The 144,179-nt window shown below is 44.6% G+C and overlaps 2 protein-coding genes across 2 annotated transcripts; both read right to left on the reverse strand.

The window, feature by feature from the left end:
• Positions 1-59,338: 59,338 nt before the first annotated feature.
• LOC142585004 (adult-specific rigid cuticular protein 15.7-like) lies at positions 59,339-67,683 on the reverse strand. The gene is made up of 3 exons (XM_075695425.1): positions 67,575-67,683; positions 62,592-62,654; positions 59,339-59,739 (listed from the first exon to the last, which is right to left on the reverse strand). The coding sequence occupies exons 1-3, from the start codon at positions 67,575-67,577 to the stop codon at positions 59,521-59,523; spliced, it is 285 nt and encodes a 94-aa protein (XP_075551540.1). The 5' UTR covers positions 67,578-67,683; the 3' UTR covers positions 59,339-59,520.
• A 13,121-nt stretch (positions 67,684-80,804) lies between these two features.
• Positions 80,805-115,105, reverse strand: LOC142585005 (sodium-coupled monocarboxylate transporter 1-like). The gene is made up of 16 exons (XM_075695426.1): positions 114,139-115,105; positions 112,489-112,557; positions 111,867-111,918; positions 106,861-106,928; positions 101,455-101,535; positions 99,616-99,686; positions 94,877-95,017; positions 93,600-93,729; positions 92,348-92,436; positions 89,844-89,953; positions 89,709-89,776; positions 89,061-89,147; positions 87,694-87,860; positions 85,683-85,780; positions 83,039-83,160; positions 80,805-82,071 (listed from the first exon to the last, which is right to left on the reverse strand). Exons 1-16 carry the CDS (start codon positions 114,475-114,477, stop codon positions 82,012-82,014), a joined length of 1,752 nt encoding a protein of 583 aa, XP_075551541.1. The 5' UTR covers positions 114,478-115,105; the 3' UTR covers positions 80,805-82,011.
• Between the last annotated feature and the right edge of the window lie 29,074 nt (positions 115,106-144,179).

The raw sequence follows: 144,179 nt of genomic DNA on the forward strand, positions 1-144,179 counted from the left end.
CCATCTGGGATTAAAGGGCTTTCAACATAATGCGCTCTGGAAGGCTGTATCACGCATGAGCCCCTAGCAAAAGCATTGCAGAAGCTGAAGCGCTTACCTTTGTAATCACGCGTAACAGCCCAGAGGGGAAATATAATGGTCGAACGAGGAGACACACCAAGGCAACTCCGTGGCGAAATTGGTAACTGACAAGCTTGCCTCTGTTCTCTTGTCGTAGCTTGCATACATGGAAGGATCGCGGGAGAATAGAAACGTGCGGTAAGAAAGCATGCTTCGTTTGGGGTCTGTTCAATGAACAAAAAAGCGGTACTACTAGGCTTACTAGACATGGCGACAGTTGGGGACAAACTGTAAGTAATAATCAATCAATCAGTAATAATGATAGTAATAGTAGTAGCAATACTAATAATAATTTTATTAACAAATTTTGCAAGTACAATTACCGAAATCAGATTCACCTAAGCCATCACAGTGTCTTGTCACGCGGAACACGTCAGTCAGCAACAAGATTCATCCACAAAAACCATTTTACAAAAAAAAAACAGGATTAAGAGGTACTATGACAGCTATTTGCGGGCGAATAAATACAAGGCACAAAAACAGGTAGAAACCGAAGACACGTTTCATAATGACATAGATAAGAAAATATGACGCCTATAACCGCATCCCACTTACAATTCCTTGAAGTTCTTGCGAATATCGCGTATAAATTCACTAGTAGTAATTTCGGAAGGAACAAGATAGGCTCGGGTATATCTACCAAATCTGGTACGTCTCTGAGGAACTGAAAAAGCGGGTGTACGACTTAAAAAGGGGTTGTATGATTTAAAGCACGGTGTAACACAGGAGGGACTTGAAATATATCGGCCCAGAAATGCTTGAGTTTCACTGTCTGAAGAAAAAATGATCGTATATTCGACAATCCTAGCATCTGAAAAAGGTTCACATCTTGTGGGACGCATACGTCATACGAAAACTTTTTAACATGAATTTTATTAACCTATTCACACGTTGATGCCAAATGCCAAAACAGGGAATAAAATGCTGTTATTGCATCTCAGAGTACGCTGTTGTCTAAAGATTGCGCCAAAAAATTTCCTAGACCGACAGGGCTAAAAATGCTTTGATCCGATACACTAAACAGACGACATTACGGAGTTTGACGCCTATGTTAAAGGAGTGAATCGCAAAAAGAAGACGAATAGCCATATGCCCTAATAGTTAACTAAATCGGAAAAATTGATTGGAGGACAAGAACAATTGACACATTGGGAGGGGTGCAAACAAAGTAGGAAAGTGAGACACTCTTTATTAGGCTGTGAAAGCAAACCAGCCTTGGTTTAGATTGTTTAATGGCAATTCCGTTTATATCAAATCAGGCCATTAATTTTCCAGCGTCATTTTCAAGTATTGAAGCTGTATTTGCAAAAAATTGACGTGTGTGGCTACAAGTGCAGTATCATCTGCACTTGTAGCCTTGTAAATATTGAAATAAATTGCGAGTGGATAGCGCATTGCACGTGTCCTTAACCTACACATTAAAAAGTAAAGGCGAGAATATGGAACCTTGTGGCACACCGGCCTTCAGAAAAACGCCGGAGCTGCAAATCTTTGAAACGAAAACAAGCTGGGAACAATCTGTAAGAAAACTGTGATATAACCCAAGAAAAGGACCACGAAAACCTAAATTGTATACTTCATCAAGCAATACAGTATGGCACACCGAGTCGAACGCTTTTGCGACATCTAAAAAAAAAGTGTCCACGGTACACGATTTCTTTCAAGTGAAGAAAATTTGTTGTTACTAATTTCTTTTAATAACGCATGAGCGCGTCGTTTTTTCAAATAAACATTGTTGACATTCAGAAAACCCTCGTGATTTATAAATATAGCCGTTCATTACTAGGAATATTTGTTTTTCTAAAACTATTCGTTAACTAGGCAAAGTGTAAATAGGGTGATAATTATGCACACATTTAGCATCACCACCTTTAAGAAGTAGCCGAACTCCGGCTCTTTCTAACCGCGTAGGAATGCTTCCACTTGTAGTTATCTCTTCTAGGATTTATAACAAGATGCTCTTCAGAAAGCCGAAGTTCCTGAAAAAAAATCAAACATGCGAATTTTATCGATTCCTGCTGACTGATGCCGGCCGAAGCTGCCTAGTGAAGAGTAAAGCTCTTTTTCCGTGTTAGTGGGAAGGAAAGCGGAACTCATTACCGGAATAGTAGCGCTAGCAGTGTAGTACGATTGCTTAGACACTGCAGAAAACTGCGCGAAGTTTGCTTAAAGTTGTTCACGACTGATGATAAATCTGCGTAAAAATTATTCTGAATATCATTAGTTCGATTTGAAGACAAAGCTCTCACCTCATGTTTTAGAAACCACGTTTCCTTGGCATTGTTACGAGATTGATAAAAGGATTTCCATTGTGGGAAACGTTTGGCTGCGCGAATAAGAACATTTACTTTATTTCGAGTATTATTGAACTGTGAATGCTGCCTTCGTCTGCAGCGTTGCCATAATAGGTCTTTTTCTTATATAGCGGATAATATCACACTATCCATCCAGGGTTGATTTGCGCGGCGTTGGCGAACGTAAACTTTCCTTTCAAATGGTTTGAAAATGACGTCCATCGAACGCTAAAATTTAGTGTATAGTTCGGATCTATCAATGGTTTCGAGCAGACCTGACCAGTCGAAAAAGGTGACCAGTTTATCAAATGAAATAGTATCGATAACAGAATGGCAAGTGTTGGGTCTAGAACATGATGATGACCAAGAAGAAAAGCGCAACTAACAAGCCATAACGATCAGTAACATTTTGCTATAACACTGCACTGTGAACTTACGCAATCTCCGTGCGGATCTCAAAGTGATCAATGGAAGATTTTGCTAAATTATAAAGAATTGATTCTTCCCTAGTGGGAATGTCAATATTACTTTCAAGACCATATTTTGCAATGATATCCAAATAATCAGATGGCGAGGGTATTGTGGGATTAAGAATGTCTATATTAAAATCGCCTACTAAGCATATGTTCGGATCTAACATCGTCCTCCGTAAATGAGCCTCCAGCTCATTAAGAAACGAAGTCGGGTTACTTGAAGGTGGTGAAATATGGCTAAGCTGGTTTCACAAAGACTCCGCGCAAGTCGCTACCTGCTCCCACGCTCCCGATATCTTGTACTAAAATTGGAATACCCCCGACTCTTTGGGGGCCTTGAGTGAAGCAAAAGGAAAGAAATCCCGGAAGAGTGAACAGGTTGGTCTCAGCTGAGGACATATTTACTTCGCCAAGAAGAACAACGTCCACTTTGTGTAAAAGGCTGTCAATGTGAGAGCAAAAGGCGTCCCAATGCTATCGTAAACTGCAGATATCAACATGAACTGTGGTAGCTGCTGATGGAGAGGTAAAATGACGACAAGCTTTTTGAAATTCCACCAACCCTTCGCACAGGGTCATGAGGTAGATTTGAAAACTGATCTCCGCCATCGATGATACGGTTATGAGTCGTTACGTGAAGCGCACAAAATTATTCACGTGGTTCACACGGATCAAAAAAAGCACCCTCCTACTTCTTTGCAAACACATTTTCGTCATTGGTCCAAACACATTGACACGTGTACTTAACTTTATCGGGCGACCACGTTTCGCCGCCTAACAAATGTTATCGCACAGCGCAGGACGCGCCTGCATGCAAAAGAAGTTTCTGAAATGTTATCGATGGTTCCGTCCACTGTATTTCACCGCAACTTGTGTAATCTGATTGCGTCTATGCGCGACGCGAGAAGTGTAGAACTTTGTGGAAGACACGCGGGTCCCAGCGGTTAACCTGGAACATTCGACGACCGATCTATAAAAGCCGACGCGCTTGACCCACTGATCAGATTTTCGACGATCGCCGACCGTGTTCGCCGCTATCATTGTGCTATATGTGTAGCCTGTTTTGTGGGCACAGGTTCGCCCAATAAAAGTTAGTTTTGTCGTTCACAGTATTGCTACTGTGTTCTTCAACGTCACCACCACGTGACATCTGGTGGAGGTGTTTTACGTTCATGTACCGGACGCCCCCGACAAGCCCTAATCCAAGCCCGGACCACAAAGACAACGCCAACGTCGTCCAAGAACACAGAGCAAGCCGCCTGCTACAGCAGCTGCCCCCGGAACACGGTCTTGTACCAGATACGACCAAGAAGACAGTCCAAGAAAATCGTCCAGAAACGACCAAGAAGACATCCCCAATGGCAGCCGCAGCAGCGCCAATAATACTTCAGCAGCCCAGGGAACCACCGACATTCCGCGGTTCCACATATGAGGACCCGGAAAGCTAGCTGGAAACGTATAAGAGGGTGGCTACGTTTAACGGCTGGGAAAGCGACGACAAGCTGCGACATGTCTATTTTACATTGGAGGACGCCGCCAGGACGTGGTTTGAGGACCGAGAAGCCAGCTTAACGACCTGGGACCTGTTCCGAAGCGCTTTCCTGCAGACATTCGCAAGCGTCGTACGCCGAGAACGAGCCCAAGCGCTATTAGAAACCCGGGTGCAGCTACCTAATGAGACAACCGCGATCTTGAAGGAGGAAATGAGCCGTCTATTCCGCCACGCCGACCCTGAAATTCCCGAGGAGAAGAAAGTCCGCCTACTCATGCGTGGTGTTAAGGAGGAACTTTTTGCCGGAATGGTACGAAGCCCACCGAAGACCATCGACGAATTTCTTCGTGAGGCCACCTGCATCGAGAAGACACTCGATATGCGAAACCGGCCATTCGACCGCCGCACCAACTCTACGACATATGCCGGAGTTCAATCACTGGCCTCCGAAGACCTGCGCGAAGCTATCATGACAGTTGTACGAGACGAGCTTCAGAAGATCTTCTGGTCGTCGCAGCCTAGTGGCCTCGATCGCTGACATCGTCAAAGATGAGGTTCAGCGGTCGCTTGGAGTTCCGGAGGTGCAACCTCAATTACCGCAACCCCAGCCAGAAGCGATGACCTACGCCACCGTCGCACGACGTCAAGGTCCTCGTCCGCGACCGCGCCAATGCCCTGTAACGCCGCAATTCCGTCGACCACCGCCGCCAGCACGCCCACCCGTCGCCGAGCGCAGCTACCCGAAGAAGACAGACGTTTGGCGCGCTCCTGACCGCCGCCCGCTCTGCTACCACTGCGGAGAAGCGGGTCACGTCTACCGACGATGTCCATACCGGGAAATGGGACTGCGTGGTTTCGCCGTCAACGCTCCGCGCCCGCAGCCAGGTGAACGCCCTCGCGATATCGCTGACTACCTCGCCACTAGTCAATGGAGCCCTCGACGACCGTCGCGTTCGCCATCACCAGGCCGCTACCTGTCGCCGCAGCGCCGACCATACACTGGCCCAGCCCGGAGCCAGTCAACGAGCCCATATCCGGAAAACTAAAAGCAACAACCGATGGAGGTGCGGTTGCTGTTCATCGAACTGACGAAGATCTTCCGCCGCCGACGAAGACGCTGAAGAAACTACTTCGACGACGTAACGACACGCCACCGTCCCGACAAAGTCTGGAAGCTAAGAATGCGATGACGAAAGACGACCTGACGACGTCACATACCAGCCACAGGTCAACACGACGCAGTCGTGATCCGGCGCCAAGACGGAACTGTAATGCAAGACAAAGAGCCACCGACCTCGACGTGCTTCTCGACGGCCACGCAGTCACCGCCTTAGTCGACACAGGGGCTGATTACTCCGTCATGAGTGGACACATCACCGCCCAGTTGAAGAAAGTTAAGACTACGTGGGAAGACCCTCAAATTCGGACCGCTGGAGGACACCTCATAACGCCGACAGGAATGTGCACGGCAAGAATTACCATTCACGACCGCACTTACCCTGTCACCTACGTTATCCTCCAACACCGTTCACGAGACGTCATTCTTGACATGGACTTCCTCAACCAACACGGCGCAGTCATCGACCTGAAGTCGAAGTCAATAACGCTGTAAGAAGATCATGCGATACCACCGGAGAGCCTTCCTAGTCACGGTGCCTTGAGTGTGCTCGAAGATCAAGTGAGCATCCCGCCTCGCTCGAGCATTGTTATTTCGGTCGGCACCAAAACACCCGCTGACGTAGAAGGCGTCATCGAAGGCGACGAACATCCGCTGCACGACCGTGAAATTTGCGTCGCAAGAGGGATCGCTCGACTCCACGGAGGGCAAGTGGAAGTTATGCTAACCAACTTCAGCCAAGAGTTCGAGCACATCAACAAGGGCACGACAATCGCATACATCGAGGAAATTGTGGAAACTAGCATTGCCTTTATCCTCTCGGATTCTTCCGCATCTACCCCGATGAGCATAGTCCCCGAACAAGACTTCGACGTGAATCCAAGTCTTCCTATGAGTAAGCAGCAACAGGTCAGAAGTCTTCTCCGACGATACAAAGACTGATTTTCGACCTCATCGAGGATTCGACAAACACCAGTTGCAAAGCATTGCATAATAACCGAAGAGTGCGCTCGACCACTCCGCCAGAGCCCTTACCTAGTTTCGACGCTAGAACGTGAAGCTATTAGGCAAGAAGTCGACGAAATGCTGCGCGACGACATCATCCAGCCGTCGAAAAGCCCGTGGGCTTCTCCTGTAGTCCTGGTGAAGAAAAAGGACGGAACCCTTCGCTTCTGCGTCGATTATAGTCGACTGAACAAGATCACGAAGAAGGTTGTGTACCCTCTTCCACGGATAGACGACGCATTGGATCGGCTCTGCAACGCTAAATATTTCTCGTCGATGGACCTCAAGTCTGGCTACTGGCAAATAGAAGTCGACGAGAGAGATCGCCAAAAGACCGCCTTCATCACGTCAGACGGCCTCTACGAGTTCAAGGTCATGCCATTCGGACTGTGCTCGGCGCCTGCAACGTTTCAGTGCGTCATGGACACTGTGTTAGCAGGATTGAAGTGGCAGACGTGTCTTGTTTACTTGGATGACGTCGTCGTCTTCGCCGGAAATTTAGACAATCCCCTTAGGCGGCTTGCGAGCGTGTTAGAGGCCATAAAGTCATCAGGGCTCACTCTGAAGCCGGAAAAGTGCCGCTTCGCTTACGATGAGCTTCTGTTCCTAGACCACGTAATCAGCAAATCTGGTGTCCGCCCAGACCCGCAAAAGACAGCTGCCATCGCAAAGTTGCCGCAACCCATCAACAAGAAGGCAGTACATGTTTGCCTACTACAGGCGCTTTCTCAAGTAATTTTCAGGCATCGCTGAGCCGGTGACACGTCTAACTAAATGTGATGTTGAGTTCAAGTGGGAAACATCGCAATCCGATGCATTTGAAGAACTCAAACGACGCATGCAGTCGCCGCCGGTACTTGCGCACTTCGACGAATACGCCGATGCAGAAATCCATACTGACGCCAGTAGCCTAGGCCTCGGTGCCGTTGTAGTCCAGAGGAGAAACGGAGTCGAACAGGTGATAGCTTATGCTAGCCGGTCGCTGTCAAAAGCGGAAGGCAACTATTCTGCTACCGAAAAGGAATGCCTCGCCATCGTTTGGGCTACGGCTAAATATCGCCATTATTTATATGGCAGGAGTCGTCAGCGACCATCACGCGTTGTGTTGGCTAGCGAATATAAAGGATCCTTCAGGACGACTGTTGCGGTGGAGCCTCAGACCACAAGAATACGACATCACTGTAACCTACAAGTCCGGACGAAAACGCTCCGATGCCGATTGCCTATCACGCGCCCCCATTGACCCGCCGCCGCAAGATGACGATAATGACGACGCATTCCTTGGAATGATAAGCGCAGAAGACTTAGCTGAACAGCAGCGGGCAGACCCGGAGCTAAAAGGCCTCGTCGAATATTTGGAAGGGCACACCGACGTTTTCCCCAGTGCATTTAAGCGCGGATTATCTGCCTTCACGCTTGAAAACAATCTATTCGTGAAGAAGAAGTTCTCACCAGTCCACGCCAACTACCTTCTTGTTGTTCCGTCGGCGCTGCGTCCAGAAGTACTGCGAGCCCTACATGACGATCCGACCGCCGGGCACCTCCGCTTCTCCCGGACGCTATCGAGGATACAAGAAAGGTATTACTTACTGGCCGCGCCTAACAGCCGACGTCGCCCGTTATGTCAAGACATGCCGAGACTGTCAGCGACGCAAGACACCACCGACAGGGCCAGCGGGACTACTACAGCCGATCAAGCCTCCTTACCGACCTTTTCAGCAGATCGGGATGGACTTTTTGGGACCGTTTCCGACATCAACTTCCGGAAATAAGTGGATCGTCGTGGCGACGGACTATCTCACCCGCTTCGCTGAAACTAAAGCTCTACCGAAAGGCAGCGCAGCCGAAGTGGCGAAATTTTTCGTCGAGAACATCCTGCTGCGACATGGTGCTCCAGGAGTCCTCATCACCGACAGAGGAACGGCTTTTACAGCAGAGCTCATGCAAGCCATTCTGAAATACAGCCAGACAAGTCACAGGAGGACAACGCGAGAGTTTTAAGCAGGAAACGCACTGTACGATTCGGCGTCCGATCCGACGTGCGGTGCCGCATGCTCCGGCATGCGGCATACGACGATTCGGGGCACACGATGCGCGCATCCGATAGATTGAGCGGCGCGTAAGCTCCGCCCAGATACAGCCCCCCAGCTTGGCTTCATAGCCAGGTCGAGAAACGCAATATAAACAACTGTGCACAACACTGTTTCGCTTTACGCGAACATTGTCAATAAAGTTATGCCCCTGCGAGTGACAGAACACTTCAAGACGGCGCGTTGTCCATTGACGATTCCGCTAACAGCCAGCGATAGGCCTGGCTAGGCAGACGCCGCGGCCGACGGCGCTTACGATCCAACCCAAGCTCGTCGAAGAGCGCTTACGTTTGCCAAAACAATTAACACTGTACACTTAGGTCACCCGTAAATACATATAATTGGTTTACTTGACGCAGTCGTTGCGAAGGGCAAACGTGAGACCGAAGCGAGCAGCCTCGCTCCGACGGTCTGTACGTGATGTCTGCCCGCGAAATGCCCTCGCGTCGCGGCTCCCGATCTCACCAGTAGCTTAGTGCTAGTGTACTAGGCGCTGCTTGCATAACAGGGACACGTTCGAGATAATTTTACTGAACTGGTAACTTTTTCGTGTCGGAAACAAACTGCAGCAGGCAAGGAAAAAAAAGCACTGCGAGAAACCGGCCAGCTAGCGCCGCCTCCGTGGAGGGAACGTCAGAGAACGTCACATGCCAGCCGCGCTGTCATTGGCTGCGGTCAGACGACGGTGCGGTTGTGGGATGCGTCGGACGATGAAAATCTGCCCGGTTTGTCGCACGCCGGACGTCCGATCCGGCGCTTCGGCACGGCAAAACACCTCGATTCCGGCTGCCGCTCCGGCGCGTCGGACGCAGGATCGGACACCGAATAGGACCGTGTGTCTCTCGCTTTAAAAATAGTGTGCATGGAGCTTTCTTCGGCGACGATCGCTCCGTGATAGCGCCGGAGTGACAGGCCTCGTCTGTTCATCGAGGATGCCATCGATAAAGCATGCGGCGAGCGCGTCAAAACAAAGCGCTGTATGAGCGGAGGTCTGTTTGCGACAGCTGCTCTGAGTGGCGCCCACGCCTCACCCGAGCGCTGCCTCTCGTGATGTCCCGATTACCGAGGCTCTCGCGCCATACTTCACTCGTTTGCAACAGGCTGCGCATGACAGATTGTCCGCGCCAGCCATTAAAACACGTAAGGACCTGCACTCAAATTTCGCATTAGGGAGTATCGTAATCGTCGGCGATTTTTTTTTCTTCAGTAATTGATGGTTCGCGAGAATGCTGGAGCTGCAGAAGTCTTTGATGCTGAATTCTTTAGCAAGATTTGCAGCAACAGCGCGCAAATTCTCATCACGTGTAGCAGGAATGCCATGAGTTTCTAGGTTCGGACGCCGACTGTATTGCTCTTGTTAGATCATTTCAGTCTTCAAAACATGGATCTGCGTCTCCTGCTCCTGCACTTTGAGCGCGAGAGAGGAAACGTCCAAGTTGTTTTGTTTGATTTCTTTTTCACTTGCTATTGAGCTAACAAAAAATTTGTCATATTTAGGTGACTTGAATGTAAGGGTATTCTGTATCTCGCTGACGGAAGACTGGAGCTTGTCGACAGTTAACGTCAACCCCAAAAGATTATCGATTTCAGCAAAAAGTGGTAGCAGAGAATTGAGATCAATTTTAAGGAAGAGAGACCGTCCAGTATTTGATCTATAGCTCCTATCTGGCGTTGCAGAGTTTCAAGTTCATCTGTAGTAGATGAGTCTGGAGCCGAGAACTTGTTTCTTTCTTGTGGATAATTATGGCGATTCCATAAGTCAAGTTTAGTCGAACCCATCGAGATAAAGGTTGATTCTCAAATTACAGGACACGATGGGCCCAAATGAAATGTTTTTCTACATATTTTGCAACAGATGAATCGGCTGTCATCAGGAACATGATCAGAGCAATCTGCACAGGACGTACGCCCTAGAAGACACGCAATACCCTAATACACAAAATACAAAATCCTCTGTCGGCGGCACGTAAAAAGCAAACAGTGAAATTAAGAACCTTAGCACACCTGGGCAGAGACAAGCGTCAGGCTGTGGCAAAGAATTGCCGCTGACTGCAGAAGGTTGTAAATCACACAATAATAATAATAATAATAATAATAATAATAATAATAATAATAATAATAATAATGGTAATATTAATTCCAGGCATGGTACAGCACGTCTATGCTATTCCTGAAAATACACAGTACAAATTTATCCATGCGGACAACTGACGCAGGGCCTGCAGACGCAAGCCACGTTAAAGCACCGTGGTACCAACGCAACGATGCGCAAGCGGTGATCCAGTAAATCAACACTTCAACCACTGCGTCCCAACACTGGGAGGCCGTGCTGCGTGACGTAATCCCGGAAGGCCCTGCGGGCACTGATCTCTCGGGCACGGGATGTGGAAGCTGTTTCTCCTAAGGCTTAAAGAAAGGATTTCTCTCTCCCTGACTCAGCGACGATGCGATGCGCCGTGTGAAGGAATAACAGTCTTAACGCACTCACAGGCTACGAACAATGGCGCACAATGATGCCTCGAGCGCACGCGTCTCGGCGTGCGCTCTGTGTACTACGTAGACAAACGCAAGCGGCGCCCGCAAGGTAACATTTAAGGTAATGACTGTCGCATGAGGTAAATATCACCGCCAAATATCTTCGTTGATCACAAACAGCACAGAATGGTTCGCTTACATCGATTCCCACAGTGCGCGGGATCAACATAATATTTTTTACAGCAAAGTTCTCTTTCCTCTTGCTCGGGCTTTGCATTCGTCATCGTTTCTTTGCCGGATATACTTTTGTTCACACATACAGATAACTTGAGTTACTGGGTATGTGCCCCAAGGAACAACTTCCCAATGGCTGATGTCTGGTCTTGCAGGCAACTTGGATCACTGGGTACATAACACCGAGTATACGCCTTAGCATGCAACAGCGACCCTGGCTTGTGTGGTGTGTTCAGCTAGGTATGTGCCCATTCATGGTCGATCACCTAGAATGGATGTGTGAGCTTGACACCAGGAGTATGCCGCCTGAATATACTTACGTATATGTCGTGCTTCTCTGTGAATACACCTCTCCTCAACAGTCTTTATTTGACTAGCACCAAACGTCGCCTTCATTCTCGTGACGGAGAAGCTAACATCGGTGCTTGTGTCCTTCCCTACTGCTGTTACCTCGCAAGTTAGGAATCATCATCATCATCATCATCATCATCATCATCATCAGTCTATTTTATCTCCACTGCAGGAAGAAGATCTCTCCCTGCGATGCATCTCCAATCACCCCCGTCCTGCGTCAACCGATTCCAACTAGAGCCCGCGAATTTCCCAATTTCATCGCTCCACCTAGGCTTCTGCCGTCCTTGACGGCGTTTCCCTTCTCTTGGTACCCATTCTGTAACCCTAATGGTCCAACGGTTATCTAATTGGCGCATTACATGACCTGCCCAGCTCCATTTTTTTTTCTCCGAATGTCAATCAGAATATCGGCTATGCCCGTTTGCCCTCTGATCCAAACCGCTCTGTTTCTGTCTCTTGACGTTACGCCTTAGTATTCTTCGTTCCATCGCTCTCTGCGCGGTCCTTAACTTAGTCTCAAGCTTCTTTGTCAATCTCCAAGTCTCTGCCCCATATGTCAGCACCGGTAAAATGCACTGATTGTGCACCTTCTTTTTCGATGGTAATGATAAGCTTCCGCTCAGGACCTGACAATGTTCGCGGTATGCGATTCTTCTATGAACTTGCTTCTCATGATCGGGGTTCCCTGTGATAAGTTTACCTAGATAAACGTACTTCTTCACAGACGCTAGAGCCTGAATGGCAATCCTGAACTCTTGTTCCCTTGCCAGCCTATTTGTCATTATCTTTATTTTCTGCATATTAATCTTCAACCTTACTCATACATTCTCTCTGTTAAGGTCTTCAATCATTTGTTGTAACTCGTCTCCAGTGTTGCTGAATAGAACAATGTCATTGGCAAACCGAAGGGTGCTGATATATTCGTTGTCGATCCATACTCCTAAGCCTTCCCAGTTTAATAGCTTGAATACTTCTTCCAAGCAAGCAGTGAACAGCATTCGAGAGATTGTCTCTCCCTCTTTTACCCCTTTCTTTATATGTATCTTCCGGCTTTTTTATGTGTAGAATTAAGGTAGCTATAGAACCTCTGCACATATTTTCCAAGGTATTTACGTAAGCGGCCTGTACTCCTTGATTATGTATTACCTCTATGACTGCTGGTAGCTCTACTGAATCAAATGCCTTTTCCTAATCTATGAAAGCCATATGAAGAGGCCTATTGTACTCTGCGTATTTCTCGATTGCCTGGAAAATGATATGGATTTGGTCCATTGTAGAGTATCTCTTCCTGAAGCTAGCCTGTTCCCTTGGGTGACTAAAGTCCAGTGTTGCCCTTATTCTGCTGGACATTATTTTGGTGAATGTTTTATATAAAACTGGTAGTAAACTAATCGGCCCATAATTTTTCAATTCCTTTACGTCTTCCTTTTTGTATATTAGTATAATGTTTGCATTCTTCCAGTTTTCTGGGACCTTTGAAGTCGATAGACACTACGTATATAGAGCCGCCAGTTATCCAAGCTTTATGTCTCCTACTTCTTTGATTAAATCGACTGTTATTTTATTCTATCTTGCCGCTCTACCTCATTTCATGTCTTGCAAGGCACTTTTGACCTCATCGCTAGTTATAGGATGATTTTCTGTATCGTGTTCTTTACTGCTTCTAATGGAGATCCGAAATCAAGAAAGGGGCTGACAGATGGAATAACACACTGTGGTATAAAGGTTATAAACATATATAACGTGCCTCAGAAAGGGTAGCCAACGTTTCGATAGGAGCACCTATATTCGTCAAAGGCGGCCTCATCATCCTCGGCATTCTAGATTTAAAGGGTTAGTGTAGTGACGTCACGTGTGGTTGTCGGTGGCGGCTGGTTCTAAAGGGAGAGACTTCAAAGAGAACGAGTCCTATCGCCTGTCGTCTGTGAATGTGGGTCCCAAGATGAGGGAACACGAGCGGGAGAGCGGGAAGGCGGGCAGAAAAGAAACGAAAGAAAAGGAGAGAGAAAAAAGGGGGACACATAAAAAAAGGAAAGAACAAAAAAACAAAAAGAGGGGCAGGGAGGGAGGAAGCGAGAGGTTAGGGAGCATTCAGGGGTGTCGTTGGCGGCATAGTTTTGTAGCTTTAGAAGAGCCGGAAAGACCATGCCTCTCCCTTCCAGTTACCCCACGCATTGCACCCCAGACTCCTTGTCGCCATCTTAACTCCTTCAAAACTCCTTGATGCATTGCTGCTACGCTACTAAAGTCGCTCTTTCAACTGGTGTCTCTTTGGGCCTTTTTTGTTACTCGCGCACTGACCGCCTGACCGGCTCTTCTAAAACCACAAAACCATGCCGCCAACGACACCCCTTAATACTCCCTAACCTCTCGCTTGCCCAACATCCTCCCATGCCCCTCCTTTCTTTCTTCTTCTTTTTCCCCTCTTAGTGTTCCCACCTCTTTTTTCTCCTTTGCTTTCTTTTCTTCCCGCATTCCCACTCTCCCGCTCTTGTTCCCTCATCTTGGGAACCACGCTCACAGACGTCATGCGACAGCGCTCATTCCCTTTGAAGTCTCTCCCTTTAGAACCAGCCGCCACCTACAACAACCGCACGTGACGTCACTGCACAAACCCTTTAAAACTAACATGCCGAGGATGACGAGGCCGCCTTTGACGAAGATAGATCCTCCTATCAAAACGTTGACCAGCCTTTCTGATGCACCTTATCTCCGTTTATAACCTTTATACCATAGTGTTTCTAATGGAGGTATCCTGACTCCTCTGGGTACTGCACAGGTCACTATAGAATTCTTCCGCTGCTTTTACTATACCTTCGAGATTGCCGATGATATTACCCTGCTTTTCTTTGAGTGCACACATCTTCGTTTGTATTATGCAAGTTTTCTTCTCACTGATTTCAAGCTGCGTTCATTTTTTACGGCTTCATCAGGCTTTCTCACGTTGTAGTTTCAGATATCCTTTATTTTCGCCTCGTTTTTCAGTTTTGATAGTTCTGCGAATTCTATCTTATCTCTTGAGTGGGCACTTTTATTCTTTGTCGTTTCTTTATTAGGTATTTTTTTACTTAGGAGAGCTTGCCTACTGGTTGCCTTGGTGCCTTGCCTCCCACTTCCGTTGCTGCCTCTGAAGCCAGCCTAGTTATGGTTTCATTCATTATCTCTATGTCATCTTCATCTCTCTGTTGTTAGGCTGCATATTTGTTTCCAAGTACCAGCCTGAATTCGTCTGCTTTTACCCTTACTGCCTCTAGGTTGACCGGTTTCTTCTAGGTCAATTTTATTGTTTCTTTCTTCAAATAAAGGTGAACCCTAACCTTCACTAGTTTATGATCACTGCACTTTATCCTACCTATCACTTCTACATCCTGCGCTATGCTGGGATCGGCAGAAAGTATGAAATCAGTTTCATTTCTTGTTTCACCATTAGGGCTTTTCCAGGTCCACTTTCTGTTGCTGTGCTTCCTGAAAAAGGTGATTATTATTCGGAGCTTGTTCCTTTCGGCGAATCCTACCAGCATCTCCCCTCTAGCGTTCCTAGAATTGACGCCGTAGTTGCCAATTACTTGTTCACCAGCCTGCTTTTCCCCCACTTTTGCATTGAAGTCGCCCATTACTACAGTATACTGAGTTTGCACTTTTCTCTTCGCTAATTTAACATCTTCACAAAACTGATCTGCTTCCTCACCATCGTGACTGGAAGTTGGAGCGTAGCCTTGTACTACCTTTAATCTATACCTTTTATTAAGTTTCTTTACGACTGCTGCTACCGTCTCATTAATGCTGTAGAATTCGTCAATGTTGCCCGCTGCGCCCTTATGGATTAGGAATCCCACCCCTTATCGCTTCTGATCTGGGAGACTTCTACACCAGAGGACATGGTCGTTATTCAGCAATTTATAAGCCTCACCAGTTCTAATCTCAGTAAGGCAGACGATATCCCATACAATGCTTATAGTTCCTGAAAGAGTCCTATTAAGCTAGCCTCACTCGACAGAGTTTTGCTGCTAAAGGTTGACCGGGTCAGTTCCCAAAGTTAAGCAAGCCTCACTGAATTTAAATTCCAGCACTGCATTAAATTTTCGTGTTTTTGCGTTGTGTAAGAAAGCTCGTAATATCAAATGGGAGCTATCCCAAAAAAATGAACCAGGAGGCTGGTTGTCGCTCATACAAATGCACCAAAACTAACTCTCCAGCATCAACTGATCAAAAATTGTTATTGCGTCTCAAGTGTTAAAAACTAAAAGATCATATTAATTTTGAAAAAAGTACCTGACAAAGCTGAATGCAAAGCCTAGTGCAGGGAAGAACCTGAAAGACAGAAAATTTCGCTTACCAAAAACATGTTGCAGGCCTTTACTCTGCCAAATACTGAAATATGGTACGAGACAAAGGCATAAGTGTAGAGCTTAAAGCGCTTTGCGCCCCGAAGTCCGCGAACAGAGAGCACTCCAAAAGTTCTGTAAGGTTTAAAAAAAAGCACACTGTATAACTTGTTATTCACTAGATTAATAGAAAGGGTGTCAATGGAAAAGAAAAACAGTTTCGGCTACAGGTGAGCCAATACAGTGATGACATTGAGAATTTGTCAGGCGTAGAAGGCTTTCAAAGCAGGGCAGTGACGCGGGGCAGTTCGCTAGACGGTCGCTAATTCCCCCGCCTGCTTAAATAACCAGTCTCTGGACTCTACATGCACGTATTTCTTCAATAATTGAGCTTTTTCAGCATTCCCACAACCCACCGCATGCAAACTGCACTTCAGTTCCGCCAGAGCCCAGTTATCTTTGGCGTAGAGTACTCACTTGAAAAACGCGTGTGGATTGTTCTGAGGATTTGTGCTGCTGACGGGTGTATGACAATTTTCTCTTTCCTGATGCATCCCTCCACGTAGCCTATTTACGTAGAATCGAGCTGTCAGATTGTGTGTCCCTCCATTCCGACTTGTCGAATAATTCGACCTTCTTGTAGCTATCTCTTACAGCCTCCCTGTTAGTTCAAATGGCAGAGAATTGCCCTGCCAATGCACTCGCGGGTTCCATCTACAGATCAGCGCAAATTTTTATTCATCTGCGAAGCTTTCTTTTTGGTATGCTCTTATTTGGCTTCGTCCGTCAGGAGCTGCGTGCCACTGACGGAGTGATGACAGTTTTTCTTTGCATGAAGATTTTTTTTTTCATGCCGAATTCCGCATAGATTATGTGCCATATTCAGAGTACTCACTTGTGACCAATTGCTCTAGCATGGCTCTAAGCCTTCTTGTAAGCACCATTATTGAGTGCGGGATGGGTTGAAGGAAGAGTAGTGGACCTTGCTAACACAGGTGTCACGAGTGTGCAAAGCTCATCTGAGGCGTTACTTTCATGCGACGTTGTGGTGGCTAAGATTACAAAGGGATCAACCGACCGGTCATACCGGTCGCATAATCAATAGCCTCCTTTTAGACCCAAACTTTCTATTTAAACAATCAACATCTCTGACAACAACATGTAATGACAGAGGGAGCCGTTCGCAAGTCATGTCATTGATGGGTCAAGGAAAGGCGGAGGCGTAGGCATGAAAATTAGGCGAGGTTTGAAGTGGCAAAGAATAAAAGAGTCATGTAAGGCGTATTTATGGATTAGCGGCACAGGCAAGGCAAAAAAACGTGCCTTGTTTTAGCTTCCTTATTTAAAAGTACTGATAGAAGCGATAAAAATAAGGAATTGCCTGATAGCAATAATAATGAGTACAAGAAATTGGGCCAGGTGTTATTAGCGGGAGATATGAAGGCGCACGTGGATGATCTAGACCGCTATACTGATTACAACGGCGCCCTAGTGCTGGAGCGATCTGTGTGATGAAGAGAACCTTGTAGCAGTTAACAGGGAGAATAAGTGTCATGGGCAAGTAACGTAGCAATGCGGAAACAGGCAGTCATGTGTAGACTGCACCTTAGTCTCAGAAATGGCCTACTAATGACCAGACCAAATGATAATAGGCGTACATGGAAAAATAAGCCTGGGTAGCTATCATCAAGCTTAACATTAAAGTTTTACGCAGATACTGACGCAAAACAAGAACCAATAGCATCAGAATTTCTAAGAATGAATGAAAAGCTAATAACCGAGATCGGAACACACATAAAGAAGAAAATTAAGGCTTACAGCAGTCTGGGAATATAAGGAATTGGTAGGCGTTATGTAGCCGGAAATAAGACACACAAGGGAAAAAAATGTTATATTTGAAAGAGGAAGCCATGTAAGTGGCGAAACATAGAAATAAAGCAAGCTAAAGAAGCACGTAAGCAGGTTTCTATGGATCATCGAGAAGCCAAAATGTTGGGATTACATGAAAAAGATGTGCTCCTTGCAGGGAACAAATACTGAGGAAAGAGTGGCGAGTGAGCTCATGCAAGAGAAAATAAAATGCGCAAATGAACGTTGGGTGCGTAACATCCACAAAAGAGACAAAGCCGCCCGAAAAGATTCTGGGAAATTGTGAGAGCACTCGGAGCCCTAACTAAATATTCGCAAATGGCTTCCAGGGATGAAGACGGCAACGTCTCTGAAGTAGGACATGCACTGTGGTACACCACAGACGTTATTAAGGATAACTTCAGCCCAAAAGAAAGGGCAATTCAGACTCAAACAGACCAGCAACAACAGCGAAGCCTGAGAGATCAAAATGTAGCATGGAAAGCTTTATCGAAAAAATAAGAAAGAAACTCTCCCTAATGACACGGAAGCAGGATCCCATGAAATCCCAATAGAGCTAATCAAAAACCACGGTCCCAAGAGCGAGGCACTGCTGACAAATGCCATACAGCAAGTGATTAGAACGAAGAATATTCCGGTTGGATGGCATGAAAGCAAGATGAACCTCATCTGCAAAGGCAAAGGTGATAAGGATAAGACGAGCTCGTACACGCCAGTTACAGTAACTATATATACAGAATGGCAACAGAATGGCAACGGAAGCCATAAAACTGGAACTGTCGAAGTGGGTGGGGAAAAATGATGTAAATAGGGAACTGCAGAATTGGTTCAGGCTGGGCAGAGTACTATAATATATTTCTATTAACTTAGTGCATGTAGATTCAAGTACCTCAGAATAAACATTTATCGATCGCATTTCAAGATATTAAAGGAGCCCATGACACCGTATACAGATAATTGTTATGGGATATTCTTAAGCACGAAGACATAAAGGACAATTTCCTGGAGGTGCTGATGGAGATTTACACAGAAAACAGAGTACAAGTTTTATGGGAAGGTTGAAAAAGCAATGCAGTGGTGCGAATTCAACAAGGACTGAAGCAAGGATGTCCTCTGTTTGTATTGTTGTTCACGCTTTATGTTAAGAGCACAGAAAGACGACTGGAAAACAGCGAATTGGGGTTTGATTTATCCTACACGCCTAATGAGCAGATGGTGCAATAGAAGCTCCCTCAACTGCGGATGACATAGTGCTACTAGCGAACAATAAAAGATATTTGCAGGCACTTGCAAATATCTGTGGCAACGCAGCGACGAATCTAAGCCTCAAGCTTAGCACAGAGAAATTGGGAATTATGATCTCTAAGGAAGAGACAAGTAATTACGTGATGTCAATTCAACAGCAAGTCATACCCATAGTTGAGCAACGTAAATACCTCGGGGTATACATAAACTAAGGAAAGACTTACTTAAGTACCTACCAAAAGATTCTGAAAAAAAAAGGATATCGCAGTGCTGCAATAATGACACACAGAGCACTGTTGGGCCACAATAAGTATGACGTGGTCCACGGAATCTGGAAAGCAGTAATAGTGCCAGTGCTAGCATTCGCAAATGTCATTCTATGCCTAAAATCTGATATCTTGTCGCGCTTTGAAGTTAACCAAAGATCGGTAGGCCGGTTGTCTTTGGGAGCCCACGGCAAAACCACATATGAGGCCGTGCGGGATTCCATGGGCTTGCCTGTTTTGAAGTCAGAAAAGAACAGAACAAAATCAGCTTTAAAGAAAGGCTCAGGAACATCAACGAAAATAAATGGGCAGCTAACGTGTCCGAGTGTCTGTACTTGAAAAGCGGGGACACAGAAAAAAGGAAGAGGTCAAGAAAGTTGGCAACCAAGTGGACGGTAAGTGAAACTTTAGATAGACAACCAGCAGTCATCAGAAAGAAAGAGAAACAGAGACAGGTAATTGGATGCAAAGAGCGCAACCAAAAATGACAATAGGGATTTACAAGAAGGAGACGAAAAAAAATTTTCAAAGGAAAATTTGCATAATAATACAAAGGGTTATTTGAGATTTGAGCCAGTTACCAAAGGACAAAAACGTACCGCAGCAAATACTTGGAGCTACATGAGGTACGTGTTGCCGCAAAAATAAAATCGGAGACCACTGAGCGCATCCTAATGGAATAAGAAGGGATTCAGCTAGTCAGAATCATAGCTAACGTACTCTTTCCAGAAGCGCTTCGGTTTAAAGTGGATGGCAGCGTCAAGTGGTCACCAGTCCAGATAAGCAAGACGCGTTACGGTGGGAAAAAAGCAGGGAAGAGATTGATACGACCGGATCAGCTAGAGTCACAGCTGACGCTATGAGGTAGATTTTGAAGTGGAAAAAAGATTAGGGAGATGTATACAATATTTCGAGATAAAAAGCATGTATAGCATACCTGATTAAATCAAGCAGGCTGGGGGACTGTTTGTCACCACCCCGTTCCAAAGGTGATGCCACTAAATCATCGTCGTCCCCCCCCATCATTATCACCATCTTCAAAAACTAATCTTTACAAATCTTTACAAACTACACTAATAAAAACAACAAACACAGATGGTTCTTATTCTCTGTCCTTTTTTAGAGAAAGACCGCACGAAGTAGTGCATACATCGATGTCTTGCAGAAAGTGGGATACATTTGCTTAACTTTCAGCACCTTGCTAACATACTTTCTATTTCCGCGTTCATTGTAGACTTTTCGTGCCTTTTGTCCTCGTCCGATGTCCCATTTGACTGGTTCCCAAGGTAAGTTCTTGCAAACTGGAATACCGTCTGGACAAATGTAGTACTAACTAGACAAACGGAATAACAACCAAATGAATCAGGCACCCTATTTTGAACGTAACGTCGTACGGTAAAGATTTTCTGAACGTCACCACTACCATTCGCAATGCAGAGCGATGTCAGTGCTTCGTTAATTTGCTTCTATAGGGCATTACCGCCAGTTACATGTATGCGACTTGAGGGAAATGCGGTGCAGTGCACCACTGTCGTATTCATGTAACCGCACAAAAGTTATTGAGAGAATATTCACAAGTCCTTGCTCAAAGTTGAATAACGTACTTACAACAGATGGTACATTTGTTGAAATATCATTGCACTAAGTGTTGAGTATATTTGTTTATTTATTTATTTTATTTATTTAGCAAATACTGCCGGCCTGCATTACAAAGCTTAGGCAGGAGAGGGGTACAGAAATTATAGGAACCGAGAAAACGTACATTGCAACAAAAGAAGCAAACAACGAGACTTGACCAGAGTCCAAAGCACAGTAGAATCAAACAAACAAAACACTCGACCCAAAACAAATCACATATGTGCCCTATTGTTCACTGGGGGCTTGGAAAATCAAGTTCACCGTTTCGGAACTGACCACGTTTTCAGGCAGATCATTCCATTGAACAATGGCGCGGGGAAAAAATGAGTATTTAAAAACATTTGTTTTACACAAAAATGCGCCGACTTTTTTAGACTGATAGGAACGCGTAGTGTGGTCGGTAAGGGGCTCAACTAAAATGTCTTCCTCCAGTTTTATTTTATTACCATAATATAAGCAAAATAATTTTAGTCGTTCGCGGTGACGTCGTATGTCCCACTGTTCGAGTCCTGCAGTGTGCAGCAGGGCTGTTGGGCTTATATTCCAGCTGTAACAAATAAATATGAACCTGACGACCTGGCGTTGGACGTTTTCTAGTTTCACTTTGTTACTTTCGGTCCAGGGATTCCATACCGCCGCAGCATATTCTAATAGTGGTCGTACATAGGTTTTATAGGGTAAAAGCTTTATTTCTTGAGTAGATTGTGCTAGTGTTCTCTTCAGGTAACGCAGTTGTCTTAGGGCTTTCTTTTTTTCGATCTACGAAATATGCGCTTTCCATCGAAGGTCACAGGTTATGTGAATTCCTAAGTATTTAAAGGTATTTACAACTAAGAGAGGTTTGTTGGCTATGCGATATGTAAAACTTAAGGGATTCTTTTTTTTATTTTTGATACTGCATTCCCCAACGGGATTTTAGCCAGGGTGGGATACAATACATGAGAAAAATACAACATAATGGCAAACAAAATATATGCACATGCCTAGGTCACAGTCAAGAAAGAACACAAAAAAAAAATTAGGCAAAGCATTTATCAAATGTGCAAATGAAACAGAGGAACACTCAACGCATATATCATATAGACAGTCACTATAAAATAACCAATTATGTTTCAGCCATCAAGAAAAGATGCGAAACCTGACAAAGATTCTGCTTGAACGATACAGCTGCTGAGGTTATTCCAGTCTCTGACTGTTCGTGGAAAAAATGAATACTTGAAAGAGTCATTATGAGAACGAAAAGGCGTTATTGTTAGTTCATGTCTTTGGCATGTCGAATAGCCGGAAGAAAATGTAATCCATTCGCTAACGTTGACTTTATAGTGCCCCTTATCTAATTTATATAAAAATTTTAGTCGTGATGAGTGGTTTCTCTCGGATAACGGGATTAGGTTAGCGCGAGCTTGTAGTTCAGTGACTGAGCTGCGTCGAAAATTGTTTTAAATGAACTGTAGGGGTTTTTTTTACATTCTCTAGTTTCAGAATAGTACCTTTTGTATAGGGGTCCCATATTAAAGCAGCATAGTCTAAGACTGGGAGGAAAATGGATGTGTGTGCTAATCTTCTTACAGCAGGGGTAGCCAAAGTTAGCATTATTCTTAAAAAGAATAACTTTCTATAGCATTCGCTGTAACGTAGTGAATACGTTTATTCCACCTAAGATTGCTTGAAATCCATAGCCCAATATATTTGTATTCAGACACTTCAGACAAAGCTCATTGATAATATAGTACGGAAACGATAAGGGCCTCTTCTTTCGAGTGATCAGCATGAAAACGGTTTTGTTGAAGTTTATACGCATCTGCCACCGCTTACACCAAGAAGCAACACGCTCAAAATCATTGTTTAACAATGCGTGATCAGATTGATCATTAACCTCCGTATATAGAAGACAGACGTCCGTGTACAATTTTATTTTGACAGAGATGCATTCTAGCATGTCGTTTACATACATAAGAAAACAGTCATTGCTACGGTCTTTTTTGCATTCACAGTCATTTGCCACGTCGAGCACCAATTTTCTATTGTATTAGGGAATCGCTTAAAAAGCGTTGATCGTCTTGACTAGAAATTTCTTTATAAATCATGCAATCATCTACGAACAGTCGCAGTTTAACTTTATGTTATCTTTTTTTGTTAATTGTATGTTAACTTGTATGTTTCTGGAATATTAGCCCCCGAAATTTTATTGAAAGTATATTGAGCGAGAAATGTTAAATGGTAATTTATCAGGCACTGAAGCTGCATTAGAGCCACAAATTTTGGTTCATTCGTTTAAATATCACCTAGACAATGTTGAGCCCTCTTGTATATTGCCCAAATAAATTTTGCTGGGAGTCTATTGTGCAAGCGCTATTAAATATTTGTTGTGCCGCCATTGACGCAACATCGAAGCCTCATTACGCTTTTCTTAATACGGCATTGAGATTTCTTCAAAATCAGACACCGAAATATATTGACAATTTTAAAGCACAGTTCAATTTCTGTGTATTTACTGCTGAAAATGCACTCACACTTTACACTTTCTTACTCTGATGCTAATCGAAAGCACATACAATAAAGAGAAATGCATGTACATCGCGCGTAAGAACTGTTCTTGCTGACAATGGTTTGGGGAACATCGACTCTGATGATTGCTTCTGTGAAACATCTACAAGCACCTAACGAGTAAATAAACGGTCGAAAAATAATATATTCAGTGGTATATAAGCCCCAAATAACATACACACGGACGCAAATGGCCCCGTAAACTGATTGAAAACTTGAGAGATGATTTGAGGTTTGGTTGAGGCAAAACCAACTTTCTCTAGGTTCGGTTTCCTTGTGTGCTTCCATGCGTGCAAGAAAAACAAAAAGGACGCAGATGTCTACATCAATCTGTATTTATTAGTGCGAAATGTTGCAAAGAACTGTGAGGACGCTAGTGAAGAATAGCACAAATTAGCAGTTGCATCGCTAGTTTCTCAATGCATAGTGTGTGTCTTACCTGGGAAACATGGCGAGACAACAAACATGAGCTATCTTTGCAAAATATTCAGACATGTATAAGACCATTAAAACGTGAAAACTCGATACATGGTTTGGCGACAGCAGTCGCGACTAGGCAAGACACACCAAATCGCATATTTACCCGCCTGTGCAGTGCCCCTATACAACGAGGAAACAGAGAAATAAGTTGACAAAGAAAATGCTCTCTTCCACGCCCTAATTGCGCAGCGCGCGGCGACAACTGACATCGGTCAGCAGCGTGAACAAGTGGGAAAGGGAACAGAACAGCGCACTTCAGACATGGGAGAGCAACAAATTCACAACTTCTAGCTTGAAAAGGAAACTTTGCTCCTTTTACTCCTCAAAATATCCCAAGTGATAGAAGGGTGCGCGATGCGCGACGTCGGCCATGTACGTTTGCTGATCACGGGAGAGCCCACAGTTCAAGAGACGAAGGGCGGCCGCCACTTAGTGGCTAAGGCTTTGATTATATTTAGTTCTATGCAGTGAGCCACAGGCCAGTCCAATGTCCCGATATTGATTTTCTCATTCATACCTTCGTTCGAACGGCTGAGCATGCAATCCCTCTACGGTACTCGTACGACGAGGAAAGAAAGAAGGAAATGGACAGAGAAAAGGAAACACCTGCCGGCCATGCCTTTACTGTCTCGCGAACGGACATAACATCATAACATCATGAACATTATGAACATAGTCTGCCCAACGAGAAGGAACATAACGGCACACCGCTGCACTGGGAAAGCCTAACAACGCACAACTGTTCTCCGCAAAATGCAACTTGAGTGTCACTATGAAGTCATCGAGATATCAGCTTTCTGTTACTCAATACGTGCTACGTAGAAGTGCTGTTTCGAGCGTTAAAAAAGCCCCCGAATGCACGCAAAGTAGCTCTAGCAGCCAAGCGCGGCAATTTTGCATGCGAAAAAAGAGGTGAGGCGTGCAGACAAGAGCATAGAGAAGTGGACAACACGAACGCCGCGTCAAGCCCGCCACGCCGTATCTCTCTTTTTTTTGCATAATAAATCCTTACCAACTAGCTCAGCTTTCTGCCGTTCTAAATTTTGCATGTATTCGCGGGATTCTTTCGGGCTCGGAAAAACACTTTTATGTGGCACGTATTGAGCAGCAGTAGGCTATGCCGGGAGTTTTTCATGTCGCTCTACAATTTTATCATTGGCACTTTGTATGCAATTACAATATATGAGAAGTTGATTAATTAATGAATTTTAATTGTGTAATTATGCGAATGCAAAAAGTAATCTGAGTATCTCCAAGCGACGGCAAGCAACACTATACCTTGGTTCTGTCCAACTACGTGCCATTTACACATCTTGATATTTTTGCGCATGACAGTTGGGACACCTGTGTACGTAAAACTTTATTTAGACAAAAAACGGAAGGAAAGCTCAGCGCATATATTTTATTGTGCTCCAATTCAGAGTACAAAGTAGAAATGACCAAGTTACCTTCAAAGACAGAACAGGCCTATAGGTCACATTATCAGTAAAACGAGAGAAAAGTAATCGCACATCAAGGTAACTGCATCCATCCCTGCAGCTTGGCAGAAAGTAGCAGGTGCCTAGCGGGTCCTGCACGCAAGCCGTGGCCATGGCTTCCATGTTCTCACTTGAGCTCTGGTTTTAGGCCTAAATGCCGCTCACCTCACCACCCACTCCGCAGAAACTTATTGGCTATTGGTGCGTAATTCTAGCACTTACAGCGTAGCAGCCTCATCGGAGCTGCATCCGTGGTCTCGGTGAATCACGGCACTCAAGGAACTTAACGATAAAAGCCGCAGCCAGCACCAACAATGCGTGCGCGTGACACTGTTTCATATACTATAACGGCCGCTGTGTTGCATGAACCGCGCGGATCGCTACAGACTTTCTGGAAACCCGTGAGAAACTTCTACGGATGTTATTGCTAGTAAATTATGTAAAACTTACTGGATAAACTTGTTTGAAGCTTCCATGAGCGCCTACAGAAAATAATAATAATCTCGAGTCACGATAACGCACTTTCTATGACCCCTCCTATAGGAGCTGTTTTTCCTTTAATCCTGCGATGTCACTTAAAGATTTTGGTGAAGGAAAGCCACGACTGCCCATAAGGTGTTCGTTAAGAAGCTGAACACTGGAACTGTATCCCGTGGGAGCAAGGCTAAGGACGTTGACAGAGCCTTTTCCCAAATGGTTGGTAATGACTGACGACCAATGGCCGCTTTCGCCATCTTACGTATTTTTCTTTCTTGAATATTTTTTATTCATCACGCCACATTGACGATACCATCAGTAAGGGTGGCAAGACGCCCCTCCCAAGAAGAAAAACAACAAATAAGCAGAACGCTTAAAATATATCCCAGGACTACTTTATTTCTAAACAGCATTAGACTGCCGCAGAAGCTGCGGCGGATGAGTGCTTATAGGAACAGGGAAGATATTTGCAAACAGCCTTTCTACTATATGGCATCGAAATGAATATTACGGATGGAATAGCAGTACATTTTCAGAGCGCGTAAGATTACTATCGGAGAAATGCTACACAGTGCCACCATTGACCGCAGAATCTAATAATAATCTTTGAGCGCCACAGAACTCTTGCCAGACATCACTCGCGTCTCAAAAAGCTGGTCGGCATCCGAAGACGAATGTGTCCCGTCGAGTTCAAAAATGGGTGAAGTAACCAAGGAAAGCGATTCACTTTAACACGACAGGAATAGTCAAAGAAATGAAGCAGGATAAGAGTCAGAGAGGGAAAGATCGGGAGGCTAGCTATAATGTAGAGTGGCTAGTTACCCTATGCTTGGGTAATGGGGTGCAGGGAAATAAAATTGATAGGAGGAGACACGAGCAAGAAAAAAGAAGAAAGGACTGCGCACGAGTGCGTTCATGTAACCAACAATTGTCATCCACCCGACTACAGTGCGAGGTCACAGAGGAAACCCACAAGGCTATCTTAGAAAGGAAGCTTCACAGATGAAGAAAAAAAAATTCGTCTGAATCTAGCTTTCTTCAACTGCGAAAGTTTCTTTCGTAGCCACCCGCATGGGGTTTGCCTTGTAGTTTCGTGCAACAGTCCGGTGAATTTTTTTTTCCTTTCCGGAGCCCGTTCCTATGCGGTTCTTGTGCACACAGTACTCCTTAGTTGGAATTTTTTGCCCGTGGTCTCGTCAGGTTATGCTCGAAGCGGTCCGGAAGTGCACCCACAATGCCGTCTTCAGCGGCGTAGCAACGTAGGCTATGCGCTAACGTGCAGCGCATGCTAGGTAATAAAAGATTCACCCGACTTTCTTTGAGCCGTGCCGACAATGAAGCAGGAAGAGCCCATAACATATATTTCGATAACAAACGCAGGCTAGGCTGGGTACGATTATTCTTTTGTGAAAGCATGGTTCAGAATTGAAGCTTTGGCTTTTTCTGAATGTCAGCGCGAGAATTCGCACGTCTCCAGTCAGGCCACCTATAGTTAACGCGTTGTGTAGACCTTTGCGATTATCTACCGCTATCATGGCTAGCATGGCAATCTATAACAAACCATGTAACAATGGTCATGTTGGTTGCGGAAGAACCTTTAGAACATTCGTGATCGATGTGGCATTAAAAAAAATATTTCTTAATTTGGATGTGTACTTCTTTATCCTGTTAATCTGTTCAATGCTTGGCGGTAGAATATTTTAAGTATACCGAGGCAAGAATATTCATCATTCGAAGTACGTTGCAGTTAAAACTGCCAAGCATGCGCTTCTTATTCTTAAATTTAACGTGGAGGTATTGTGGCAGAAATTCAAGGACATTCTACTTTCCTGCGTTCATAATTCAGTCCACCCCCCCCCCCACAAATATAAAAGAAAACAAACGCAACCTGTAGATGAATCGCGATATTATACACGAAAAATGCAAGGTCAAGCACTTAAGAAGAAAATTGAAAATGTGTCCTAGATCAATTGCCAGAAACGCTCTCAGTGCAGCTATCAAGAAAATAAAAACAAAAGTTACAAACACAAAACATGCCTATTTAAACTACGGGCTTATAAATTTTCTAAAACAATCAGCGCGTAAATTCTGGAAGTGCGTAAACAAAAGAAAACAATGAATAACCAAATAATTCGAACTAAAAGCAAGAAAGAAGCCGATTCTCTTAACGCATATCTGCAATTGATTTGCAGTCGCGATGAAGGTAACTTGGCGAAGGTTGAGGCACATACCGTCAGTCATCTTGAACCACTTATATTTGACGGTGAGGGTGTAGTTAACCTTCCGCTAAACCTAGAGGCAAAGAAAGGCCCTGGATAAGACAATATAGCCAATGATTTTCTAAGATATGCCTAATTGGTAAGTAAATACCTACTGCACCAAAACGGTTGGTCTTGCTCAGAACGCGCTTCCATCCAGCTACACCAGATATAAAATTTATATCTGTCCTGGAATAGGCTAATGTTACCTCCTTCCGGCATTAACCACCGGACTAGAGAGAATTTAAAGGAAAGCAGTAAGGTTCTTGTTTAGCAAGTGCAAGATTACTCATGCATCATCACAGCTAATCAATTCCGCGGGACTACTTAGGCTACAAAACCACGCTATACTGGCACGACAAAAAATGGTCTACCAACAATTGAATAACGTGCTTAATATAGACAGCCCCATGTACTTGAGTACACCTGAAAATTGACGCACTCGACATAAACATCATTATCATCATCGTCAGCCTAGTTACGCCCACTGCAGGGCAAAGGCCTCTCCGATACTTCTCCAACTACCCCGGTCATGTACTAATTGTGGCCATGTCGTCCCTGCAAAAATTCTGAATCTCATCCGCCCACCTAACTTTCTGCCGTCCCCTGCTACGCTTCCCTTCCCTTGGAATCCAATCCGTAACCCTTAATGACCATCGGTTATCTTCCCTCCTCATTACATGTCCTGCCCACGCCCATTTATTTTCTTGATTTCAACTAAGATGTCATTAACTCGCGTTTGTTCCCCACCCCAATCTGCTCTTTTCTTATCCCTTAACGTTACACCCATCATTCTTCTTTCCATAGCTCGTTGCGTCGTCCTCAATTTAAGTAGAACACTTTTCCTAAGCCTCCATGTTTCTGCCCCGTACGTGAGTACTGCTAAGACACAGCTGTTATGCACTTTTCTCTTGAGGGATAATGGCAATCTGCTGTTCAGGATCTTAGAATGTCTGCGAAACGCACCCCAGCCGAATCTTATTCTTCTGATTATTTCAGCCTCATGATCGCGATCCGCAGTCGCTACCTGCCCTAAGTAAATGAATTGCCTTACCACTTCCAGTGCCTCGCTACCTATAGTTAACTGCTGTTCTCTACCGAGACTGTTCAACATTAGTTTTCTGCAGATTAATTCTTAGACCCACCCTTCGGCTTTGCCTCTCCAGATCAGTGAGCATGCATTGCAATTGGTCCCTTGAGTTACTAAGCAAGGCAATATCATCAGCAAATCGCAAGTTAATAAGGTAATCTCCATTAACTCTTATCCCCAATTCTTCCCAATGTAGGTTTCTGAATTCCTCCTGTAAACATGCTGTGAATAGTATTGGAGAGATCGTATCTCTCTGCCTGACTCCTTTCATTATTGGGACTTTGTTGCTTTCTTTATGGAGGACTACGGTGGCTGTGGAGCCGCTATAGATATCTTTCAGTATTTTTACATACGGCTCGCCTACACCCTGATTCCGTAATGCCTTCATGACTGCTGAGGTTTCGACTGACTCAAACGCTATCTCGTAGTCAATGAAAGCTATATATAACGGTTGGTTATATTCCGCACATTTCTCTATCACCTGATTTATAGTGTTAATACGGTCTATTGTTGAGTAGCCTTTGCGGAATCCTGCCTGGTCCTTTGGTTGACAGAAGTCTAAGGTGTTCCTGATTCAATTTGCGATTACCTTAGTAAATACTTTGCAGGCAACGGACAGTAAGCTTATCGGTCTATAATTTTTCAAGTATTTTGCGTCCCCTTTCTTATTGATTAGGATTATGTTAGCGTTCTTCCAAGATTCCGGTACTCTCGAGGTCATGAGGCATTGCGTATACAGTGTTCAAGAACAACAACAACAAATCAACCTTCAACAAATCTGCTGTTACCTGCACCTCCCCAGCTGCCTTCCCCCTTTGCATAGCTCCCAAAGCTTTCTTTACTTCTTCCGGCGCTACTTGTGGTATTTCAAATTCCTCTAGACTATTCTCTCTTCCATTATCGTCGTGGGTGCCACTGCTACTTACTAAATCTCTATAGAACTCCTCTGCCACTTGAACAATCTCATCCATATTAGTAATCATATTGCCGGCTTTGTCTCTTAACGCATACATCTGATGCTTGCCAATTCCTAGTTTCTTCTTCACTGCTTTTAGGCTTCCTGCATTCCTGAGAGCACTTTCAATTCTATCCATATTATAGTTCCTTATTTCAGCTGTCTTACGCTCGTTGAGTAAGTTGGAAAGTTCTGTCAGTTCTATTCTAGCTGTAGGGTTAGAGGCTTTCATGCATTGGCGTTTCTTGATCAGATATTTCGTCTCCTGCGATAGCTTACTGGTATCCTGTATAACGCAGTTACCACCGACTTCTATTGCACACTCCTTAATGTTGCCCATAAGATTGTCGTTCATTGTTTCAATACTAAGGTTCTCTTCCTGAGTTAAAGCCGAATACCTGTTCTGTAGCCTGATCCGGAATTCCTCTATTTTTCCTCTTATCGTTAACTCATTGATCGGCTTCTTATGTACCAGTTTCTTCCGTTTCTTCCGACATAAACATCATGAAAGAATAAAAGACTTGCTTAAGACGTACTGGGGGGCCATGGTTAGTCATGATGAAATATGGCAGCGCTCTTCGAAACGAGGACGTAACACAATATATGAGCGGTGTATATGTTCCTTCTTTGTTGCGTCCATGTTTCTAACTACGCTGCCATATTCCATCACTAAAAGATATATCAGTTTAACACTGATTGTTTCAGGTACTCATTCTTTCCGTTAGCTGTTATAGGATGTAATAAAATGCCGGCATACTTAACTAGCACTTCGTCATTAAATAACGTCTTACGCTTGTACGAGGAGCACCTACACGCGTTCCAATAAGTTTTTTTTTTCCTGCTCTGTCAATAATACTCATAATTACTTTCATACCTTGTTAGTTTTTGTAGGCTACTTTTAATTGTCTTGTGTATTTTTTTTTCTTCGTACGCGTATTTTTATGCCCGTAGCCTTACTAATAACTTCAATAATATTACTTCTTTGATTATGTTCTAGCGCGGGTATTGCCCATGTATTAGTAATGTGCGTGTCCTTCCTATAACAATGTCGGGAGTTGGCATTATGTTGCAAATAATGAAATAAAATAACTTCCTGAGATAATTTGTGGGCGCGTTGCTGGTACTGCTAGGTGAACTTTCTTCCTAGGTGCTGGTTGCAATGTGTCGCCATCTTTCCCGCCTGCTGTGACTTACGTCAGCCAGTTGGTGGCTTCCATGATCGTACTGGCGCGTCTAGTACCGTTATGATCTCGGAGGCCATAGTTAGTTTTCGTAGAAAGCCGATAGGCGGCGCGAGTGCGGTGCTTTAGAATCCTTCCACATGCAGCAACCCCATTCGAAATATATGCTTTGCCACGACCAATTACATACGTAACGTACCAAAACTTGATAGTCTCCTGTGTGTTCTCTGTACCTTCCTCTCGGCTTTTTTTGGCTACCTTGCAACTTGCCTGCGAAGACGCCATCATTATTTCTTGGAATTTCGTAAGTTCGCGCTTCGGAGACATTTCGAGCAGCTGTTAACGTGGCGCCATCTCGCAGGCCACCAACAAATCACCCGTTAGATTTGTTTTTTTTTTTCCTCTGTGAAACGAATAGGTGGCGCCACAGTTGCTTTTTAAAGCTCTTCGATGTTTCCAGCGTTGCATATTGAGATTACATAATCGTGTGGCACGATAAGCTCCTTACGGGGCTTATCGTAAAAGGCAAATAAATCCCGTAGTGCGAACGCCTACTGCATTGGTCGCAAATACAGCCGTACGATCGCGCCGTGTCTTAGTCACCAAAAAAAAAAAAGACAGTTCTCTTTTTTTTTTTCTTCTGAGTTGTGAACATTGAGACTTTGGGTTTTCACGTTAAGTAGGAGTCAAAGAAATTCTGGGCCTCACTGAACGGCAGACCACGCACTGAGATAGCTGCACTATTGAGAATGAAACACACAAATTAATTACCGGTGCCCAATCCCTGCTTTCTTAACGCGACATATATATACAGGACATTCACTTTTCTTCACTGACTGTGGTGACGGAAGATAAATCACACCGTGCCCTGATCACGTAGAATCAAACCTGACCTAAGTAGCTGCGTGCGCACCCTGACTTCAGCGTAATGAAAGGCCGGGGTGGGGCAATTTAGATAATTTCGTCGCATTGCATCTCATCTATTCAGGTTAAACACAATGGCGTGTGAGTTTCCTATTTCTAGGTGCGCTTCGATGATTGATGACACAGGAAATTAAATGCAAATGATACCGAAAGTTTTTCGTTTGTGGTCGCAACTCCTACCCGCACATGCTCTTTATTATGACTGCATTTGACTATTTCACTGTACCACTTATGCTGCTTGCAGTGTCCAACGCTGCCTCTCATAAACACTATGTGCTTTTTTTCTTTTTTTGAGGTAGTATCGACGAATGTTTGAATGCCGCGTGCCCTTCCGCGATGAGGCCAACCCTGAAATAAAGTTCTGTATTGATCACTTCGTACTCAGTTCCTGGCGTAATTAGTTAAATGTTTATTTTAAAATCCTTGGTTAATTCTTCAATGATGCATTTTGTTTTATTCTGCAAATATATCCTGCCCCTTCGAGCAATGAAGTTCAATGATTAGAGTTATGATGTACGACACAGACAATTTGTGTTTTTATTTTTGTCCACTGTATAAAAACAATAAATCACATCGCGTGCTGCAACCTTTACACGTCACTCGACGACTATGTCAAACTTTGGGCTTCATGAGTCACAAGAGTGGGCCCTTGCGTTTTAAGATAGCGGAAGATAGGCGAATGAACTTGTGGCGGAGAATACTAAAAAAACAGCTAAACAGTAATTTTATAGCGATGCCCCCCTACTATCCCCATACTGTTCCTTTTCGTACTTTTCGCTCTTTGTCAGTGGTCAGAGCGACGCTCCACCCCCGTTGTCCGACGCTCGTGATAAGGGGAACGATAAGAGTGGCACAGAATTGAGGGGAAGACATCGCTAAAGGTCTGTGGCCCTTTCATACTATTGTTAACACGATGAAATCAAGTTGTTAACACGATACTTTTAGAGCAAAAGCGAGCTCCCTCTCCGATGCTGCTTGCTAATAATCTTGGTAGCCGTAAAGTTCTTAATCATGGTGTCTATATCTTTCCAGACGCCGACCTCCTGGTCAAACCAGGTGCAGCTCAAAACAGTTTGGCAATAATCTGGCAACAAGTGTTATTGTACATCGCACGACTTCAAACCGCATAGGAACGCGAAGGGGGTTGTGCAATACCGCTATACAGTCGTGACTGGGCGGCCATGCCGAGAGTAATCATTGCAATAAAACGTTATTTCTCTGCCGCTTTGCACCTGGTTCTGCAGCTCTGAATACGACTACAGAGCGACTGTGCGAGTACTTCCTCTGACAGCGTTGGGACTCGTAAAGCTCACTGAAAGTACTCAAACTCTGCAGCAGATGGGTACCGCTGTTAAAGATTGTACGTTTCCGCACTGGAAAATGCACTTTACGGCATGTTCCCTGTCAGTGTATTTTCGCATCCGAAACTTAAGACATTCGAGGACTTTGTTAGAACGACAACTTTCCTATAGATAAATATAATCTTCGTGCTGTTACATATTATCCTGTTATATTCAGTTTTCACCTAATGCCAGAATGAATCCTTGTTTGATGTTTGTACCCTATGGTATCCTTTGAAAATGGTCCCCTGATTACCGCAAAGCCATATACGGCAGCTTGGCGCTCTACCTATGAAGGAACAAGACAATTCACCTTATCTAGGCGCCTCGCCGGATAGACCACTGGGGTTGCCTTTTTATATATTTACAATTTTTTACAACTAATAAAAGTTTTCCTCTCTCTCTCTCTCTCCTATAGATAAATGTAATGTTCCTGCTCTTGTATATAATTCTGTTTTATTTAATTTTTCTCTAATGCAAGAATGTACCTTTGTTTCATATTTTTGTCCTATGCTTCTAACCAAGTGAAAATAATGATGATTTCGGGAGTTTCACGTCCAAATACCAGAATTTGATTACAAGACACGCCGTAGTGAGGGTCCCCAAAACAATTCTGACATACAGGGGATTAGCCAGAGAATGGCGACGGCCGAACTTACTTTTGGTTTATCCCGGTTCTAGTTTTGATATTCTGTATTGTGCAGCAGGGCATCCCACTTTTTCAAGAAAGCCCAAGGGGGCTGGTGCTTGCCATTCGTTAAATTTGAAAGTGCGGAGTTTGAAGGTCACACAGTATTTCGAAGGTGCATGAACAAGCATGCGTGCTCATGTTCGTAGACGTGCTTGTTTATAATAATTACGAGATAGTATAGAGCTGTCGCATTTTAGAATAAATTTCATTACCGATGTTTTCTAACCTTCACTTGTTTTGGTCGTCTTCGCGGATTTTGCGGCAGGTGTATCTTGTGTCTTAAAACGTACGATAGTACAGCTGGTGTATCTCAAATGGAGACACCGATACATACATTTCGGAATGCGCCATAATACACATGCCACATATATACCCAAAGAGCATACTAAGATACAATCAGACATGCATTTATAATTGATACTGTCCACGCCCTGCTCTCAACTAAAGTTTATCGATGAAAAAAAAAACGCATATGCATATGATGACGATGCTGATTTTTATTTGCATCCCCTTCGAAACGGGGTGGTGACAAATAGTCACCTAGCATGCTTGCACTAATCTGTATTGTATATATGCATAGCATTTTGCTTATCTCTCATCATTTCTCTGTTCATTAATATCTCTGTCTTATATCGCACCATTACATGCGTCCCTAACGACTCCTAATCTATCAGTGTCTTCTCTTCTCCTTTTTCTGCCAATACTCAAAATGTCGCTTCTTATCTCGACTGCTGTCCCCCCGCATTGAATCACACAGTTTCTGAAAGGTGCAAGTTCCTTACGGCTCTTGCTGGGAAAATATTTTCGCGTGCCTTCACGATGTGCTGAATCATGTCCGGACCTTTGCTGCAGCACATGCATGCCTCATTCTGTTGCGAACACTTGCTTCGGTTCTTCGGCATGTTTTTGCCTCAGGCCATCAGCTCGGGCCTCACATAGCGAGGGACTGTCCTTTCTGTTATCGTGTAGATATTGAGTGTTACTATCCGCCGCGGTGGTCTACCGGCTATGGAGTAGCGCTGCTAAGCAAGAGATCTCGGGATCAAATCCTGGCCGTGGTAGCCCCCTTTAGATGGGGGCCAAGTGCAATAACGCTAGTGTCCCGTGCATTAAAGGCACGTTATAGATCCCCCTGGTGGTCATCATTAATTCGGAGTTCCTCACTATGGCATGCCTCATAATCGAATCACGGTTGTGGGACGCAAAACCCCAGAATTCCATTCAACACCGAGTGTCTTTCACAAAGCTTTTCATTTTGTACCAACTGGTTGTTTTCACGACAGGCATGCAGCTTTGCCTGACCAGGCTCTGGGTGCCTCAAGACCCACCTGTACAGTCGAGATAAACAATACAACTTTTATACACGGCAGTGCGAGAGAGGTGACTCGCCGTTGCAACTACAGTGCAGAACAGTAACAGCATAAAATGTAAATCATTAGCTTAATGCGCGAGTTTGATAACAACCAAAATGACAAGTTCAGTTTTTGAGAATTTAGAATAGCTTTGGGGATTTCATTTCATCTGACACAACTCGTACAAAACGAAAACAGTCAAGAAAAGTTCCTATGGCATGTTAACTTAGCTGAGAACCGCACTTAGTTCAACTGTGCGGAAAGTCAGCGCACCTGCTTGCTGTTTCTTGAATTGTATTCGTCTTTAGCGCTTTATGATGTCACCAAACCATCTTGTTCAGCTGTTCTTACGTTATTACTGCATTTCTTGCGTAAACCTGGCGCCCAATATCCAGGCACATCGAAGTCTATTTCTTCGTAAGGAACCGCAAACCATGAAACCACCGGATCTCGGTTAAATGTGAGCATTGAATTCTTACCACAAATTCTGATGACATTCTGTTTATCTGAGAAACTTATTTGCACAGAAACTCAAGCACTTCATCTCACTGCAACATCAAAAAAAAAAGTAAGGGCTTTATTGAAATTTATTTCTACTGTAGTGGAAAAGTCGCTTCAGTAAACCCGCGATATCATACACATACATATACCTCCCCCACCCCCTTCGGCATTCTTTTTTCTGAAAAAATTCTACGTTAGCTATTGTGTAGTTTTGCAACCACATAAGTTTGATCCAGAAGCCATTATTTCAGGGAGTCACTACTGCTCTTCAACGTCAGTAACATTTTTTTAAAGCTCAGTGACGTCTTAACAACACCTATATCCTCCACCCCAGAGCAAGAGAGCAAACCGAAAACTTGCTTCAGGTTAACCTGCCTGCCTTTACCCCTCTCTCTCTCTTGCTCTCCGTTAGTGACGTCGAAAACGTATCATTCACGCTGCTTTGATCTTTGTCGTGCTGATAGTACAATGCATTCACTGCTCGCCAGAGCTGCGCCTGTGACCGAACATTCGCCACTGCTTTATTTCCTTCTTTTTTAGAGAGAGTAGGAAAAGTGGAAGTTGGGTATTCCCAACTTTCATTTTTCTTTGCCGCTGCACCCGGATCAACGAAACCTCTCTCTTCATTCTTCCCCCTACTGAAGCATTCGGGCGCGCAGATGCAGTCATTCATTTTCTTTCATCACTCAACGCTTCCGCAAAGCGAACGTGCATGTCTTAACAGCTCAATCAGCGCCGTGCTTTGTAGAGCGTGTTCGCCGACGCGCAGCCTTTCGCTCCCTCACAACCCGTGCCACGTGCCTGCGCTGAGCTGATGTGAACCACCCCCGGCACGCGGAGGAAGACCATTTCCTCGTCACGCCTTCTGCATCGAGCAAGCGATGTGCGCCGCCGCTTTCCTGCTCAGCGGCGTCGTTGCTTCGGAGGCCATTGCGCAACACGGAACGCGAGGCGCGCACGCTGGCGTTCGCGTAGTCACGGCCAATTAGTGGCGCCAATTAGAGAGAAGCGGCGCTTTTCTTGAAGTTCTCACCAGCCAATCGCGACACAAAGCGTTGCGCTCAGCAATGCGTATGCAACGGAAAGAACGTTTTTCATATGGGAGGCCAGAAGTTATATTTGAACACTGTACGAGGCTAAAGAAAATAAATGCTGCTGCTGTGCACCAACAGGACGAACTTGCATGCGCCGGATGCATTACGAGGTGCGTTAGGAGAAGACATGTGGCTAACAAACAAAAATCCGCGGTAGTTATAACGTTTATTACGTTAGTTTATTATGTTTTATAGGGCCCTTAATGTACTCTTATCATTTGGGCCCACCTTGAAGCACTTTCTTTTTCTTGTCGCCGCGTATGATTTATATCAGAAATGCGAGGCTGGATGCCTGAAAATAAAATGATGACGTTTAGTTCAGCTTAATGTAGTACATTCAGAAAGTATCTTTAAGTGTCGGTCCTTTTCCCTTGCTGTCGATGGGGTAAATTCGCTATGACAGGTCGTTTCAAATACTTTTCACAATGTTTCAAAATTCTGGATTATTTTTTTCTTTTTTATAGACTGGTGCTGTGTTCGTGACGCGCCAAAAGAGCAGCTCTAGTGCGCCTTGTTGGGCGGCTCTTAAAGACCCCTAGTTGTTGATCTTGAGGAGCACATCAGTAAGGTACCATGCACAGCGTGTGTTTAAATGTGTAGTCTACGGAATAATATTTTACGAAGTGTTTATGTTAAAATATGATACGGGCGTTCTTGTCAGTTCCTTGAGATACGTCTATCTGTAGTCGTACCTTCACTGTATACATTAAAATTTTGCAACTATTCATGCATGATTTACCCAACTTTCAATAAGACAAGGCACTTGTTTCGTTTTCTGACTTACATGCTAATTTATTAAGCAAAATTTGTTTACATAAAAATAGCAAAAAGTGACAAGCTGACCAGCAACGGTACGATCTCTTGAAGAAAGCGGACGAATGCTGTAAGCATTGCACATAAGCTAAGGCACACGAAACAGACTCGTACGTCTTTCAATATGGTCCTAAATTCACATTAATAAAAGTGAGAAAGACAGCCGTGGTGGAGGGTAGCATACACATAATAAACGTAGAATCCGAAGAGTAAATGTTTGGGGCTAATAATGTGACACAGGTATTTCTGTTGACTTGCGGAAATGCGGTTTCTGTAATGTTAGTGTTAAACATAAAATATTTTACCAAACGTGCGGTTTACAAATGTATTGCAGTTTACACAAGAAATATGCGACATAAACGGTAATTCTTGAGGTTAGCTCGTGATGCTTTATGTACAATGAATACTGCAAACAGTGAGCCCCCTACGCACCTAAAACATATAAGCTTGCACAAGTAGCACACTAGAAGCAACAAAAGCTAAGAGCACATGTGGAAGCATTAAAGCTTTCAAAGGATATCAACTGGGAACTTCGCTAAGCATGAATTCTCCATAAACTAAAAAGGCAATCAACAATGAAATAGCGAGACGAAGGCAATAACATGACAAAATAAAACAAGCCTAAGTAAAACATCAGTGCTAAACAAGGTGAGCGACCAACATAAGCATTTATGCAAGTGCACAACACACATTGTGAACAAAACCAGCAACCCGAAGCAATAATTACCCACTCCTACTAGGAAAGGTTTTTCACTAGCTATGAACAAATTTTCAACACTATGTACATTGCCCTTCTTGTCATTCGCTGGTACTATCAGCAAATTCAAACTACTCCGATGAGAATTCAGAAACTACTCCGATGAGTTGTTATGTTTCTCGGTTGAGCAGCATTTGTAAACAGGAGCCTAATTAAGACTCCAAAACAGCCACTTTGGGTGAGACCATGCTCAATAACCTACTGCAGAGCGATTACACGCGGCACTTCCATGCAGTTATGCGTAACGAGCGTTCCAATCAGTTATCTCTTGTTCGCGTTTTAAATTATGCTTATTGTACAACCCTCGTATAATTTGTATGCGCTCCAAACAGCGCTCTCAACGTTTTCCAAAACAAGAGTTGCAAAGCAAGAGTTAACTGTCTTTGCTCACGCTACCAATAACGAACTTAGCTCAAAGCTTGTTGTTCTGGCCACCATTTCACAAGCGGGCCGTACGGCGCGGCAAGGTGCGTAATGACTCTGTTCGAGGCGAAAACAATACATAACGAGCCTATTGTACTAACGCTTGACCCTGAGTCCAGGGACAAACCGAATGAGTGCGAGACACGATACGCGAAGCAAGGACACACTGTGCCAGGCGACAATGGATTGGGCTTGTGCTGGCTATTGAGCTCGCGAAGAAACATCCCTGCACTACTTAGACCACGGGCAACGGTCAGGGAAAGGAGGCCGAGCGTTCGTGTACCGGTCACGTGGACTTAACTGTAGGCATCTCTGCCTAGAGCCCTTATTTTATACCTTGCTATGGCATAGGCGTCTGAGAGGACTAAATGTATGCAACGGGTGGTACTAAAGGATTCGCGCGTGCTATGCCAACAGTCGTTTGGGTAGCCCCATCTTGCCAGCCTCTGACTTTCACCTACTTTACCTGGGAGAGTGCATTATGATGCCATTGGTACTAAAAACAAACGAATTTACTTTCATCCGTTGAAGTTCTTGCTACACAAGATTGACTTGACTCGCGTGAATGCCAGCATCAGCGATTGTCGAGATTGTCAAGAAAGAGATTTTTATTAATTTAGGCTTATTGATCCCGAAATTGTCCAGTTGATATTTTGTGTGGCTTGGTGCAGAGAGCGTACACCAACTTGCAGCGTCGTGCTCCCAGATTGTTGACGAACGGGCGTCAATTTGACAAGCACAGTCCTTATTTTCTTGGATACGGCTAGGGGAATGCGCAATGGTCAAGTTTGGGACAGTAAGCAGTGCCGGAAACTATTACTTTTTTTCCCTGCATTTTACCCTTGCAATTTAGCAGCAGCAGCACATTGTCTTACTCCGGTCACGAATGATGTTTGGGAACTGTATATATAAACAAAATGTGCGTTGTTGCTAACTCATAGGGAAAAACAAAAACTCGACACACATATAGTCAAGTATTGCTAAATAGGCAAGGCAGAATATCATGTTCTGGTGACATTGAAACAAGAAAGTATTTCAGGCATGCCGAAAACACGAAAGAAGTTCAGGGGTTTTATATTCTTTGATATAAAATTGTACACGTTTCTCAATCAGTCCAGCACGTTTGATCTTTTCCAAATAAGTACCGGGAGTGTAACTTAAGAAAAAGAAAAAGTTTAAGCAAGAAAACTGAGAAATGTGAAAATGTGAAAATGAAATTTGCCGTATGAAATGTGCCCAAAATAACCACCACCTCGTATCTTCACAACGATCTCGCCAGAAGGGACAGAAGAATTTGCATATATGTATGGTTGGACAGTCTCGCAGCAATACCACTGAAGTGATTCTCCTTTACCTATAGCTATCGGTAAACCAGATTTGGAGTTTCTTATAACCACTTAAAGCGCTGCAAGCGCCATGTCAAAAGACATTCAGCTCCTAATGTCATGCAAACGTGCTAAAACAAAATCGGTCACGTGTCACGGCAAATCTTTTGTAAGGCTAAGTGGCTTCCTGTAGGTACGCCGCTGTACAGAGACCTTCCACTTCGCGTTTGTTATTCATTATGCAAGTCAAACACGGCTCTATACGCCGTGAATTTGCGGCCTTCATTCTGAAACGTAAACAACAGAAGCCAAAAAAATTGTTAGCTTCGTTAACAGCTTCCGCGACCTTCTGAAGCATGTTCCGTCTAAGCGTCCATTCTATCCACTTCCTTCATGAGTCTTCTGTCTAATGCTGCTTTTCAGTCTTTTTAGTTGGCCATAAGCGCAGTAAACGTAGTGCGTTGTGAAATGTGGGCAGTTTATTTTTCTGTCCTTTCCAGACGCGCACTACTGATGCCGCGCGCTTCGTTTACCCATGATTTCTTGGTAACCTCTGGCTTTCCACTCTTTCTATTTATTTATTTTCCACAAGCCATAGTTTCCATGCGCGTTCAGTAAAAATATTTTCATCTTGTAGATAAATTTTTTCCACCACTCAGATGCCTGCGCAGTAGTTGGGCTACAGAAATATATAAAAATTTCAGAGCGTTATCTATAATGCAGAGTGTTAGCTCAGTGATGTATTATTTCCTTTCGGAGTACCAATTTTAGGAGTGGTTAGTGTCATACGATTACAATTACCATAGGACATAAGCGGTTCCTCCTTTCGTGTTCACATCGCTTAAGTGGCACGTTCATAGTTCCTTTGGTTGCTGGCGCTACATAGTATTTGGGGCTTCTCCTTCAGATCGCCTTTAAACGTATATGTGTGCCAAGGCTTTCTCTCGTATCGGTCAAAGGCCTGTTTTCCATCTCGTCACTCTCAGTAGAGAATATAGCATAACTGGTAAAAAGGATCCCCAAATGAGCTTCAATATTTCTTTGTGCCAAGAGTCAAACTTATACAGTTCTCCTCTTACTTACATCATAATGAACATTACCGTGCTCGAAATCTTCACCATAAAGCTCAAAAACATCATTTCCTTTTACTGAGCTCGGGGTTTGATTGAATTGCTCATGGAGGCTACGCATTAATGGTCACTTTCGCTCTTCTTTGGGCAAAATAGGCTCGCTGCCATGCCAAGTTTCGTACTTGACCCACAAGCCACGCTTAGACCATGGGGCATACTAACACCATTTTTGCAGTCCTGCTGACACCTTGACCCAAGTTCCCTCTGATAACCTTAAATCACAGTTTAGCCTCAACAAATGTAGATTTGTTCAACTCGCAATGTGCCTGGTGATGTCAACACAACCGACATAAAATTTTAAAAACTGCCGCCATCTATTGTACATGTGCAACGCCTACAAGGTGAGTCTCATTGTATTCGATAGTTGCAGCACGATAGCCCTTTGTTCGCATTCACAATATTTCGCCTCGGCCTCTATTGCCTGCGTAACGAAATGCACACCTTGCGAGAACTTGTGGTTGAGAAAGAAAATTGCCCGTTGGAGTGGTCATGACCGCGTCACAACACGCATGCGTGTCGAACATAATGACAGAGCTTTGCAAGTTCACAAATCCTTGAAGATGGCTTTGCTGTCTTTAACGTGATAGATGACTCGCTTTGGTGCGAGATAAAGTCTTGCAACATTAGCTGCTGTGTTCAGCATGCTCCAGTATTTATTAGCGTAATTAAAGTAGCTTTGGCGTCTCTTGGGGATGTCAGAAGCAAAAAGGGTGCTGTTAAAAGCTAAAGTTATGACGCACACGTCAGCGACCTATGCTCTTTATTACAATATTATATATCACTCATCTATAAGTTTGATAACTTTTCCCCGATGTAAAGCATTGTGCTTCTACCTCCACAAGATGTTAAATCTCACATGACACAACTGCAAAATAAGTAGTTAATACCACGTTACAGCTATATCAGATCGGTTGGCAACTAGTAAACTCACAAAGGCGCAATCACCACCAGGCGATCAGTTTACTATTGAAGTGAAACCGCACAAATATAATGCTCGTCCGACGTTTAGCTCGACATTTCTAGGGTCAGTACAAAAATTAACCTAAATGGTGTGTTTTATTCAATACATGTCTCTAATACAATCCGACTACAATGGTTAGGTCGAACCGTTTCATACACTACCAAGGCCTTCGCGAACAGTATTCTTACGTCGCTCTCTCTGCGTGCGGATAATTTGGCCCTAGCATTACCTACTTCTCTCGCGACGTGTGCTTGAGAATTTACGAGTCTCCACAAAATATAACCTTAATAAAACCAGCTCGCTCGTGCACCACAACATCGTCATCATGACCATAATTATCATCACAAACACCAATACCATGCTGTCAGATCCGAATACAAATAAAAGTAGGTTCATTCTTCACCCTAGCATGTATGAAAGGCACGCATTTCCATTTCCACTCGCTTTTTCAAGCTTCGTTCTATCGAGGCTTGCCCGTCCATCACTGCCCAGTCGTTTACCTCTACACGAGCATGTATCGCCCATTCCCTAGTTAACGACCGTGACCTCCGCCCCCGCTGGACAGCATTCGCACGGCAGCCGGATGCTGGTTTGCCGTGCCGGGCTCATTTGTCAGCACCTTGGCTCGGAATCCATGCTTGTCGGCCACGTAGTTCACCTGCCGGAAGCGACCCCACGCGTCCGTGAAGCCGTAGCTTCCCTTGACGCCGCCCAGACCGTTGCTCTTCTCTTGGCGGTGCTGGGTGCCGTACTTGTCCAGGACTTGGTAGCCGAAGCTGTACGGCTGCCACAGCTGCGATGAAATACACAGGCAGGCTTGAATTTTAACGTGAGTTTGCCTTGAGCACTGCACATTCTTTGCGAAAAGTATGGAGGCCACACGACGCGGTGCCGGTGCTAAGCAGGGCGCGTGTTACATGATCGCCTTTGAATCAAGGCGTGCTTATCTGCGCTTATAACACGTGGTTGTGCTTGCAAATACCTGAGGGTTTGCAAGCTCGCTGTCTGTTGTATAGTGGAGCGTGAATAATAGTTCTTTCATAGTCGTATAAGTAAGTAAGTAGCGGTGAAAACCTTAATATAGTTTAATACTGTTTACGGAATAAGTCATTCATTTGGGCAACAAAAATTCCACTATTCCAAGGCGTTGGACATCCAAGTAATGTTTTTCCACATTACGTTTACGTTTGATCCTAATTTCGCAGTAAGCCCAGCACACACCGACGTGCTGTCCTATCTTTTCAATACAAACCTAATCATATTGCACACATTTCCTACGAAGCGCTACTGAGAAAAAAATTCACCGACGGTTACTATATGTGCTCCATAGTGCGAAATTTGAGCCCAGCTCTCTACGTGTTATCCTTTCAGGATATATTGACGCAGAAAATTTCAGAGAGGCATATAACAGAGTCGGCAATCGTCGAAAATCTGATCTGCAGGTCAAGTACGTCGGCTTTTATACATATCTCGTCGAAGGTTGCAGTGTAATCGCGAGGGGCGCTTGGCCTCCAGAAAGTTCTCCACAATTCGCGTCGCGAATACAATCAGATTACAAACAATCGCAAACCATGCCAATCGAAACAAGCGCGAACGCGATCAAACCAAGCAAACCAAACAAGGAGGTCATGTGTTTAGCATACCATGCCACTAGCTTCCCCCAGAAAAAAAAAGAAACGTGTAAAAGTGTCCACCGGCTTCCTTCCACCATGACTTTTCTCAGGCGTGAATAACTTAGACTGCAGGCGTGCATTGTACCAAATCCCATTCACAATATTTCGTACAAACGTATTCGTCATTCAAGTGCATCGTCTGATGGTGGTACGTGTTTTATTTTGAAAGAAAATAACACATAGAACAATAAGTTCACTAGAAACCACTATATGGGTTCTTCGGTTCCAGACTTGCTTAGTTGTCACACACGTTAATGGAAGAGAAAATTCCGTAGAAAATTTTGCCGTCTCAAAGCTGTTCACAAGTGCAAAGAAAATTTAAGTAATTTCCGCTAGTGTTTAGTATGACACTAGCCGCTCCGAATTTTTCAGATGATCATTATGACAATTGGTAATACTGCCTGAAAATCTGTTGTTCTTAAGAGGAACCTTTAGCTCGGGTCCAACACTAACCCGGCAAATTCAAATACATGTAAAACGCAAAATAGCTTTTGTGAGATTACCCCTGGACCGATTTTAACGATATTTGTTGCATTTGAGAGAGAAAATTAAGTTCTAATGACTGTTGGAATCGGAATTTCTATTTACGCCTGAATTTTGTTGAAATAACTTTCGGAAATTCAAAAATTCGAAAGCTCGAAAAAAATAGAGGCATGAAGGTTACAGAATAATACCTCTCTCTTAAGAACAGATATCGTGGTTCGGTAAACGGCATGCATTATATCATGCAAAGCGGACAAATTCGGTATGTCAATTGTATCTTATGCGAATTTGTTCCGTTGTGTACAAGGGTTCTGAAAAAGCTATATTTACACATTTTCAATTTTTTTTAGATTCATGTGTAACGTAGAAATTTTGCCCGCTTTAGTTTCACTATTAGATGCAATTTACAAAATTGTGATATCGTTTTTCATTGATGAGTTACGGAGTTGTAAACTTGATACTTTCGTTTTCTGAAAATTTGCAATTTTTGACAATTGTCAGTACAAATCGACGACCTAAATCAGAACTTCGAAACCAACAGTCACTAGATTTTAAGTTTTTATTTTAAATGCAGCAAACCTCGTGAAATTTGTCGCAGTGGTTGCTGAGAAAAACGAATTTGCCTTTTATACGTATTTAGATAAGAGCACCCGAGGTAAAGCTTCCTCTTAAGGACGTATATTTCGTTTCCTGACCAGTGCCACATAAACCTTGGCCTGCAAAGAACGAAACAAAGCTCAGTACGTTTCTGGTGAATCTAATTATCGGGTTTTATGTGAGAAAACCACGATTTGATTATGAGGCACGCCGTAGTGGGGAACTATGGATTAATTTTGAACAGATGAGGTTTTTTAACGCGCCCCCAATGCACGGGACCCGACGGGCGTTTTCGCATTTCGTCCCCATCGAAAAGCGGCCGCCACGGCTGGCGTTTGATCCCGCGACCACGTGCCTAGCAGCGCAACACCATAGCTGGTAGGTTACCATGGCGAGTTAGTACCTTTCTGTTGCTAAGCGCTTATGAGAGCGAGTGTTGTGAGCGTAACATGATTTTACCAGACACGCAAAAGCAAGGATTAGCAATCGAGGGCAGTGTAAGACTAAGTGGTGTATTAAGATTAACAAATGTGCAGACATATAGCGGATATAGTTGATACAAGACAGCGGTAACTGAAGATTGCGGAGATATACATTTGTCCATCAGGGGGCATGTATATGCCGATCATGACAGTCAAATACCTTTCCGTAGCCCCCACCGCCGTAGCCTCCGCCGCCGTAGCCCCCACCGCCGTAGCCTCCGCCACCGTAGCCTCCGCCGCCGTAGCCTCCGCCGCCATAGCCTCCGCCGCCGAAGCCTCCACCGCCAAGACCGATGCCTCCTCCACCAATATAACCGGCGTCAGCTGGTGTCAGCCGAACAACAGCTACCATGGCGCACTGGGAACAACAAAGCATGCTTGTTTTATTCGGCAGGAATTCGCTGCAAGGCACGTAGGAAATACAGGAAGGTCAAGTAACCGGTTCCAACTCCTCATCATGCAAGCGCTACAGCAGTGTCATTTACAAACTTATTATGCGTCTCTTGACGGTTGTACCTTACAGATAAGTGTGACTTAAGTCCAGCTTTTCTTAAAATTTTGAGCCTCATCCCCCGCGTTCGGAGCTCATCGAAAGCAGATATCGAGAATCTGAAGTTTCCAAAGGAACAGACCACTTGAAGCCCTTTCTTTGGTCGCCTTTCGTCGATCCCCTAGACCGGATAAAGTTTAGTGCAAGGCCCACCGCAGCTTGAAGCTGGGTTTCAGTGCCATACATTTCATGCCCTTGAACACTTGTGTACATTTACGAAAAAAAGAATGTTGCACCAGTCAGAGCCAGCTGCTGTGTTTTAGTAAATACGGCCTAATGGAGTTGAGCGTCAGCTCGATTTCGCGGAGCTATTTTGGCTGCGGTCAGATCGAAACAGAATGCAAAAGTGCCCTCTAGTGTAACTTCTGCGCTCGTTTTAGAGAAATAGGAGGTCGGTAACGATCCGGAACCACCCACAAAGGCGTCCCACACAGCCCATGTGCGTACAGAGTGTCTCACGTAACTTGCGCCATAACTTAAATATATGCGAGTGCCACGTCGGTGAACAGAATCAAAACAGTGTTGTTTGCCGTCGCCTGGAACATGACAGAGATTTTGTGTGTGTTTTGCCTAGTTACTTAATTAGTGTGATTACTATTGAACTTCTCAAGTACTGTAATCATAGCGAAATTGTCCTTGAGGAAATTACAGGCCATCCTGAAAAATTCCCGATCCATCTTTCTGTTGCTCAATACGCCCTACTTCATTTTTTTTTTCTTTTTCTCAAGGGCTAAATAAAGGGTGCAAAACACGATAAAGTGCCGCGCAACTAGTTGTGCTGCACTTTTTCGCGTGCTTTAAAAAAATCGTTAATGGAATTGACACTAACCAGCGCAAATTCATGCCTGCATCCCGCCGAAGCTCGACAGAGTCACAAGTCTACAGATCTCGCACTACTGGCCTAAAATGAATTTATTCTGGAAAATTTCGATTGCAGAAATATGGTACTTGGGCTTTCTTTAGACTGCTGAAAAGCCTTTGACCTCATCAATCATGATATTCTGCTTCAGAAATTGTATCGCTATGGCATAAGATGTATCGCGCACAATCTAATCAAGTCGTATTTGCTATACCGTACTCAGTTTGTTGGCATTGAAGGAAAATATTCCTCAATAAAATCTATTAGAACAGGTGTCCCTCAAGGAAGCATCCTGGGACCGTTTGTTTTCATACTTTATATTAATGAGATTGTCCACATTGATGAAGCAAGCCATTATACGATCTGTGCTGATGACACGAGTTTATTCTTTTCAGGCAGCTCGTGTGCCGATTTAGGTAGTTGAGTGAATAGCGCACTGTCTGAAATTATTGCATCGGCTCAAACGAACTCCCTAAGACTAAACATTAATAAAACGAAGGCTGTTTTATTTCACCCCCGCCACACACATGTCCAGTTACCCACCGTTTCGTTAAGTAACTCTAAAATGTAAGTGGTAAAAAGCTTAAAATCACTGGGCGTGTATTTTTCACAAAACATTACATGGGATGATCACGTGAACTACATTATTAATAAAATATTTAGGACAACCGGCAATATGCGCCACCACTGCTACTATTTTCCTTTCTCTGTTAACATACTCATATATACCTATTTATTTTCTTCTCTATTATCTTGTATGATCTCTTTTCTTCTCGTATCTTTTATGATCAACAACAACAACTGCAAACATTAGCAAACTTTCCGTTCTGCAGAAAAGTGCCTTACGCCTAGCCTGCAAAGTCTCATATCACTACCACACTGGAGACTTGTTTAAGAAGCACCACATCATTAAGGTTCCATCAATGTATAATTACAAGCTATGCCGTTTATATAAACTCGGTTTGGAGAAAAAATAACGATGCCATGACAAACATAGCAAGGCTAGAGAAAAACTTCCTTGCTTATAATGTACGCCATCCTGAAGTGTGGTATGTCGCCAAATGTAGAAGCAATTACGGAAATCAAATGTTAAAATTTGAATTGCCTACACTTCTAAACCACATAATAAAAGCAAATAAGATTGACATATCCAGTACATCACCAAAACAACTGCGTTTAAAGTTTGTATAATAACATGATACGATGATTTCCTTTTTCCTTATGACTAATGTGTAATACTCTCTTCAAGTGACGTTTTATAACTTTTGTAAGTGTTCCCTCTTAGTAGGTCGTACTCCCTCAGCTGCATGCTTTTATGCTTCCCCGTGTGCTAGGGGGTCAGGGCTCCTCAAGCTGTTCTTACAGCTTTTACGTGTCCTCCTCGTAACTTTTTCTTGTTGCAGAATAAAATTCAATTCAATTCAATTTATTAAACAATCTCCACCTTGAATCCACGTCGTCATTATCGATACTTTGGTGCGATGATTAATTCGGCTTTAAATAGGAACCAACATATCGCTATAATAAGGGCTAATGGTAACCGCACGTTGGCATATTTAGGACGAAATTTTTATTAAAGCTCCGGACCCACCGCGGTGGCGCAATGGCTATGACGTTGCGCTACTGAGCAACAACAATAGCAACGCTTTGAGCAACGCCAATTGAGGAATGAATTCCGGCCACGGCGCCCGCATTTCGATGATGGTGAAATGCGAAAACGCCTGCACGTGCATTGTGCGCTCTGCATTAAGTGCACGTTCAAGAACCCCAGGTGGTTGAAAGTAATCTGGAGCCCCTCACTATACGGTCTGCCTCGTAATCAAATCATGGTTTTGATGCGTAAAACCCAAAGATTTAATTAGATGATAAAGCTCCCGTGTCACTAAAGTTATACTTCTCTACAAAACCTTCGTTCTTCCTGAGCTATAATATGACCCCTTCATTTGAGACCTCAACCATTCTAAGCTACAATACGTTCCTTAAGTAGTCCAGAGTAATAGCGTGAGCTTTAGTCTTTTTAACTATAACCGCATGGCCAGCACTATATCTACAAGATCAAGTTTATTGTCACCTTCCTTATTGCTCCGGAGAAACGTTTTATGTTTTACATCACAAAATGCATTGTCTTCATCTTTACGCAACCAACCCATTCCTAATTCCACATATAACTCTTCCCGTATTCATCATCGGTATCAGGTTGGAGTCTTTTATCGTCAAGCAAATATTTTTATTTACTGCTTTATTCCACATACATGAAACGAATCGAACTATCTTCCAGCTGATATTGTATCCCTATCCGATTAAAGTCAATCTCAAAAAGTGCTGCTTCCCTATTCTTTATTGTGATGACGCGGCGTCAGTAAAAGCGGTGTTTATTTATCGTCCTCATAGTGGAAAGGTGCCAAGCGTCTGATGTCGCTCTTATTATTGTTTTGTTCCTGTTTTAGGACTTTTTTTTGTTTTCACTGTTTTCTGACTTACTAAATGGGGTTGATTCTGGTTTATGGAATATTTTTGCTCGCTTTATGACCTCGCATGATATGTTCTGTGCTTAGTTTTTATTGTCGCGTGTTAATTGCCTACCGTGTTCGCAGTTTCAAGTGCGTAAGCATTTCTGTGCCTACCCAACGACGAAACCCGTCTGTCGATCACGTAAGACCAACGCTTTCAAGATAAGGCCCGCCGCAGCGAGAGAATTGACCTTCGTGCTGCCTCTCACTTCAACGCGAACTATGGACAGCCCTTACACTGCCTTTATATACCTAGTGTTCCATAACGTTGTGAACGACAATAAACCTGGTCGAAATTGGTGGAGGTTGCCGAGATCCTTCACCTCGTCCTGGAGCTCCACACTCGAACCCTGCCAACAAGATTGCCCTGCACTATGCCTGATCCCGCCACCTCGTTGCCTGCACCAGCGACTGCCACTGTCATCTGCACCGGCGTCTCTCGTCAACGCGACCCACCCATCTTCAGTGGGACCGCCGAACACGACGTGGAAGACTGGCTGTCATCGTACGAACGTGTAAGTGCCCATAACAAATGGGATGACCAGTCTAAGTTAACCCCCGTGCCTTTCTACCTCACCGACGTAGCCAAACTTTGGTTCTTCAACCAAGAATCCGACTTTACTAGCTGGTCCACGTTTAAGACTCTTTTTGCCGAAGTGTTTGATCGCCCAGCTGTGCGTAAGCTACGCGCTGAACAGCGTCTGCGCCAGCGCGCGACGCAGCCTGGAGAGACATTCCTCAGCTACATCGAGGATGTTCTCGATTTGTGCAAGCGGGTAAATCCCAGCATGTCAGAGGATGACAAGATCAAACACATCCTCAAGGGCATCGAGGACAGCGCATTCCAGATGTTGCTGGCCAAAAGCCCAACTAGCGTGTCAGTCCTCATTAACCTCTGCCAGAGCTTTGACGAGCTGCGCCGCCAACGTTCCATCGCCCGCCAGGACATTCAGCACGCCGATTCCGTCTCGAGCATCGCGGTTTCTACCGACAGAACCAACTCGACCCTCTCGCAGCATATTAAAGATTTTATTCCTGAAGAGGTGGTCAGGCCGTTCTCGCTGCTGCTTCACAGCTGCGCACCTCCGTCAGCTTTGCCTCCAATGCTGCGGCAAGCCATCCGGACTCAGATATCCGAAGCGCTTCCTGCAGCTCCTACGACCACCCCACCCAATCCTATGAGTGTGCCGCTGGCCCACGCCGACTTTGCCACTCACCCTACGTCGCTCCCGCTCAGTTATGCAGCCGTGGTTGCACGGCCACCTGCGCCGACAGCTTCCGTTTCATCGCCCGTGCATCCGGCTTCATTTCCAGTTGTCCGACCGTCAACACTGTTTTTTCGTCCTACCGAGACGTGGCGCACTCAAGACAACCGGCCTATCTGCTTTGCCCGGGGCATTGCTGGCCATGTGGCGCGCTTCTGTCGCCGCCGCGCCCCAACTACGCGTACCACGTTTGACACGCCCAGATAGGCACCACAATACGCAGCCACGCCTCCATTTTCACCGCGACGTCTTGACACTGACCGTCGATCCAAACTCGGCGTTCCCCTTCCCCTCGTCGGAGTTCGATTTCGCCCCTGCGTCGTCGAGCTCCTACTGAAGAGGGAAACTGACTGGTGCAGTTCCTGAGGCAAGAACTGCAAATACATCGACGTCCTCAAGACCTCAGCCTTCGCCGCAAAATTTTACCGTTCTTGTAGAGGGAGTACCCGCACTGGGACTAGTCGATACCGGAGCAGCCGTTTCCGTCATTCACGAGAATCTTCGTCGCAAACTACGAAAAGTGACTACAGCTCCCTCTGGCCTGGTGCTCGCCACTGCCAGCGCGCAGGCAATGCACCCTTCATCTGTATGCACGGCCCGTGTTGTCATCAACGAAGTTCTGTACATAACCATCGTGCTCTCAGGACCTCATCCTTGGTTGGGATTTCCTGTCACGTCACCATGTTGTCATTGACTGTTCCTGTGCCAGAAGTGTCGCTTTTACCACTATGTGAATCACTGCTGACCAGCTCTTCTCATTTTGCCGACAAACTCACTATTGATGCCGACACAACCATACCCCTGAGTCGCCGATCGCTGTTGTCCTGTTGTCAGATGCCGCATCTGACGCCAATGTAGTGTTCATGCCGTCCGATGTGTTTCCTCAGCGCAAGGGCATTGTTCATCCGTTTGCCTGCTGACTATAACATCTGGGTCAACTGTGATGCTGGTCACCAACTACTACCAGTACCCGATCAGCCTACTGCCTGGAGAGACCATAGGATACTTCCAGGTGGTCGACTATGTTGACGATCTCGATGTTCCTACACACTCCCTATGTTACGTAGACGCCATCGCTTTGGTCTCAGGCTCACCACCTTTAGTGGGTTTGACAACGCCATAGACCCTGCTTTTTGCCCATCTCATCACCGCCAGCTTCTCGCTGTCTTTCACAAGTTTCTCTCTTTCAACTGTCATCCGACGTCATTGGGCCGTGCCACCGGTGTTTCTCACACCATCGACACCGGTTCCCACTCCCCCTCGTGTCAGCACCCGTATCGTGTCTCCGCCGAAGAGCGCCGAATCATCACGGAGCAAGTAGACAACATGCTCAAACGTATACAGTCATCCGTCCCTCTCAAAGTCCTTGGCCTTGACCTGTCGTATCGGTAAGAAAAGAAGATGGCTTCATTCGCTTTTCTGTCGACTACAGACGCCTAAACAAGATAACGAGAAAAGACGTTTATCCACTGCCTCGAATCGATGACGCTCTCGACTGTTTACAAGACGCAGCATATTTCAGTTCCTTGGGTCCGCGCTCCGAGTACTGGCAAGTTCCAATGGCCGAACCTGACCAACCGAAGACCGCATCCGTTACACCCAATGGCCTCTACGAGTTTAAGGGCATGCCCTTCGGGTTGTGCAACGCGCCTGCTACTTTTGAGCGTATGATAAACGCCGTTCTTCGCGGCCACAAATGGAAGACCTGCTTATGTTGCCTCGACGACATCGTCGTCTTCTCAACCGATTTTCCGAGACACCTCCCTCGCCTGCATGACATTCTGACCTGTCTCGCATCTGCCTGCTTACAGCTTAACCTAAAAAGTGCCGTTTTGCAGCAAGCAAGCTAAGCATCTTGGGTCACGTTACCTCAAAAGACGGCGTCCTCCCAGACCCATACAAACTCCGCGCCGTTGCAGACTTCCCAACGCCCACGTTTATCAAAACCCTCAGACGTTTTATTGGCTTATGTTCCTATTTTCGTCCCATCGTACGCAATTTCGCATCCATCATGGTGACCTTGACAATTTTACCTTCCGCCAGTAAAGGCATAGCAGCATGGTCACCTGAATGTGATGCAGCATTTCAGCAGTTGCACCACTTGACCTCACCACCGATTTTTCGCCACTACGACCCTGATGCTCCCACGGAAGTTCATACTGACGCCAGCGGAGTTGGCCTTGGCGTGGTCTTAGCTCAACGGAAAGCTCACTATGATGAATCCGTCGTTCTTATGCGAGCCGTACTCTAAAGAAAGCAGAATTAAATTACTCTGTAACAGAAAAGGAGTGCCTGGCGATCATCTGGGCACTAAGCAAGTTTCGCCCGTACCTTTACGGCCGCTCTTTCGCCGTAGTTACTGACCACCACGCCCTTTGTTGGCTTTCTTCCTTGAAAGACCCTTCGGGACGCTTGGGACGTTGGCCGCTTCGCTTGCAAGAGTACGACATCCGCGTCATGTACCGCTCCGGTCGCAAGCACTCCGACGCTGATGCGCGCTCTCGCTCCCCACTGACGCCTGATTTGGCGTCTTTGTCAGCTTCCTCGTCCACCCTGTCACCGTTGACCATCACTGACATGTTCACAGAGCAGCGCAAGGACCCAGCACTAGTAATGTTACTTGACTACCTTGCCACTCCATCTGATGTCTGTTCGACACGAGCACTGCGTCACCAAGCAACAGACTTTTCCGTGCGGGACAACAATCTATATAGCCGAAACTACAAGCCCGACGGGCGGAAGTGGCTCGTTGCTATACCTCGTCATAGGCACTCTGCGCGTCTTTTCACGCTGATCCCCTAAGCGCTCATGCCGGCATCCTCAAAACTTACACAACGTCGCATCAGTGCTGTTATTGGCGAGGCATGCACAACTTTGCGCAAAAGTACATCCGGTCTTCTACTACATGCCAACAAGGCAAGACACCTACCCAGCGTTTCACAGGACCGTTGCAGCCGCTACCATGCCCGGCTCGTCCGTTCGACTGCGTCGGCATCGACCTCTACGGCCCGCTTCCATGCAGCGGGTGTGGAAATCGGTGGATTATTGTCGGCGTAGATCACCTTACTCGCTACGCTGAGAATGCAGCAACCGCCCGTCACGTTGTTTTTTCATCCTTCGCAATTGAAAACTTTTATTGAAAAAAGCTGACGAAAATGTCCCTAATAACACCGCCGCAGGATTCGATAGAATCCCGATACAGCTAATCAAAACCCTCGATCCAAAGATCAAAGCACTGCTGAATACTTCCATTGAACTAGTGATTAAAACGAAAAAATTCTAGCTGGATGGCGTGACAGTAAGGTTAACCTCATCTACAAAGGCAAAGGTGATGAGGACAGAAAGAGCTCGTAAAGGCCAGTTACAGTAACGTCGGAGCTGTATAGAATGACAATGCAATCCATAAAATTAGAACCGTCGAAATGGGCAGAAATAAATTATGTACTGGAGCAACTACAGAATGGGTTCAGACCAGGCAGACGCTTGTAAGATAGTATTTTTGTTCTAACTCAGTGCACAAAGGTTTCAATAGCTCGGAATAGACCTTATGTATAGAATTTTCCGATATTAAGCGAGCCTACGACAATGTAGACTGGAAGCTGTTATGGGATATTCTCAAGCACGAACACATAGATAACGATGCCGTGGAGCTGCTGCGACGACCAAGTAAGAATGGAGGCAACCGAGTGAAAATTGTACTGCAAAGCCGAAATTGTAATCAAATGGGGAAATTGCACCAAGGACTGAACCAAGGATTCCCTCTGTCTTCATTGTCGTTCAGGCTTTATGTTAAGCGCATAGAAAGAGAACAGAAAAACAGTCACTTAAAATTTGATTTATGATACACGCGTAATGGGCAAATGGTCCAAGAGAAGGCTCCGGCGCTGATGTGTGCGGGCGACATTGGGCTACTAGCGGACAATGCATGAGATTTCCACACGCTGGCCAATATGTGCAGCAACTTGACGACAAATGTAGACCTTAAATTTACCATAGAGAAATTGGAAATTATGAGCTTTAATGAGGAGTCGAGTAACTAGGCGATGTCAATTCAACAGCAAGTTATACCCATAGCCAAGGAATATAAGTACTTCGGCATATACATAGACGAAGGAAAGACTTAGTCAAGCACCCACCAAAAAGAATTTGAATATAAAAGGAAAGCGGAATGCAGCAATAATGATATAACTATATGAGAACACAAAGCGTAGTGTCTTGCTATATGAGGCCTGAACTGGCTGAACAAAAACATACTAGAGCCAACATACGCCACAGAGTGAGGCATGCGTGGGATAAAATAAAGGAGCAGAAGTGAGTCAGCACATAGTAATTTAATTCGAAGGAATTCACTCAGCTAGAGCCATAGAGAACGCCCACCTTCCAAAAGCGTTGGAATTGTACGCGAATCGAAGCATTAACTGGCCAGCAGTCGAGATAAGTGAGAGAGAGAGACAGAGGAAAGGGGAAAGGCAGGGAGGTTAGCCAGAGGGGAAGATCCGGTTTGCTACCCTACACTGGGGAGAGAGGGGAGGGGGAGGTAAAGTGATAACAAACTAGAGAGAAGTGAAAGACGTTTACAGGATTTGTGGAAAGAAAGCAGCGAATAAGTTGATGGAATAGGTGTCACTGCAAGCGTTGGTAACAGTACAATAAATAGATAGAGGTTCAATATGACGAAAGTAGATATTGAGATCAGATGGGCAGAATACTGGAAATTGGTGGACGTTGTAAAACCTGATTATACCAGGAAGACTACCTGACTATTTGTCGGCACCCTGCTTCAAAAGACATTCCAATAAAGATCATCAACATCAACATTGTCCTCGTCATCGTCAGAGCGCGAGGGATGAGCCCAGCTACAGTTCGTGCGTCTTGCTTAACTAGTTTCGGCGGTAGCATTGCATTGTGTCGCTACATTGCTTCAGTGCTAATCGCATCGATTTCGACGTTCTTTATGAGATGGGTCCTGTCGAAACTTCTTTTGCCGACCTTAGTGGACATAAAATATACTGTGCAATAATCAATCAATCATTTATTTAGCGCACCTAGGAACAATTTCGAAGTCTGAGTGCTCGCGCATGCGTACACTAAATACAAAAAAGAACTGCAGACGACTTGAAATTTCGTTAAATAATAATAATAATAATAATAATAATAATAATAATAATAATAATAATAATAATAATAATAATAATAATAATAATAATAATGTATCTTGCTTTAATTGTCAAACTTTTCAGGGTACTTGGTTTTACGTTTTGACGCCCCTGTGGAACGTGGTATGTTAAGACGGCAGCTGGTCTAAGCCGATTCGGCACTCGCTTGAACTTGTGGCTCCGTTTTTGCAATATGCTTGCAGTATTAACAGACACGGACGAAACCGCGAAATTTTCAATCCAGTGGGTCATTTTTATAGTATCGACATCATTTCCGATGCATCATCATTAGCGCTCAACCCACACGAGGCAGCATCGTAGACGTTCAGTTATACCCACCAGCAAGGTGACGTAGCTGGACATGGCGTAGATAGACGAAGACGAATCTTCTTCCGTAGGTAAATCCAAATGCAAAGCGTCGCTGTACACCGACCGGACCACAAAAGGCACTCGTGCGCGCGCACTTGCAAGAGTCGAGGCAGCCACGGCGATTTCGGCCTTTTTAAAGGGCCCCCGTGGTGGAACCTCGCCGCGAGGCAAGGGAAGCATCGCTTAGACGTGGGAAACCGTAGTCGTTCACGCTCTGCCGCTGATCCCGCTTGCGCGCCCGACGACGCTTCGCGTCATGCTCGGCGCCTTACCTCATGCGTGGACGATTATATTCACGAACGAGGCGTGTAGTGGGCGGCAGTGTTCGTGCAGCGTATCCCGCTATGCTTCTTCCCTGCCGACAATGCATAACCCTACGGGTCCAACCAGAAAACTTCTTTTTTTTCGCCGCCGTTGTTCCTGTTCCGCGAGCTACCGGATCGGAATGCTTTAGAAAGTGCGTTGTGCCGCAACCCTTGAGTTGTTGCGCGGTAATTAAGCCTTTCACTATTTCCTTGAGTTCGGTCCGAGAGTATTGTACAGGTGCCAATTAGATTGCTCCTTCTCAGTTTCGAGGCGTGTTAGGTGAGTTGCGCAATCACTTTATTTTCTTTTCGGACGCAGACGCGAGCTAGGCGTTAACGAAGGAAGGCGACCAAGCACGTACCAAGAATGCGTTTTCAAATGTTACCGGAAGCCCGTTGTTGCTCCATGCCCTCAATACAGTTTTGCTGAGCGAAAAACCTGGGAAAGTGCATAATCCTTGACCCAGAAGTGGATGGACAAGCAGGTGGTTTGCTAGTTAAATAGATGCGACAAATGAGCTTACCTAGGCCTTGAAAAGTCTTCGTGGCACGCCAACCGCAGTCGTTTAATAAGGAAGCAGCTGGTACTTAAGGGTGGCCCCATGGATATTATCAAAAATCCATCCAAGTAATTCTCTACATTGCTGAAGAACCACAGCTAAGTACGCAAGATTAATTGCCTATAGGGCTTAGAAAAAAAATTATTCTTCGCTCTGCTCCCCGCCTCCACCTTCTTGCTTGAAGACACTGCGCACGTTTTGTTAGAACTCTAGATACAAGAAGGATATTGCATTCTGCCGAAAGCTAGTGGCACAATCTTGCACGTCAGTCCATCGAGCGGGGCAGTGATTCCCTGACCGAGTAGCTGACGTCAACTTTTCATCAGAACTGTGTGTCGTCACGGACATTTCGTTTGGCAAAGCGCGAAGCTTCGCGCCCAAAGCAGTACGTTGCTTCATTGTACTGCTCACACTGTACCGCCTGTCTCATAAAAAAAAAGGACAAAAACTGTTGCCGCGTTTTTCCCTTTCAGTGTCAGTAGTTCTAGTACTCTCCATTAAGCACGCTAAAACCTAAAAAAAATATAACTATCACATGAAGGTGATGGCCAAGTTATGCTTTTTACAAATCTCTATATGACCCCACCTTACTCGGACTGTGGAGACATTTAACAAAATCGTGCAGCGTGAGAGCGCGCATTGTGCTTCAGTTCTTCAACCACATTAACACTATATTGCGTTCATTGCGTATACGGCATGGACGGGACCAACTTGAGAGTTCGAGTACACTATGTGACACCTTTGTAGAAGACCCCACGCAAATTTCAACTGAAGTTGTACAACGTGATCAACCTGAAAAGGCCTGCTGGTAATAACTATGCAACACGTCGCTACAGTACATCCCGTCTGTTTTGTAGAACGCGGGGACGGTGGTGTGCGTCAGTGCCTGTGAGCGCCGACTACCGGAGGCAGCGCTGCTTTTGGGCAGTTGCGTTTGTGCGCAGGCGTTCCGGAGTGCCCAGCCACGAGTGTTTTAATTATCTTCTCGCAATGATGAAGAATCACACAGTCTCAGCTCCACTGTCTGACTTAACTAAGACTCCCTTGATGTCGGGTGCGGCCACTGATAAGTTGATGTTACACAAAACAAAGCAAAGGCAAACGCGAGGTGAAAGGTCACCCAGTCACTTCAAGAGGCCTCTTCTCGAATCATAGAATCACTCTGTCTCGAACCTTGCCGCCCCCCCCCCCACTCCCTTGTGAATGAATAAGCGCTAACGCACACCGAAACACGTTTCCGCAGTGTCCTACTTTACCTAGGATGCGAGAGATTTCGCTTCTCCCGTGCATGCAAACTCCATTTACGACACTCCCGAGGCGTAGACATTTGCATTACCACTAGTGGCACCATCTTTCAATGTCGACTTCCACTACCATGCAATGAATTATTGCAATCACAGGCAATATGCAATGTAGCTGTTACCACAAGAGCGCCAGCTACATCACATTCATGAATGCACAGTTGCTCTATTTTTTTTCCTGGAAAAGAACAGCATATAGGCACAAAAATGTTCGCGACACTTTATCATTAGACAAGTGACCCCAATATACCGCTACCAGCGCTCTTGTGGGAGCCCATGTCTCCGGTGTTGTGGCATTCAGTAAACTACAGCACGAATATGGGGATGTTAAGAAAACGGACTGGCTATTGCGCTCTGGCGACTTCCACCCACCTTTGTTTTTTTCAGCGCAGTGCAATACTGAACATTCGCCCAGGCAGCGTCCACCACAGAAAATAGGGACACGTACACGGTATCTTGTAAGCGATTCCCTTTATATTCCAAACATCCATAATCACAACGATGTTCTGCGCCGGCCGGAAGCAACTGTTACTGTTCCGAGGAGTGAGAAATGAAGTCATGGAATTGAAAGCACCGATGCCGCTGCCGAAAGTCCCTGCGCTGCGATGCGTCCTGTCGTGTCTGCTGCATGCGTGCTCAACCCTGCCGCGACACTCCGGGCACGTTGCTGTCGATGACCGGCTTGTAGCCGTTGTCGTCGGCAGTGTACTCAACTTTGACGTATTGTCCCTCCTTGTTGGTCATGCCGTACGAGCCGCGTCGGGCGCCCCCCGCGTCGCTCGACTCCTCGTGGAAGTGACTGCCTCCTTCCGGGTCCTTTACGTCGTACCTGAACTGGTACGCTCCGCTTTGGTCCTGGCGAGCGAACGTGAAACACACACACACACACAGATGAATCAGCAATGAAAACTTGGCAGCACTGTGTAATTTAGCTAGCTGCACAAGTTCGTCTGCATTACGTGAAGGTAAGAGATTTTTGAGTGCCTGAGTGTTTAGACAGCTTGCGCATTGTCCTGTCTCGTGGCTGAGCTGAATTCCTGTTTTCCAGGAAAGCTTTTTCATGGCGTGCTGTGTTAGACATACTTGTAAGGGAGAGTTGCGCGACAGAAAGCAGCCTGTCTTTTCTTTTTCACTCTGTTAAAGCGAAGCTTTCTTGGCATCTTTCGACCCCCCCCCCTCTTTTTTTGTGTGTGCTGGCTGTTGGTTGCCGCCTAGCAGGGTATACCGTCACTTTGGCCACTGGACAAGGGCCAGTGGGTATACGCCCGAATAGACAAATTGGGTCACTGATTGTTTGCAACGGGGTATGCCGAGCTAGGTATAAGAACTGAATTGGCCGACCCCTCCCCCCCCCACCCAGGATGGGCACGTGCAACATGGTATGTGTCTGAATAGGCAAGCAGAACAAGAGGCAGGAAGGGGTGGAAAATCGGCGACATAAAAGTGAAGTTGTCGGCTACACAGAAGGGAACAGTCGGCCACAGAAGCAGCCGAGTGTAGAGAAGGACGCTAAGTGAACGGAATCGGAACAGAGCTTGGATTGAGCGAGGAGCTTTGAGCAATATGGAAGTGCAGAAGTGAAAATATTGCAGTTAACATCAAAGTAAGCTTCGTTTAACACCGCTTCACACTCGTTAGTATAGGGTAGCCAACTGGACAAAACCTAGTTAACCTCCCTTCTCTGCATTTCCTTCCCACCATCTTCTATTTCTCAAGCATTGACAGTGTTGCCGCAGACACCACCAGTTTCTTTTATTATTATTAGTTTTGCCAACAGCAGTGACCTTGCAAATGAACATGTGTGCTACACGCCTAGATGCACCCTCTAGTAGATAAATACCAATTAAAAATCAGGCGAGGTCCGGCTGTTACATTTTACTACATTCTGGTTCATAATAATAGCTGTTCTTGCTTGTACACTGTTCTTACTTATCTCACGTTCTTGATATGTAAAAAATATTTTCCTCTATTTGCTGCGTTGTTGTTGTTTCTTTTTAAAGTTTACCTATTTGGGCAACTTTTTTTCATTGCGGCTTTCGTAGCTGATTACTTTTTTAGAACTCCCCACTGTCTTTTTTATGCTGCTGAAGTTTCGGTTGTCATACTTTCTATTGGCTCTTTATCGCCATCTTGTTTACCGTTGTTGTGCATTGTATGTTTGCATTTGGATTGAAACTTTTATTGCATATTATTCTATTCCCTGTAAAAAGATCTTACGGTGTTCTTGTTGTTAGCAGTTGTCATTGTTCCACCTATACTGCATGTCATAAAACAAAGCTTCATTTTTTATATAATTCAAGTTGCAATTAATTGTTTCTACTACGTTTATTATTATAAATGGTCTGCGTACAGTCGCCGACTCTGGGACCTCCTCCTGTATTAACCCCAATTCAATTACATATAACTCTATTACACCAATAAAAGCTGTACCAAATCCGAGAAATCTGGCATTTCGACAAAAAGTGCAGGTGATTCCAACGAGTAAAAGTCTCTGTATTGGGCACCATCCCAAATTATTACTGATACTCGTTTTCCTCCTATTTCCATGCGCCAGTAGTTTTCCCGGTGTCTTGTGTAAACTGAGGAGGCACGTTATGCCTCAACATGCCCGCAGGGTTTGACGTGTGTAGGTTAATTACGTCACGATTCATGTTTTGCTGGGGTCCTCGAAGGACAGAGTGAAGCAGCGAGTCTAACTTTGCAAAAATAAATATGGTACAAGTCGTGGGGCTAGCTAAGCTTCAAATTTGGTGGTTTAAAGCAGGCATTTGCAAATTCGGTGTCCGAAAGTAACATATTCGCTTGAAATTTGGCTGTGATTTTGCATGGTAGCACACTTCTAAGTTGTTGTTGTTGTTGTTGTTGTTGTTGTTGTTGTTGTTGTTGTTGTTGTTGTTGTTGTTGTTGTTGTTGTTGTTGTTGTTGTTGTTGTTGTTGTTGTTGACATTCTAAATAAATAGAGATTTTTTATTTAGTCACTTAGCGATAGATGTGGAGAAACCGCGAGCGTTAGAACAGTTACCTCTGCGCAGTGCCAGAAAGCAGTGTTCGGTATTAAGGAATATAACAGCTAAGTAGCCCCTGCGCCCTTAAATTTGGTAACTGGCGTAGAAGTCAGCCTGCCAGTAGCGCTTAATTTGGAGATTTCTCGATATGCTCAAGAAGTTTGTGAGTACGTTTGTGAGTACCATCTAAGCAATTAGATAGATATTTGAAAACTGGTTAGTTAGCGTTAACGAAACGAATTTCGCACACTTCAGAAATGCACTCCTCCCTATAAACGGTAAAGGTGACTTGCAGCAGCAAAATAAGTTTTGCTCCATTTCCTCATATATTTCAGTATTGGCAAAACATACTAAGCCCTACGCCTTTGTACGTGCAGAATGACCCTATAACTTGCACAGATATTGTTTCAGCCATGGGATATGATCCCTCTGAGCGTATATTTCTACAAGCTGGTGGTTGCCAGAAAGTCTTATCTTCTGTCTATTTCCAATCGTATCGCGTTTTCTCTGCTGTGTGTTTTTTCTTTAATGATTGCGTAGAGATGCGCCTGAACGAGCGTGCGCAAACGATCTTTCACCTCGATTACTGGGAAGCAAGCCCTGTCTCGTCTTTCACGTTCTCTCTAAAGATTGTGCAACCCTTTCAGAACGTAGAACTTAATCTTTACGCTCCGAAGTCAATAGAAAAAAAAATTGACTCACCTGTTGCGCGTGCACCATGGTCACGGCTGCAACGACGAGGCCTAGCAGAATCACCATCTTTGCCTTGAACGCATGAAAATTATAAACACGGATATGAAATACCAGAAGCCACATGACTGTATCGACACCGGCATATAACAAAATAATCTTCTATCTCAGCTAGATCAGTGCAAGCAAGCTGAATTTAATAAATTCTGAGGTTTTACATGACAAAATAATATCTGAATTTGAGGCTCGCCTTGGTGCAGACACCGGAACAATTTTGACCACATAGGTTTCTTTAAAGCGCACCTAAATCTAAGTGCACGCACCTTCTTTCACATTTTTTTCTCATATCATATGTGGCCGTTGCGGCGGGGATCAAACCCATTACCTCGAACTCCACAGCGAAACGTTATAGTTAGTGGGATACCGCGGTGGTTCCGCGGAAGCTGCAATGGTGAATAAAGAACAGTCTAAAATGAGAAGGTGCGTCCTCGAAAGAAACCATCTCACGCTTACAGTATACTCTTAGTAAAGTGCAAATCTGAACCACAAAGAGGAACTTGTTGCGGTGAAGCTTGAACCAGATGAGAACGACCAGTACGCGTGTAGCCAGCACAGCACGTTAACATGATCAGGTACGCAATCCCACAGTCACACTAAAAGACCAGATATTTTGAACGTGCGAAATAACTATTCCTAGAGATTAAATGAATTCGTACAACGGCATTGGATTCATTCCTGCAAAGCTATGTCACATGGAAAGCAGCGCGTTTCCCAGGTTTCACTTGTGGCACTTTCATGAAGCCGGAATTTTGACATGCAAATTTTGCGCCATCATGAGAAAGTCTACTAACCGAACAGTGTCTTGTACAAACAACGTCTGAGTCCTGTATGTGCGTCTTTATGATGCTCACGGGAGGCACCAATATTTTCTCTTTACTAGACGAAACGTATATGGCACTCTCTAACCTGCGTTCTCATTTGAATAGAACTTGTAGACCGCCGACGTAATGCGAAATTCATAGGAAGGATCTCCTACGAAACTATTGAATAAATAAGTAGTAATCGATGAAATAAACATCAATTCGCCAAATTTCTAACATGGAGATTCAACGAGTCATGAGTTTATCCATGAGTTATCATAATCAACGAGCCATGAGTTTGCATCACGATGAAACTGGCAAAGTGCGACCGTCTAAGAAACTACTATTTCGCAAGGTAGCCATAAGTTACAGCACGCGCCATGGTCGCAGGAGTCATACCGAGTGCTTCGGACAAACAGGCTCATCGACGTAAGAGGCACAAATTGCCACACGTAAAGAGAAAATAAACACGCACATACACTCGCTTAGCAAAGCTGTATCGAATAAGGCGGTAGCGTCCGCACTCAAAGGAGGCCTAAATTATATTAAGTGGCTCTGGCACAAGGATCGCGTTAATAGGACACTACTCTAAACACTAAATCCATTTTCCGTCATAAATAACGGTTTAAAAGCCATCTCCACAGGAGTGGCCTTTGCGTGTTGCCTTTGAATCGCAGAATATAGCTCAGACTGTTGGTGGCTCTCAATTGACATAAATGACTGCTCTACGAAGGGCGACGAGTTCGGACCCTGTCGATGTTGTGACGTGACTGACGTTGGATTTGAACTTTTTGTAGATTGACAACGACGGAATAACAACCGCACAAGTGGAGCTGGTTAGAATAGCGTGAATGAATGCTTGCATGAGTGCCCTTAAACAGTTTCTACTTTGGGCCCTCCTTCTGTGTTACATTTACTTTGTAAAAAAAATATGTTTGCAAAAGCATTTAAATAAACTTGGAATTTGAATAAATTTTAACTCAATTGGAGTACGTATCGTGTCGTATATGAATAGTGGCTTTTCTTGCGGCAAAAATCAAGAAGTCTGACTTCTTTTCAACTCTTCGAATGAAGCTTTACAACTAAGCACTTTTGGGTGCCGGAGACGCCGCAATGCACGCGGTGATCTTGCAAAATCGTATGAAAGAGAGGAATGGTAGGAGGCTGCACTGCTTGGATATGTTGTGCCTCGTCTACTTTCCGATCGAAAATCAAGGCGTTAAGACTGGAGCCGGGAAAGGCGTTGAAGGTGTCGTTTTCAGCTTGTCAATGGCGGTATGTACATACTGATGGGATGACCTCTGGCGATGGCCATTGTTGTGGGTGTTGAGGGGCTTCGCGAAAGACAAAGGCTGGTCCTGAGCGTCTGGGCTTGCATACTGTCAAGCACTCTGAGATGTTAATTCCGGAAGCTTGATAGCACAGGAGGGATATAACGCAAAACACCCATGAAACGCACTCTCATCAGTTGGGACGTAGACCACACCAACTGTCCCCATGGCTTTTCCAGTGACGATCTTGAAAAGGTGGATGATCGAGATGCGTCTCGTCCTCGAGTAGACTACTTGAGGGCTCCAGCAGAAGTGGTGGTCAAGAATTATTCCTAAAATTTTATGGGTTGTCTTATGCGAAATAGGCGGGACAATAAGGGATACCGGGCATCAAGTCATCGGCTAACGGTCAAGACTTCGAATACGAAAAAAAGGAGTATGCTGTACATTCCAAATGCCACCCTATCAAGCAGCAATCGAGGATAAAAAGTGAAAAGGGAAAATTGCGGTGTTAAACCTGTATTTGCACGTTTAAGCAAAGAAAAGACGCTTTTATCTGAATTAACTTGAGAAATGGACTGACTAGTCACATGTAGTGTTTTCTTAGAGAATCGTAACCGAGTGCTCCACACACATCAGGAAAAGTCTAACTGATTTTGACATCGACTTAGCTTTTAATCGCTCTTCCAGACATATAAGGTACAATTTGCAACCTTACACAAGCTATCACAGTTAATATGTTATTCTTTCTTCAGAAAACGTTCAGCAATCTTACGCCCATGCCAGTAATTAAAATTAGTTTCGTTGACTACCGGTGTCTTTTATCGTAGTCTTTCGTTTCGTATATAAACATGCAATATAGAGTTGGTTTTAAGCCCAGTGTAATCAGCTCATGCTGCGAGAACAATTCCTAATGTTACGACATCAGTGCTTGCGACGATATAATGCGGGTGCAGGGTGTCAACCCAACTGTCTTTCGCGTAGGCAACCTTTCGTGGTAATGAAGGGAAAACTATGGAGGTGGAGCGTCTGCACGTATGTTGCAGCGCCAAGTATTCCGGCAGCGTTTGACACCACTTTTGGTTTCTTGGAACAGCTTCCGATTCTGCGTGGCTTCCACACCTGACAGTTCGACATTAGCCCAAGCGCGGAAAAGAAAAGCAGGGACCGTCATATTTATCACTGACTGCTCTATTTCGTCCTATTTTACTGTTGTAAATAAGATGTAACTATCTGCCCCTCTCCAGCTCTGATTAGTGCGGATGAGAATGTGGGACTTTTTTCAAGAGCGCTCTTACATGCACGCGCATTGCTTCTGTAGCTTTGCCTTCAATGTCAGAGAAAGTAGTCCAGGAGTTGCTTTTTTTTCTGCTTTTTGGTTTATAAATGGCATAAACTCGTTTTTATGGTAGTTCTTTTGCCTCTTATTTCTGTTAGTTAATCAGGCAGCCATGCCGCAACTATCTTCCGCCCCCGAAGGGCACCTCCGGAATGTAGCAAGATTAATCATTGCGGCACTTATCTATTGTGATATCGGCCATTGGCAAGACATTTATTAAAATTAACGCCATTTTCGCATGTAGTGGCTATGGTGTGCTAATACTGAGTACAAAGCCACGGCATGGATTCCCTGCTGCAGCCGCTGAATTCTGATCGAGGAAAGATTCAAAAGCGCTCCAAATTATTCGGTGCAAGTTAAGGAAAACCATTACACTACTACGTTGCTTTGACTCTCGTCAATCTTGACTCGCCCCTATTGACTTTCATCAATAAATCTTTCTTTCTGATATCTTACGCAAATCTGCCTCAATCAAGGTGCCTAACGTAGCATTTTATTCTGTTAGTTGATCAGGCAGCCATGCCCCAACTCTTTTCCGCCCCGAAGGGCACCTCCGGAATGTAGCAAGATTAATCATTGCGGCACTGTCGTCGGCTTAGAGACATAGACGCGCCGCTGCGCGGGCACCTTGACCTGGACACGGCCGAAATCCAGCTCGATTGCGGCTGTGGTCGGGATCACGGGTGGTCAAACAGAGATAATGCTTCAGCAGTGGCGGCATACCATGCCGCTGACCTATTGGCGGTTTCTTTCGTTCGCCTCTTCCCAACTCTGATTAGCTGGCTAGAATGCAGAAGTTCAGTGAATCTTTCCCCCTTCCCCATCTACCATTATAATCAATATCTCGCTATAGCTGTGAGGTCCTATACCTCCTCAAGAAATTCTATGCGCATATTCGTTCAGAGATGAAAGGATAGCCTCGTGAATTTGAGGACAAACACTCGTTGACAAACCAGCTGCTATCATTAGGCAGACGTAGATTTAAGCAAGGTAGATTTAAACACAGCAGCAAGAGCTGGTGGTCTTTGAAAGTAATCAAATGAATACTGAAATTCAGGAAGAAAACGTAGTCTAGATCAAAATCTTCCAAGATGGTGCTCTTATATAGAGATTTGTAGAGATTGCAATAAAGGATCATGCTCACCTGCAGTGCCCACCGTGACAGCTCAGTGGTTACGGTGTTGTACTGCTCAGAACGTGTACGCGGGTTCGTTTTCCTGCCACGACGGCCGTATTCCGATGGGGGCGGTATGCAAATACAACTCTTTTGGTGTACCTAACAGAATCGTGGTCAAAGGTATTCCGGGCCCACACTACGGCGCCTCTCAAAGCGCGTTTTCTCGCCACGTTAAGTAATTTCTTTTTCCTGTAGTGAACACAATTAGGCGTATCTTAATGATGATGACGATGACATTGCTAACAGGCGAAGTTGTCCCAATTATCAATTTCATTGGAACAATGGGAGAAAGCATGCGAAGGTCAGTCGGATACCAGAAGAAAGCACCAGCACAGGCCGAGTCCTCACCATGTTAGAATCCCGCTTCAGCCGAAGGCTAGAAACACGTCTCCGTTTGTCAGCACAGAAGACGAGAACGTCACAGACTCCGTGAAGTCAAACTCCCGGAGGTGCTGTACGCGTTGCCCCTTTATATACGCATAGCTTCCGTCTGCCGGCCGTCGTTCTCCCTTGTATACATTCTCTCTCTCTCTTGCGGACATGCGTCATCCCGACATTTCTGTCTTTTTCTGAAAAGGTTCTGTTGGCAGCAAGCGCTGGCGCACCTACACGACGCGCAAACACAGCGACATGCCCGTGTAATTACGACACCTGCAAATGTACACGTCGCAACCGTTCCAAAATCCTCCGAGCTCGCACTTTCCCCAGTGACCTCTCCACAAGTGAAACTAAAGGAATAAAGTAATGTTTTCGTTCGCTTTGCTAGCAGAAAGACCACAAAAAGAACGATCGCAGAACGTACGCGCATAAAACTTTGCATACACCCCCGCTTGTGGCCTCAGCGAGCTATCGTCCTTCACCTTCAGCGGTGCCTGAGGCGGCGGCGCAGCCCGGCGGATGCGGGGACAGAAAGCGCGCCGGCCAATTAGGCGTGACCTGCTATGATCGTCTGACGCCTGCAGGGGTCGTGTGCGCGTACATCAAGCCGCGCGACCCTTGGGGGTCAAGGAGGAACTAACCATCACCTCGCGCCGACTGAAGTCGACGCTGGCCGGCTCAGCTGTATGAATCCTCGGCGGCTGATTGCTGGATCGATGCTTAGAACCGTGTTTTTGTTATTTGCATAGCTGATGGAGAAACCTTATAACACCGCGAATCTGCGCTTGGATGTGGTTGGTGAGCCTTGGTGAGGTGAAGCTTGGGTCAGCTGGCACGCGTCGTTTGAAAGCGCGCCTGTGCGATGCTTGTTGTGTTTGGCGAGCCTGGGAAAGCACCTCATCTATTGATCTTGCGATAGTAGGCGATGAAAGAACAAATATCGCCCCTACATGTCAAGGGGCAACAATTCAAAGTGGCCGTTTAGTCTCTGTCATTATTTTATCGCTTGTAGGTAGAACACAATATATCCCCTCAAAAGCCGGTTTAATCATCTAAACAAAACGCAGCGCACGGCTTGCTATGAGGCCAACAGCGTTTCGCAGAACAGTGTAGCCCTTCTGCACGCGATAGATCAGATCATGTGTGCGGCGTCTAGCAGTTGTCGAAACATTGTGGTGGAACCAATGCTGGAAGTCGCAGCTTGTTTCCCGCGTTCTCGAAGAACGTTCATACAAATAACTGATGAGCAACCATGGCTAAACTCTCCTGCGCATTTCACGTGGTGCGGTGATCCCAGGATCTTGTATATGTTAAGGAAGAGCATGCAGGAATCGTGCAGTGCTACTGCATATTCGCTTCTTTGAATGGATGACGCAGTTCATGGGCAAGCAAGGCGAAATTTGGATAGCTTATATGGGTGTTTTATAAATCCTTATGCATACTTCTACACGCTGGAGTAAGCGTGAGACTACGCCGTCGATTTAAAGAAAAGATAGGCAGGACATAGCCTGATTTCAGAGTCAGTGCACAGAAGTCTATTCCACATGAGTGCCAATTTAGCTGAGTCCTGTGGAACTTTTCAAACCTGCGAGGAAAAAATGTTTGTGTCACGCAATGTGAACCAGGTGTGGACATGGGTGTCAAGCAAATGCAGTCAAAATAAGATGCTGTTTGCTTTTTTTCTAATTCTTCAAACTGTCTAACTGAAAGCTCTTGGCACTGCGAAAGAAAAATTATGCCCCCGACGTTGCGCGTTAGAGCTCCTGATATTAGAAAATTTGCTAGCATAATGTCCAATCAGTTAGTTCATGAAATAGAGAGTTATCTGGAAATGTCTGGGCTGGTCCTGCAGTGGACCAAGTTGAGCTTGCGATGACGATGACCGTCATGATGACGATAAGTGAGTACGATCATGATGATAAAAAAGTAAAAGCCCACGTCACTTAAACGCTTCCTGAATAAAGCACAATCTTTAAGTGATAGCTTCGCAGTGACCGCAATACTTGTGCATACCTGCACATTTGCAATCCCCGTTTTGTGCACTAATTTAATTCTTGTATTTTCCTTCGTTTAGCATCGACAAGTGGTCCTTGTACAGGGGCTTGAATAAGCGACTTCTGAAGCCACTTGTGACACCCACTCCCAGTGTTAGGTAAAACAAAGGAGCATTTTCTGACTATTCCTTATATTGTACAGTGGCTTTGCAGCAGTTACTTGAGTGTCTGCCTTGCACGGTGCGTCGCGCTGGTAGGCACTAGGCCTAGGTCCGTTTTGCCATCGTCATCGCCATCATGACTTCGTCGTCATGCCTTTATTGTCGTAAGATTGTCATTATGTTGTCATGCAAACGTCGCCATGCCTTCTAGAACATGCCATCGGCCAATGCAATCGTCGTCGTCGTCGTCATTGTCGTGCCACCGTCGTCAAGTTATCGTTGTCGCTATCATGACGTCATATAATAGCCATGCCGTCGTCTCACACAGACACATTGGCGTCAACCGAATCTCTTCCCTTACGCGGACGTGTTTAACCTTCAGATAACACTTTGAAGTACCCTAAACGAAGCTGGATAATACGCTACGAGGAAAATGTACTGCGTAACCTTTAGTCTCACAGTACATTGGTTCTGCGTTTTTATGTTCACACTGGCTGAACTTGTGTTCTGGTAAGATGACGGCGTCGCTACTATGCGCACGGAAGGGCTTTTGAAACGATTGCTTGAGCTCTTGTTCAACTGCATTTTGCATTTCGTTCTTATTTAGGCTTAATTATGTTTCTTTTTTTCATTTTGTGACATTTCGTAGCAGAGAAGTAGTCGGAGCTTATACAGGGTGACCATTTCTAAGTTTCGCGGTACTTAAAAAAATTGTGTGCGTTCTGGTCGTTGAGCTGGATTATTCCAAGAGGTTGGCCATTTGAGCACAATAAATTGAAAAATTCCTTCAAATAATTCACAAAAGTGGATAAATTACCTTCTTGATTAATTACCTTCTTAATTAATGACCGATTAACTAATTAATAAGTGTGTATATATGCTTCTGTATATGTGTATGTATATATGTAGGTATGCATACGAGTGTGTATGCATATACGGGTATATGAATGCATGTGTGTATATATATATATATATATATATATATATATATATATATATATATATATATATATGTATGTATGTATGTATGTATGTATGTGTGTGTGTGTGTGTGTGTGTGTGTGTGTGTGTGTGTGTGTGTGTGTGTGTGTGTGTGTGTGTGTGTGTGTGTGTGTGTGTGTGTGTAATGTTCAGCGGCGTTTTCATGTTTCATTTCTACTCACCACGAGAACCACACAAGCTACCCTAAGTCTTTTTGATTTAGTCACCAGTGGGTCTGTATGGATATGGGTGTTCATGCGCATATGCGAGTATGTGGGTTCATGAGAGTGTATATATAGATATATATATGTATGATGCATATGTGTTTGCATGTATGCTGTTGCCGAATATTCTGTAGGGGGGGGGGGGGCTGCGGGCCTCGTCAAGCTGCCTCTACTGGAGCAGCTTTTACTTGCAGCCTCCTCCATCAAGTAGGTGGAAATAAAGCTATTCTATTCTTCTATTCTACGGGACATACTACAATTTACGAATTGTAGCGGGACGTTTGCAGGACGATTTCACTTTCAATTAATTTTGGGGATGGCACATGTCTGGAGATATTATTTCCCAAAGCGTGGGACAAAATACATGGGCATTCCAATTACGTTTGTGTTTCAGTGCATGAAAGAGCGATTTGTTAAAAAACTAAATGGACCACCAGAGTATTTTTACAATGAGCTTTATGGCGCATTCTCCAAACTGGTGCCATTCTGGAAATTCATTCCAAGTGGATGCGCCTAACAAACTCACCGGCTACAATTCATCACTTGCAATGTATGCCTCTATTATAATTAATTAGGAAGGTAATTAGTAGATTATCGTTGATTATTTGAATATGTATTTTGCTTTTTCATGCCGATAATCTGTGCCTGTCTGCAGAATCAAGCTGAAGGACTATAATTATGTTATTTGCAACATCCTATCATTTTCAAATTCCGTAAAACTTAAGTGTGACCACCCCATATAGGATGCTCTAGTGGCCACCTGCACACTTTAAACTGGGCAAGCTTACATAAATATTCGTATTCTTCTGCTGCTACTGCAGCTTTCATAGCCCTTAGGCGTGCGAAAAGAAGAAGCATGATCTTTTTGAAAACTTCCTTTCGCGACGTTGCTGAAGAAGTATGCTTTGTATCCTATCTCCCATGCACTTGGACGCACACACACACCTGGGCAGCTAATGGTCCAGCAACTTGAAGCAGCCGGTGACCTCATCTGTGCACCTCGTAAGAACTTGGGTCTAAGCTGATTTCATAGTCATACTGACTGCGGAACATGTAAATATCATGGTCATGCCGTTATTTGCCCAAGGTTGCCCAGTCAGGAGGATTAATTACTTCTTAGCATGCGCAAAACATATAATAAGCGCACTGTAACTTTATATTTAAAAAAAAGCTGTTTTCTTGTTACGGCTGTAATTTGCGGACCAAGACGTGCGCTCCAACTCATGCCTTGAATGTGTTTCACCGATCCTTAAGAAGCTTCATAGCGCGACCCAGATACTCTGTGTGTGGTGGCGTTATCAGTTTGTTTTAATCTCTTCTCAATCGAGCGCTTATCTTCGTAGTCAGTAGTAGCAAAAGGAAGTAACTTATACGACCCCGGAAAGCATAACTGTTTCTTTCTGACAGAGTCACAAGAATTGGAGAGTTCCGGGTTGTCACTAAATACGAAATGATAAGGGTCTTGCACTCCATCTCCAGGTGGAAAGCGTAACGATATGATAGAATGACGGTGGCTTTGGCAAAAGCTTGCGACCCTTTGCACAAGGAGTCATGATGACATGAGCGCCAAGACATGACCATAAGTACAGTACGAGAAAGACAACACGGGCGGGAAATGGACGCACACAGCTCCGGCTTTCACTAAATTTGAAGCAAGTTAGCGCGGTGTGCGTCTGCTCTTGTCCATCTTGTCTTCCTCGCGCTGTACCCTATTGTCATTACCCACCAACAGGCCCAACATCCTTCACTATTAGTTCGATGACCCTGCTACAGTGATGTTAATCGACCAAGATGACAGCATATAATTGAAATATTATTGATCAATTAGACTAATCTCTGTATTGCAGAACGTGTGCAGTTCATTCCAGTTAATTCATAATATTCATAATTCGACGTCAATTAATCTCACTTCTCCCTCGAACGCACTGGAAATTCCAGCCGAGAAACTGTGCATTGCTATACAGAGAAGCACCGTTTAATTCAAATGCGAAACCATTACGTGTCGCTTAATTCAACCCTTGCTAACCCCTACTGGCATCCCCTCATGTGCGCAGCACTTACTAAAAGCTCAGAAGAAATTCAGCAGACGAAACTAATGACTTCCTTGGTGAGAACCTTTCTTTTTTTTATACTTTTTTTACCAACCAAGCAATAATTGGGTAGCAATAATTGGGCAATAATTGGACAGGGATAGCCGAGAAGCCAAGTGGGGATGCACGGTGTATTAGGAATGAATGTAGTAATTATTGTGGGAAAGTTTATGGGATTTGAGCCAGGAGTGGCCATGCAGATCTAGACGACTTCTCTGAGCAATGGCTCTACGCCGGTTTCGCCACAACGTTACCTCTTTGGTGGCAATAAAATGTTTCTCGTGATGAAAACGCCGCGATCAATAATGCGTGCAATAACAAAGTAATGGTGAAGTCAGCATGACAAGAGCGCGAAGGTGTTTTTATCATCGTGTGACTTGATTGGGACATCGATTTTCAGCCTTTCAGAACTTGGACAAGACTCAGTGATGCAAAAATAAATTCGCGATAACTTGCATGAGAGAGGTCGCGGCGACCCTTGGCATGTGACCCCTCTACCCTGCCTTCCACAGGCTGCGTCTTTCCATCTTACATTTGTCACACCTCACTCTTGTGTACCCTAATAGTACGGGTATTTTTATTCATAGGCAAACAACCTCCTCTTTTTACATGAGTGAATGTACGCGTGTTAGTATTTCCGGACGCCCTCCGCTATCTTGTTATTTATTTTTTAAATATGCTTCCCCCTTACAGAGAAGGTGTACAAATTGAGGTCTTGGTACTTGTAATTGCACGGTTCATGAAGGCCCGACCCCGGCCGTAGCATTGAAATTAATGGTTCTTTTTGGCTTTTACGAGCTGCGCCTTAACTTCTCTCTCTGTCTCACTATATATATATATATATATATATATATATGTATAGTACCACCATCACTTTTACTTCAGCAGGCTGTGTGTAGCGTGAGCTCCTGAAGAACACCTTACAGTGTGGTGAGCGCGGTATGGATCCGGGACCTCAAAGAGGTGCGACGTATTGCTAACGCATTTCTATAGTATTTACCCAATAATACTTTATTTTTATTTTTCCAGGGATAACCGTGATGAGCAGTCATGCCTTGTTGTTTTTTGTGTCTGCCTCTGTCCGCTGGCGACCGTCGCAGGATTGCCAGAGTGCTTTACAAGAACTTTAGAAAGAAGGGCAATTAATCCACGCGAACTGTCGTAACCAAGGCGCTCACGAAAAATTATTTCTCCAAAAAAGTTACAGAAAAATTACAGGTACGTAAGCATTACTTGCCCATTATTTTCCCCAAATATTTTGAGCGTAAAAAAAATTTTGGCCACCGTGAGGGCCATTTCCATTTCACAAAATTGTGGAAAACCAGGTGCAAAATAGAAATTCGCGAAAAATTCACCGTGTTGCGCAATTTCACAGAATTTGCGTTTTTACGTTGTCTGAACCTTCTTTCATTGTACAACAGTCTCATAAAAAGAACTGTTTTTTATTCCTCAGCACATAGGTTAAAATGCGCAAATTATAGCGTTCTAGGAGACTTTTCTCACAAAAAGCGATGAAGGCACAAAATCTGGAATTACCTTTACGGAACTTACACTAAAGGGTACTATGTTGTAAAATTTTATTTTAGGCTATGTGCTGCGCGAAGGGTCTAAAATAAGAAACCTGAATTTGGCAAAAACGCAATTTTTGCCTATGTTTAGACGTTGGTAACACACTAAGGCGGTCCACAAAAAAATAAGAAGAAAAACGGATATAATTTAGGAGCATAACAGCTTTCTCCACAGAAATTTCAATGAAAGTAATTTGCATTTTTATTAAGAAAATTTTTTTTCAATTTGAGTCCCTCCATTGCGTAATTTTGGTTCGCACTTCGGCTTCACCTGATAGCATGTTGGCGGTAAATACAAACAAGGGTGGTGTAGATGGTGGCCTGTGCGGTGAGGAATAAAAGCCGAGATCACCAGGAGTTCGTAAGAATTTGAATCTGAAACGTACGCTTACTTAAGGTAGATCGACATTGCTGACTTCCATGCTACTGGAAGTATACGTATGCGGGCGCCAATGCCTGAAGTGGTAGATCGTGCCACAAATCGCTTTCATCAGCGTGAACTTGGAGCACAACTTGAACGGCACACATTCAGTCACCGTGAAACAAGCGAGAAAAGATGAATACATTTAGTAAATATAGCTCATAGGCAGCTTTACTGAGCATGATTCACAAATGCCTTGATGTCCCCACTATGCTCCCATCTACTTTGGGCCAAGTAGAAAGCAATAGGCAAAATTGTTTGATAGGACACGCACCACAGAGCCTGTCTGATGTCCCGTCTCAGGAAATTATTTTCTCAGATTACTTTTATTGTATGGCCTCATTCGCAGCTTGAACCAAATCCATGTTTGTTCAATTGGTCGCTTGATGTTTCGCAAATGTGAACTTCCTCTGCTGAAGAGAAGGATGTCATTCCGACGCGAAGCGTGAAGCTTGAGCTGGTGATTGACTTGAGCTGGTGATACTGGCGCAGTCTTTTCACACAAATGGCTTTCCTAAACCTAGCGGAGAGCTCTGTCATTTTTTCAGTGGTACTTCTCGGCACCCAAATAGTCCTAATACCTTTCGTATTATCCCGGGCCCATGTAAAGTGTTGGTGCGGTGTAAGTATTTGCTTGTCATATGATCTTTGCAGGCTGGCTTTTACCGCTAGACGCTTTACTGTTCCACCGACGCCATCCCAGGCACTCTTGCCATGGGATGTGGCGAAGTTGCACTCCGCTGAGATGTTGAAATCTGTTTTCTGGCAGCAGAGGTTAATGAAGTTTTTCTTGTTTTTATATTGCAAAGCCGTTATACGTTATAAACGTATAAACGTTATACGACATTGATGACTTCGTTTTACGGCAATGACTTGCCGTAAAACGGCAATTGCGAGCTAACACAAAGCGGCGGATAAACCAAGAAAAATACTGAAGTTATTTACTTGCCTTGAATAGAAGGATGAGCAGTCTGAAAGAAAGTGTGCTTAATGAATGGAAGACCTTTCGTGAGTATCTTGAGTACCGCAGCTTGAAATGTGTAACCGGAAGCCGTGTCATGTTCTAACGAGTTCGAAATCGCAGAAAAGCACATGACAGAAATTTTCAGGAAGTGTCTGTTTGTCGGTAATAAACAACCACAGGATGCAGTGATCCTTGTGCGTTCCCCTAGTGAAATTGCTGCAGTGCGTCCTGTACTAAGAAACTGTTATTTTCAGCAAAGTCCATCAGCACAGTTGCTTAAGTGTCGTACACCTTTTCCTTCAGCTGTCTCAAGTACTGTGCCACTCGCTTAGACATGAAGTGGTAAGTTTCATTTTACTTAGCATGTGAATTAATCTTTCCGAAACCCTCGTCCTGTGGTAGGAATATAACTTGCAAGCCTCCTCCATGTTCCAGCTGATGAAGCAGCCAGTTTGCCAGCAATTCTGCAATGCAGCGCAGGCCTGGGCACTTGTCCCATTTGTCGAGCATGCTGGCCTCATTCTCCAGATTGCACACTGTTGTCGCCAGTAAGCCTTCTTGTGTGTTTTTTTTTTTTATTCCAGAAGGGCGTAGTATCAACTCGAAGTTTTGGTCAGTTGTACAAACGCAAACCATGTGCGTGCCGGGGCCGCCAGATAGAACACAACACGAAGGACGCAGGCTTGCAAATGTTAAAAAGTCGCTTGTCATTTGAGAGTTTTCCCTTCAATTCTCATGGAGTTCTTTTAGGTTTATTAACAAAATGCGCTTTTCATGCCCTCGCAGCACATCCTTCTTTCCTTGAAGGCAGCCTGAAACACTGTCGGCTCTAAAACACTGCTTGACCGAAAACTTTACTTCATGCACTATACTGGCCGACCTTTCTTTGGTGGCATACTGAGTGTCTCACTTTCAGACCTCCCTTTTACGGCCTTACGAACCTCTCGCTCAGAAACGCCAAAAAAAAAACTAATAATCTTCTTAGGCGGCCACGATGCGGGCGCGCCCCAAGGTCAGTATTTGTATTCTCTTTGCGCGATTCTCCTCCTGCGCGAACTTACAAATTAATTTATTCATTAATGAAACGAAGTCGCAGAGGGAATACTCTTAGTTCGCGTCTGCCGCAGGGCTGCGCGACTCATCCAAACTCAGGTGCGCACAAATGGTTTTCTCCAAGGTCTCCTTAACTTTCTTGGCTTTCTTTTTTTACATATGATGCTCTGCGTTTCTGTTCCCGCTTTCTGTTAACAGGACTTTCGCCAATGGTTACCAGGGCTTCGTTCACGTGGTCCGGAATCATAACGTCCGGGAAAACTGGATATTCTTCTTCGCTTTTTGTACCATAGGCATGATCTTCCGGAAGCGAAGCATCAAAATCTGTTGTGGTTTGCGGCTCGTAGCACATTCGAGAGCACATTTGGCACAGTCTGCCTGTAGGAATCACGCCTAGAGAAGGGTTACGGTTTACGAGAGCCACTGTAATCCTCGACGCTCGGCGGCGATTTTGTGTGTGTGTGTGTGTGTGTGTGTGTGTGTGTGTGTGTGTGTGTGTGTGTGTGTGTGTGTGTGTGTGTGTGTGTGTGTGTGTGTGTGTGTGTGTGTGTGTGTGTGTGTGTGTGTGTGTGTGTGTGTGTGTGTGTGTGTGTGTGTGTGTGTGTGTGTGTGTGCGCGTGCGTGCGTGCGTGCGTGCGTGTGTCTGTGTGTGTGTGTGCGTGCGTGCGTGTGTGTGTGCGTGCGTGCGTGCGTGCGTGTGTGTGTGCGTGCGTGTGTGTGTGTGTGTGTGTGTGTGTGTGTGTGTGTGTGTGTGTGTGTGTGTGTGTGTGTGTGTGTGTGTGTGTGTGTGTGTGTGTGTGTGTGTGTGTGTGTGTGTGTGTGTGTGTGTGTGTGTGTGTGCGTGCGTGTGTGTGTGTGTGTGTGAAATGGGTTAGAACACCATTTCAAGGCGAGAAATGATGAATTCTTTGTCAGGTAGACCTGGTAATAGTGGCCACAAACTGCCATTACTTCTTTCTTCTGTTTCAAGAGGAGGGTCAGGAGGTGGAGGTCAATGTCTCTCAGGTCCGTCACGCTGATTAAGTATTGCTCCTTTGTTTGAGAGGTTCTGTGGCAACCGTTGGGTTCGAAAGATCATGGCATTAGGTTTCCGTCTAAAGAAAACGAATGAGCAAGCAAAAACGAACTTTTAATTTAGCGTGAAATGTCAACATTTTCGTTGCCTTTCTGTACAAACAGTATCATCAGCAAGGACATATTAATTGTTTGATCTGAGCGCGCAGGCTTAACCAAACTAGGCCCAATGAATTTGGGTCCATTGCGTTGCGCATCTCTTTGTTTTGCACCAGCTACGTTGCGCGTGTCTCTTCATGCAACTGAATCAGCTTACACTCTGTAAAAGAGACAATGAATGTGATTCATATACGATCCTCGTAGCCACTAAATCTTTGTCTTCCGTGCGTTCGCATGGTCATACTGATATTTTCGTATAGGGAGAAAGAATGCCTCGAACCTATTTCAATTACTGGCTACGTTTTACGACATTGATGACTTCGTTTTACGGCAATGACTTACCGTAAAACGGCGATTGCGAGCTAACATAAAGCGGCGGCTAAACCAAGAAAAATACTGAAGGTATTTACTTGCCTTGAATAGAAGGATGAGCAACGTCATGCTGGTTGCCTTCAGAAGACGCACTTGATTCTTCCATGTCTCTATTTCACATTTATGTTCCGACTCTGCCACTTGCACCGCATTGAACCTCGTGATGCTGCCAAGCCGGCGACCAAAGCATGTCTGATAAATGCGATAATGGCCACGCTCATGCTTTTTTTTTTTCGGTTGACGTCAGCCTAATTATGGTGGGTAGAGGAGTAGCTGTGTCGAACGACCCATCTGGAGTGTAGTTCACCCCTTCTCCGCATCATGACCGAAAACGGCGCAGTGCTCAGTCAGTGTCTCCTATAGAAGATGCCTGCCGCGTGAGCTGTGAAGCTGGTTCCGGCCCCTCTCCTCTTTCACCTCTCCACCAGGGTCGGCTACGAGCACTAGTTGCGGTGGCTGGTCGAAACTTGAATCACATTCTCCGGCCTCCGAGATGTCAGCGGCGTCTTTTGCGATCCCGGAGGCAGGACCCATGGTCTTTCGTGAAGCTTAGAGTGCGCGCCAGCCTAGTAATCGTCACTTCCTCCGCAACAGGAAGCGGGGTCGGCAGGGAACGCCGTCTGCGTGACTACCCTTAACTACAGGAACCTCCGCTCCAATGGGAAAGCTAGGGACGCGGCAGGCATCTAGTAAAGGAGGCATTGGCTCAGTACAACAGTTCTTAGCGGCGCATGTCGTCTGCTACTTGTGGCAAACGGCACGCAACAAATAAAGCATGCAAAATGAAAAACTGTCATCTGTAGCCGTCAGTTCGTGCAATGAGGAGATACAGGGCTCTATTATTGTATGTTTGCAAGTTGCTAAAATATGTTGAAGCTTCTGCGACGAAAAGATGAGCGGCGTGGTTAGCAGCAACTCATCCGCGATGAGCATCCGAGCTGATCCTCAAACACACTTCTTATTTTCCCTGCGTAAAGAGACGACGCGCGCAGGAGAACCGCTGTACTCACTGTTGCGTCATGACGAGAAGTGGTGAACTACGGTCGGTCGACACACCTTACCATCTAGCCACCAGAACCTTATGGTTGAGACTTCATATCTATTTGAGCCAACTGACTGTCAGAGCTGCATTCAATAATTATTGTACAACTTTTTTATTATTGGGGGCTTTGGGGTATTTAAGCCAATGATACTGTTAGTTTTTTACTTATGTTTGAAATCGCGTTTGTATGTAATATACAAAAAGAATACAGTACTGAAGCAGCAACCGAAAACCTTATATAATGGATACAACACCACATTCAGTTGGTTTGCATTTCCCTCCAACATGCTATAGGGTGAAGCCGAAGCGCGAACCAACGTAATCCAATGGTGGAACTAAAATTCAAAATTTTTTTTAAATAAAGACGCCAATTACAGTTATTAAAATTTCTGTGGAGAAAGCTGTTATGCTTCTCAATTATATCCCCTTTTCTGCATATTTTTGGGGGGACCACCTTAGTGTGTTACGAACGTTTAAAAATAGGCAAAAATATCGTTTTTCCCAAATTCAGGCTTTTAGTTTAGAATTCTTGCGCAGCACATAGGCTAAAATAATGTTTTACAAGATAGTACGTTCTAGCGAAAGTTCTGTAAAGGTAATCACATGTTTACTGCTTTGACCGCTTTTTGCGAACAAAATTTCCCAAAACGCTATAATTAGCGCATTTTCACCTCGGTGCTAGAGAATAAGGAACAAATTTATTTTATGAAACTGTTTCATAATGAAAGAAAAATGTTCATACAACGCAAGAACGCAAAATTCTGAAAAATTGTGCAAAACGGTTGATCATTCGCGAATTTCCTTTTTGCGCCTGGTTTTCCACCATCTTGTGAAATTTAAATGGCCCTCACGTTGCCAAATTGTTTTTTCTGCTCAAAATATTTTGGGAAAATACTGTGCAACTAGTGCTGATGCACGTGTAACTTTTTTGTAATTTTTTTTAGAGAAATGATTTTTCTCGGTTGGGACAGTTGGCGTGGAATGACCCAGAAACAAATTTTCCCCAGTTTCCTCCATGACGCGAAGCCGAGAATAATGCACCTGGAGAGTGGGGTGGAACCGCCAGCTGCTATGATTGCCTGACGGCATCCTCTGCAGATCATCAATAAATGGTGTGGTTCAACTCGGGTGCAGAGAGGTGACACAGAAAGCACGAGGAAACAGACACAACTTTATCAATAACACCGGGGCTTGGATGCCAAGTGAACGACGAAAGTACGAGACATGGACGGAGATAAGAATTGTAAATTGTTCGTATACGAGTGGCACTGTGTTCTGTAGCACGTCCGCAAGACGTGCTCGGCGCGTGCATGAAATGCACACCTATGTCGTCGTTGGCACCGAAGCCGCACTGCCGTGATGTGTGTGCCATCGGTGATGGCGACGCTCGCTTTTGTGCACGCTGTTCCGTGGAAAGTCGCTGGCCGCCAGGAAACGGTCCGTCATCGTTTCAGTGCAAGGTCGGCAAAACGCAGTCTTCACTTCGCGAGTGGTACGACTTCACCACCAGCCCGATGGTATCGAGCAGCAGGATAGCCGGCCGTGGACAACAGAGCAGTCCAGGGACAGGAGAGGCCACTTCTGCAGCGGGACAGCAGGCCGCGGACACAAGCACAACTTGGTGTTGATGCAGCGCGACACAGCCTGCCTAAAGATTCCCAACTGACAAAGCAGTCTATTCGCTGCAATTTTCGGAAGCTTTCGATGCTCCCTAATTAGTCCCTCCCCATCAAGAGGCCAAGCTGCTTGGAGGCTAAACTACTTCTTGTAATCAAAATGGGTTCAGCATACAGGCCAGCTTGCCCATTGAAGATGGCGCGTAACTTTCCCGCTTTGTGCAGACAGCGGCGAGTCTGGCAACACGGAGCACGTGAAGTGGTCCCGACGGCGGCTGTAATGCGAAGCGAAACGTATTGTTTGATATCCTTGAGAATACTTTGATGAGATTGTGTACAACGTCCTTTAGTGTTTCCTGAAGGTCATCATATCTGTAGAAGGAAAATATCCCGCCCTCTTGCCCTTCTTGGCACATTGGTTTTTCCGAGGTGCGGTGACAAGTGGACATATTGTGACAGAGGGACTACAAGCGCTCCAAGTGCCGGCTTAGGTTGTCAAGCTAAGCCCGCCGGCATGAAAGGGCTGTATTGCATCGTTCAATTTATATATAAAGGCCACACTGCAGAAGCATTTAGCTTCTTCGTTGCGTTCTCAAATTCTTAAAAATTCGTTTGTGAATGATACGTCTAAGTGTAGATTCAACTGCCCTAATGACTAGAAGTTTTTCAGCCTCCTGATTAGACCACTTCTTGCCTCGAACGGAAGTGAAATGTGGCTTTCCGAGGTGACCTTTTTACTGGGTGCTGCTTAAGTGTGATGATTGGCCTCCGAAATCAGGGCTATGAGCTCCTTCGGTGACGCTCCATTCTGTGGAAGAAGAATATATACAAAACTGTCAGACACTGTAATTCGGCAACGTATAGAAACGGAGTTTGATATATAATTGTGTTTGATAGCCTTGATAAATTTCTTGTTTTCCAGAACAAATCCTTCTATCCTGAATAGCTTACTTAGTTTTCGAATAATATTACAATGCTCTGAGCTGTCAATGGCATTGAAAATTTTTTATTTTATCTGTGCTTTGCTGGTTTCTACAGCTCTTGTGTTATATTTCCTCAATCTCCTGCTATATGCTAAAGTTTCTAACTTAGGGATCAGGAATTTGTGCTGCTGCGCCCTTTCTCTTCACTTTTTTTTTATTCTGTACTTTTATCTACAGGCCAACTCGTACTACTCGATCACCTCATTTAAATTACTCTGGTTCAATGTGCACCCTGTCAAGGAACCCCAATATGAACAAAAATCAATTAAGCTTCATCGGAATTAAGACTGCGAATGCATGCTGGCTTATGAAGATGAGACGAAAACGAGGCCGCCGCCGCCGCAGCGACAGAACTAGCTGGAGTACACTGGTCGACGTCCCCAAGCATGTCTGTAATTCCTGAGCAGCGATAACTGCGCATAAGTGACACCTTTTAGCAGGACCATTTATGTTAAAGGGCTCGGGAGTTTTAGCTTGCTGTGTAGAAGTCGCGAAGCTACCCGTGTTACGGTAAATACACCTGATAGCCTCAGATTTGCTAGCTATATCTTGCTGCCGAGTTCCATGGCTCCCGGAAGTAGCGATTCCTTCCTGATGCGTACTATCATTGTTCTAGATTATTTCGAGTTAAAGCCGCTCATGTACAGTACAACACTGCATGCATGGAAGCACGGCTAAGTTGAGCTGGAACATCTAAAGATCTTGCTGTCACATCGCCACCTGTTAAATACGATTGGCGGTGTGCGCGTACGCACAGCTTTGATGGGTTGGACCAATGTTTAGTGAACTGACCACAGGGAAGGCCTCCTTGAACTGGTTGAGTTCGCCGCTCCTCTTGAGTGCCTTGTTTCGCATAAACTTCCGAACGAGCGGAAAGACGTACGCGGGATCCACGTCGTCCGCCTCACTCCATTCTGCGAACAAGAACGATATTCAGTTTGGTTACGTCGACGGCTGCAACCAGCGGTTCACCGCCCAGCCTTCACCTGAGTGTTAGAAAAGTACTCTAGAACAAGGCAAGCGGTTGTCAATTAATGCCTATCATGAGAGTGAAATTCGTCTCAAAACAAGGGCGAGATTCACGCAAGCGAGCGTAGACGGTACGATAGTTTACCGAACTGCACGCTTTCTTTACACCTGTAGTTCATCAAACTGTTTCGAGTTCGCAGAAAATCTTTGTGCAGGGTGTCCCAGCTAACATTACTCAAGCTGCTAAATAAAGTGATGCAATACACCATTCTGACACCTAAGGTGTCCGGTCACATGTTCTTTTTCACCACCAGCATGTTTTATGCACTAATTCGAACGCTGACTAATTATGAAGGAATATTTCGTTAACTTCTTAAATATTCAAATTAAGAGTGTGACTTCGCATGGAAAAGCTGTTGCTGCGTCCTGAAACATCTATATTCAGTGGTTATCAGCGCACTATGTAGTACGTAATTGTGTGTGTGTGTGTGTGTGTGTGTGTGTGTGTGTGTGTGTGTGTGTGTGTGTGTGTGTGTGTGTGTGTGTGTGTGTGTGTGTGTGTGTGTGTGTGTGTGTGTGTGTGTGTGTGTGTGTGTGTGTGTGTGTGTGTGTGTGTGTGTGTGTGTTCTCTTTTTTTGTAACGCACGTAATAGTTTTTGTACTTTTGATTGTAACGATATGAAAAGATCGACGTGATTAAGCGTTCTTCGATGATGATGGCGGTATCCCCTTTGAAACGGGGCGGTGAAAAATAGTCACCTAGCCCGCTGGAGTTATTCAGACAAACTATACCTGTTTTTCATTCCATAGCATTTTGGTATACATGTGCTTAATCTCTCTTTCTCTTCCTCGGCAATTATCTACCTTGTACGGTACCTATGCGTGTAATGTATCCGGCTGTATCAACCTCTTCCTTGCTACTTTTTCCACCAATAACCTAAACGTCTTGTGCTTATCTCGACTGCTGACCGGTTGATGCTTCCGTGCACTTTAAGTTTAAGTGCTTCTGGAAGGTTTACGTTTACCTACGGGTCTCGCTCGGTGGAATGCCTGCCTGTTCCAGTACGATGTGCCGAGTGGTCCCCGGATGTTTACTGCAGCACACACATGCCTCATCTAGTTGCGAATGACGAGCACCACAATTCCCCCGCCACGACACCTGCGTCCCTAGAAGTGATTCGAAGAAACTAATTGAGCTCACTGCCTGAATCAGTACACCACCTGGAAGACGACAAGCAGTGGCCGTTGGTGCTGGCTTTTTGTGATTGTGAGCTGCGAGTTGCGCCTGCCGCTCACAGCAGTCGTGATGACCAGGTGCCGTTAGACTTTTGAGGTCACTGGAATCGCGGTGCGTTTGCGCGTAATCGCGCGGCTCTTCCTTTCTTTTTAAGCGCGAAAAAAGATTACACGCGACATAACGCGTAGAAAAGAACCGGAACAGATCTTTAAGGGCGCAGCAATAGCTTTCCTATTGGAAGCTACGCCATTAATTCAAAGATTTTGAAGTTTATTTATGACCGTTCCATAACTAGTCAGGCAATTAGTTCCCAACAAATATCATGGTGAAGAAAGAGGACTGACGACCGAACGAACGCCACAGGGCTCACAATCGCACGTTTTACGAGCTTTTGCTTATTAACAGCTTGGCTTATGTTAGCTGGGACACCCTGGCTATTCTGATCCAAAGTTTGTTCTAAATCTTTGCGGTATCTTCATGGAGTTGCCGAGACATTTCGCTCACACATTCGCGTTGAAAGTCGACGACGAGCACTGGACAAATTCATAGCATGAGGCTCTTCTTCCTGAAATAACTAAAACTCAATTTCATCCGATAGCTTTAAAGATTCACTCTGCCACATGAACATTAGGCACTACTGGAATGCATGCGTAAAATGTGTAAGGGAGACTGGAAGGCTCAGGTCAGGTTAAGGGCTGCTGGTTTTTTGTCTGAAAATCATCGTTCACTTTCCTACAAATACGGCTCAGGAAAGTACTCTGGTGTACCAAAGCATAAAAACACACCGGCTGGCTTGTTTTATGCGAGCAATTGTGCTTGCACAGTGAATTACAAAATGATCTGGCACGTCACACGCCTAGGACGAGGTCAAATGCGCTCATAAGAAAACGTTGTTTCAGACATACTGTGGACTGAGAGGTGCCTCAAGATATGTCCCCCCCCCCCTTTTTTTGTAGCAGAAACCAGCTAATCACGTGCACGTGGTAAAGTGCAACTGCAAATGTTATGCCATCGGTGCAAAAAGGGCCCAGACTTCTCAACACAAGCAAGATCAGCTCAGCATTTTCTTTAATGGTACGACCAATTGCCTCACACATTATCTACAAAAAAAAAAGGCTACGCTGTGTAGCTTTAGTGTTCTTCAACCGAGAATTTGACAATATTACACGGTGATTTATGTTCTCTAGAATAAAGTAGAAATACGGTGAAACATTTATTGCAAACACTTACCGAAAAGTAGGCTTACGGTCACAGAGACGGTCACGTGCACGGTGAATCCAATGAAGGCAAACCACATGAAAGAGATGTGATAGAACTGGTAGACTCCACTGTAGGGGAAAAGGCGGGAGGGTGTTTGTGTAGAAGAAAAGAGTAAATATCGGTTCCGCGATGTAGCTCACACTAAGAGCATTAGAGTCATACTGAGGCGAAACGCTAAGTTCATTTACATTGATAAAGTATTCCTTCAAAACCGTTTTTTCATCAGTTTCACAGAAAAAGATTGATTACTATAACAGAACACGAAGGTTTATCTTCTACTCTTTTTCATTTTTTTTATTTCATGCAGCACCAGTGGTACGCCAGGGTAACGTCGTGAGTTTCAAAGTATCTTTCTGTATTCGGGCCAAACTAAATCTCTCGAAATATAATTTCAGTCTTATACCCCTATTGAATACAATGTAGTTTATCATTTCCAATAAATATATTCGCTAGTGCCGTGTAGACTGCGTCACAGCCTATTACTAGATGGGCGTTGCTACCCACATTTCCTTCTTACGTCTTTTCTTGCTTATGAAACCTCTTATTGTGGTAGCAATGACACTGTGTGGGCAATGCAGAATAGTAATATACTAATGCCGGTCAAATTATTTTTCTGTTTAATGTGTCTCCAACCTTAGGCACAGGACGGGTTGCTCTACTGGAAGTAGAGCACTTCTTTCATATGAGCATCTCCCTCGATCAAATATCCGCACAATATAATTCAGCAATGAGTTTACAGTTGTGTGCTTTGAAACGCTGCTGTAAAATTGCAAGGCAACCTTGTGATAAAAGTCGGTCACTTGCTGCGACACGTATTCAGTTTACACTGGTCGCGGGCATGTGTGTGTATGTATACTATGTGTATGTGTGAGCATGCGCGTGTGTGGGTGGGTGTGCGTGATATTGCGATATTTGTTTATCAGTTTTTTAGTTTCTTTCATCCAATTCTATTTATTTCCTGACTGCATAGTTCTCTCAGAAGGTCCCTGACCTCCTAAATGCAGTCACTGTCTACGGGGCTTCGTTCTGTATATCGTAGTTCGTGTGTTACGTTTAAATGATAAATGATGATTCGATTTGATGCTTTTATAAAACTGCATGGATCGTATACTTTAATTCCTCTTGCTCAGGTGGGCAGTCTAATTCATTGGCATTGCGTGATAAATTGCAATGTCAAGGTAAGTAAGCAAAGACATTCGCTAATGATGTTTTTATTTTTACGTTAAAGTACATGTCATTGCCTAATTAAAGCCGACAGCTGTTGATGTCTGCTTAGCAGATATATTAAGGTTACCACCATTACTTTGAAGGTTTCTGTCTCTCAAATGTACTTCGAAGTATCTTGGCGTTAATAATTATGGTAGTAGCTTCCCCAAAGCCTCCGTCTGGCAGTTCATGGAGATATCATCACTTTTTTGGCAGATACTGAGGACGAATATATCGGAAGTGGTGCCATTCTTTGGATGTACGCTACGCAGACATGGTCATGATTCCTCGGCTTCGATATCGCAATTGCAACATCCGTAATAATGGAATAATTAAAGGGTCATTTCGAAATTTTCGATTTGCTACTGGGAGATTGTAATTTGCCAGACTAGTAACAGAGCCAGGCGCTGAACTTCATCTGGAAAGGCAGAACAGGGATATTTTAAGAAAAGTTATGGAATGACGAGTCATGATAAAGCACGATTGCTTCACACATGAATCACACGTATGACTGGCTCATACATGTTCTGTAATGACATGGTGCAGTGTACTCCTTACAAAAGCAGCTCGTTGTTCACAAGAGCAGGTTGTCGGGAGAGTCATGACAAATAACTTGCTGTGCACAATAACAAGACATAATGAGACACAGCCACATAGACATACATAGTTCCTATTCGTGGAGCTCGCTTTGTGATTGTGGTTGTCTCTCGCTTTGTCGCGTTATCACACGCTGCGAGTTCTTCACCTCAGTGTGAATGCCAAGTGGCCTACCAACCTCGGCCGGGGAAGTGGGTCGTACGATCCGGAAGTGATGGTCTCGTTGAAATGCGAGCATCCCGCCGTCGTCGTCGGCAGATTGTGGTGTTTATGCGGGTACAATATGGATCCCAGGGCTATCCAGCCGGTAAACATTAGCGCTGCCACGGTTCCAGCGAATACGCCCTGCAAGAGGTATCGCAGCTCTGTACCGATCTCGAAGCTGCATTGTTGTAGTTACACTACAAACCTTTTATTATTTTTAGTTTTTATTTTGTTATTTATTTATTTAGCACCTGCAGTGCACAATTGGGCCTTATTGTGGAGGGTTAGAAATAGCAATAATTTCGTTTGTTGCAAGCCATTCGAGTGGAAGCGACGTACTCCTTAAAATATGCAAATATGCAACTTTCTGCAAGCAAACTATGGTCTCATAAGCATGTTCGTCTGCTAAACATCGCAAAAAATTAGCTCTTCACTATACCTAATAAACAGGGGTCCGTATTCTCAAAAAGCTTCTACGCTATCGAAGTGCTGGTAAGGGCGAATTCCGGCGAATCCTGGTGCAGGACGTAGCATTAGCGAATGTGGTCAGTCATTAGCGGAGACAGCTTACGTACAAGAAACCTTGCAAATTCGGTCTCCGGTCTTGCAAATGTGGATACGGGTCAAGGGCTTGCATTCACAAAACTTTATTATGCTAGAACCGTTCATTAGAGGAAAGTAGAGTCAGTCATGACGCTGAGAAAAGGCCTTCAGCCGATGGCTAAGAGCCCTCACGAACAAGAAGCTTTGCGAATATGACCCCAGATTTCTAAAGTAAACGAAGAAAAAGATGTGTGAATATTGCTTAGCCATCACAAGATTTTCGAGCAAATAGAAATAGTTGGCTGAAAACAACTGGTCCACGGGTCTTGCAGTTCTCGACTTGCAGTAGGGACGCACATTTATACAGAGCGTTAGCCTCCGGGCTCTTCCCTACTGCACAGTCTTTACTCAGAGCCTTTGCGCATCGAGGATTATAGCTCCTGTTATTGTTCCTTGGCGAACAAAGAAGGTCCAATGTTGTTTCGTGCGTTACACGACACATGAAAATTCACTTTCCGGATATTCCCCATGACATCAAAAATGCTTGAGTAGAAGCAAGTTCCCAGGCTCTGCCGTGCTCCTTGCCGAGTAGCTCTTCACAACGAAAAGGAAAGTATTGCTTACTATATTGTTAAACTTTAGCACCAGACAGACGATAAAGCTGCGAAATCAACTGTAGCAGCCCAGTAGTGAGTGTTATACGCACAGATCTTTCCACTATAAAGGCACAGCACACTTGAGGCGCGTTATTTTATGAGCATTTCGTCAGTGTTGCGTGTGGTGTTAGCTTCCACTTACCTTTTTCTTGACGCAGGGAAAAAGCAAGCCCAAGAGAAAGATGGCCACCTGTGGACCAGTCAGGGCTCCTCCAAGGGATGAGACAGCCTGCGTTCATAAAAAAAAAGATGAGCCCCACTCGAGGACGGCGAGTATTCCTGGATTTCTGTCGCCAACCTCGATTATTTAACCTGCTAGCGCTTTTAACCTTAGGCAAAACACTTCAGCGCCAGCAAACGTTTCTATGCTTCGAATTCGAACAACTGCACTTTTGTTTACAAATTTGATACAATGCCAGATGTACATGAGTAAAAACATCTTATGTACATCTCATGTACATGAGATGTACATGACTAAAATAAAAAAAATATGACTGCTGAAACTTGCGCTAACTTTAAATGTCCTTACTTCTTGTAACATGTAACCTAACGTGTGCAGGCGGGAGCACATGTGAGGATAAATTTCGTTCAGGAGCAGAGGTAAGATAAGCAATACAAAAGCGCACTCCCACTTGTCGTGCGAAGATTCATCTGATCAGAAATGTACTGTGGCCGCATACAATGAGCAATGAAGTTGAAACATAGCTCTGAGTATTGAAACTCAATTCATATCAAAGCGCGTGCAGAATATTTTTACCGATTACGTAAATCGAATCGGACGCGCGCTTACCTGCATGATGGATTCCATAGTTCCGACAAGAAATGCGATAGCCATCGAAATAATTCCGTACGTGGCAGCTGGAAATAACAGTTTACCGAAGTTAAGTTTCTTTATTGTATGAAATTCTTTCTAGCTACGACGTACCTGTCAACTTAGTTATCCGGAGAGCAGATGACTCAGAGGTTTTTAGGCAAGGGCGCAGGAAGTCTTCCCATGTCACAGCCGCTAGGGCGTTGTACCCGGATGAAAGCGTGCTGAAAAAAAAATTCACACTGCAGTTGCTTCGAGGTTATGTCATTTCTTAGACGCGTAACTACTGCATCCAACTGAATAATTTATTATCTCATTAGCGATTGCAGAAACAGAGGCCTGCACGTTCTACTTGGTTCTTTATTGTAGGGTGCCGTAATATTGCCGAGTCCATAAAAAGTAAGCTGTACGTGAAAACATTTTTTCTACATTAGTCCTAGTTCTTTGGTCTTCGCGACAAACCATGTCTTCATCCTTTGGCCTGTAGGCCCAACAAGTAGGCGTAGCTTTAGAGCTCATATATGATGTTGCGAGATAGTCACCTATCCTACTTGATTTATTCAGGTTTGCTATACATGTTTTTCATTCTAGCGTTATTGGATACATTTCCTCATTCTTCTTCTTCTTCCTCGTCAAACCGAATGTATCTACTTTGTGCCGCTACCTAAGCACCTATTACATGGTGTGCCACCCGGTACAATAATATGGAACTGCAATGCAATATGTGCACGCATAGACGCTAAGCGGCGCGCACGTCACATCGCATCGGTAGCCATATACAGTCACTCTAATCGCATGCAACCTCCCGCGCTAGGACGCTTGCATGGGGCATGTTTCCGTAGCAGCTAGCCAGCGTTGGCGTAGCATAGTGCTAGAGTAGCTGACTCCCGCGCAGAGGGCCTGGGTTCGATGTCAGCAGGAACTGGGGTTATTTTTTATCCTTCCTGGCGATAGATGCAACAGACACCGGCAGCGACGGCAAACAACATCGCCAGCTGAAACGGCTAATTGAATGAGCCCATAACAGCTTACGCTGTGAAAAAAAAATATGTCCGAAGAGGCGCGAATTGCATTCAGCCAGACATGTCATCATAACACAAAATGGTGCAGCAGCCCAAAGAACGTATCAAGAAAAACGTCTTGCTCTTGCGCAGCAAGCAGCGTAACCCTTCAGAACTTGTCAAGCTAAATCCCGTTCTGGGACCCTTCTGGCATCAGCAACGTGCAGATCGTTCCTGGCATAAGCAACGTGCGCAAACACACTGTTACACGTAGTCTGGTAAAACCCGAAGAGGGACTAAATTGTCATTCATTCTTACTTTCTACCTGCTTCCGCCAACGCTATTGTCGCCTTCGCGTCAAGAGTCAGGTCCTGAAGTAGCAACTTTTACAGCACCCCCTATAGCACGTGCAGGAAAACTCATCGTGACATCGGAGCAGCAAGCTACGACGCCATATCATCATACGTATGAGTTTCTTTGTCTTTCGTTTTTTTTTTGCATTTCAGATTGAGTATGATCAAATATTTATAACATCGCAGTCAAAAGAAGGCCCGACAAAAGGTGTGTTATTCCGTCAATACTGTGACTCTGTGTTTTGGTGATTGAAATTATTCTTGCAACAATAGACAACACTTCCAGTGAAAATTTCTGGAACAGGAAAACAAACATTTAGCATCGCCCTCTTCAGAAACCTATCACGCGCATGCATCCAGCTTTGAATGAGCCACTTCGAAGCTACATCCTTGTTTAATGCTAAAAAAGAGGGGAAAGAAGAAACGCAATAGCTAGAAACTAAGGGTAAGCGAATATTCGAAGTTTCAAACACGAATTGAATATTACACCCTGACTATTCATATTCCTATCCAAACTGGGACAATTCGGTGGGCTGAATATTCAGTATATTCGAATATTTCAATCTAACCAAATATTTCGCGACAACTGACTGTTAAATCTTGTTATTGTTCTTGCCTCCTAAACGCAAACTTCCGCCAAGTATCAGAAGTGAGGCAACGACAACATATTTCGAAGCAATGCCGAAACAAAATGGGCAATGCAGGCTTTCGTTTATGTTTTGCGGCAGGATCGCATTAACACCTCTAATATTTGCTTCTACCGTGTCATTTAGTGTTTAGTGCCGTGTAGTCGAGCAGCAGTTCGATAGTTTACATTACAAGCAGTGATCTCTTTCTTTGCAACGTGCTCTCTTACACATCTTTACGCTATATATGTCCTTCACCAGCTTCCTTATTTCTATTTCTGTAACTTCTGATACATTTTTTGGCGACAATTTATTCTGTGTTTTTTGAAAACTTGTCGTACAGCAGTCATTCTTTAATAGAAAGCTTGTTAACAACCAGGCTCTGAAGACGCGGGCGTGTTATTGTTGACAAAAACTGATCTTGTGCTTAAAACTGGTCCTTTTTATCTGGCACTTAACTAACTTTCTTGCATTAGACAATATGCCTGTAGGCATGGTGTCTAAATACAACGAAATAAACGTTCCTGCTGTAACCACATACGTCTGCGTTTAAATATTCGAGGTTCGACACTTATTATTGGTATTCGATTCGTATTCGGAAAGAACTGACATTTGCCCACATCTACTGGAAACCTCACCTGAGAGAGCTGCTGTAGACGGCAGCCGCCATCAAACCGGAGAGGCCGGGGTACTCGTGGAGCAGGTCTTGTACTATATACGGCATGAGCTGTAAAACACAGCAATAAATGTAATATTATTTTGCGTATATTATTCTAGACAACTGGAAATGCAAAGGATTGGTGACAACTTTTTTCTTCTTCACTACAATGGAGTGACACGAGTGTAAAAGAATGCCTCATTTGTCTATGGCTGTGCTCATTAAACTTTCCCCTTCAGCAGCAAGCGTTTCGGGCTCCAGCTTGCGCACTGAGAGCTAAGGCCCCGTCGCGGGCTTAGGACAGAGAAAACTGCACAGGGAGTACAATGTGGCTGACCACAGAACTCTCCCACTGCAATGTGGAATTCGAAGCACAGCAACCCACCGACACAGAACTCCCACGGCCGTTTCCCGTTTAAGGCGTCCGCGTAAGCGTCCCCTTGCCACTGTGGCCTCTGCGGTCTCTAGCGGAAAATTGTGTAACTTCGCCGTGCCTACGACGTTTGCTCGATACATGTATACTTCAGTGGCCAATTTACCCAGCTAGTGTTTTTTGCGGGCCTGGCTTCCGAAATCGAGTCATCAGTTGAGTCGTAAAGGGACAACTCCGACGGAGCTAGTAATCTGTTTTTCTAGTTTGCCGTTCTCCACCTCCAAACGGTACGTACAATATGGGCACGATCCATTTATACATAGTGCCGAAACACCGCGCTTGTCAAAGAGCACCTCATGGGACGCTTATTTTCCTTGAACATTTTAGCTGTTAGTTTGGGGGCAATGTCATCTCCTGTACATTCGCTCGATCGCAGTGATGAAAACTAACTCTGCCGCTGAAGAACATGCATTTGCAAGGACAGGCTTCCCTTTCATATAATAGCACTGACGCAGGACCTGTTGCTTATCAATCTTCACATCAGGTACACGTTAGCGAACAAACGAGTACCTGAAACAAACTTGCACCGACAAGGCGCAGATGCTATAAGCGTTATGGGGAGGCCCCTCCGATTGCTTTATTTTCGATTCAGTTATAGCATGCCGTAAACGAATAACGGTGGTTGCCTCCGAAATTCTCTTCCATACCTTCACTACGTTGATACTTAGAGGCGCAAGTGACGAGTAAGAGGCTTCAGACAAGAGGCATTTAGAAACCAGTGACCCAGTGCAAACGCTATAGCGTTCCATTTTAGATAACGGCGTTCGAGTAGCAATTTGAATAAATCGCCATGGTTTACCTGATCTGCCTTGCGGATTTCGCCCGTGAGCCTGGGATCGCAACTCCCGTACACGGCGTATATGGTCAGCCCCGACAGCACAGCCATCGTCACGTTAAGCGCCATGCCCGGAATGTTCAGCATAAGAGCTCTGCGAAATTGCAAACCTTTAAGCGTCACTGTGAAAAAAAAGTACAATAAGTCTAGATCCGAGCGACGGTGTTTCCGTGCTTATAACACTGAAACACAAAAGAAATTTCCTGATACCTTTCAAAAGTGAACTATATATGTGATGCGCGGCTAACATCCATATGCTCCTGTCAATAACTCAGAAGACTTTGTTACTATTACATAAAGTTAAACAAAAATGGCATTTTACAAGGGCGGCGCCATATAACTTCGTGAAGTCGTACAAGAGGGCCCCTATATCAAAGGGTTTTTTTTCATTTATAGAATCAGAGTTTTTTGTTAGTTATTTGCAATCTTAGAGAGAATTTTTATTAGCTAAAGAGTTCCTTCCCGTGAGACAATTCCAACTGTAGTTGCTGTCCTGAATTTGTCGAAGCACAGGTTCGTACGATTTATGATGTGCAGCGAGTACCACAGTTATTGCGTTCTGTAAGTAAGATACACTTTTTGATCAAAATAGAATATTTAGTTACGTGAGAAAACACATGCTCTTCGTTATCTTTTTGCTGTTTTTCCCTTCTCTATAGTTTTAATTCTCTAATGCGCTCACTTTTCCTTTATATAGCTGTGTTATACGCGATTTAATAGAGCTTCTTTTCTTTATTCTCAAAAGGGCGAGAACATGGCTTTCGTGCCTTATTTCGTAATTTCTATCCCGTCTCTTTCTTTAGTAATTGTATAAAATGCCAACTATCAGGTGTCCTCGCAAACATGCAAAAAGCGGACGTGTTAAAGGTACGTTATATAGGGAGCCGCATATTCCTATATACTGATCAGCGTTTTAATATAATCGGGCGAAACTCCGCCTATATTGATGAAAGTATGTTTTGTCCTCTTCTTGTGCAGTCGGCCACCGAAACACGGAATCGGGGCAACTGACTGCTTTTGTGCGGCATTCTATATACCTGTAAAGGCGTTGTACAAATAACGGCTTTCCTTTTCATTCGTGCAAATATATTCCTCCTCAATCTCCTGCCATCATCAATAGGCTCAATCAACCACTTCGGTATACGTAATTGAAAGGGAAGAAGATGAAAAAGTGAGACGGACATAAAATAGGAAACTTCATAAGCGTACAGTCTTAAATACGAAAACAGTAGATGGCTCACTTGCGCGCGCCCTTCAGTGATCCAATACTAGTGTAGCGCTGCGCCTGTGTCTGACTGGCGCAGTACATGCCCATCCAGGTGACGGTAAAGCCGATAACCATGGTCCATGTCGTGTACGTCTCGTACGGGCTTGTGTCGAAACTGCGAACAAGGTGCATTGATGCACAGTGAACATAGCACGTACGAGCAGAATAAAGGCCTATAAATTTTACCTTGAAGACACAAAACAAAAAAAATGCCATGTCCACTAAGACAGCATAAACTACAACCGAATTTATTTCTCTTAGCTTTTTACTTTACATAAACCTTCTTCTAGCTTCTTTTCTCCGCAATTCATGGAGTCACTGATTGAGCGTTACCATCACTACTGAGGTGCTGGAGCTATGTAATTACAAGAACGACACCGTTGTACTTTAAGCTCAAACTGCAGGCGTGCCGTCGTCCTATGCATTCATTAGGGAAGGCAAAGGCTCAGCGGAGGCGCGGTGACGTAGTCTAGATCGGTCATTGACGAGCACACGAATTGTTCTCTCGTCTCAGTAGCGGAGAAACGCGATCGCCTTAAGCGGTCGCATGACTACGCTCGACAATGAACATGATGCTACATTCTCAATACAATGAGACAATAATTTCTTACAAGAGCGGCCGAGGTCGGCCTGAGGTAATGTGCTCAGGCCTGCTGCTATGCAAGGAGGAATAATGAAAAGGGGACAAAAAAGTGTAATGAAAGATGATGATGAAAACAAAAAGAAATGATAAGTATAACAATGAATGCGTAACATAGTGGTTTCCTTAAAATATTGAGTCTGCTCCGGTGTTCTGCAAGTAGTCCATAAGAGCACTTGTAGCTGCTGTTGCTACTTTGTGGTCGCACATTGTGGCCAAATTAGTACTCTCCGGCAATGTTTGCCTTCCAATGCCTGCGTAGAAGCAAGCGTCTTCCGCTGTGACACGTAGTGAGGGAATTCGCAAAACACGTGTTGAAAAGTCTCAGGCACTTAGCAATGTTTACAGTTTGGGCTGTCCGAACGCTGATGGGAGTAGAGTTGAGTTAAGGCAGCGCCGAGGAAACTCTGGTGAAATATGCTTGACTTCACTTCACTTCAGGCGAAAAGTTCTGCGAGGGTGTATTTCCCGAAGGCGCATCTGGTGGTGATTTGGTTGAGCACAGTAAGCTGCTGTGCAATTTCGCAAGTGTGAAGTCAACAAAAAGGTTACATTGCTTAGCGATACGGTATATTTAAGTCAACGTCTTTAGAAACAGTGGCTTTTGCTTCCTCGTCAGCCAGATAGTGGCCCGTCAATTCTCACTGTTCTGGTACCTGGTTTAAGCCAGCAAAGTTTCCGTTTCTCAGCGCAAGATCAAACACCTCTATGACGTCTAAGGTTGACATATAATACAGGCCTCTCCTCGACAAGCAATCAGTAGCTTGCGGTGCTCATTTAACATCAGGTAGTACAGCCCATTCACGCGGAGCAAGGCAGGAGACAAAACAACAAGCTTCACGTATGGTTGTTGAAGCCGTTGAAGACGAGTTGTGGTTCAAATTATATCGGCGGGAGGCGCCCAGTTGAGGAGTCACAAGGGCTGCAGTCGAGGCGCATGAAATTGTGGATCTGTCTGCGTATTTGTGCAAAAAGCCACCGTATAGAGCGCGCAGCCAAATGTGTCAAGGTGAGTTATTTGAGGCCACCACATGCCATACATGATTTCTTGGCAAATGGAAGGCCTTTCAAGGAGCACTATTCTATTTATACAGTCGCCCCGGTAGCACTTCTGTAATAAGGCTACATGAAAAGCCTGAAAGAACGGTATGCCTGTGAGTAGTGATATATCTTGAATAGGCGCAGTCTGGGCGATTTGCTTGAAGACAGAAGATGGTGTGCGTGTGGAGTCAGCAGTCGAAGTTGAACACGAAGAGGCTCAGAAGACACGTAAACTTTAATTGGAAAAGTCCGTGATTCCTCCGTCTGTGGCATGTCATGCAGACATGGCGGGTGCGAATGGAAGACAAACGAAGCGGAGGTAAGAAAAAAGTCTCAGTTTCGCGCGATGCGAAGCATTCATTGCGATAGCGAATAATTAGACAGCTATGCGCAGTAAGGTTAGCAGTTTTATCACCTGCACAAGCTCCTGTAAACATTCGCTTACTAGCTAATTTAACAAGCACAGTGTCACGCACGCACAAGCAGACATAAACACATCTCACTCGATGAACGCGGACACTCATAACGCTAGTGTGATGAACAGTGGCCGCAGCGGTGAGAGAATCCTCCTTCTTGATGCGTCTCACTTCAACACGAACTAAGCGCATGAGAACACAGCGTACACAAAGCCTTAAGCTATCACAGTTCGGCTAGCCTTCAAACCCCCCGCAGATTACCCCTCCAAGATAGGACACGCGTAACTGCGCTCGGCCACGCCATGCATAGCCGCGGCCGGGTTAAAAGCACAGACGCGCGCTACCCTGACCCATCCTCCTCCGCCTAGCACGCACACATTTCTCCGCTACTCCTTCCATGTGCGCACGAAAAGTCGGCGCGCACAATACCCCCTTCTCCCCTTGCACGCACCAGAAGACGCCACCGCACCAAGCCACCATTCTTAACTGAGCCTCGCGTGCTTTCCACTGCACCTAGAGCATAAGACGCGTGCTCACGACAATACCGCACTTGTACTTTTATGCGGAACATCATGGTGACGATGACGGGGCAATTCGCCTGGAATAAAAAGAGGAAATCGTGGAACGCAACATATTGCCAGATATGCGGCGGGGGGAAATCAGGGAGTCGATGTTCGTCCGTCACCTCACTTTCTCGTGAATCTAATGCTCATGTGGATACTCGAGTGGGGAGATCAGTGCCCTCCTCAAAGTCTAAGAAAAGAAGCAGTGCACTACTGCGCAGTGCCTGTGGTCCAGGTGGAAGTAGCAGATCATCGAGGCTCGAGGTCTGGAGGATTAAACACCTGAAGGCGCACGCCATCGGGAGCTATCGGCGTTTTCTGCTGCGCGTTTCAGAGGAACGTATGAGAGGGTTCCATCTGAAGAGAAGCTAAACCATTTGCATTTGCTCGCCCTGCCCTGTCGGCGCAGCCTTTCGATGGTCCGCCCACTGATAATCCTTAGCTTGGGGACAAGCGCGTGAAACGAGTGCGAGGACGCTTTGTTCGGCAACGGTTGCGGCGGAAGGTCCCTCAGGATTGTAGCGTCCTGATGATGCTAAAGAAGTCCTTGCTTGATGGCCAGACTGTCAAATGGCGATGCTACAGACGTAATTGCAAGTTTGAACGCGCCTTTGCCCAGTGCGTGAGAAGCAGCGCTGCCTGTAGCTTTGACGTGTGCGGGACCTTCTAGAACGGCTGCAGCTCTTCGGCGCTTACAACAAGGTCTAGTGCGGCGGAAAATTTCCAACATGACTGGTACGCAGCCGTGTTCAGGCACCCTCCCTCCCCCACATTCTCAAGCACTACAGACCAAATTAAACGGTCGCATCGCAACTGTTAGTGTCTCTAATGTTGGATGCTGGCAAGACCGTGGTAGTCTAGTGCCTCAACGGGACATCCCCCATCACCAGCTTTCTGAATTAGGTCCACAGTGAAGGCACGTTCACACCGAAGGGGGAGCGAGCAAGCGGACAAGCGGATCCGGCCAAGCGGCCACGGATTTTCCGCTTTGCGGAAAATACGCGGCCGCTTGGCCCGATCGCGCCCGGACCGATTTTTTCCGCGCGGATAAGTTGGCCGCTTTGGCCGCAGCCAATCAGAACCCGACACTGCGGAAGCGCTGGTGAAGGAATGTAAACGAATGGCTTTCTCTGGGCTTTTCGCTTCTGTTATTCAAAAGCGTTGGGCTAGTTGGGCGGCAAGTTGCGGCAAGTTGGGCTAGTTGGTTGGGATTCATAGTAAGGTTTGTTACAGCGCAACACAAGACAAGGACAAAAGAAGGTATACAACGACGACACGGCGCCGTGTCATCGCTTTATACCTTCTTTTGACCTTGTCTTGTGTTGCGCTGTAACAACTCTTGAAAATCGACTAGACAAGTGGCGAGTAAAATGCCAACGATCTCGTCTTCTTCGTCTGAGCTCATCATTTTGCAGAAGTAGATAGCGGACGGGAGCGCGCCGACCCACGAAGAAAAAGATATCGGAAGTGCGCGCACAAACCCAAAGTGCCGCGAGATGGCGGCACGTCCCTGAAATTGCTAAAGAAATTGCGAGATGCCCCGCCTTTACGGCGGCGCGGATAGCCAGACAACGCGGCCGGTCTGAACAGGCGCGGGCGCTCGCCGCCTCGCCGCTTTGAAAATCCGCTTGTCCGCTTAGGCGCTCCGCTTTCGGTGTGAATGTGCCTTGACTTCAACCACTTCCGATGGATGGCAGAATACCTCGCGGACGTTTTGTCCATCGTAGAAGGTATCCTGGAGCACAGAACGGTTGCACAGCTTCGAGTGCAATAGGAATGATGAAATAGAAAGGAAGGCCATGTATATGCGGCCAAAGCAACATTTTATTGCCATTTTCGGGCATTGTTCGTTGCTTCTGACAAGTAAATGAAATTTGTTCCTCAGGCAGCTTCCTTGCCGCTGAACAATGGCAGAGCCAGTTCCCCATTTCGCGAACGATCTCAAATGCAAACAGCGCTTTCACCCCGACAGATGATTATCGCCTGAAAGTGGACATGTGTCAACAAAAATTTTAAGCTGACTGATCAAAGTATCGGAGCCACATCAACCTACTTGAGTGTCAAGCGGCCTCCATTCCTCGCATTCTGCCACATGACGCCGAAGCCTCCCAGGTGGTGCAGGCCCTGAAGCATAGCCGAAGAAACATTTCACACCAAATTTTAAAACACCCAGCTGGAAATAATATGAAGTTAAGCAGAATAACCAGTTAAGCTTTTTGGTCGAACGTGGTACATGGCTGCAACGCCGAAACCGACGGAGACAAAGGAGGCACACAAACTGTGCCTCGTTTGTTTTTGACTGAAGGTACACAGACGCAGCGCTGCGTCTGTGCACTTTGTGGTTCCCACACTGCAACCTTCTACTAGATATAATATGCTGGATGTAACAATAAGGCGCATTAAGAGACTACCATGGTCAATTGATGTCAAGGTTAAAGAGAAGAAATCAAGGTTTAAATCACACTCTTCTCTTTTTCCTGGAGAGTCCTTTGAGGCACTCCTTAGCAGACATAAAACAAGCATATCATAGCACACCTTAACGAAGTTCTGATGACATGAATTTTTGAAAGGCTATATCATTCATCGCGGGGACTGGGAGCCAGAATTTGGGGCCGACCGTCTGTTGTCTTTTTGTATATTGAAGCAAATAGCATCGTACCACAGAAGCGCTACGTAATTTGAATAATTACTTAGTGATAATTACGTAATTTCTCAATTAATTTTACGTAGGTTTAAATATTGTAGTTATTTCTACAAGAATACCTTTTTCTGTTAGAACAACACAACAATTTTCGCTTTGCTATATAACGCTTCTTTTTAATTTGCAATGAACGTGAATTTGGTTTTCGCCTCCCGCATACTCCAACGATAAAATACAAGCGCGAACGTGTGATATTACGCAAGTGACACTGTAAAGGGCGCTTTCAGTTACACCATCGACCAAGCCAAATGTTATACGCGAGTTTAAATGCCATCTAAGTGCAGCGCGTTCCTCTGCTCTAGTGTTACGAATAAACGTTCAGGCGCCACGAAGCTCAGTCTCTATCAACGTAAACTGCTGACTTCTTTCATGCCTATAATTATGGTTCAGATTTAGCCTCTTCACTATAGTTAAATTTCATATCACCCCGAACATCTCTTTTTCGAATATTACGTAACTGACGTGATAACAAAAGTAAGCATAACTACCTTGCACATGTATTCGTGGAAGATAATCACAGCAGATAGAGCGAATACACATGAACAGTTATAAGGGTGACTAGGACAAAAATGTCGTTATATTCTTAGGTAGCCAGTGGGAATAAGGCTGCGAGGAAATCGTCGGTGCGGGGTCGGCCGGCGTGCAATTTCGTAGTTGGCCCGGCGCGTCCGAATACGTACATGTGCAGATAACTCGCTGTGCACCGTGCGAATACGAGATAAAAAACACAACCAAGAATGCCTTCGTGTGCTATTCAACTTATCACTCCTATTTCAAGAAGTAGTCAACGTATGCACAGTTTAATTCCGCCTTTCGAGCTCCCTACTATTGTTGCAAAAGTATTGCGCAGAACCCTAACTTAGAGGTTGCATTGTCTTTACGACAAGTCCCTTCTAAGACTTCTCCATTCGCGCGGTCAAAAATGATTAACGTACACATCTCGACCACATTTACTTTGTTAGGCCAAAAGCCAGTTTGCTCACTACAGCTTCCTTAGCTGAGCGAAATTGGCATATTTCTGTAGTAATAAAAAAAAACACAGCCGGAAATTCAAAAGGCACGCTGCAAATCATGCAAAAAAATCAATACGAAGCTCTGATAGCTTCGCAAAACGCGTCAAAACTTTTTGCTGTTTCTCAAACCTCCACAAGTATTCAGGGCATTATATATCTGATGCCATGTTGTACTCACACATGCGATGACCATGATGTATGCAATGTATATCAGAAACGCTTGGACGACGTCAGTCCACACCACGGCCTTGATACCACCCTGAACAGAAGCGTAAGCGTGAAAATTAGCTAAAGAGAGAGAGAGCAAACAGAGGAATGGCAGGGAGCTCGACCAGACGAGCATCCGGTTTGCTACCCCACAGGGGGGGAAGGGAAAGGGGAAGCACTCACAAAGGGATGCAGCAGACGCTCGTGATGGTACGAAATATATGTGGGATACAAAACATCACTGTTTTGTATCCCACATATCATAAATCAAATGACATTTGCTAAATATGTCAATAACTTTATTCACTTTCAGCATGAGAAACTTAGGGCACATGCTTTACATTGAAATTGACGTAATAGTTCTGCGGAAACCCGCAAAGTGGAGACAAGTAATTAATTAAGGGAATATGAGCCATCCACCCAATCGTAGCAGTTGCTACAAAGGAAACCCATACGGGTTCCTCGATAGGAGAGCCTCACACTTGAAGATAAATTCGTCCTGGTACGGGACTCGAACCCGCGACCACCGCCTTTTCGGGGCAGCCGCTTGGGCGCATATCTCGTTTTCCCTTACTTATTTATATCGATATGTTGAAAAGCATAGTGAAAAAAAAAACCTTTAGTTCCGTGTTTGCACATTTGCACAAGTCATTTCGTATACTGTAATTGCCCTCGAATCATTCGGTAAGTTAACCTAATCACGCACGCCGGATCGCGCAACGAGGATCGCGGTGCTACCACCCCTCCTCCTCCTCTTTCTGACATAACGGGGCCGCGGAAAATTAACATTGACCAACATCACCATCATCATCAGCATCATCATCAGCAGCAGCAGCATCAGCTTGGATAGGCCCACTGCAGGGCAAAGGCCTCTCCCATACTTCTCCAACAACCCGGTGATGTGCTAATTGTGGCCATGTTGTTACTGCAAACTTCTTAATCTATTCCGCCCCCCTAGCTTTATGCCGCCCCTGCTACGCTTCCCTTCTCTTGGAATCCAGTCAGTAACCCTTAATGACCATCGGTTATCTTCCCTCCTCATTAGATGTCCTGCCCATGCCCCCCCCATTTCTTTTTCTTGATTTCAACTAAGATGCCATTAACTCGCGCTTGTTCCCTCACCCAATCTGCTCTCTTCTTATCCCTTAACGTTACACCCACCATTCTTCTTTCCATAGCTCCTTCCATCGTCCTCAATTTAAGTAGAACCCTTGTCGAAAGCCTCCAGGTTTCTGCCCCGTAGGTGAGTACTGGTAAGACACAGCTGTTATACACATTTCTCCTGAGGGCTAATGGCAACCTGCTGTTCATGATCTGAGAATGTCTGCCAAACGGACCCCAGCCCATTCTTATTCTTCTGATTATTTCAGTCTCATGACCCGAATTCGTGGTCACTACCTGCCCTAAGCAGATGTATTCCCTTACCACTTCCAGTGCTTCGCTACCTATCGTAAACTGCTGTTCTCTTCCGAGACTGTTAAATAATACTTTAGTTGTCTGCAGATTACTTTTTAGACCCACCCTTCTGCTTTGCCTGTTTAGGTCGGTGAGCATACATTGCAATTGGTCCCCTGAGTTATCAAGCAAGGCAATGTTATCAGCGAATCGCAAGTTGCTAAGGTATTCTCCATTAACACTTATACCCAATTCTTCCCAATCCAGGTCTCTGAATACCTCCTGTAAACACGCTGTGAATAGCATTGGAGAGATCGTATCTCTCTGCCTGACGCCCTTCTTTATTAGGATTTTGTTACTTTCTTTATGGAGGACTACGGTGGCTGTGGAGCCACTATAGATATCTCTAAGTATTTTTACATACGGCTCGTCTACACCCTGATTCCGTAATACCTCCATGACTGCTGAGGTTTCGACTCAATCAAACGCTTTCTCGTAATCAATGAAACCTATATATCAGAGTTGGTTATATTCCGCTTATTTCTCTATCACCTGATTTATAGTGTGAATATGGTCTATTGTTGAGTAGCTTTTACAAAATCCTGTCTGCTCCTTTGGTTGACAGAAGTCTAAGGTGTTCCTGATTCTATTTGCGATTACCTTATTAAATAGTTTGTAGGCAACGGACATTAAGCTGATAGGTCTATAATTTTCAAGTCTTTGGCGTCCCATTTCTTATGGATCAAGATTATGTTGGCATTCTTCCAAGATTCCGGTACGCTCGAGGTCATGAGGCATTGCGTATACAGGGAGGCCAGTTTTTCTAGAACAATCTGCCGGCCATCCTTCAGCAAATCTGCTGTTACCTGATCCTCCCCAGCTGCCTTCCCGCTTTGCATAGCTGCCAAGGCTTTCTTTACTTCTTCCAGCGTTACTTGTGGGATTTCAAATTCCTCTAGACTATTTCCTCTTTCATTATCATCCTCGGAGCCACTGGTACTGTACAAATGTCTTTAGAACTCCTCATCCACTTGAACTATCTTATCCATATTAGTAATGAAATGGCCGGCTTTGTCTCTTAACGCATACATCTGATTCTTGCCTATTCCTAGTTTATTCTTCACTGCTTTTAGGCTTCCTCCGTTCCTGAGAGCGTGCTCAATTCTATCGATATTATACTTCCTTATGTCAGCTGTCTTACGCTTGTTGATAAACTTCGAAAGTTCTGCCAGTTCTATTCCAGCTGTAGGATCAGAGGCTTTCATACATTGGCGTTTCTTAATCAGGTCTTTCGTCTCCTGCGTCAGCTTACCGGTATCCTGTCTAACAAAGTTACTACCGACTTCTAATGCATACTCCTTAATGTTGCCCATAATATTGTCGTTCATTGCTTCAATACTAAGGTCCTCTTCCTGAGTTAAATCAGGATGCCCATTCTGTAGCTTCATCCGAAAGTCCCCTATTTTCCCTCTTACCGCTAACTCGTTGACCGGCTTCTTATGTACCAGTTTCTTCCGTTCCCTCCTCAAGTCAAGGCTAATTCGAGTTCTTACCATCCTGTGGTCACTGCAGCGCAGCTTGCCGAGCATCTCCACATCTTGTATGATGCCAGGGTTATCATAAAGTATAAAGTCTATTTCATTTCTAGACTCGCCATTCGGGCTCCTTCACGTCCACTTGCGGTTATCCCGCTTGCGGAACAAGGCATTCATTATCCGCAAATTATTCCGCTCGGCCAACTCTACTAATAACTGTCCCCTGCTATTCCTAGAACGTATGCCATATTCCCTCACTGACTTGTCTCCAGCTTGCTTCAAGCCTACCCTGACATTGAGGTCGCCCATCAGTATAGCGTATTTTGTTTTGACTTTACCCATCGCCGATTACACGTCTTCATAGAAGCTTTCGACTTCGTGGTCATCATGACTGGAGGTAGACGCGTAGACCTGTACGACCTTTAATTTGTACCTCTGATTAACTTTCACAACAAGACATGTCACCTTCTCGTTGATGCTATAGAATTCCTGCATGTTACCAGCTGTACCCCTATTAATCAGGAATCCGACTCCTAGTTCTCGTCTCTCCGCTAAGCCACGGTAGCACAGGACGTGCCCACGTTTTAGCACTGTATATGCTTCATTTGTCCTCCTAACCTCACTTGGCCCTATTATATCCCATTTAATGCCCGCTAATTCCTCCAATAGCACTGCTAGACTCGCCTCACTAGATAACTTTCTAGCGTTAAACGTTGCCAGGTTCAGACCTTGACCATACCACACGATAAAAACTATCGGTCTCCCCCTGCTGCTGTAGTGGCGGGGCTTTCAATCGGTAGCTTCGAAAAGCGCCATTCGGCATTAGCCTGTTCGAAGACGGAAGCGGAACGGCAGCTTCGTTTTACCCCACCGGTGTACGCCACAGAAGGGTTGTATGGTTATGCGTGCTTCGCGATGGCGCGTGCGTCGTCTGGTAGAGTGATGAAATACCTTTACGCCAGTTATTTCCATCAGTATGGCTATGTTGAGGTGTACAGACTTGCAACTAGACTTCTATGACGATTCTTTCAACACTCGCTTGTAAACAAATGTACCGCATTGTAATAGGTTAATAAATGTAGGTAGTTTATTAATAAATGGTTTACTTTTCTCTTTTTGGGCAAATAATCTACGCCTTGCCAGATATCTTGTCTGAGGCGATGTTTTTCAAGTATATTTTTAGTAAAAAAAAACACGCTGCATGTCACTGATATGCTGTGCTACACTCTTAAACAAGATACCGTTAGGGTCGCACCTTGCCACAAAACAATAATCGTCATCCGTCTTGCCCGCATTTCCTTCTTTTAACGCTGCAAGCCCGGTACTTCGAAGTCACGAACGGCATGCACGTCATCAGCATGACAGAGCATTCTCGACAGGAAAGTAGCGAGCGCAGCGTTTTTTAGCAAAGGAAACGCAAGCAAGGTAGATGACGATTATTCTTGTGTGGCAGATATGCACTCCAAAGGGTGTACATTTCTCTAAGACTGTAGGGAATGTCACAGTTACAACGCTAATATACACTATTGAACGTTCATCAGTTCAGGAGTTGGCGTTTCGGGTTGTTAATTACTAATCACAGATTTGTCCCATGGTGGCCGCTAATTGATAGCAGCAATACAAATTTACTGGTAAATAAGTTTATTTGAGCTGTAACAGTGCTGGCAAGAAATATGTCACATATATATTGCTCAAATTCACTACGCAGGTGACATGACAGCAATCATAATATCTTGGATAAAACATAAAATATCAAGCAAAAAGGACCTGCATAACGGCAATAGGCTTCTTTTGTATAGTTTATTGCATAGTTAATTGATTGTTAAGCATGCACTATAGACAATAATACTCGTATATGCGCGTATTCCTAAAAAGTGCCCTCCATACCGGCCGCCTATTCATCGATGTAGTAGCAATTTCTCAGAAGGCTCATAAAAGAATCTGGTATATGTGGACAATCTAGACGTAATTGAGATGGAATCATGTGCATGTTGTCAGAACATGCATCGTGTATTTCTTAAGAGATGGGTGGGGGGGGGGGGCATAGAGTGCATACTATGTTAACCAAAACACCAATATATTTTGCCGAACGCTGCTCGCAAGACAGACGCTAGTCACAGCCTTCTATATTGTGAATGCTTTGGGTACAAACGCGCTTAAAGTTTCAAGTTACAACGTACTCGAAGTTTTTGATTCAAACGTCAATTGGCAAATCTCAGGTAATTAATGCACTTTTCTGTATATTTCACTTGTACGCTGGCGTTAACCGACAAGACTGACGTGCTGCCTAAAATAATGTTATTCCTAATTACGCGTGTTCATAAACATTTGCCTCTCCTGCCCGATACTCCAGACATTTACTTCGAAATGAAGAAACGCGGGTACATGAAAAAAATTTTTACTTATTAACATCGTAGCTCTCCTATTAATGAATAGCAAATGCTTACTATGGAGGTATAGAACGTGCAGACGGCGCCATTCAAGAGTATGGAAGACCACACCGGGAGACCGGTCACTGCAATTGAAGAATAGTTTAACAGAGTAAAACTCGTGCAGATTGAATGCAAATGTTGAAATCTGTTAGAAGCAAAGCTTAAGTAAAGCGGGTAATTGAATTCTTTACAACCAGCGACGATGCGCACAGTTTGGTAATAACAGGTGCGCGCACAGAAAAGTACGACACGTATCAAACTGCATCTAAGGATTCTGTAACTCCTGTGTCACAGTAAGACATGCCCATTCTGGAGTATTAGAAAGCAACGGCCACATTTCCAGCGGCACATGCCGAATGGCTAAATCACGAATGTCAAGGAAAATATTCGCAAAATATAATTGGCCATTTTATTACCAGATAGGCGTACTTTAGATATATCTGTGAGTAGATGTTATATCTACACGTTTTATGTAGGAACATTCCATAGTGGGACGGGCCAATTCCGGAAGATTGGCCTAGAACCGTTATTCCATGATTCCACGATTCCATTTAACAGATCTGTGTGTTTTAGATATGCCTGTGAGCCGACATGATATGTGGAGGTTTTATGTAGGAATTTATTTTATTGTTGCGCAAAACAAAGAAAACAAAAAAGCATCCGTGGTCAGCATACAGAATCTGTAAGAGCTACTTCGTCAGTACCTTCATATAACCTTTGTAGACATATATTCACAAATATATTCTGTCAAGACACCAGCGCCCAGCCAGCGGATACGGTCAAGTAAGCTTAGGAGGGCTCACACAAAAAGCTTCGCCTAAAAATTGCCTTTGCTCTTGTAACACTATGCTCTGCATTCCAGGAGACCAACGCTAATCAGATCATGATCATGCACGTTACGGTCGCTACAGTTAAACTTAAACTGAACTTTCTTTCACGTACTCACGGCTTTCACGCACCTTACCTTTCCAACCTGTTGAAAAAATGTGAAAGTATATAAATTGAACCACCTATACGAATATAATATGCAGTACTATTCATTCAAAACGCCACTGCATCTCTAATCCAACGCTGGATTCTTGCTTGATACAATTTTTGCTCATTGCCTCACCCTTAACGCAGAACCACTCACGTCGCTCACAATTCGAAGATTTCTAACAATTCTTTGCGTTCTTATGCTTTTCTTTTTGAATCATTTTCTTGAAGTTTTCTCTCTGATGCTATAATTACATTCAAACGTGAAGGATCTTCGAAATTCAGTAATGGTACGAAACTGCAGGCGGAGTGTGAAAGCCGCATATTCTTTACCAGTTGAACGTTTTCGGACTTACCCTATCGTTGCTCTGAATATGACCCGCTTATTCACAATTCCAGCAAGGTAAACTTGCAATCTGTCGAATAAGAATATTTCTATTATCTTGTTAGCGACAGTACTTGTAATCCAAGACAGACCAACGGTCGCCACAGCTCGGCTGAGCCTTACGAAATTTACAACGCCGTCCATGACATGCACTGCCGCGAGATGCTGAAAGCCCACGAGGGAATTTCATGGGCCTTTAATGCAAGAATCACAGTTTAGACACTGCCTGCAGCCCAGACCAATCGCTGTTGCGCTAATTGGGTCCCATTGTTCAGAACAGCGGCGAAATTCATTGGCAATGTAGTAAGAATTTTTTAGCAGAGGCTTGCACAATCTAACAATAAAAAAGCTACGTAGAACACCAGTGCATTTTTCTGTTGAACTTAGGTAGCGGCTTCCGAAAAGTCATAGTACTTTGCAGGGCCTGTATTCACAAAGCTTGATGTTCGTATGAGCTCTTTGGTCTCTCCTAATTCCTAAATTTTTCGTCCGGTGTCGCTAATGATAAGTGCGGTGTCAGCTCTGGCTAGAATTTTCACTTACAAACCATTGTATAGTAATTTTTTTTGCAAGTACGGGCCTAGAGCGTCTTCACAGTGGGCACATTTGAACCTTAGACGTGCTTTACTACCTCAACGACAACATATTGGCAAAACATACCAAACTATTATCAATTTTATTAGCAATGCTGGCACAAATTCTTTACGTATATTTCTGGTATTAATCCTAGCCAGAAAAAACAACTATCATTTTGTCTCACATTACCTGTTCTTAACAGTTGGCGACCATCCATGCCCAGGTTTTTAGGAGCACAAATACCAACACACACAGCAGTTACACTGAAACTTCAACGTGAACATGGCTCAACGGCGCGGATCGCCATTTCGCTGCAACGGACAGCCGTCGCTGAAATATGGAGCTTATACCCTAGTCAGACGGGCAAATTTAGGAACACTTTGGACCAGTGCACTTCGCTGCAACGAGTGTGGCTTTGGCGGCGCGCTGCTCAATGATAAAGAAAAGCGATCCCTTAAAGTTGATAGCAGCGTCGGTACGTAAACAAGTCGGCACATTATACAGATATGCTAATTTAGGCAGTAATTGCAAAATCCCATTAACATGGTCAACCATCACGAGCGAAGACAAGACGGCAAGCGTGCGACATCCTACACGCACGCTGAGCGTTTCATAGTGCCTAAAATGCCGATAAGTCAGTGCCCAAGGACGAGGCTGTTCTCACTGGCAGAGGAATAATGGTGGTTTGCATAAGTGCAGACACTTAAAACTTTTTGAAGTTACGAACAACAGGTTTTAGAATGAGTGCCGTTTCTGCAACGAGTGTTTTATAGTTTATTAAGGCGAAAGCCTTAAGTGGCTCGTTGCAATGGCTTATACCTAAATAACGCGGCGTCTAACCGGGTGCTAAAAAAATATCATCAGCAGCGATGGCTAGTACCCCCGTAAGCAAGTAAAGATTCAATGGCTCATATACCCTTAGTTAGTGGCTCATGCCCCTTACTGGCTCATACCCCCGTAAGGAAGCAAAAAGTGCAATGGCTCTTACCCCCTTAAAGTAGAGGCTACAAGCGTTCAGCAAAGTGAAGAGTGAATACATAAATTGAATTCACCCCACACACGCACCACACAGAACAGTGTACGTTTTAATAAAGAACAAGCTCAAAACAAGCATCCGAACCCTCAATAAAGCATTGCATACCCCCTCGGAAGTACGCTACGGCCTAGCACGCTCGCCAAACGAGAAACGTGGTGCGACGTGAGAAGCGGCGGAAGCAAGGCGTTCGGCCGCGAGCGCTGCTTTCTCCTGATGCAACGTGAAGTCGAAGAGAAACGTCGTTGGCGCGAGTCTGGCTCCGCTATAAGCCGCAGCTCGAAGCATGGAAAACAAGCCGAAGAAGCCGAACTGCGACATCAGCCAACACGACGATGCGAGACTGCAACGTACAGAGGAGGCTGAAGCCCGCAGACAACGGCTTGCCGCACGTTTACTTCACACAGCGGCTCATTGCCAGAAGACTAACACCTCTGATGGTATAACTTAATACATTAACAAGTGTGCAGCAGGCTTTCGCCTTCACGTGTCGAAAGAGTGCAACACGCTGCAGAACTTTTTTGAAGTGCTACTATCGGAGCTACACACTTCGACGCAGCGAAGTGAGTTCGACGAATGCAATCTACTGCGAATGTGAGAGAGAGAGACAGAGCAAGAGATAAACATTGGTATTGGTTGACAGAGAAGAACAAAGCCTACTGACCACACAGTAACTGTCTAGCGCGCAGCTTACACCTTAATACAGATGAACAAAGTGGGGAAGATGGAAAAGAGAGGGAGAGATCACAGAGATAAGAAGGATGAAAAGGAAGTGGAGCAAATGTCACGAAATATTTGTGCATTACAGACTGCGAATGACACCAACACGAATTGCACTGAATTAAATTGGTGCCTAATTTTTCCGTCAGAGTGGCATATCACGTTATCAAGACAAAAATAAATGCACGCTTAGCGTGGCGCGTAGAACCGTGTTTTCTCCTTAATTCACTATCATTAAAACACTTCACTACAAGACAGTTGTGCTTATTTTTATTGGTAATAAATGAGAATGCATGCAACATGCAGACAGCTGCGCCCATACGCGTGCCTCTCCGAATCTCGCTTAATTTTTTACGTAATGTACAGGCATTTGCTCTGATTTCAAAGCAAGAAAAACAGATATAGATTTTATTTCAGAAAGAGAACAGAGGTCGTCCTGAGCTTGCTTGCTCTATAGCCTGCCTACTACGCACAAGGAAAAAGGAAAGGGACCAGGAAAGATGTAATCAGTGTTGATGAGAGCAGATTCGAGGGATATTGGATTAATAATCATGAAGCACTGCTAAGGGCAAGTCATAAGAAGCCACCAAACAGTGACACCAAGGACAACATAGGGGAAATTACTTGGGCTTAATAAATGAAATAAAGAAACGATAAATTAATGGAAATGAAAGTGGATGAAAAAAACAACTTCCGCAGGTGAGGAACGATCCCACAACCTTCGCATTTCGCGTGCGATGCTCTACCAATTAAGCTACCGCGGCGCTTTTTTCCCGTCCTCTTTCTTGGGTATTTATGTTTCCTAGCAGAACCCTGGGAGTGTTAGCCAGCGCCACCACTCACAGACCTTGGCGGCGCACGTGGAACGTCCTTTATCCCGCAGGCGTCACGAGAACGTGATGTTTTTGCGTGAAGACAACCAGTCAATAAACCCACACAAGCTACCTGAAGGCATTAATGTCGCCGGATTCGGGACCCTCGTTATGTAATCAACGAGAAGAAAGGTGATTAACAGAGGGGCCCGATTTTTATTAGTCGTATGATAAGAAGCCAACAAACGCCAAGGGCAACATATGGAAAATTACTTGTGCTTAATAAATGAAATAAAGAACCGTTAAATTAATGGAAATAAAAGTAGATGAAGAAACAACGTTCCCCAGGTGGGGAACGATCCCATAACCTTTGTATTTCTTCTCGTTTGCTAAGGGCAAGCAAACTTGAAAAACACCATTCTTAGATGTTTGATGCCAAGTGCTACATACATATTTCAGTGGCACTGCCCATGGTAAAAATTATAAAAACTCGATAAAAACAGACCACACTCGAACTTACTAGATCCCAGAGCCAGTGAAGGACCGTATAATGCAACACCCAGGTAGAACATCTGCAACATAAAACAAACTTCTTCTTTTTTTCTTGCGCGCTTAAGTACGAAACAAGAAAATGTATTGAAAGCAGACCCAGGTTACAGAGATGTTAACTCCGCGCTGCTATGGTAGAGACGTTTTTGTAAGCGCACGACTAGGAGAATATATTTTCAAGCCACAAAGTGCCTCTCATAAATGTCAGATGCTGAGCTTACAGCCCGTTTAGAATAATAGTGATCGTGAACATTTTATCAATATGAAGACGTGTAAGTGTCTCAAAAGGTGAAGGCTGATGGATGTGATTAGGTATAACAATAAATATGTCGGAAGCCTACAAAGCAATGGCCCCCAGTACGCTGTAAAATTAATGCTTGTGTGTCGTGCTCCAAGAGCGCGGGACAGCGACAACGGTTAACTTCGCAAAATAAACACAAACACGGGCACACTATTTATAAACTGCACATGCAGATTGGGCCACGCTTGTAATAGGGTGTCTAAATTGTAAATGTATCATTTGCAAACATTCTTTGCATACATCATTCGCATACATCTTTCGTGGCGACATCGAAGAAGCAAATCTCTCTCACCGTGTGCACAATGAAGATTGTTGACCCGATCTTTCGGATGACCCGTGACGTGTACCTCTTCTCAAGATACTGGAAGAGATAACACTCAGCATTGTGTCACTCTGAACTTTTGCACCATACTTTTATCTCTGTAAGAATGTGTTCGAAGTTTTTCACTAATTTTATGCCCGTAAAGAGAAGGAAGTTAAACCTTGTTCATGTCATTAGCGTGGCCATGATCAGCAGTACACTGCATAACAGAACATTTTCTTCCAGCCATCATTTTATGTTGTACACGCACCGAAGCATCATCGTACCATAATGTAATTGTTACGCATTACAGAGAAAAACATTGCGTAAGAAGGTGCCATGATCTATCGCAAAATAGAGTGTGAACCGTTGCAGAAACGTATACCGCATCGGAACTGCTTATCTTTATGTACAATGGCATCAACGCTGTAGAATTAGTAAAAGTAACACTCTGGTCATGTAATATATTCGCAATGATTGTAATTTAGAGCTTGGAGGTTATAAGTTGCTTAAAGCTTCTTCGGTAGACGATAAGTTTTCTTCTTTTTTTAAACCTAAGCCACACCTATCTTCTAAGTTCATTTTATCAAACATGATGTGGGCATCGCTCGTTACAAGTGGTATCAGCTAGTCCAACTTTCATAGAAGTGTTCCTTAAGAGGAAGCTTTAGCTAGGGCCCAACTCCGACGCATCCTATTCAATGACATGTAAAACGCAGAAACGCTATTCTAAGATAAGCCTTGGACCGGTTTTACTGAAATGTGTTGCACTTGAGAGAGAAAGTTAAATTCTAGTAACTGTTGGAAGCGTACTTTCCACTTAGAGCCTGAATTTTGTTACAAGAATTTTCAAAAATTCGAAAGTTCGATAAATATAGAAGCACGAAGTTTACAAATGAATAGCTCTGCATCAAGAACAGATATCGTGGGTTTGCAAACGAAATTCATTAGATCATACAAAGTGAACAAACACGATATGTCAATTTATATCTTACGTGAATTTGTTACGTGGTGTACAAAAGTTCTGCAAAAGCCGTATTTCCATATTACTAAATGTTTTCAGATTCATGTGCAACACATCGATTTTGTCCGCTTTAGATGTACTGTTAGATGCAATTTACACAATTGTGATATCATTTTTCATTGCGGAGTTACAGAGTTGTAAACTGAATAGTATCGTTTTCGGAAAATTAGTGATTTTCGCCTAGTCTTTATAAAACATCGATGACCTAAAACGAAAATTCGAATTAAACAGCCACTAGATTTAAAGTTTTACTTTTAAATGCAACAAACCTCGTCAAATGTAGTGCCGGGGTTGCCGAGAAAAACTAATTCTGCTTTTACATCTATTTAGATATTAGCACCCTAGCAAAAGCTTCCTCCTAAAGCCCTCAGTAATACGCGTAGCTCAAATTCTCATTTGCAGCAGAACTGCGTCACAAACAAATTAATTGCTAGCGTGTCAGGGCCGGAATAAATGCCCTTGTCTTTTGTTCTCAGACGCTTGAAATGTCCGAACATATCCATGTTTCCACATGTTTCCATCCATGCACATGTTTCCTCACTGCCGACAGCGTTGCAAAACACTGGTAAGTCAACCACAAAGCGACACCTAAAGGCGAAGCAAAAGAGAGACCGTACCTCGTTAATGCTGGTGATGTTCATCTTGTAGTACATGGGCATGAAAATGAACGCGGCCATGAGAATCGCTAAAGTGGTAGATATCGCAGCCATCCAGAATGTTACACCGCGCACAAACACCTCTGAAGGCACGCCGAGGACTGTGGTTGTTGAGAGGAAGCTCGCCATCATCGACAGCGACACCGGTAACCAGTTCATCTCCCTGTTGGCTACCAGAAACTGTCTGTTTGAGTTCTTTCGGCGGTCGTGCCAGGCGAAGTAGACGCCGATTCCACTCGACAGCACGAGTAAAGAAATGAGCACTAGGTAGTCCAATGCGACGAAGGTGTGCGCTGCCATCTTGCTCTCTTCTCTTGCTCCAACTTCTCCTTTTGGCAGTGTTTCGCTAGTGACCCTGTCGGCCTGAGATAACCGCCGTCTTTCTTGTTACCCTAATAGAGTCCCATCTGCTTCGGTTATCGAAGAGGTCCCATGTCAGGAATGGACCGCCATTGAAATGATATATTCACGCCGATAAGTTGGACTGATGACACTACTTAGCACGGGCACAATTGGAAGTCCACACTTGTGAGTTCCAAGACCGACGATTTGGGTAGAAACACGCGTACTTGTTTCTTGCTTGTTTGGTTGTCTTTCTCTTCACTGACTTTTGCAATAACATAACGCACAGGCCACCAGCGACTGTTTTCCTGCTCGTTCTTTGCTGCTCAACGCGGCCTCTACTGTACACTTTATTTTGGTGGTCATTGTTCCCACGAACTGTAGCCTACATCTGTACAACGACTACTTACAAATATCGGGCATAACCTAGCTAGTAAATAGAAACTAATGCACTGCTTGACTTGCCTGGCGTGTTGTGTAGGTCAAAACAGGTTTTTTTATAGTCATATAAAGGATTTTTGCTTGCTTGACCGCTTTTCTGTGCGAGTTGACACTTTCTACACTCTCATAAGTAGGCGTAGCCCATAAGTAGGCCCAATGTGTGCACGCCGATGCCTCTGTTACGATTAGGGAACTCAGTTACGTCCACTTTTTTGCTGCTTTTCTTGTTTACTTCTGTTTGTTAGTTTTCATCTACAAGAGGTATTCTGTCTTTTGTGATCAGCGTTTTGTTCACATTTGTGCCATTTGATTTCATCTTTTGGCCACGACACGCCATTAGCCTTTCTTCATACTTTAACGTGCTGTGCTTCGTGTGCAAAAAAAATCTGGAGAAACGATTATGCGATGAGAGGTATTGCGACTTCGAAGGCTTGAAGAGTAACACAAACGCATCCGTCTGCACACTGCTTCAACAAAAAGTGTTCAACTTATTCTTGCTGCTATGGCATGCCCTATGTTGGTTAACTGTAGTCGACACGGATGGTTGTCTCCATCCGCCTCTTCTGCTGAAAGTTGTTGCTCAAGAAAACCTTAAGTTTGTTCTCCGGCGTGCCGAACTTCCACTTCAAGTAATAAACTTGAACTTGCCGGTCAACTGCAAAAGTGAGAAACCAGTGAGAGGTTAATTTCCATTAAGAAACAACATATCGCTGCTGATATAAGAACGAAATGGTTGATGTAATTTTCAGGCTCACATTTGCGGTCTTTTCTCAAAGCTTAATATGAAGAGCGGCACCGAGCTAGGACATCTTGTCGTTCACTTTCTGAAACTAACGTGTCCTTTACTACTACTGAGATTGAATCTTTGCCTTATTGGACAGCTTTATCTCGGAGGTTCTTAACAGACAGGTTTAACTCGAAGCTTTAGTTCGGGCATTCTTATCTAAATACATGGGAACAAAAATGCACCCAAGATGGAAAAATTATGTAATTTACACTCCTCGGAAATATACCACTAGTTGGTGTGTAGAATATTGCGAACTCTTCGGAAGCATCTTAAGAATTTTACGCAAGAAGTAAATTCATATTTTCAACTTTTTCCGCTTGATACGCTCTAGCAGATGCTGTTTACACAACTGCGACAGATGTTTATCGTGCAAGGTTACGGAAATGTAAACCTCAAGGTTTTATTGTTTTTAAGCTGAACAATCCCTTGGCAATTTTCGAAAGCAATTTCAAGCTTAAACAAAGATATGCTTCCTGCTTTCAATAGAATTTAAATTTTTCTGTCAAATGCAACAAAGTTCGTTCAAACCAGTTGAGTGGTTGTCTCATGAAAGTATATCCGCGTTTTACATGTATTTGAAGAGGAATATTAGAGTTCATTCTTAGCTAAACCTTCATCTTGATGCTAGTTAACCGCCCACATCTTGAATCTCCTTCGGTAGAGGCACAGGCTTACTCTACTACGTAACAAGGACGTGGTCTAACGTGCTCTATTATACTCCGTCTTTGTGAGGGCCTTAAGGCTGGCACGTTTCGCACATTATGGATAGGAAAGAAGTAGTAACTGTTCAGTTGCCTACTCCTCACACTATATTTACTTTAATGCGTATTGATTTTCTTTTATTGAATGCCATAGCAATTAGTGAAAAAGCAATTAAAAAGGAAGTGATATCTTTAAACGTGTAGGGAGTGAGGGAAGAGGCTTTAAGGAAGCTTGACTCGCCCTCACTACCCACAAGGCGTACAACAGTGGCACACACGACACAATTGTTATTCATCCTAATAACAGAAAAAGAACGAAGACAGCACCAACCGGAATACCTACAGCACCAGCAATATAACCATGGGATTGTAATCAGAACACGCAAAATAATAAAGTAGTATTTGATCAAATGTTGTGCACGCACTTATGAAGTCATGCATAGGTAAACAAATCGCCTCTATGCGTTAAGTGTCAGAGACGTTAAGTGAACGTAATAAGTGCTCACAAGACATATTGTACGGAAATAAAAATTGGCAGTTTCAGCACAATGGCGAAGCACTTACAGCGATGGCAAAGTTTAGTGTTACATTGGAACTCCTCGGATGGTGTTCTATGTACACACGGATGCGACATACGTGGTTGCGCCAACATTTTTGGCACCCTCAAAGGCTTTAACATGCAGTGTAGGACCTTAATAATGGCATCGTACAGACGCAACGGCGCTGCTGGCAAAGAGCAGCGCCAGTGAAATTTAATCACTTTCCGATCGGAAGCGCTGACATATTTTTTTCTTTACTTTTCAATAGTCTGGGAAGAATAAACATAAAAGGCGTATGCTGCTAACGTATTGTCTGGTAATTTTTTTTTTTTTTTTTGCGTGGTGCCAGTCTCAGAACTCCTGAGAAACAATTCACGCAGGAATATAAGGCCTTGTCTGAGCAACTTTGGCGGCTTTGCAGTACAGCCTCTTATTTGGATATATGGCAGAAATATATATACCTTTCCCAACTTTCCCAAATGAGGGTGGGAAAGGTGCCGTCATTGGAGAACCAGTGGTACATAGAGCCCCGCGTCATTGTCCACTTCAGTGGCAAGTTCTCTTTCTTCATTCAAATTTATGTACCCGTTTACCATACAATGAGAAAAAATGCTAACCCGACCTCAACCGATGAGGATTACACGCTGCAACACAATACCCAATAACTCCCAACATAACTAGCAGCAGTGGCACCTTGGCACACTTGTCACCAACCATCGATTCTGCTGTGTGCATGTCGGTTCCTCCTTCTGTGACGCAATCTTGCCTCGAGAATGCATTATGATGCGTAGCATTATATGGCGTTCGGTTGAGAAATTACGTGTTAAGCCATAAATTCTTTTCACAATAGAGGGCGAGAATGCAAAGTGTAAGCACATTGTGTGAGCGTTGGAATGCTGAGAATTTTGTTGTAATGCTGAAAAGAGAAGGGGGGGGGGGGGCTATTACACTGACTTGTTTTCAAAAAGAATACAAATGGGGCCATCCTAACCCAGAATGTACTAACAAATATTGCCCTTGGTCAGTCGTAAGTCATCCCTTCTGCTAAGGTGTCATAGGTATCACGTCATGTCATAAAATTAAAGTATCGTGTCTGGAACCTCCTTAGCAAACCTGGTCAATAATCGTTTCGTCAGTCAGTTCCCGGAGTCACAATCCAGTTGTCATCCTTATATCATATATCCCTTCACTATTTTTATCTCTAACAACGCAACAAGAAATGATAACTAGAGTGATAAACTCAATAAAACCTGTGCTTTTTACACCAACGATTTCCAAATGAAACCTGTGAAGTTTATTATATGCGGAGTAACATTACGTTCGACGCATAGAGGCTCCTCAGCTTGGCTACTTGCGTTACGTTGATCATGAAGAAACAGCACAAGCGATGCGATGGCTGAAACAGACGAGACAGCACGTAGGCTATTTCACCTGTTGCGTCATTTCCGTGGTTTCGCCAAAATAAAAAAAAACGTGGTAAGGGAGTCTTCGCCAGTGTTTTCCAAAACGACGCGGATGGCGGCGGTAGCGCCAATATCTATACGGGATATCCCGTACATCTATACAGATATACGGCATATCTATACGGAATATCGGCCCTTAATTCCTCAATTATGGGCCGATATAAATTTTGGCCTTCTTTTCCAAAGCAGTAGAAAAGATTAATGTTATATATTATGAAACTTTCCCAAAGGGACATTTTCTTTGTCTACGCCCCCCCCCCCTTTGTGGCGTGGCTGCCGCTTCGGCCAGCATGTCGCCGTACGTGTCTGTGGATGTAGATATGAAGGTGATATGTGCTCCGAATGCTAGCACCCGCAAACGGGCTCATAACAGGCCTGCATGCTGGCTGAAAAATTTGTACAGCTGGGCGGACCTCCTGTTCTGCATAGTAAAAATATAAATTCCTAGTAAAAAAATATATAAAAATAAAGTCAGCTCATAGGTATATCGAAAGCGCACGCGCCGCTTGATAAATTAGCGCTATATATTCAACAAACACATTCATTCACTTTGTTTTATTTTACTTTGCCACTAGACATGCGTCACTGGGCGAGTGACGATTTTTGGCCAATCCTACAGTATGGCTGTGTGCCACGGTTGCACATGACGTACATAATCATTGAATGTAATATATATATATATATATATATATATATATATATATATATATATATATATATATATATATATATATATATATATATATATATATATATATATACACACACTTTGGCTTCAAGTTAATGAAACCGGAGCCTGTATTCAAAAAACTTGGCCTTCGTAAGTGCTATTTGCCGTTCGTTTTCCACCGGCGCTAATAATACGTCCAGCAGCAGGACTAGCTAGAATTTTTCTCTCAGAAACAGTGGTAGCGTAAGAGGTATATCATTTTTTTTATTTAAGTACGGACCTGAGTTGGTCGACGCGCAGACCCGTACAACCAACAAGGCGTCTCTCCTCTTAGCACGTTAGCATGGGGCGTTAGCTTGGGGCGTTAAGCACCCTAATTTGCACTCAGGTCCGTTCGATTCGTCTTCCGCGTCGTGATCTTGTTGCCACCAATCCAGTGCCGGTTCCTGCTAGTGCGGTATCGGCGCGGTGCATCGGCGAAGAACGCCGCACAACCCCTCTGACGAGTGCAAGAAATGCTGGTAGCTCGCCCTGCACGACGCCTGCAGTGGGTGAAACGAGCGGCGACGTGCGGATGCCGCCACGTTGAAACTGTCGAGACGAATCGCGAAATTCGGAACCTCGGGAAATATACTCGCGGACAAGCTTCCGTGGCAATGTATATAAAACTGAGGAGGCAAAGCGCACACAAGCGGGAGCGCTCGATCTGTGAACACTGGAGCCCCACGTTTCGGTTCGAGTTAGCTTATGCTGGGATAGATACACCGTAAACATCTTATTCACGGCGGCCAAATAAGACGCAGCACACCCAGTGAGTATTGAATCTTACTTATTTCGCAAGTGTTTCTTCCTTCCGCGATTGGGAAAACGCGAAACCGCCACACGTGGAAGCTGCGCGGATTCAACAACCGATAGCGCTGCCAAACGCAGCCAGACTAGTTGGCGCGGTAACACGTGGACTGGAGTTGTAGCCTTCATTGCCCCAGAAAGTTGTCCACGAGTATATGGTTCAGAAACTGCAGGCGAATCGAATGAACCCCTCTTTTTAACTGCTGCAGGGAACGGGATTATACTTCTCCTATACGATACTGACATCCGCAAAGCTGTCCCAAGTTTCGATTTCATTGGTACAGTGTGAGAAATCACGCGACGATCGTGCGGATACCACTAAAAAAAAAGCACCAGCGGAGGCGGATTCCTCACCTTGTTCGGACCCCGCGCAGCAGCCGAAAGCTCGAAGCACGCCTCCTTTTACCAACATAGAAGACAAGAACCCCACAGACTGCGTACAAGTTAAAGTCGCGGAGGAGTCCGCATGCGTTCCCCGCTTATATATGCACCTTCCCGTCACCGTTTTCCACTTGTCTGCATTTGCTTCTCTTTTTTTTTCTATCTCTTGCTTTTCTCATCTATAGTTCCAGGAACGAAATGGTGCGGAGAGTTCTGCTGACCGCATGCGTAACTGCATAGCCGACGGTGACACATGAACATCGGCCAGCAGGGAGGAATGGTAATGAGGCAAGAGGTAGACAGCCAATGGAGAAAGTGGAGGAGGCCTCGGGGGCGATTTAGGGAGAACAGCAGAGAGAAGTTGACAGGGGCTGTTTACAATATTTGCAGTATATGTTATACTTATAAAAACCGCGAACGAGCGTGGCCTTGACATCTGTCTTCTTTTGCAGAGCCTTTTATGGCAGCGCACGCAAACACAGCACCATAGCAGCGTAATTACGACACATGCACACTCGTCTTCGCAACCTCTACAAACGCCCGCTGCATCGATGGTATGTCACGAACGAGCCAATCTTGCCCAAGCATGGCCTGAGGCTACGATCCAAAGTGGTCGTTTATCTTAAAAGGGTACGCAGACAAAAAACGTTCACCTTGCTTTTCTTCCTTAGGAATTAGCCACCGAGTCCGAGACAATATGGCGCCAGAATTCTTCGATGGCGAGAGAAATCATTAGTTGAATCTTCCTTCAGTGCGGTCAGTTCGAAAGGCGCGCCATAAGCAGCGCGGTTTTCTGGAGTACATGGCGCGTTAACGAGCTCGCTCCTGCAGCGGTAGTTGTCATGGGCTCACTCACCGAGTCGTTTTGATGTCCACACGGTGTTTTCGTAGGAATTCCAAAGTGTAACGCGAAACTTTTCAAAAAAAAGAAAGAAAGAAAGAAAGAAAGCAATCGCAGGGCCCCACAGGGTTTTGAACTCCGGACCTGTAAATCTATCTCGTGTGGAGCGCACGCAGCCTTTCGCGTTTCTGAGGCCGTTGGTAAAAGCAGTCATTCGTTGAAATGCTCCAGCCACCAGAGTGCGTACATCCTTGTTTTATTGCAAATAGCTTTCTTCGGCTTTCGTGGGCGTTTTTTCCGCAGGGGGTATTTTGCCTCCGCAATGCCGTAGCGCTCTCGCAGAGGTCTCCTCTCCCGCGATCCTCCCTCCCTCTCCCGCTCTGATGGCTGGAAGACAGTCGTCTTCCAGGCCGCCGCTCGCAGCGCTGAAGATAACGCTCATAAAGAGTACCGGTCTTAAATAGCTGCCTATACTATCGCTGCAGATGTATTGGTTGCGGGCTCTGTTTTCCGGTGAAATAGACAACAGAACAACAAGCGGTATACGTAAATATGCTCACTGCGACTTCTTTTTAAAAAACCGATAGCTTTCTGCAAGCTTTGCCCTTCGCCTTGACGCATGGCCATTCGCTTCGCCAGCCCTCCATCGCTTCATCATCGTAATAATCATCACAATTATCAGCAGCAGCAGGGGAGAGGCCTCTCTCTCCCTGCGACGTCCGATTACCCCTCTCCTGATCTAGCTGATTGCAGCTTTATCACTTATGTTTATAAAAAACAACCAGTGTAAGGCGCTGAACTTCGCTTTCATAGGTGCTATAAAAGGCCCCCAAAACGAGTGTTAACTCAAGAAGATTTCTATGAAGCACGACAACACCGTGTCGATTAAGAACACAGGATATATGGCCTCGAACGCGAACGTCCGCGTTCGGATATTCGCTTGCATTTACAATTACCTTCGGTGGTTGTAGCAGTTTTTTTTTCTCGTCTTATTGAGTTGGGAGAAAGCGCTGCATCAAGAGGAAACAGTTGAATGAAGTGAGTTAGGTACAAGAAGCGTTAGGCGGAAGACCTTTGAAACGAGCAAGAATTGTCGTGACCGCGCTATAGTCGCGTACCTACACTGGGCACCAATCTCCGCCACGTGATAGTAGCATGCCTCTTCGTTATTACTTGGGTTGCTCCTGCAGCATTTATCAGTCTCAGCCTCGGCGGTCACCATAGTTTGGTTCAGAAATAATATAACCCTTTTTCTTTCTGGGTATCTCGTGTACGTATATATATATATATATATATATATATATATATATATATATATATATATATATATATGGATGCACTGGTCGAAAACGACGTATGAAGAGGAAGCTCAAGGTAGGGACTGACTACGCTTCTCCTGTTCAAATAAAAAGGGGTCGACGCGGCCCACCTCTTCTGGAAGCGCTGCTGCACAAGAAGACCGCCCAAGAAGGCACGTTCCTAGAGGACTGATATCATCTACTGACCCGAATGGCCTGCGGGCGTGCGTTCACGGCCCCCCCATTTTATGACACCCCCTCTCTTATATCATTTATTCCGGCCTGGATTTCCTGATGCAGGAGATGGAAGACCAACCTAAGCCCGAAGGCCAGTATTTCATTTATTTATTTTTCTTTCTCTTTTGCTCTTGTGTGTGTTTTTTTTTAGTAAAGATCTTTTTACCCCCACTTATTCAAGCACATGTAAAACCACGCAGTAAGATATGCAAGAGCGCCGACTCCAGCACTCGCAGGTCCGTTTACTCCGTGCCCTTACGGATTCAACGAATGCCGCTCAGCGGGAACATCACGCCGCCGTGCTCTCGACCTCTGCTGACGTGCCTCTCCTGCAAGGGACCTCTTCGCGCTAGTACTTCTCCGCTCCTCTCCACCGGGCTTCTAGCACAGATTTCAAAGCACTACGCGCTGCCGAAATTTGGATAGCAAACCATGGCTCTTAACATAGCAGAAGGGTGGCCGCGTAGCAGAGGAAAGCAGCGGACATTTTTTTTTTATGCTTAAGGTGCACAATGTCTAATTTTGTTCCTTGTTAATTTTTTATCTCTGTCTTTGTTTTTGTTTTGTTGTACTCGTTACCTCCAGTGAGGCCATGTGTAGAAGGCGCAACAAGAACAATGAGAAGAAAAGAACGAAGCTGCGTGTCAGTCTGATAGCAATAGCTCGCCGCGCATTCCTTGGTCGTGTGGCAAATGTTTCTAACTTAAATCGACTGTTTTTATTTGATAGCGGCTTGTCTCAAACGACTGTAATACGACCCGCACTTGTGGCGGTAAACTGTTTTGTTTTAGTCGTGGTTTTAGACTTCAGTCGGCGCACGTGAGACTTTCCCGTGTTTCGTTGAACTCAAAGGTGACTCGTCGTCGCGCAAGTGATGGCTTTAGGCAAGCTCGTCTGATGATGGATTATTAAAGTGATGAAGTGTTTCGTTCTCGGATGACGGTGCGGGTATGGTGAAAGAAACGAAAGCTAGCGTTGTTCAGTGAGTATACTTTATAGCTCTATAGAGCACGAGTGTTCCTTAAAGCTGCTCCGATGTTCCTGAGAACATAGCTGCGAAGCGCACTTTAGATGTTCACGAGTGTTTTCCAAAAGACCAACTCATAATATAGTGGTATCTTTGAAATGTAATTTCATGCCCTTATATGTAGTTTAAAGAATCATGATATCATTATTTGTTGATGGGGTTACAGAGCTCAAACCTTGGTACATTACTGTTCATATGTTATTGTTTTCATTTTGTTTTGTTTTTAAATTTTGAATGCTTCAAAAATGTTCGCAATACATTGATGGCCTAAATAAGAAATATGATTCTTTCAATCCCTACACTTAAACTTCTTTTAAATGCAATAAACTTAAATAAATGCGGTACGCTGTTGTAGACAAAAATGATTTCTCTTCTCCCATGTAGTTACATATGAGCATATGAGTTAAATCTTCTTTTTAAGGAACAACGCTTATTGGGATAAGGTCATCAGAGTATACCACACCCATAAATATATAGGCACAAACAACGTGCAGTGCCGCGAAAGTTATAATTTCATCTATGTTTCTTTGTTACTGCACAGTACCGAACATCGTACAGAGGTTAAGAACCCTGGCTGCGCTCACAAACAATCGTCAGACGAACTACAGAAAACGAGATGCGCCATGTATTAGGGACTAAAGAGAAAAAATGATTTCTTCGGTACGAGTAAATTAACTTTGCGCAGTATCAGAAACACCACTCTTACCACGATAAGACGCATGGATTGGAAGCCAGAAAAAGCGTAATCGCAAAAGACGGGTGGCGACGCCTACTTGAACTTAACCGTACCATCTCGCCGTGACGTCACGAATTTTGACAGCGCCTTCTGGGGCCTAGTTAATCTTTTTGCGGTAAAGATAGACTACATTACATTCTAAAGAAGTCATGGATTCAACATGGCGAGTTTCGGAAACTTTTGTTCAGCCAACAGGGCCGAAATACGAAAAAGATACTTTCAAATCCGCAACATCACAGTGACGTACCGGCGTTGAGGATTTGGCGCTAAATTCAGTAACTGAAACTCTGACCTTCATTTTCTCTTGTAATAAGCAACCTATTATTTCCAAATTAGCGATAACAGAGTTTTCAAATAACGCTTTATTCGTCTAAACTGATTCAGTGTTTTTAACTAGTGTCCTTGTAACGGTTGTACAGCAAAGTATATGAAACACTGCGTACACCTCCCGAGCTGTTTTACTGTGTACCAGGGGACTCATGTGACACTTGAGCGAACGGCATGCGTTACGACAGGTGGTCGCTCACTACCATGTAGTGCAGTATACAGATCAACCATAATGAATACGCATAGCATCGAGAATTACCAGCAAAAACAAATGAGTAGAGTACGAACAAGTCACGTATAGACACATCAGAGGCCATACCACCTATGCTTTCTCATACCTCTCACTCAAATATAGCAAGAGGTCTCCAAATTTTTTATCTGTGAACTATATTTTACATATATAAGCAGACATTTATACGCTGTTTCAATAGCCGGAGCGCTCAATCAGGCAAATGCCACGCGCTGAGGTAAGGTAATGTCGCTACTCTTTCTGCACTAGACCGTCAGTGACACTAGCCCTCCTAATCCGATTCCACATAGATACCATTATGCATGGGAAACATTATTTCAATATTTTCCAATTACAAAGCGAAACGTCTATAGGACGAATACTCCTGGGCACTGACCTTCCTTCAGTCGTACGTCTCGCCGCTGCTACTGTCACCCTTAATCACGTAATCACTAATCGCCCTTAGTATTGCACTACTTCAGTTTCAATGAGTGGAACATCTTAATGTTGTTTCGCTAGGGGTTCAACCAACTAAATCGAACATATTTGCAAAAATTTCCGCTAATCTAGTGGAAGTCACTCAGTGCAAGATTAAGACTTTAGCAAGAGTCACAACGTTGTCGGGCGGCCCCACGCTAGAGAGTGAGTGAGTTAGAACTTCGGCTGCTTCCCTGGTTTCTCGAAACGAAACCGGGCAAGAACGGTTATGTGCAGAGCCAATGAGGAACCAACAACCCGCCGTGGTTGCTCAGTGGCTATGGTGTTGGGCTGCTGAGCACGAGGTCGCGGGATCAAATCCCGGCCACGGCGGCCGCATTTCGATGGGGGCGAAATGCGAAAACACCCGTGTGCTTAGATTTAGGTGCACGTTAAAGAACCCCAGGTGGTCAAAATTTCCGGAGTCCTCCACTACGGCGTGCCTCATAATCAGAAAGTGGTTTTGGCACGTAAAACCCAAAATATTATTAATGAGGAACCAACGTCGGCGGCTCTTGCGCTTCTCATGCGGCGCGGTAAAATAGCACGCGCATTTCCGTTGCGTGTCCTCGGCCAGGGCATAGAGGAATCACGCATTTCCAGTGGACGTTAGCTCGTTTGATTCGACTACACGGTCAACGGCTTGCACAGCACTGCTGCACATTCATACGGGTAAATATATAAATTAAAATAAATTAAGTTGTGGTCTTTTACGTGCCATAACCACGATACGATTAAGGGGCACGCCGCAGTGGGCGACTCCAGGTCAATTTTTGACTGTCTCTGGATCTTTAACGTGCACCCATTGCTCGGTACACACGAGTTTTCGCATTACGCGGGTCTTAATTCTACTCGTATAGGCGCAAATACTCGCGAAATTATAAACTCGATGCAAAGGAGATAAATAAGTGGCGGTCGCAAACTTTTCTAGACTTAGAGAATAATCGCACATTACCGTATATGCCGCATGGACGCCTGCATGATTGAGTCCTAGTGAACGTCGCTAATAAAATAAGAAAAAAGAAGTGTCGGTCGCTCAACGGCAATGTTCGTGCTTGAATAGACAAAAAAGAGAAGTATAATCAGAATGTAACATTAGATGTGTTTCGAAGGCTACGCAGTGCATAAATAAAGAATCTACCCATTCTGCAATTGATATCATATGGTCAAAGTTGCATATTACAGCTGCTTACATTAGAAAATTCACTAGCATGGAGCACGTTCAGTTTACACATTCAGGGCCCAGTTGATTAGACATATCTGTGTGATCTGCTTTAGGCTTTCAGCGGACGTAGCTGGACTCGCGATGCTAATGACAATTACGATAATGAGAAATGTGTAACTAGGCCACATGACTTAAACGCCACAATAATATCTTATTTTCGCATTTCATTGATGACTACGCATCGATCGCATTTGTGCATACCTTTACCCCTTTCCCCAGCACAGGGTAGCCAGCCGGTACTTACATGGCTAACCTCCCTGTCCTTCCTCCACTTTGTTTCCCCCCCCCCCACCTGTACATTTGCAATGAGGGTGCGGTGTAATCATTTAATTTTTTTTCCTTTAACACAAACAGGCACTCTTTCTACAGCGCGTAACTATGCGCCTTCCTTTCTTAAACAAATAATAATTTTAGACGCATTTGTGTTTTCGCCCTGGCGGAAATCATGTTCTAGGGAAGTGTTTTGTATATGTCCGCTTAACGAACTCTCTATTTCGGTAGCCGCTGAATGGCCGCAGCTGTACCAGCCAGGATGGAGCTGGCTAGAGGCGCCTGTCTCCCCTTCTCACTGGTACCTACATTCAGCCAATGAGCACTTAAGCAGCAGCCAGTAGGTGGACACTTCAAGAATCCTCTCCTCCTCCCCCTACCCACCTGGTGTGGAAGCTGCGTCACGAGTAAGTTGTGAACGGGGTAGCTTATGCGGGTATTGTGTAAACTCCTCCTCAACTGCCTTTGGCATGCTGCTGCCACTCTATTTTGAGCCAAGTGTCTTCTCCATTTGCTTTTTGTCACACTTCGGAGCAGAGGAGTGACCGGCGCCTTTCGCACCAAAATCTCTTTACACGCAGTGAATGAAACGAAATCCGGCAAAACCCATCTCACGATGGCTGTCGATGTTAATGCGATTAGCACTGAAGCGATATATGGGCTTGAATGGGGCATGTATATAGCCGGACACCTCTTTCGAGTTTCGATGATGATGACGACGATGATGTTTATGACATGACTTGTCATGGTCATTCATATTTTATTCGTACGTCTTTATACTAGCAAAAAAACGCTCTTAATATCGACCATCGGAATTTATCGTTTCTGCTTACTGACGTCCGGAATATTGTAAACCAACGTGATGATTTGACGTCCATTATTTACTTATGCGCTGCCAATGTGGTGGTGCTGACGGAGATTTGACTTTCAAACGCTATCAGTTATACAGAATTATTTCAATGTGAAAAAAAATTACACAATCTACCGCCAATACGCGACTGAAAAATACGGAGGAGGTGTCCTGATTGCCGTTGCCAATTACTTCGTATCAGACATCGTCATTGTCGCTACTGCGCTTGCGATTCTCTGTGTCCGCATAAACCTTGACTACCACAGTGCATTATTCTATGTGTGCTATAAGTCACCGAGCTCGACACCATCTTTCTGTGACGATTTATGTGATGTATTAAATGGTTTGGTTACGAGGGACCATTCACTGCCTTTATTTTTGTTAGGCGACTTCAATTTTTCCAAAATAGATTCCTACTATCAGAGGCATTTCCGCAGTCAGCCAATCCTTTCTGAACCCATGCATGCAGTTCAAATTTACACAGCTAGTTTCAAGACCTACAAGGTTTGGCTCCGGTACATCTAACCTGTTAGATTTAATTCCTACCACTGCTCCTTACCTTTGTATGGTATTACTTACACGCCCGATTTTAGCGACCACTGCCTTATTCACTTCGAAATAGCTGTGCATACTAGAGAGAAAATTAAAAGTTTCAAGACAATTAGAGACTATTCTAGAGGTGACTACGCTTCAATTAACACCGAACTTCCACTCTTCATTGAAAACTACATACCTACCTTCCTCGAGAGAACACTTGATCCAAATTGGGCTTTATTTAAGAATACAGTCGCGTCCCTAGTTGATAAGTACGTCCCATTACGCCTAATTACAAAAAACTCCCGATCACCGTGGTTTCTCCGTCAGCCTGAAACTACTCTTGAATAAGAAGAAACTCTTCTTTCACCTTCCAAAACGTGTTAAAACTTCGGAACGTTGGAGCGCATGCAGCGATGTTCTTCGATCTTATCGATTAGCTATCACAGAAAAAAACACGTCTTTCTGAATCACACACTGCCTTGGAAACACATTTTCCAATTTCCTTACAATAAAGCAAACGATAGATTAGACAGACAGACAGACAGACAGACAGACAGACAGACAGACAGACAGACAGACAGACAGACAGACAGACAGACAGACAGACAGACAGACAGACAGACAGACAGACAGACAGACAGACAGACAGACAGACAGACCGACAGACCGACAGACAGACAGACAGACAGACATTCAAACTGCCTAAAGTAGGCGAAGAATGCTAATCCCATTAATCTCTTATTTTAACGATACGGTGGTTTCCGCTGGTCTTGCTTGTAAAACAGAACAAAATAATAAATTCGAAGACCTTAGAGTTGCCTCAGCAGACATTGCCAAACAACCATCCCGTACTCGAGCTCACGTGCGTGTAAGTTTACACAAAAATCACCGGCGGCAGTCAAGCAGCTCCAAGCAGACGGCGACTTCACCCCACTTCAACTGCGTACTGCAGTCGTGGCCTTGAGGCGTGCGTAATTTTAGGGTCGGGTCAACTGTACAATGTGTACGTGTAAATCCGACGGCCTTGCCAATTTTTTGCTGAAGTTCGCCCAGTCAGCGGAACTGCTAATTTCTTAGTGTACAAAAAAAGGTAAAAATTAAGTAATGGCCCAGTCGGAAATGTCATTTTCAGTTTGTGATTGCAGTTTGTTACCAAGGACTCCCGTTAGACTCCTGTCTTTTATCGCATTTTACCGGCAGTAAGAAAGATTCTCAGTATTACTGAGACTTTCCCTGTGCAGGCGGATGCATTGAGCTAGATGCATGTGGCCTCCCATCTCGCCTCTCGAAACATAGAGTGCAATTTTTTATCGCGAAATCTTGTGGAACATTTATGCTATGGCTACCCCTGCTCTATTTTTATAGCTATTCATAAATGAGTGCGTACTGTATGTACATCAGTGCCCACGATAAAGAAAATTTCGCCTATTTTAGTTTTTTCTGACGTTACAAAAGCACTCTGCAATAAATATGTATTTCTGCAGAATGTTTTCTTTTTAGTACTAGGATGCCGTTGTGAATACACGTTGATCGGCTTTGCACCAGGCGTCGCGGAACTTGCCTGCATTGAATGCTAATGCTTCGAGAGCCCCTACTGAGGCGGGTAACGATGTTCCCACTACACTACCTTACAGGTAATAATACGTTGAGTTGAGTTGAGTTTAGTGGCACATAAGCAGCTTAGGTTGTCATGCGCCAAACACTAGGCATCGATTCTTTTTTTTTTAAATTGGGACACCTCAGTGAGTCCTTGTCTGGGCAAGAACCCGGAGAGTCCCAACAAATTAACTAAAGACCTCAGCCTTCTTCTCAGGGATGAGAAGGCGGATGAGTTGTTTTGTAATATGTAGTTAAGCACTCTGCGAAGCTTTAAAGTTTTATGAGAACTCCTGCTTCTTTTAAAAAGCTGAAAACACATGCTACATCAACAAGCGCATCTTCTCCTAAAACCAAAGCTGGGTGAAAAGGGATGTGTTCTTTGTAAAATATGGTAAAAAAACGTCTTGCTCAGTGGTTCAAGTTTTCTGCATGAAAATAGGGTATGGTTTACTGTTAGTTCATGTCCACATAGTTCACATTGGGGTTTGTCTTGCTTTGTTAGAATCAAGTTGTGTGTTAGGTGTGTGTGTCCTATGCGAAGACGGCACAGAATCAGTTCTTTGAAACGTTCCTGGTGTGCGCAAGATTTTCATTCGCCTAACACGGGTTTTAACAGGTGTAATTTCTTGTTTACTTCATTGTTCCAAGCAGACTGCCATTTTTTTCTTAGTTTATAATGTATTAACTTCATGCAGTCGTTAGGAGGTATCTTTACTTTTGTGATTTCTTTGTTCCGGGCTTGTGCCGCGCATGCATCTGCTCTCTCATTGCCACTAATTCCGACGTGGCTTGGAACCCAGCATAATTTAATATTCAGTCCTTGTATGGTGGCTTTTATTAAATTGTGTATAATGCCTCCTAATAATGGTGTGACTGCATTTCTGACGTGAAGAGCTGTGAGTGCACTTAGGGAGTCTGTGTATATGATACTATTTGCGAGGTTCTCCTTTATTATTTTGTCTATGGCTATAGAAATGGCGTAACATTCAGCAGTGAAAATGGATGTGCACTGCGGGTCTTACTGTTTCTTCCCAGTTCCCTTGTACAACTGCGCTTCCAACATGTTTATTCGTTTTCGAACCACCAGTATAAAAGTTTGTGAAGCTGCTGTATTTTTCTTCTAGTGCAAGGAATTCCTGAATTATGTGTTGTGGCGGAGTTTGTACTTTACGGAACTGTGTTAAAGTGAGATCGCAAGCTAATGCCAGGTAATGTGTCCACTATGCCAAGATTCCGACACATCTCTTCAAATCGCAGGAGCAGTGGTCTTGTAGTTTGTGGTTTGTTGTTGAAAATTACTCGTAAAGGGCATTTTGTTACATGGGGATAACAAATGTGTTTTGGTAGAGATTGTACCTTAAGGATATATGCACAGGTTAGAGCGGCTCTTCTAGCTTCTAGTGGGGGTTCGTTTGTTTCTACGTAAAGGCTAGTTATAGGGGACGTTCGGCATGCACCGCATGAAATACGCAAGCCTGAGTTATGTACTAGGTCTAATTTTTTCAGGTATGTCGGTCTTGCTGAACCATACACTATGCAGCCATAGTCTAAAGAGGAACGTACTAAGTAACGGTAAATGTGTAGAAGGCATGTTCTATCAGACCCCCAATCTTTATATGTCAGTACTTTGAGTATATTTAGTGACTGGGAAGCTTTCTTTTTGAGAGTGGTTATGTGAGGTAGGAATGTCAGCTTTTTATCGAAAGTTACACCTAGAAATTTTTGTTCATTCTTTACTGGAAGCACGGTTTCATTTAGGTGTAGGGCGGGGTCAACCTGTAGGCCTCTTTTGAGTGAGAAGAGGACAGCAACTGTTTTTGGGGTGAAAATTTAAACCCATTTTTGTCTGCCCAAATCGCGAGTTTATTCAATGTAAGTTGTATCTGTCTCTCGCATGTTGGTAAGCTAGAGGATGTGCATGCTATTTGAAGGTCATCGACATATACAGAATACATAATGGATCTAGGAATGATTTTTGCTATGGAGTTCATTTTTACTATGAAAAGTGTCGTACTTAAAATACAACCCTGCGGCACTCCATTCTCCTGGACGAATTTCTTCGAAAGGGTTGCACCCAGGCGCATATGAAATGAACGGTCGCACATGAGATCTTTCAGGCAGTTCAGCATCCTGCCACGAATACCAAGGTCTGCTAGGACGCGGAGAATACCAAACCTCCAGGTGGTATCGTAAGCCTTATCGATATCGAAAAAGACAGCTAAACGGTGTTGCTTGTGTACAAATGCTTCTCGGACTGTATTTTCTAGGCGGACGAGATGATCCGTTGTTGAACACGCTTTTTTAAATCCACACTGGTGGATGTCAAGGAGTTCACGTGATTCAACAGTGAACATCAGCCTCATGTTCAGGATACTTTCAAATGATTTTGCGAGACAACTTGTGAGAGCTATAGGCCTGTAACTGCCAGGGCTGGTTGGTGGCTTTGCAAGCTTCAGAAACGGTACAATCACGGTTTTTTTTCAAGCCTCCGGTATTTTTCCCGATACCCATATTTTGTTGAAGAATTGTAAAAGTGCGTTCACAGAAGCGTCTGAGAGGTGAGCCAGCATTTCATAATGTATTTCATCAGGGCCGGGTGCCGTCTGTTTACATGCGGACAGTACTTTTTGGATTTCGTGAAATGTGATTAAGGCATTATAGGGCTCATTTGTACAGCCACTTGTAGGAAGTTTTTGTTTTTCGGTTGTATGTTTGTGGTTCAGGAACGATTGAGTGTAGTGTGAGGAACTTGAAACATTAGAAAAATGTTCCCCTAGTACGTCTGCCTGTTCCTCTATACATGTTTGTGTGCCAGGAGCTGTTAAAAACGGGATTGTGAAAGGGGAGAAGCTGCCATTTAATTTATGGACTTGTTCCCACATTTTTTTGGATGTGGTTGAGCTGTTAATAGATGATATGTAGTTCTTCCAGGAAGTTTTCTCAGCATCTCGACGGATGCGGCGTGCATTGGCTTTCGCCTTTTTAAAATTTACAAGATTATCATGGGTTGGGTATCTACGGAAGATGCCCCAGGCTTTGTTTTGTTTCTTTTTTGCTTCCCTACATTCTTGCGTGTACCAGATTTTACGATTATGTCGAACCATTCCTGAGGACTGAGGAATAGCTAGCCGTGCGGCCTTAATAATACAGGTTGTGAACAATTTGTTTTGATCGTCGACATTTAGATTACTTGAGAAAACTTTTTCCAGGCTGGCGTGTTCTTGGAACAGTGCCCAGTTTGCTAAGTGCAGCTTCCAACGACGTGGTTTGCTTGGGATGATTTGTGGTGGGGATGATAGGTTAATTTTTACAGGAAGGGGATCACTTCCGTAGGGGTTGTCAACAACATCCCATTTAAAATCTGTAAAAAGTGATGGAGAAATAACAGATAAATCTAAGCAGCTCATTTTTCCTGAGCTCGGAGAGCAATATGAGTGTTTTCCTGTATTGAGCAGGCAGACGTTATTTGATAAAATAAAATCTTCTAGGATACGGCCTCTAGTGTCTGTTTGGTCACTCCCCCAAAAAGACGAGTGTGCATTAAAATCCCCTACTACTAAATATGGCTCTGGTAGTTGTTTAAAGAGTGCTTCTAAATCATGAAGTGTAACATTTAGATGTGGTTCCAGATACACAGTACATGTGGTAATTGTTTTAAAATCAAGGACGGTCACTGCTGCAGCTTCATATTTCGTTTGAAGCCTGATTTCGTGAGTAGCAGCACCATTTTGGACTATAATCGCGACACCTCCAGAGAGCCTACTCGCTTGCTCTCTGTCACAACGAAATACTTTGTAGTTTTTTAAAATGTTCTTATGCTGTGGTCCTAAGTTCGTTTCTTGTAAACATAAAGCCACAGGAGAAAAAGTGTTTAGGATATCTTTTATGTCGCTATAGTTTTTGATAAGTCCACGACAATTCCAATGTATCACGAACGCCATGTTTAATTATTTTGTAGGGGTGTGGCTATAAATGATTAGGTTCCTCGTGTTTGAGGACCCGTTATTGGGGTTCTTTCCTTTTTCTTTCTTTCGAATGAGTTCTGCCTCCGCGGTTGCGGGGGCGGATTGGAAGTTGTCTCCATGGCCTCTTTTGAGGCGCTGGAGCTCCACGACACCGCGGGTGAGTGTGTTTTTGGCCTCTCCCGTTGGTGAGAAACCTCTTGGGCGGCCGACTTGAGGGCCCGCGGGCCCTGATTAGTAGGTGGCAGGGCAGCTTGCGCTGTCTCTGCCTGGGGCGTGGGTGGTTCCGCTGAAGGCCCGGTAACCATTGCCTCAGCAGCCGCCGAAGGTTGGTGTGGCGCTACGCCCCGTCGCACCACATCGGCAAAGTTATTTCTTCCATTGAAGGATAATGTGTTTGTTAGTGCGATGCGCCTGCTGGCTTCCTTGAATGAAATGTTTTCTTTGGTTTTCAGCGTGATGACTTCTTTTTCTTTTTTCCAGGACGGACACGCCCTGGAGTACGCGGCATGTTCTCCTTCGCAGTTTACGCAGCGCGCTGCACCGTTACAGTTTTCAGTAGCATGTTCTTTCGAAGCACATTTTGCGCAAGTTATGCGGCCCCGGCAACTCTGTGAGCCGTGGCCGAACCTCTGACAATTGAAGCATCTGCGGGGGTTGGGAATGTAGGGCCTTACACTTATCTTCAAGTAGCCGACTTCTATTTGTTCAGGGAGTGTGTTGCTGTTGAAGGTGAGGATTAGGTGTTTCGTGTCGATTTCTTTGTTGTCCTTCCGGATTTTGATCCGGTGAACGTCTATAACATCTTGGTCGCTGAGCCCTTCAAGCATTTCTTGTTCTGTTAAGTGTACAAAGTCGATTTCTGATATTACACCGCGGACAGTGTTGAGGGATCGGTGGGATGTAACGGAGACAGGGATGTCCCCAATGCACGCAAGGTTTGACAGTTTGGTGTATTGCACATTGTCTCGAAGTTCGAGCAGCAAATCGCCACTAGACATTTTTGACAGCTTGTAGCCAGAGCCGAGGGCTTCTGTCAAGGATTTTGATACTGTGAATGGGGACAAGATTCTTGTTGGCTTTTCTTTTACTTCACTGTGTATTACATGGCATTTTGGGAAGGCTACTTTTCTTTTCTGGAAAATTTCAGTTGCTTCGGTCCTCCCTCTTTTATAAGGGGGGGCAATCATTTTGGGGCAAGGGGGGAGCCATACAAAAAAATGTGCTGTTCAGCCACGGTGCCAGCCGCCCACCATGGAGCCCAACGAGGGGACGCGACAGGAACATGCCAACAAGTCCTGTGCACGCCAGCTGTACTCGAGACTATAACCTAATAAGACATAAACAAGGTAGGTTAGCCACACAAGCTTACCCCTTGCCACCTACGAAAAATTGAAATGAACAGAAGATACAAGGAGACAGAACAGGTGTGAAAGAAGAGGGTAAAGAAAAACCGTTGAGAGGGAGAACACAGGAAAAGGTGACTGCCGATTTCCCCCGGGTGGGTCAGTCCGGGGGTGCCGTCTACGTGAAGCAGAGGCCAAAGAGGTGTGTTGCCTCCGCCGGGGGGCCTTAAAAGTGCGAACACCCGGCATCGGCTCAACCCCCAGGATCCCCTTTTCCCCGGACACGGCTAAGCCGCGCACGGCTACACGCGGCAGGGTCCAACCCTCGTGTGCTCGGGTACGTGGTGTCGCAACACACCAAACGCCTGCTGACGCAGACGCCCCTGCGGGGGGTAATAATACGTGACAAATGGCTTTCCGTGGAGTGCACGATGCTTGCGTGACCGCACTATCCAATGAGTATACAGCAGCGATAAGGAAAAGACGTGGAAGTTAACGAGGCTGATCTCGACTGGCTGCCCTGCACTGAGTGAAAAGGAAAGGCGAAGTGCATGATGAGGAGAAGGAGAGAAGAAAGGTTTACAGCACGCACTCCCACACTTGCACAAGCGTTCATCGTTACGTAAGTCACAGCCATTTATATAAGCTACTGGTCCTCAAGAAGCGCAGCAGGGCTTTCATGGTCTGGCAGATTGCAGACACCCCAGGTCATGGCCCCAAGGTTTTCAGTTCCGTAAAGAGCCTATCATGTAATTTCTTTGTGTGTTTTTAAAGGGCCCCTCACCAGGCCCCAGAGCAAATTTTGGTTATACGCTGAAAGTTGTTACGTGTCCTCTACGGAGCGTTCTGCCGCAAAACTTATTTAAATCGACTCATTAATAGCCGAGATAGATTTTAGTGCCGCGAACCCATGAATTCCGCAGGTGAGCTCCACGGCTAAGCAAGACGGTCTCTCTACTCGCCCCGCCTGGCGAAAGCGAAATTCCTTCCCTGCGTTCTCCCATACCGGACCTCGAGGACCGCGTGACGCATACTTTACAGTGCCCCGCCTTCATTTTTTTTTTTTGCTCCTCGCTTTGTTTTTTCGGCACTACGCACTTCCACCGACGGCGTCGCGCGCTTGTTGTCTCGATCGCACAGCGCACGATTTTGCGCGCTGTGCACAAGGAAACACGACTAGCGGTGTAATTGAGTGCTACACGAACATTTACGAAGAACAAGCGGATCGCAGAGCGTGATCACGCGCTGGAACACGGAAGAAAATGGCATAGTTTCAGTACCTGCCCGCGTGAGCGCACTACCGTGGGAACAAGCAGACGAAGGGGAAGTACATCTCTCCTGCTTCGGTGCGAAGTAGAACAAAAGAACACGCAGACATTCCCTGTGTGGGTTTTATTATTTCTCTACACGTATACATTTCGTAAATTGAAGCAACAGATCGCACAGATGACAGATGTCTTGAATAATTCTCGAAGTCACGTGTCACCACGAGCGAAGTCATGCTGCGGACGCGATTACGCAGGCGCAGGGGCACGATTACGTCACCTTCCGGCTTGGAGCGCGGTGGCCGCGAGTGAAGGAGGTAACGGCGTTCGGATTGAAATTTCAGACCTTTCCGCGGCGCGTAGCGGTGTAATACTTTGCAGACACGATTGTTATCGCGCAGTGTATGCTCTGCGCTTGTCAGCTCAAAATGGCCAAACCTGCAATGAGGGGCCATTTAAAGCAGTCCGATGGGCATGCCTCTGAAAATTGCGAAGTTAGGAAACTAAAAGTGCGGTCGAGTTGAGGCCGTACAGCGAGCGCGGCGAGAGAGTGATTTACTTGGTTGAAACTCTGAACCTTGGCAAATGTTGCGCGGCCGGCTTCTGCACAAACTACAGATTGCTTAATGATCGAAAGGTGATCACATGAGGTGACATGCAAAATGTTCTGACAATATCGTACAGTTCACAACCGCGCTTAAACTGTTAACATAGCCGAAAAACGATTTTAAAAATAGCCAAAAGAAAACAGCACGTTCTGTTCGAAGCAGATTGGGGAGAAAAGCCAGTATCTGCTGGCCATCGCATTCAGCTGCTCTTATCTATATAGCAACGATATTGGCGATCGCGACATTGATGTGATATCCGCTCTTGTTCATGTCACTGCTGTATACCCTACGGGTAAATCTATGTGGCTGTTTTCTGCCTATGACAGTCGCTCTCTTGATATACAGGTGTGTAGTAGTTGGTTATGTGTAATAGCTGGCCACGTCATTATGAAAATTTCTCATTCATGTGTCAGGATATATTATTGCTCTTTTCAACAAAGTCATCAGAAACATTGTAGAGTCCTCCTTCTGAGTACCTAATGTGTCTCCAAAGGGAACTGGCCAAAGTGTTTCTGGTTCGTAGGCGATGTGCAAGTTTCTTTTGTGCTTATAACATGTTCGTAATTTGCACGCATTACAATTTCTTTTCAGTGGTTGATCAATTTTCTTATGCCTATTGCACTGAAAGCGATAATTCATCAAAATTTACAAAATATTTTTGACATGAAACATAACTACAAAACAAAGATATGAAGTAAAGATCTTCGGGACTTCTGTCTGCTTCCGTTTCTTTTTCGAGCAGTCGTGCCCCTACGAGAATCCAAACGCATGACCATTATATTACAAGCACAACACCAACCCACAAAGCCATGCCAGAACTTTATTATTATTTATTATTTATCACATTATCACATTATTTATTCCAATGCACAAAATGCACTAGGCACAAGAACTACTTGTAATATTGTGTGCGCAAGATGGTTATAACCAATGAAAGGACAACGAGCAGTCCATACAAAAAAATTAACGTCCCACAAAGCAAGACCCGTCATCACACTAAAAGCTAGAAAGCAGAATTATCAATAGTGTATACAAATCTGCTTATATTCTTTTTGGTCGTAAATACCCTTCAGGTGCATATTCTGACTCAATTGTACTCTTGAGAAAACTGTTCTTTCAGTACTTAGGCTTAGCATACGACTCTTGCTAAGGCTGCTTATCAGTAAAAGCACATCATATGGCATACAATCACATGGTACAACAGGATTACGAATACTGTGAGAATTCAGAAAAAGCACTTTCCGCAAACTTCTATAGAGAATATTCTATAATAATACGGCATCCGTACAGTTAATACAGCTGTAACAAATATTTTAAGGCATTCCACAAAGGCGGCTGTCAGTAGATGAAAGGAAAATACCCATTTTGCGAAGCGACCTTCTAACTAGGGAAGGTTCCGCGTATAGTTTGTAAAAACAGATTTTTTGGAAAGTGAAAATGGCATTTTGCAAACTCTTGGAAGTACATTATGAATGAAGCTTTATTTCCCGTTGAACAATGGAGGAGGGTGAGGAAAAAGGGCAAAGGAACCGCTTGAAAACCCTCAACCCACTGACATCGTACGACAGCGAGACAGCGAAGCAAAACGTGCAAAGGCAATAAAAAATTTAGTAATAAAAAAAATACAAAACAAGCGTAAATAAGGAGCAGCATGTCAACACATGCGGTAAACAACATTGACACGTGTATTTTTAATCCGAAGTACCTTAATCGAGAAATGGCCACTACGGAGCATGTCAGTTGCCGGAAATTTTACCTAGGTTACAGTAATATTCGCTGCCACGCTGGTGTTTGCGTTTCGCGCATTTGCAGGGTAGGTTATCTTTCCCTCTCCACAATTAGAAACTATAATATCTGCTAACATTATAAAAAAAATGTGCTTTCGGTGCTAGCCCCTTCCTGAGAGTTGAACGGACATCGTAGGAAGGAAATACTTGAAGCCACCGCACTTATTACTGAACTGCCCATTGCTTTATATTTGTCAGAATTCTTTACGCTCGAGCTCAGGTGTGCCGATCACAAACTGCAGTCGGTTCGCTAGGCCTAATATTCGATGGAAGGAAGTGTTATCGGCCCCGACTCGGCACTGGCGACTGGCAAAGGCTGATATCTGTGTATTTGAACTTCAGCAAGCTTTTGCCGCTCATTTCAGTACAAAGCAAACAAACGGTGGCGTAAGCATTGCCACAGCAGCGGCTGCGCAGCCGGCCCGAGGTCCACTCAGGCAGTTATATCGCGCATGTCTCTTAACATAAAATTTATTTAAATGTTCATACATTATCTCACTATAGAAACTGTGGTAAGCTTGGTCAATTTATGAACCATAGTTGTTCATAACATAAAAGATGAAAGTTGTGAACGCTATGGCACGCAACGCCACCTGATAACACTCGCAAGCTACCACAATAAAATTGCTATAATTTCTCAACCAAACAAAATTAGCTGGGTCAGACCTCTCTTTATGAGCGGGTAAAAAGAAGCTTTACATTAATTATAGTCCAATAGCAATTATTTCTTCTATTGCCTGCATTATCGAAAAAGTTGTTTACGTTGATTTGACGTCAGTATGTGATAAGCTGATTCACGTTACTGAGCCCAGCCTATGCGGCTGTCGTTCATAGCAGAGCACAATTCATCTTTTAGAAGTTTTTAGTGACTTCGTTCTGAAATCGATGGCAACAATAGTGTTTTCAAGCTGCTCGTTGACCTAAAGAAGCATCTCGCACTATCAATCACCAAAAAGTACTTAAGAAAATTAGAGTACCGTGCTTCTCTTTCTCTTCAAATTAGTTCAATGAACCACAGCCGTGCGCAAGTGCCGCGGACACTTGCAGCTCATTCATTCCTAGACATTACGGGCGGAATGCCTCAAGAATCAGTTATTTATTACGTATATTGTTGAACTAGCCTACCTAAACTTAAAATCAAGAATATTTGTATATGCCGATGAGACTGCGCTTGCCCTACCCAGTGTATCTTACAATGAACCTGCCTGTGTGCTTCAAACTAATATCGAACACATTCTTACATGGTATGGCAGAAATAAAATGTTTTTGAATAAATGTAAAATAAACTTGTTATGCTCTCACAATACTCACAATACAATTGCATATTATTCCCGAATTTATCTACATAACAGCTACTTTAAGAATTGTTCATGTCCCCTTGTGGAATTAAGAGTTAGAATGCCTCGGGCTAACGTTTAACGAGACACGTTCCTTAAACATTCACACAGCGGAAGTTGCGAAACGGCTAAGAACAGTTTGTGCATATTTGCAAACACTGCGATCTTTATGAGATGAGCACGTTAGAAAAATGGTCTGCAAGAGCCTGGCAGAACCGGCAAGGTAATTGGCGGTAATGTCGACTGCGAATATTTAGCCTATCTAGCATTGGTGCAGTACGAGAGTAGTAAGGTGATGTTCGCCTTGCCTCCACCCCTTTTGTTTGTCCCCTTAGTCCGCAGAACACAGAGTGAGACGAGGTCAGCTGAGGCGTTGTTGTGGGCCATTGTTCATAGCCTGCGCGAAGGTGAGCACTGTGATCGGCTGACACATCACATCGAATCGGGGCAAAAGTGCTAAACTTTAATTAAATGTTAGTGCTTTACGTGCCAAAACGCCAATGTGGTTATCAGGCACGTCTTAGTGGGGGGCGCCGGGATAATTTTGACCGCCCGTGGTCCTGCAACGTGGACATAAATATAAATACACGAGCGTTATTGCATTTCGTCCCCGTGGAAACGAAGTTGCCGCGGTTGGCTTAGAAGCCACGACTTCGAGCAGCGCCATAGATAAGATACCGCGTCAGGTACAGAAGTGTAGATTTGCTCAGTGACCGCTTGCGTAGTGTTGTCTTGACGCAATACGGTGATTTACTGCGGTATTGCGTCTGCACGTCCTGCATCAGTTCTCCGCAAGACAAATTTGCACGGTGCTTGTTTTTCGGGAATGGCAAGAACTTATCGTACCATACCTTCAATTAACATTTCTCCACTTAAATCCTCAACTGTTGCCTTCTTTGGTAGTAGACTTTCATTTACTGAAGGGACCCCAAATGACACATGCTTTCTGATGTCACAATGCACCACTTCCGCGCCACGTAGGCGAGCTGCCATGAGCGAAGAGTGGTAAAGTTGTTCTCGCATGTTGTTACCACGTCGGTGACGGAAAGGGTGGAGGGGCCTGCGGTGTTAACCCTACTATGGCTGTTCTCTCTACTCCATCTCCGGATTGGTGCGCGTGAGCGAAATGGAAACCGCTGGAGCGTCTCCAATGCTTCTGCCGGGAGTGGGCATTGTAGCCACGCTCCCCCCAAACGAGTGCATGCTTCCTAACATCGCCTATTTTTTCTCCTGTGCGCCTATACACCGTGTCCTCTCAGCCACTTCGTTACGCGCTGTGCAAGACAGCGACAGCAGCAGCAGAGGACAAGTCGAAGAATGAGCCAAGGAAAGCTTCGTTTAAAAAAAAATGAAATTTATAGGATCAGTTGCGAAAATCCTTGTAAGCGAACCTTTCTGTGCTGTTTGCGTTGATTCACGGCAATTGGCAGTGTTGTCGACGGTGAATATTTTTCTTCGGCGTTTAGTAGAATACTTTAGTGGTGAGTTGATATGCTAAACGTTACCGCGTTTGCAGCACTTGCGCTTGCCTACGTAGTACAAAGAACACACAGCCAGACGTGTTTGCTTGAGGCGTTGTTGTGCGCCATTGTTCATAACCTGCGAGAAGGTTTATATTGTCCTTGTCTCACACGGTGCATCACGTCGTGGCAGAAGTTTCCAACGTTAGAATATGGGCTTCATGTGGCCAAACTCACAATCTCATTATGAGACACGTGGTAGTGGGGGACTCCGCATCAGATTTGACCACCTGGGATTACTTAATGTCCATCTAAATCAATGTACACCAGCGTTCTTGCATTTCGTTTGGTTGAAATATAGCTGCCATGGTAGTAAATGAACCCGCAACCTCGAGCAACGCCATAGCCGCAAAGTTACCACGGCGGGCACAGAAGAGTTCATTTGGTGGGCGGCCGCTTCCGTAGGGTCGTCTAGATGCAGCAGTGCTTTAATGCGGCTTTACGTCGGCACTCCCTGCAATAATTGTCCACTTGACAAATTTGCACGGCCTTTATCTTAAGAAATACATGAACATACTGAATCTTACCTTGAATTTAAATTTGTTGAGTTTGTAATAACATTACTTCATTGGGATATAAGTTATCTGGACACTCCAGGCGCATTTCTGCCATCGCCGTGAGGTTCCGTATAAAGTCCATAGGCGATAAAGCAGTCGCCGCTCACGGTATGCTCCTGTGCAAGCGAAACTGGGCAAGGTTGAGCCGGCTCTCGCGGCTCAATCTCGAGCACGCAAGCGAGAAAAGCGGGGAAGAAGAGCGCCGTCTTCCGTCGCGCGCAAGGGTCCGAGGAAAGGGGTGGGAGGGGAGGGGCGCGTTCTACTCCGGTCGCGCACTGTGTTTTCGCAGCTTAGTTCGTGTTGATGCGAGACGCAGCACGCAGGTCAGTTCACTCGCTGTTGCTGCCGCGCTTCCTCACTCCAGCGTTTTGACAGCGAGCTTCTGCGGTCATCGAGTGAGATGCGGTCATTTTTGCTCGGGCGTGCGTGACACCATGCTTCTTAATTTAGTTAAAATTCCGATGTTTACGAGTTTATACGACCGCTAAAACTACTATCCTTTCCTCGTACAGCTAGCTGTCCACTAATTTGCTATCGCAACCGATGCTTCGCCTTTCGGGTGAAACTGCCACTTTCCAATAATATAACTGGTAATATTATTATTTTAAACCTTGTGTGTCTCCTCGAGCGAATGCCTGTTCAGAAGCTAATGCTCAAAAACATCATGACATTACTAATTAGGTACCCCATATAAAATCTGCTTAATTATTCACCAAGAAAACTGCCTGTTTATTTTAAAGCGAAAGCCTGTTGCTAAAGTCAAGCTGTTGCTAAAACAAACAGGTTGATTTGTTTTAGCTGCACCAAATTTTTTAGAGATTGCCTATTGCAGAGAGCACAATTCCAAGCCTTGAGAGAATGATGACGAAATGCTTCTTCTGTGGAACATGACAGAGGTTCATCATCATCATCATCATCAACCTGCCTGTCTCTCTGCTTTACTAGATTTTTCACTGCTGTTGTGGAGTCTGCCGCCACAGATCTCGCGGTGACGGGCGTGCAACATCTCGAGGCCCCGTCCGGCTCCGGTTCATCAGAAAGAATCGCCTCGAGGAAGCGAGGAAATACAACTAGCAACCGCGAGGACACTGAGCTGTACTGTGCGTCATCTGACGAGTCATCGCAAGGCGGTTTTGAACCTGTCTTACACCGCAAAACCAAGCGAAGGATTGTCAATGCATCTTCGAAGTCAAGTTCGTTCACCGTAAGAAATGTGCCTCAACGATGGCCTCATACCATCATGTTTGTGCCACAGAACCAGACCGATAATTTGCGAATCCTCATCAGGCAAGCGCTGTCCTTTTTCTTGAGAACACTGTTCCAAACGAGATCAGGGACGTGAAGCTAAACGCACGGGAAAACATATTGGCCATCGACGTGATGACCCCGAGTGCGCTGAGCCATCTGCAGCGCGTAACGCAGCTGGGCAACATAAGGGTTTGACCAATTGTCCCAGCGGATGGCACCACCATTGCACGAGTCATTTATGACACTGACATTGAGATCCCCGATGCAGACCTTCCAGTGCTCATAAAACCAGCGAGCGAGAACAGTGTTATTGTGCACGCCGGTCGTCTCGGTAAGACACGATGAGTGAAATTAACATTCAAGGGCGGCAGCACGCCCGCTTACGTGAAGGTCGGCCATTTCCGCCACCCTGTTGGACCGTTGCTTCCAAAACGACTGCAATGTTATAACTGCCAGAGCATTGGCCATGTGAAGGGTGATTGCACTAATTCTGCCATGTGTCCCCGATGCGCCGAGCCCCAATCAGAACAAAACTGTAGTGTGACT

The sequence above is a fragment of the Dermacentor variabilis genome, chromosome 6 (genome assembly GCF_050947875.1).
Source record: "Dermacentor variabilis isolate Ectoservices chromosome 6, ASM5094787v1, whole genome shotgun sequence".
In the NCBI taxonomy this organism is placed as follows: domain Eukaryota; kingdom Metazoa; phylum Arthropoda; class Arachnida; order Ixodida; family Ixodidae; genus Dermacentor; species Dermacentor variabilis.

Coding starts and splice junctions, on each gene's coding strand:
- LOC142585004 (XM_075695425.1), bottom strand. Junction 59,740..62,591: donor CCATGGTGCACGCGCAACAG/GTGAGTCAATTT, acceptor TTCGCTCGCCAG/GACCAAAGCGGAGCGTACCA.
- LOC142585005 (XM_075695426.1), bottom strand. CDS start 114,477: ATGGCAGCGCACACCTTCGTCGCATTGGACTACCTAGTGCTCATTTCT. Junction 83,161..85,682: donor GACCGTAAGCCTACTTTTCG/GTAAGTGTTTGC, acceptor TCTTGTTCGCAG/AATGGAGTGAGGCGGACGAC. Junction 82,072..83,038: donor TCAAGGAGGCCTTCCCTGTG/GTCAGTTCACTA, acceptor CTTCTTCCACAG/AATGGAGCGTCACCGAAGGA.